The sequence below is a fragment of the Rhinichthys klamathensis genome, unplaced genomic scaffold (assembly GCF_029890125.1).
Source record: "Rhinichthys klamathensis goyatoka isolate OS25496 unplaced genomic scaffold, OSU_Roscu_1.1 h1tg000011l_1, whole genome shotgun sequence".
In the NCBI taxonomy this organism is placed as follows: Eukaryota; Metazoa; Chordata; class Actinopteri; order Cypriniformes; family Leuciscidae; genus Rhinichthys; species Rhinichthys klamathensis.
In genome coordinates this window covers 9,683,354-9,827,532 of record NW_026606564.1, presented here as the reverse complement: position 1 = coordinate 9,827,532, position 144,179 = coordinate 9,683,354, and the positions used below count along the sequence as shown (strand labels likewise).

Here is a 144,179-nt window from a genome sequence, read left to right as displayed (position 1 = left end):
CTACTCACTATCCTCATCAACCACTTGAAGGGCCTTTGAAGTTAATTTTTTTTTCACGCTATTTCTCTGCACATTCCTTGCGTTTCTTCTCCATCGCTCTGACTATTTTGACAGATACACACTGACATTGCTCGCTCACTCAGAGCTCAAAGGGGGAGGTGTTTAAAGATGTTATTGGACCAGCCCAGTGTCAATCAAGAAAATAACCAATGGGCCGCTGATCTACGTGTTTCATGTGCCGGTCTGTGAGAAAAAAAAACAAACCTACGCTGACTTTTTTGTCCAATGCATTACACCGGCACAAAGATCCCAGTGCTGCCAATTAAGCAAAACAAAACGCAATGGTCCGTCGATGTACGAGTTTTATGGGCCGTTCAGACAAAAACAATTTTTTTTAAGTATGAGATGTATCGGCCCACCAAGCACGTCGGCCCACCGGGAAAATGCCCGGTATGCCCGATGGCTAGTCCAGCCCTGACTACAGCAAGGTAAATCTGAAAACCAAACGGGACGCTTTTCCACTGCCACAAGTGGATAAGAGTTTCGATTTGTTACTAGGTGTCCAGTTTTTCTCAAGCATTGACCTGGCCAGTGGTTATCACCAGGTAGCTGTTGCAGAAAAGGATCGGCTTAAAACAGCCTTTACCACACCATTTGGGCTGTACGAACATCTGAGAATGCCAATGGGGGTGTGCAATGGTCCCGCTACTTAATGCAAACCACCATGAGTGATCTAATTTTTCAGATTGTATATTTGGAGGACATCTTGGTGTTCTCAAAAACGTTTCCCGAGCATTTGGAGAGGTTGGGGACTGTGTTGATAAGGCTGCAGGAGACCGGACTTAAAGTCAAAGTAGGGAAATGTCACTTCCTACAGAAGGGATAGGCAACGTCGATCCTGGAGTGCCGCTGTCCTGCAGAGTTTAGTTCCAACCCTAATCAAACACACCTGAGCAAGCTAATCAATGTCTTCAGGATTACTAATGCTAAAGGCAGGCGAGTTTATATCAGGGTTGGAGCTAAACTCTGCAGGACAGCGGCACTCCAGGATCTACGTTACCTATTCCTGGTCTACAGTGACGTTTTGGGACATCACATATCCGCTGAGGGTATTGCCACCGACCCTAACAAGACCTTTGCTGTGAAGCAGTGGGCGGCACTGTGACGGCCCCCAGCTCTAGTGTTTTTACTACACGTGTTGGCATGCGGAATCTCCTACCTTTGTTTGATTTGATTACAGATGAGCTACACCTGAGCGCACCCTGCTTGCACTATAAAGGGCTGAAGGAACCATTCCCGGGCGCACACAGAGACTGAGAACAGAAGCGAAGCACCACCGTGCTTTCTGTCTTCGAAACATCTGCCCACTTGCTGTCCACCCGGCAGTACTGAAGTGACCGCCCGTAACAGGCACCCACTACTCTGAAAGCTCTGAGAACGTTTCCCGAGCATTTGGAGAGGTTGGGGACTGTGTTGTTAGTTAAGGCTGCAGGAGACCGGACTTAAAGTCAAAGTAGGGAAATGTCACTTCCTACAGTCTACAGTGACGTTTTTGGGACATCAGATATCCGCTGATGGTATTGCCACCGACCCTAACAAGATCTCTGGTGTGAAGCAGTGGGCAGTACCCTCTTCTCTGAAAGCTCTGAGGTCATTCCTCGGTTTCTGCGGGTACTATAGGAGATTTGTCCCTGGCTTCGCAAAAATCACAGGGCATGATTTAGTCAACCAGTGTCTGAACGAGGGACCTCCAGCTAAAGTTAACCACAAGGTAATCGCTGCATGAATTAGTCAACTAGTGTCTGAACAAGGGACCTCCAGCTAAAGTAAGGTGGGTGGGTGGAGTCCTGAGTGTCAGGCATCCTTTGATGCTTTGAAGGAGAAACTAACTAGTGCGCCCGTGCTCAGATTTGCTGATTTCTCTGCCCCATTTATCCTTGAGACTGACACAAGCCATCAGGGCTTAGGAGCTGTTCTTCTGCAGCAGCAAGAGGGAAAGAAAAGAGTGATCTCTTATGCGAGCCGAAGGTTGCGGAATGCTGAAAGGAATGACAAAAATTATAGCAGCATGAAGTTGGAGCTGCTGAGCCTCAAGTGGGCAGTAACTGATAAATTCAGGGGCTACTTGCTGGGTTCTAAATTTACCATAATAATGGATAATAACCCACTATGTCACCTAAACACTGCCAAATTAGGAGCCCTGGAACAGAGATGGGTGGCACAGTTAGCGGCATTTGATTTTGATGTCCAAAACCGACCTGGTCGGTGTAATCAAGTCGCTGATGCATTGTCTAGGCAGCTGTCTTGGCAGGGGAGCCCGTGGTAGACATGGAAGATGCCGAATCTGATGACTGTGTGACTATTTGTAGCCTGGCACAATGTGGGACTGCTCTTGATGCTGAATTGATTATAGCTGGAATAGAGAGGTGCGAGGTCCGGCAGATGCGCGCCGTGGAAACACGTGGGCTGGCGAGCACTGAGGCAGTTTGGCCTGGTTATTCTAATGACCAGTTGGCCACGTTTCAGACTCAAGATCCAGTGCTGAAGGAGTTCAAGATCTTTGGGACCAGAAACGTAAACCTGCAGGCTTGGAAGTAAAAACACTGTCAAAATCCATACGATCGTTGCTGAAGCAGTGGAGCCGACTAAGGGAAAAGGAAGGTATTGTTGTACCGGGAAGTGGAGGATGTGCGTCATGGAGAGTGCTTCCAACTGTTAGTCCCCACCTGCTTGAAAACCCAGGTGCATGCTGGTATGGGGCATCAGGGAATTGAAAGGACGCTGCAACTGCTGAAACCAAGATGTTACTGGATGGGAATATATGGGGATGTTGAGCAATGGATAAAGAATTGTCAGCGCTGTGTTCTCACTAAAATGCCTCAGCCTAACACCGTGTCCTAACTACACGCGACGCGATAAAATTCCAGCGACAGCAAGTGTGTCTGTCCACACTAGACGCGACGCGACTGTGAGACGCCACACGTCAATCAAAAATCACAGCCATTCAGAACAGCGTGTGGGCGGAGTCTCTCTGTGAAAGCGCACTGCTGGCCCGCACTCGCATTGGAAATGGGTAAGGTCATAATCAAATCAAGAAATAACATTATTAAAAATCTAAACATTAACAAAATATACTCATTGACTAATTTTGTTATAAAGTACAGTTGTATGTTTGCATAGAATTCAGTTTGAACGCTAAATATGCTTTCAAAATCTGAGGTAAATTATCCATTATCGCTTGTGGCACAGTGACCTATTTTTAACTAAAAATAAATAATGTGTACTCATAACCATTGTAATTTCTTGACACGCAGAACTTCCATCCAATGAGATCTCTATGTGGGCGGATCTGTCAGCCGCGACGTCGCAGAAATAGGAACCGTTTCTAAATTAGAAACTTTGCGTGTCGCCGTCGCGTCTGGTTAGGACAAAAACTCTGATTAACATGGAAAAGATACCTTTTATCGCGTGTCGCGGCGCGTGTAGTTAGGACACGGTGTCAAGTACACCCGCCCATGAAGTCATTCCTTGCTAGCCGGCCTTTAGAGGTGGTGGGCGTAGATTTCACTTTACTGGAGCCAGCCACTGACAGAAGGGAGAATGTCTTAGTTGTCACTGATTTGTTCACCAAGTTCACGCAGGCTTTCGTAACGCTGGAACAGAAAGCTGACACAACAGCTAAAGTTCTCTTGAGGGGGTGGTTCATGAAATTCGGAGTCCCAGAACGGCTACATGCAGACCAGGGGCGAAATTTTAAAATTTTGCAGAATTGTGCAAATTGTATGGGGTTAAGAAAAGCCGTACCACTCCCTATCATCCGACTGGAAACGCCCAGTCCCGAGACCAAAAGACGGTGGCTTGAACATCTAGCCGAGCTGGTCTATGCGTACAACATTACCTCATATTCGACAACAGGGTATTCTCCTTTCTATCTGTTGTTCGGCATGGACCCTCATTTGCCTTTGGATGCACTGTTGGGACGAGAATCGGGGCTAAGCCGACTCATGACTGGTGAGTGGTGCATCAGAGACAGCTGAAGGAGGCTCATGAACGTGCCAAGGTCTATGCTGAGAAAAAAGCAGCAGAGCTAATTGAGCATTCTCAGGATAAAGTGTATTGTCCATCCATTGAGGTAAGCCAGATAGTATACCTGAGGAATCAGCCACTAGGAAGGTATAAAATCTAGGACGGTTGGCATTTGAGCCAATACCGGGTGATAGAGATTCAAGGGACCACTCATACAGTGGAGCCTGTGGAAGGAGGGCCCATCAAAAGAGTGAATCGGGTGGATCTCAGACCCTGTTTGCATGTCCCTACTCCAGTGGCCCACAAGGGGAATGTTGAGTAGGGTTGCCAACCGTTCCGTATAATACGGAATCGTTCCGTATTTGACACATGAAAGGCTTGTTCCGTATTGAACTGATACGGAACGCACTTTGTTCCGTATTTTTGAGAATCAATTCAGTGCAAATCCATGACAGACGCATAGCTTCTATGTCAGACAGACTATGATGAATGAACGAAGACCCGCTGCTATAATGGCAAATTCGGGGACTTGGCGCCACCTTGACGGGCTCTGACGTGTAATGACGTAGAGTTGGCTCATTGGTCGCACGTCAGAGGCGCCCGCGCCATTGGATGTGCAGTTGCCGTAGCGCAGCCTATGAGCGAGCCAGACGCTCAATGTGCAAGCTGTGCAGCTGCAAATGCGTTTTACAGGCTTCAGTTAATCGAGTAAAATATGTTTCCGAAGACATTTGTAGGCTATGATAAGAAAAACTACTAAAATTAAAAAATATATTTTTTTGCACTGGAAAGAACATTCTAGAAGTCTAATTCTATTGAATAAGTTCGCACAAGGCTACAGAAAACGGTTGTGTTTATTTTTCTTCAAATGCAGTCTAAGCCGATGAGTTTCGAATGTTATATGTTGTTAAAAATAAAACGTATTATAATCTAAACAAAATACATGGTTCATTTTTGGCAAAATGATCATGATAGCCTTTATATATCTGTGTGTTTAAGTCTTGTATATTGATTAAGCCTACTTTGCTATTCTATAAATATATAGGCCTAATAAGTTGCATTATAATATGATATAAAATGTATGAATTTCAGGGATTAGTTTTCGAAACACCCCCCCCCCCCCCCCGTTCCTTATTTCCATTTCAGAAAGTTGGCAACCCTAATGTTGAGCCTAATGTGGAAGTGGATGAGGTTTCAACAGTGGATGTGGACAATGAGAGTTTGGAGGATGTAGTGCACGTGGAATGTACTGGCCCAAGTGTGGTTGAAAGTCTTGTACGGACTGAAACTGAAGCTGAAAACGAGATGAAAGCTCCAGAGGTGTCTCCTTGTGATCCCGAGGTTCCGGCTGGAATAGACCTTGGGGGAGGGTTTCAGGAGGAAGGTGGGGTTTCTAGTTTGCCCACAATTCGAAGGAGTACCAGATCTAATGTGGGTCAACATTCAAATCCACACCATGAGCCTAGATCAGCCATAAATCACAAAGCTGAGAAACTCTTATGCTGTTACCGAGGGCGTTGACATGTCGGCAGGGGAGAATGTAGCCGGGTGGTATTTGAACTTATAAGAAAGAGAGTACTTCCCCTTTAAGCAAAGCGAGCCCTGATGATGACGTGTTAATAGCGCAATACAGAGAAAGACGGCTAAAGTAGTGCATTAGAGACGAATCCAGTCGTGTGTCAAGTTGAGTATCATCCTTGATTTAATCTATGTTTTATTTGAGTACATGTGATGATTATCATTTAATCTGGTGTAATAGGCGGTGTTCGTTTCATCCTGTGTATATGTATAATATGTACTTTGTGGTTAGAGTTCGAGATGATCGAAGATGTTTGATCGATAAATGTGTTGGCATTACGAAGTCTCTATAAAAGAGTTTGGTAAGTCGTTAATGTAATGTGTATGTGCATAACAAATGTGAATGACGTGCATAATATCATGTGTAGGCCTATGTTATATTTGATTTTTGTGAAATGGTGTTTGAATGCACATGATGAAAATGCTGACAGTGGTTTTGTGTTTGTGTAGGGTGCCACTACCGTGTTTGTGTTTGCTTATAAAGTGTATTGTTTCACCCCAAAAGTGTGCCCTAACATTCGTAACAATTGAAATTCTGAGAAATTGACACTTTATAAGGCTTTACTGAATTTTCTGTGAAGATATTTTTTGTGAACTATTTATTTGAAGTTTACACACTTGGTTATATAATTATAGTGACCCCGTGTGGGGAATTTGAGTAGTGTGGTTGAGGTTGAGTCATACTAAATTATCACTTGTTATTTCTTGAACCATTCAGTTCAAAGCATTGAAGATCTTAACAAAGAAAATTTAAACAATTGATTGAATTAATAGAAAAAAATAAAGCAAATCTAAAACATGGTTCAGTGTCAATTGATTTATTTTGTTAACTGGCAACACTGCGATTTCCTTGTAATCCTTCTCACAATGTCACTGAATTCACCATAAACTATTCATCTTAACAGTTTATGATGTTGATGTATGTGGTATCATTGTAATCCTTGACCATCAACACATAGGGGTAGACATCACATTTTCTATTTCATCATCTTTGGTTCAGAAGATATAATACAAAATATATAATTCAGTTATGGCAGAAAGTAAAATGGCCGCCACGAGGCGTTTTTGCGATTGCTCCATTTCTGAAAATGTCCAGGGCCGCAAACTGTACATGTGTACCAAGTTTCATGCTTTTATGAAAAAGTGAACATAATTTTTACGTCACCTGGACTATGACAATTGGAGTGAAGAAGAGATCGTTTCATTCTTACATTTAAGGGTTCCTACACATTTTCCATTTCAAAATTCCATACTTTCCAGACTCAAATTTCCAAACCTCTCTGTAGACTTTCAGACCGTATTCAAAAAGTGCCACTATTATGCTTTTTCGAATATTCCCTTTCATGCAATGTGTAATGCAGCTATCTGCAAAGTTCTGCTATAAATAAAGTTACTCAAAAGAAAGAATCGACACTGAACAGCCTAAACGAGTCATCAGGAATTTGAATCCCACTTCCGTGACGGCTACACGTCACTGGGTAACACATTTGCCTAATGCCCACCTATGTTCTACGTTGTCCACCCGCGAACAACTTGACCCGCCCTCAAACACTGTAGCTGGTTCTTGTTGTGTATGTCGAGAATACTCTGTTTTCTACTCTGCAAAAGCAAATTCTCTTTTTAAACACTTCGAAAGGATGAGGATGTGAAGAGTCTGGTTAAAATTACCACAGCGATACAACAGCAGTGCAACCTTTTGACGAAAGGTTGCACTGCTGTCTCCATGAAGTCTAAATGAGGTTTACAAAATGATGTCCATTAAAGATGGGACAGTACCCACTTTATCAGTAAGTATTAGGGGTGTAACGGTACATGTATTCGTATTGAACCGTTTCGGTTCGAGGCTTCCGGTTCGGTACGCATACAAACCGAACGATTCCTTGGACCATTTTTCCTGCCGACAAAATTCACGCTGGCGCGATCACCACAACGTTGCGCAACATCAAATGGCAAGCGTAATGAAAGCGGAACGAAACTGCGCTATTGTGCTTCACGGATCGTTTATCAGTTCGGAGCAGCAACATTTGTGCAGCGGGAGCCTATCTCGATCAAGCGACACTGTTACAACCGTTACAACACAGCGCTAAGAGATCCAGTAAAGAAAACATTTGAGTTCGCCACTGAAGTAATAACATCGCTGCGAGATCTAGTGAGAAGCATTCACATTTCTCCGTTATTAACCGTAGATCTCTATTAGATCAAACAGCGCTGACGTGGACACCAGGAGAAATATTGTGCCGTGAATGAACTAGTAATACTTTACGTCCACAGACCAGCAACATTCACCATGGATTTAATATAGTAGGCTAACACCAGTTTGGCTGGAATAGTGAAATGCTTTCAAGTACTCCACACATCTTTTTCCAGCACTTCAAAACTCAAATATTATATAAATAAATAGCCTATATGAAGAGTTCAGATGCAAAAGCCTCTATAAGTGCCATTTGAAATTTTCTTCTAGAATGATCATTTTTATGAAGCTTGTACATTTAAGTTCAGTAATTTCACTCAAATGACAATTAATAGGCAATCTTCATTGCCATTTAAGTGAAATTACTGAACTTAAATATACAAGCTTGATAAAAATGATCATTCTAGAAGAAAATTTCAAATGGCTTTTGCATCTAAACTCTTCATATATTTAAATGTTATTTTTAATGTGATGACCAAAACATTATTTGTTCATCCTTCAAAGATGACCCCCATTTATAAACCTGAAAGTTTCAAGATGTAGGAAAACTCACTTATTTAAAAAATATTTTTTTCTTTTAACAAATAGGAAATTTCTCTGGCATTTCTTACTTTTTGCTGTATCGAAAACGTACCGAACCGTGACTTTAAAACCGAGGTACGTACCGAACCGTGATTTTTGTGTACCGTTACACCCCTAGTAAGTATGATTATTTATTGATGTATATATTTTCTACTGGGTGTTCTTCTAGCGTATCACTGAGAAACGTCCTGCTCAAGTCGTGCTTGCGATGGAGGTTCGGGTTGAATAACTAGTTCTTCCAATGTTTCATCATCGGACTCGAGCTCGGATTGATACAGTAAAATCGACAACATTGTTACTGTATTTACAGTGTGTACAATCGCTATAGGGGGTAATATGGGTATTTAGGTTCCGACAAGCACTGTAAGTGGTAGACCAATCACAGCAGACTGTTCTGTCTGGCCAATCAGAGTATCATTGCAAAATGTGGTGATGTGCAATGTACATTTTGAGAAAATGAAAGCGTTTTTTTGTAGGAGACCTCCAAAGCAAAATTAGTATTTTCAGCCCCCCAAAAAATGGCAGTTATTTATATCTTTTGCTGGAGTGTCAGACAGTAGATATAGGTTATATATATAACCATAGACTGTAAAAAAAAAGATGGACAACGCCCCTTCGCTCTCTTCCATTGGTCAGAAGTGAAGCCGCCAGTATCCCGATATGGCGCTGACATCTTGGGACTTGAGTCTGCGCAGAAGCGATTTCGGGACCAGACCTGCGCAGTCGTGAGGCAGGAAGTAAAGTCGTGAAATCAAGGCCCCGCCCTCACTCTCGCTGAATCAATCACAAGCACACGCTCCTGCACTTTTTTTAAAATTAATTATAGAAATTTAGATATTACATTTAAAGCTCCAATCTCCTCAGTCCTCCGAAGATCCCGAAAAAAAGTCTGTTGGTGCTTCAGTAACTACTTCACTCAGAGAACCTGTCAATCACAGCTGTCAATCATGACGTCAATCATGACGTCACACTATCGCATCAAATAACTAACTAAAAACAAACTTATTTTAAAAACAAACACTTGAACTTACATCAGCGTGATAAAAACTATAGTAAATGACAGAAACCATATTTGGAAAAACGATATTTGAAGTGTAATTTAATTGTTTAGTTGGTCTCACCGTTGAATAACATGGGGAGGCGGGGTTTATGAGCTATACTAGGGCCGGCCACCGGGGGGCGATCGAGACGCTTTGGCTTCACTTTTCAGGGCTTGTGCGGCAAGCTTGTATAAAACTAGAAATTGTAATGCGTAAGCAAAAGTCTGTAAATATACAGTACTGTGCACAAGTCTTAGGCACGTTAGTATTTACACACCCCAAAAAGTGGTTTTAAGCCAGTTATTTATATATTTTACTGTAGTGTGTCAGTAGGAAATATCAGCTTACATTTCCAAACATTGATTTTGCCATTAATTGTAAAGATTTTTGTATGCACAAGGAGTGACATATACAGTAGTGGAGAATGACACGAAATGGGCTGATGGCACAATATTGTCTATGCTAAGTTTAATGGTTTCTCGTGCGCACACGAAAGTCTGTATATATATTTTTTTGCAAAGGTCCTTTTAGAGGCTCTGTAATATGGTGCTAAGAATATCATGAGAAGAAACCCAATCATTCAGTTGTGTTTGACAATCACTAAATAATCGCTAAACAGCTGCCATGAAAACACACTTCTTGTATGATAAATTTATTTTGATTAAATTATTTTAAATTCATTAGATTTTCTATTATAGAAAACGTCTCAGGTTACAACTGTAACCTAAGTTCCCTGAGCCAACAGCCCCAGCCCCACATAATAAATATAGAAACATCTCGCAGCACGAATGTACCAATACAAATAACATCTCCAGTTAACTAGCTGAGCATCAATTTTGTTCGTTAGTTTAATAAGAGGCGATCTAGTGCTGAAATGTGTGGGGTTTTTTTTTTTAATTATACCGATGCAATTTCTAAACGGCCACTTAAACTCATGTGCCCCCCAGGGTGAAGGAGGATAGCCACAGAGCCAGTTTTACCAGTCTATGGTTTTACCCCATCAGTTTTGCCCGCGCATGCTCCGTCACATTTAATTTTCAAATCTATAATATGGATGCACACAAGCATTGTTTTATTTCAGAAAAGGAGCCCGAAGCCCTGCGAGCAACAGCAGGAGTAAAAAAACACATGCTCAGTTTGTTGCAACCCGTTTAACGGAATATTACGTTTAAAACAAACTGAACAGCTACAATGACAATGAAAAAAATATATAACACGGACAACTGCCACTAATTATCAAACCTTTTAAATCACGAGCAAAATATGCAATTGTACCTTTAGCCTCAGTAGAGCTGCGCAATCTTCTTTTCGACGAGTGAAACCACCTCAGCAGTTAAGGTCTTTGCACGGTGAAATTTTCGCACGTTAAAAAAATAAATACTATGACCCCACGACGTTGTCAATCACGTTTGCACAATGCTTCCTTAAAGGAGAACTCCGGTCAATTTTAACATTGAGCTAATTTTTTTGTACATTTGGAGTGCTGTCAGTACAGACAAAAACGACAAAAATCGGTGTTGCCTACACCGTGTTATCCTCTTTTTAAAATTCGCACCCTGTTGACTTCAATGTGGCAAGTTCTAAACCTGCTTTTAGCCTCTTAACATCCTTAATGTGTCATTACAAGTGCACAGCCATGTGAGTGGTGTTATTAAGAGTGACCACGGTCAATCTGACTGCAGTAGATGTGAAAGATATTAATAAAAATGATGTTAATTCAGCCAGCTCACATACCTGTATTTACTTCCTGTTTTCGTTCGAAGTCCACAGTAGTCGATTGTCGAGTTCGCGTGCGCGATCTGTGGACTTCGAACGAAAACAGGAAGTAAATACAGGTATGTGAGCTGGCTGTCATTCTTAATAACACCACTCACATGGCTGTGCACTTGTAATGACAAATCAAGGATGTTAAGAGGCTAAAAGCAGGTTTAGAACTTGCCCCATTGAAGTCACCAGGGTGCGAATTTTAAAAAGAGGATAACACGGTGTAGGCAACACCGATTTTTTTCATTTTTGTCTGTACTGACAGCACTCCAAATGTACAAAAAAATGAGCTCAATGTTAAAATTGACCGGAGTTCTCCTTTAAAGGTTCTCTAAGCGATCCTGGGTGACGTCACTTCTTGTTGACGTTCGAACTATTGTCAAACAAAACGGAGGCTAGCTAGACCCCAGCACACTAACCCCCCAAACCACACCCCCAAGACCTTCTTGTCGGTCATTGGCTGGAACAGTTTGTTATGTTTCGGGGAGCGGGTCGCAGCAGTTTGTTTTTGTTGCTGTTTGTGGAGCCTGGGCTGTCTACAGAGATCACGTTTCTTTACAGTGTGTTCAGGGGACAGGCAGCCAGCGGATAGTGAGGAGATGTTTGCTGTATGTGACAAAACATGTTTTGGCCTAAAAAACGCGTGACATCGCTTAGAGCACCTTTAACATTCGTCTGCCATATAACGATTAGGATCGGATTCGACTTTCTGCGTTTTTCGCATCCATAGCAAGTATTCTGAAAGGTGTTTTGACATTTAGAACCACCGAAAGAAGAATACGAAAAAAACCCGCATACGAATATTTCAGACCTTCTCTGATTTCAAACGACCAATCAAAATTCGACTTTTCCTAAGACTGTCCTTAACTAAAATATTGCTATTTTAGCTTGATATTCACTGTAGGAAGAAAATGCCGTTGGCTAATGTGATTTTTAAATAGCATATTTTATCATTAAAATCACTTTAACATTTGATCTGAGGGGGCGAGGGAGTCCAGTAGAGGGGGCATAATTCACTAGCTTTAATGAGAATTGTATATTTTAAAGGCCTACATTAAAGTGTATTTCGTTTTTTTATTTTTATATTTTACATTTATTTCTTGAATGCTACTGTTAAATCTCCTGTAGCTGGAAAAAAAATAAACCAATGTTTATTTAATTTGTATATAGGCCTAATGTTGTTTATATGAAACTTTCTTTGTTCTTATATTTTTAATAACAGATTGGTTACCTGAGTACATATGTATAAAGTACGGTCACACTGTGTGATTGTGAATTTTAATTGCTTTTATATCACAGACTTTTGTCTTTTCTGTTCTTTTACAGATCACTATTGCACACCAAGTAAGCAAAACATTTTTGATTTCATTTATTTCATTTCTGCAAACAACTTGCACCACTTGCACTTGCACAATGACATCACGCTGGTCAAAGAGGCGGAAAATTAAATCAATGGTTAGGGCCACAGAGTCAGAAATCCTGCAGCAGAATGAGAAAACCTATACTGGTTCCAACATGTAAGGCAACTCTGTTGCAGAACTGGAACATGTTGAATTCCCAAGTGTACCATTAAGCCCCATTTACACCTGGTATTAAAATGCGATCTGTATCCAGATGAGTTATCCGGATAATAAGTGTTCTGATCTTACCTTTGCGTTTACACCTTGTATTTTTAATGCGTCCTCGTTATCCACATTGAGTTCGGATCTCGTGACACCTGCGCGTGAGCACTGAGGTGGCGGGAAATCAGCTGTAGTTTGTCAACATGGCAGGTGTAGTATCGTTAGAGATGCTATTACTGTACCGCCTGTTTCTACCTTTTCTCTGTCGCGGTAGGGGTCATTTTCAACGTTTTTCTATTAGGAGCAAACAGAAAAGACGACAGGCCCTGTTTGCAGCTGTTGTTTTTGCGGCTACTGTGAATGCTACGACAGTGAACCGTTAACGTTACTTCTGAGGGGTGTGGTTTTCGCGGGCAGAGGATGACGTTTGGCAGGTACGAATGCCATCACGTCGTACGGATTGCGTTTACACCTAGTAAAGATCCGAACACAATGCGAGCCAGACTACCTCCAGATGTGGTAAGGCAGATCCGATCACAACGTTACACCTTGCATTAACATGCGTTTTTTATTATCCGGATAACTTATCTGGATACAGATCGCATTTTAATACTAGGTGTAAATGGACCCCATTTACACCTGGTATTAAAATGCGATCTCTATCCAGATAAGAGTCAGGTGTTTCAGAATCTAGCTCAGTTGTGGACCAACCAGGGGCCTCATTTATAACCGTTGCGTACGCACAAAACAGGCCCTGAAAGAGGCGTACGCCACTTCCGACGCATAAGTTGTGATTTATAAAAACAAACTTAACGGAAAAATGTGCGCACCTGCATGCAAACTGACCCATGCGTACGAACGTTTTGGAGACGGAGCAGTTTGGCGACACCGATGGTGAGCTGGAGTTAAATGTATTTTTGATAACTTTTAGACAGAAAATCTAAAGAAAATTATACATAGGCTATTCAGAAAGATAATACAAATATAATTTCACTCACCAAGTATATCACTTGAGGCAAATATTCATCCCTTCTTAAATGTCCGCGCCAGCGAGCGCGTTGTGCCGTTTAGTGAAACTAACGCCTATCTAACGACAGAGTCCTAATCATAAAAACAGTGCATGTTCACAATAACAGTTTAAATAAATAAAAGAATGATTTAAACTGTTTTACTTCTGATATAAACATTTAGATTAAATATGCCATTGTCATTGATGGAGTTAAACACTTAAACATGAAATAATTACTGAGAAGTTACAACATTTTTTATATTCAATAAATATATAAATATTTGTTGTGAATGCAATGCTTTTGAACACTTTTCCTCTGGCATGCTGTGTTTTAATGTTTTAACTAAAGAGATAATTGCTTATAGCAGATTGTCTGAGAAAATAGTTCCGTGCAAATAATGCACAACAGTCTATCTGTTTCCATTAAAAATATAAATCAATAAAAAATACTATTTGGTCAGTGGAAAAGATTGTGAAAACTTTCTCTGAAATGTATTTTACACTATTTGATTTATTTATTCAAAAACAAGGCAAGGAAAGGCTACTAAATTATTTTTATTAATGTAGGCTAATGTGACGGCACATCTGTATTAGGCTATTTCATATTTTCCTGGCCATATTTTCATGTCTTGTACCATTAAACATGTTATCACGTGGATGAATAATCATATGCAAATGATATGCGCGTTGTAAGCTCCATATGGTTATTTCGGGGTGGAGACGCATGTGCGCACAATCTTCCGCTGACTGGGATTTATCGGGATTTATAAAGTGAATTCTGCGCAGGTTCTGGCGTACGCACGGTTTTATAAATCTGAATATTTTTTTACGTACGCTATTTTTGGCTTTTGGGCGCACGTACACTTTCAGTAAGGATCCTACGCACAGTTTTATAAATGAGGCCCCTGGTATAGTGGAACTTGAGCAGAGGTCAGCATTCAGTGAGTCCCATCTCTCATTGAACCCTGTTTACGACTGTCCATCAGCTAGGCCTGTTGATTCAGAATCAGATGATTCTGATGCTGAAGCTCCAACATCAGAGTTAGTGACGAGCCTAAGATTTTGGGCCTCTTCCTTTTCTGTCTCATTAGCAGCATTGACTGCACTTTTGAGCATTTTGCGAGTGTTTCATCCAGAATTGCCAAGAGATGCTCGGACAATTCTCAAGACACAAGGTGAAATAAAAACTGAGAAAATGGAAGGTGGGGAATATTATCACTTTGGCCTAGCTACTGGATTGATGTCAAAACTGAAATCTTTGAAGCTGCCCGCTAATTTGACCACAATTAAGCTGCAGTTCAGTATAGATGGTTTACCACTATTCCGAAGCAGCAGAACTCAGTTCTGGCCCATTCTAGCTACCGTTAATGTTGATTACAGAAAATCGCCATTCCTTGTCGGCCTCTTCTGTGGCTTTACCAAACCAAAGAGTGTCTTTGAGTTCTTGGGCCCATTTATTGAGGACCTTAGTGGCATTCTAAAAAATGGCATTGTTCACAATGGGCAGCAGATTATGGCAGAAGTGTGCTCATTTATATGCAACGCCCCAGTATGAGCTTTTATTAAAATATAAAAAGCCACAACGGTTATTCAGGTTGCGACAAGTGTTTTCAAGTGGGTGAATGGCACAACAAGATGACATATCCGGAAACAAATGTTAGATTGTGGACAGACAGACTTTAACTCTATGACTGATGATGAACACCACTTAAAACAAACACTGTCCCCGCTAGCTAGTCTGGTCAAAATGTCGACAATGTTCCCATTAGATTACATGCACTTGTGCTGTCTTGGGGTAACCAGGAAGTTGCTATATATTTGGATGAGGGGCAAATCACTGGCAACTAGGTTGTCAAGTAAATCAATCGAAGAGATATCCATTAAATTGAAGGGACTAGGACCTTACACTTCTTCTGAGTTCAGTCGGAAACCCAGGCACCTCTCTGAAATAGATCGGTGGAAGGCTACAGAGCTTCGATATTTCATGCTTTATGCTGGCCCAGTAGTCCTGAAAAATACCATTGCCCTTGAAATTTATGAAAACTTTGTTACTTTCTGTGGCCATGCATCTGCTGTTGTCTCCTGGAACATCAGAGGAAATGATTGATTGCGCTCAGGGATTGTTGACTTCATTCGTAACTCACTTTGGGCATCTATATGGGAAAGGTGAAATTACCTACAATGTCCATCAGCTGACACACCTGCCGTCAGAATACCGTCTGTTTGGTCCCTTGGACAACATATCTGCATTTCCTTACGAGAATTATTTAGTGCAACTGAAGCACCTATTGCGCAAGCCTCACTTGCCTTTACAGCAAGTAGTAAAAAAGGCTCTCAGAGTCACCTGCACCGACCTTGGACACAGTGAAGAAAGGACAAAAATTCATGCATCCTCATTATGATGGTCCATTGATCTCTTCATTAAGCTATGGGGACCAGTACCGTAAGCTTGTTACGGAAAAGTACACATTATCATCTAGGTCTGGGGATAACTGTTTTCAAATTGTAGATGACATTGCCGTTGTTGAAAACATTGTCAGGGTAGGTCAGGTGACTTACATAATTTTTCGAAAGTTTACCAAGAAAGAGTCCTATGGCCAGTATCCCTTTCCATCTGCAAACAGCGCCGCCGCTCCCACCACGCGCATCACGCGCTGTGCGTAGGGCACCAAGTGCTGAGGGGGCACCAAAAATAGCCTAATGAAAAACCAATCATCAAACTTCTTGTTATAATCAGATTCAGCGCGTTCTTCCTCTTCATTCCGCAGCGGCGCCGAGCAGAGACAGAGAGCACGTCAGAAACACAGGACAGGGTGTGTGTGTGTGTGTGTGTGTGTGTGATGTGTTCATGTGTGTGTTCATCTGAGCCTCATTGGTCTGTCACTGCTCGTCAATGTCAGAATATTTGAGATGACCAATCAAATCAAAGTAGGCGGGCTTAATGTTCACAGACGCTGAGCGCGAATTTTAACAGTGCATCTCGACGCTTCAGTGTACGGTCAAGTGCGAGATAAGATGTAAGTAGCTAAACTTAACTTTATTTGACAGTTTTTTTAGGTCATAAATGTTAAACGAATGACAAAAAATAATTAGGCAAACTAATATAGTTTTGTCTAATTTCGCTATTTTGAACTGAAAATAGGCCTATGTAACATGTAGCCTATATAGGCTAGTTTAGGCTACTGTCATTGTGAGGGGACAAGAAACATGAACAAAGCCGTTTTCATCATGTTAGGCACAGGATTTATAATGAATGTGTACATATTGAGAATAAAATACAAATTGTAACCTTTAGTAAATTTAAAAAAGCCAACTTTAGGAGGGGAAGAGACAGGGCAAGATAAAAACAAAGAGAAAAAGAGTGTGATGCTGATGAGGAGAGAAAAATAATCAGCTGCCCACTGACATGGTTTTAAAGCTGTTGTTATCGAATTTTTTTTTTTTTTTTTTTTGCCTTCACAACATCTTTAAAATGCACATCTGTAGTTCAGAAAAATCCCAAATTTCCCCCGAACACCCCTAACTAACCTGCCTCAAATTCGGGATCCCAGTGATTATAAAACCATGCCATTGCATGGTAATGAAACTAGTTAATAGTAAGCATTAGACCCTAATCTAAAGTGTTACTTTTTAGCTTTTTAATTTTTTTATAAATCATACCCTCATTGGGGGCTTAGCCCCCCTAAATGAAAATCCTAAATGAAAATGTTTTTTTTTAGGGGGGACGGGGGGGACGGTGGGGCATCATAAAGGAATTATGCTTAGGGCACCAAAATGGCTAGCAGCGGCACTGTCTGCAAACATTGGGGTATATACAGTTTGGGGGTGGAGCAAGAATATTGGTGTGACGAGGCTTCAGCACATTGGCAAAAAGTACATACTTTATCCTGACAAAACACAGTTCATTGCCATTCCCATCATTCATACCAATTAAAATTTCCAAAATGTCCAAATCAGTTTATATAATCAGTTTATGCAGTCAGTTCGTCAGTTTATAAGAAAATTTTGTCGTGCTTTGTTTTCTAGTCTTTGAAATCCCCCTTAAAAAAATGATCAAGTGGTGTGTTCAGCAGTGGTGCAACTGAAATTGTGCCAACCACATGGGTTGAAGGGGATAAAGTCTTCTGGCCCCCATACCCTCCTAAGGACTCTATTAAGCTGAATGCAGCCATCCTGAACCGAGAGCAGCCTGGACAGGGATGGCACACATATCAACCAATCCGTCTCCTCATAACTCGTGGTGGGTGTTCTGGTATAAGAATCGTGGTATAAGAATCTGAACATACCCGTCTGACAATATTTCTCCTGACTCTGACTGTACTTGACTGTTATTCTATGTTTGCAGATAGTCATGATGCGGCAGCGAGGAGCCTGGACAGATATGTCAATAAAGATTGTGACACCACTGACATCCAGTCTGAGGAGGAGAGCCACCATGGCTTAAAAGGAAAAAGAAGGTAATAATGAATGTCCAATTTCCAGTTGCACACATTTGGCAGATGCCTTTGTCCAAAGCAAACATATAAAGGTTTCAACCATTTGTTGTTGACGTGCAGTTTAACAATTTGTTGACATGCGCAAGTTGACAATTTAAGTGCTTTGCTCCCTTGTTTACTTTTAGACCGAATCCAGTTTATCAGTCAGATGAGGAGTCCCAGAATGATTCGCCCAAGCCCCCAAAGTGTTATTTCCAGGTATAGTTAGCCACATTGTAGCATGTGTGTATTTGTGTACATAAACAAAGTTTTTGCAAAAAATAGAGAATCTAATGTATTACACACATCTGCCTCTAACCAACTCCCCACCAGCATTTTTTGTCTTTACACAAAGCAGCGACACAACTAGCCAGTCAGGACAACCAACCGTCACCACCTCCACGAATCTATCAGACCCTCCAACGCCCCAATTCCCCCATGTTGTCTTACCCCAATGTCCCAGCATCGTTCCCTGGAGATGAATTGGCGTTGAATTTACTCCAGAGGTCATCTCCTGAAGGTATGTTTTTAAAAAGAAGTAATTAAATTTAGTCAATTTAAACATTCAAAATTCGAACCAAATGCAGTATATACAGTCAAATGGTTTAATTTCTCTTTTCATAGTTGTTACAGATTCTTCAGAAACTGCTAGGCTGGCATTAGAAGGTAAGTAAAGTTAAATCCTATGGGCCATTGAAGGATTTACCACTTATCAACTGTTAGCTTAAACATTGCTAAAATAAACACCCATTTGGATTCATTATAACCAGCCTCATGAAATAATGGTTTTACAGCAGTCCAAGAGTTGTCCCATACGAAAAAAATTGTGGTGATCCCAAACCTTTGAACATTAGTGTATGACAATGATAAAAGAATATTAAAAAAACATTACAATGACTGCTCTAAGTAAATTTGTTTGTACAATTTTCTTTGTCAATAGATGTGGCAATGCAAAAACTACTTACTGCAGTGACGGAGTTGTCCAAGGAGGTGGAGGACCTGCGGGAGGAGTTCGGGCAATTCCGCCAGTGCTGCCGGTGTGGACAGTCGGTGTCTGTGGGACGGCCACTGGCGGAGCCCTTGGAGCTGCCCCTCCACACCATGGAGGCCCTGGGCCGTGCAGAAGAGAGACTGCTAAATAGCACAAACCGCCAGGCAATGGTAGTTGTTTAATAGTTACATCATTCTTCTGTCAGAAAACTTCACTGATATGCACAACTTCCTTAAACTGCCAGACAGTTATGACAGTAGACTCATGGGTTAATTGTATTGAACCTTAGTCTCAGTCATTCCCCGTTTCACATTTCAATATCTCCTAAAAACTGCTGTTGTTTCAGTACGCCTTTATCAATCCAAGTTACATTCAGACTGAAAAAAATAATAATTCTGCACAGACCAAATTGGCTGAAAAAGATGTTCGATCTTGAAGCACTGTACATATATTTATTGTTATTATTTAACAAACGCAGAATATTTATTATTTAAAACAAATTAATAATTAAATAATTAATAATTTAAATTATTTTAAATACAATTTTTTTTTTATATTTATTATTTTATAATTGTATTATTTATTAACAAAAGCAGGCATTTCACAAAAGCAGAATCAAGAAATCCAAGACTCTGAGCTGTTTTTACTCTGGAGTTAAAGCACTGTCTGCTTTACTTACTGTAGCTTTGCACTGTCGGCGCCCACACCATTAATTTCCTAGAGGAAAGGGAAAGTCACACGAGCAGATTGTACATTAGCCTACATCTGGAATATTATGTGCTGCTAAAATATATGAGATTGGTGAGGAATATGGCGGCGCTCACCTGAAAGTAACGTCGTTGGATCTAGGAATATGTTGGCATGATCAAATGTGAATCCAGTCTGCATGTGTTAACGTTGCAAATTTGTTATACTTTGCCAGACTGCTCGTCTCGGCACTATTGGAGGAACTACCCTAGAGGTGAGGGTCCGCCGTATGATGGCACACCTGATGTCTAATGAACTGGCTTCAGGACTGAATTGGGCTGGAAAAAAGAACAAGGAGCCTACAAAACAAAAACATCCCTTCAAAGAGTTGGCACTCTGCCGATCTATGTTTGGTAAGTCCTGCTCCATTTTCTATTTGGCTGCAAGCCAAAGGGCCTTAATGCACACCCCATGCAGCACCAGGAATCTTAGCACGAAGTTAACACAATAATCCAAATCCAATAGAAACTTCAGCATTCAGTACATTATATTTAAATATATACTTGTAACAGTGATCTATAATTGTTAAAGGATTAGTTCACCACAAAATGATAATTTACAATGCCATCCAAGATGGTCATGTCTGTCTTTCTAGGAATATTAACAGCAAGTCCTATTAGCTGAACTTCAGTGTAAAAGAAATTAAGTTTTGAGGAAAACATGTCAGGATTTTTCTCTACACAATGAACTTCAATCGCAACCAACATGTTGAAGTCCAAATCAATGCAGTTTCAAAGGGCTTTAGTTTGAAGTGCTTCAAATTAATCTGCACGATTACGTCATCACGTTGGAGACGTCACGCATCATGTCATTTGTCTGTGTACTCAGGTTCAAAAAGGTAGGGAAGGGCGAAAAATTCCATCTCATCTTCTCCTCCAACTTCAAAATCGTCCGACATCTTTGTTTAAATTTATTATTATTATTTAAAATAAAATCTTTCGTGACGTTTCCAACGTGATGACGTAATGCCTGACACATCGCAGACCAAAACAAGATGAACAAATGTGGTTTAAAAGTATATAAAGTGTTTATTTTTTTTGTTTCGCTAGATAAGACCCTATTCCTCAGCTGTGATCGTGCAAAGCCCTTTGAAACTGCATTGATTCGGACTTCAACATTTTGGTTGCCCTTGAAGTCCATTATGTTTGTGAAAAATCCTAAATGTTTTCCTCAAAAAACTTAATTTCTTTCCCACTGAAGAAAGAAAGACATGAACATCTTGGATGGCATTAATGGCATATAAAGTATTAGGAAATTTTCTTTTTGAGGTGAACTAATCCTTTAACGTTTACAACATTAGAAGAGAACATGTTGCTACATTGCTACGCTAGTTTACTCAAGTGTTTTTCTTAAAATAATTTGAGTATTGAATTCTTAAAGTTTCAACTAGCCCACCTGTGACAGACATCTCTCCTGGTCGGCTCACATCACTAGCTGAAATAGGTAGATCCACACATCCACATCTTCCTTGTTGCATGCGCAAATTATGATACACTAATACAAAAGAAAACATTTGTATTCACAAAAATGTCTCTATATGTACAAATTGATACACATTTATTTAATTTTGAATTTGCTCACGCAAGATGAAAGGCATTTGGTTGTGGATAATAGTAAAACATATCTGCAACATATTATCAAGTTCATGGATAGGCTAATTGTGCGTGCACGCATTAATCATGTTGATAATACTATTCATTCCAAAGGTATAATACCATACAAACTACTTCCCAGCTTTAGGTCAGCATTATGTTAACAGCTGCCACTAATATAGTCAGGTAGGCAACGTACTATTTGCTGACAGGAATTGGAGCATGCGTTGCCTACCTGACCATCTGGGTTTTTATTATTATTATTTAGAAAATTTGGGAACTAGACCACTGTTCCATCTTACAGTCCAAGTGACGTTCGCAATATAATTTGTATATATACAGTAACTTACCTTTGGTTGGTAGCCAGAGAAGTGTGTCAATCGTGAGGTAATGTCAGCTGTCGACCGGCAGGGTTGCCAGATGCCAGCAAGGTTTTCCAGCCCAAAACTTAGTCAAAAACCGCGAGAATGCACAAAAAAACTGCACACCAAATTCGTTTGGCTTGTTTGTCGTTTTAAACGCATTGAAATCATTTACCAGATTTAAAATTAGCCATTGGTAATCATTCAAACAGTCTCAGGACTCAGGAATGTTAATATAAAGACGCAGCAACTTCTCTGCATCCTACTTATTGGGGCCCCTCGTTACACTGTTACCGTCTCGCCTCAGCCGCCTTTTTCAAACTGGTGCAGCGCTAGCAGAGTCGTAGGTATGTGAAAAACACATGACCCTTCGCTAAGCCACGCCCGAAAACCGCCACTGGCCAATCGTGGTGTAGCAACAGTAACTAAGGAGGGCGGGGCTTAGCGAAGAAGGGTCAACTCAGTTGTTGTTCGCTATTATTAATTGCATAATATGCAAGTGTTTGTGCGTAGTGTGCATCGTAGCGACTATAATACGGAATCGTCCCGAATTTAACACATAAAAGTCTTGTTCCGTATTGAACTGATACGGAACGCACTTTGTTCCGTATTTTTGAGAATCAATTTAGTGCAAATCCATGACAGACACATTGCTGCCTTCTGATCATGAACGAAGACCTCTATAACGGCAAATTCGGGGACTTGGCGCCCCCTTGGCGTCCGCGCCACTGGATGTGCAGTTTCCGCAGCACAGCCTATGAGCGAGCCAGACGCTCAGTGTGCTAGCTGCAAATACGTTTTACATATAGGCTTCAGTAAATCGAGGACACACAAGGCTACAGAAAACTGTTGCGTTTATTTTTCTTCAAATGCAGTCTTGAATGTTATATGTTGTATTTGTTCATAATGGTTCATCATAAACTAAACAAATCCATGGTTAATTGTTGGCAAAATGATCATGATAGCCTTTATATATCTATGTGGTTCAGTCTTGTACATTGATTAAGCCTAATTTGCTATTCTATAAATATATAGGCCTAATAAGTTCCACTATAATATGCATTATAATATGCTATCATGTATGAATTTCAGGGGTTATTTTTCAAAATTTTCCTGGACAGTGAGTGACCTTGCACATTAAAGTCCCCGTGAACCGGAAGTTGGAAACGACTTTTCTCCGGTGTTGTGATGTATTTCCGAGAGAAACGGAATACTATATGAGGCAAAATAGTGGGCGTGGCTTTTTTTCCAACTAGCACCTGATTGGATCTAGAAAAGTAGGTGTTTTCATTCAGCCTGTCTACTGTCAGTTGGAGGGGTTTGGTTACGGATGTTAAGCAGACACCAAAACCGTCAAACCTACATCATCAGGGAAGGTCCTCCAATGCAGAGGGGAGGGGAAATTTCAGATTTTGATTAAAGATTACGAAGCCAAAAATTTGTTTTGTGTGGATTGACTTGCATGGATGAATTGTTCACCACAAAACGATCAATTTAGGCAAACAAAGTAAGTATTTTTTTTAGAATAATCGCACAACCTATTTGATATTCTATAATTAAATACTCAGTTACTCATCCCAACCAACTAAAATGTTTACTTGTAAGTGTCTTTTTACATGTTAGTTTTTCCGTTAGCGGGAATTGAAAACCCGGAGTGGACCATGAGCGAAGTGATTACAGAATGCTTAGAGTGGAGAGAGGAACAAGCTTTCCGTCCACTCCAGGCTTTGATTACATCCCCCTCAGGCCTCAGCAGGGTGAATACACCTCGTCTTTCCTTAATTTAAGACCTATTCAAACTATTCAAACTAAAATTAAGACATTTATTACACTATTTGAGAAATGAAAGCCTATTTACGGCCTTAAAATTATTAAAAGTGAATTTAAAGGGGTGGTTCGGAATTTTGGACATCGGGCCTCATTTACAAGTGAGCCTTAGTGTTATTTATCAGTAGAGACATTTAAAAAAAAAAATCATCCAGTCGTCCCAGTTGCGTAGTTGGCCGGTGCTAGGCTAGCGCGAATCAATGGTACCAGTTTTAGCCTGCCATTAAAACAGTTTTACCCACTCCACAGTACACTAAAAGCACATCAGTTATAACGCCAGACTATCGATGTAAATGTCTGTTGAGAGAATAATGTTAGAAATCAAACTACCCTTTCATCGCATTGCATTTTATACTTTGTTCCCTGTATTTATCAGCATAGTCTACAGCAGCGGCGGAGTGATATGTTACCTAGGCAACCGAGAGAGCCGGTCCACATGACAATCACGCAAGTTTATTTACCTGCCGCTGACACTCGTCATCACTACAGAAACAGAGTTTATTTCAAGAATAAAGCAACAAGACATAATTATGGCCACGTTTGAAAGCCATGACAATGTTTCGGACTTTGAAGACGATGAAGATGAGGAATGTGTGTTATTCAACGAACCATACATGTATGAGCCGGATATATATATTTAAATATAATGTATTGCTACACATTACATAAAGACAAATAAACAACTTTCGTGGTTTGTAAAGACAATAGCCCTACAATGTTTGACAGACTGTTGGACCAATTCATAAAATAACTAACGTTGTTCCGTTAGTTACACTATAGTGTCACTCTCCACAATGCATTGAACTGTAACGTTATCTCCACAAACGTTATCAGTGTCGATCTATCAGTTATGAAAGACTAACTTCATTAGATAGAGGTTAGAGTAGCCTAACAAAAGTTATTACCTGTTCATCTGTAGCTGTTGGTGAATCGGGAAAGACGGCTGGAACTGCATTCAAACTCAGTGACTTTTTATCGTTTCGATCACTTTGTACAAAGTCGTCTGATCTAAAATGATCGCTACAAATTCGGGCCTTTAGTAGTGTCTCTGTCGGTGTCTCCTTATCCAAGCCAGCAGCAAGAAGCCACAGTTGGTTCCTTTCTGGATCTCTTACTGGAAATCTGTGGAAACTTTTTGTTGACCATCTATGTTTTTTTTATTTGTACAATTTTTAAAAATACAGTGAATAACCATTTTGCCATTTCTTTCAATTCTGATCGAATGTTTCAAAATCGAGGCTACTACTAGCTAGCTAACTTGCCGTTCTGACTGTACCTTAGTGCGATTCTGTTGTGTTTACTTTCCGGCACAGTACTACTCCCGGAGCAAAGTAAAATTCCGCCGCTGCTGAGAAACTAGTTCCTGTAAATGTAATGCGATCATTGAAATATATTTTGATATGTCAAACTACATTGAGTAGTTTGATTTCTAACATTATTCTATCAACAGACATTTACATCGATAGTCTGGCGTTATAACTGATGTGCTTTTAGTGTACTGTGGAGTGGGTAAAACTGTTTTAATGGCAGGCTAAAACTGGTACCATTGATTCGCGCTAGCCTAGCACCGGCCAACTACGCAACTGGGACGACTGAATGATTTTTTTTTTAAAATGTCTCTACTGATAAATAACACTAAGGCTCACTTGTAAATGAGGCCCGATGTCCAAAATTCCGAACCACCCCTTTAAGACATTAAGGACAGACAGGAACCCTGCAATTAACGGAAATCCGTCATAGCGACGGAGAACTTTAATCCCTGAGCTCCAGTACATGAGGGCTCATATCAGGAAGGCTGGTGAGTCCTGAAACCTGATGACCACAGCATGTGGAAGCTCATACCCAGGAAGGCCCGTGAAGCCTTTAACCTTGGCCACCATAGTAGGTGGGATCTCACATTCAGGAAGGCCGGGTGAGGCCTGTAACCTGGCGATCACAGTATGTGGGATCTCACATTCAGGAAGCCCGGGTGAGGCCTGTAACCTGGCGATCACAGTATGTGGGAGCTCATATCAGGAAGGCCGGTGAGGCCTGTAACCTGGCGACCACAGTAGGTGGGAGCTCATATCAGGAAGGCCGGTGAGGCCTGTAACCTGGCGACCACAGTAGGTGGGAGCCCATATCAGGAAGGCCTGTAATCTGACAACCACACCATGTGGGGGCTACTTTCATAAAGGCCATAGATATGGATTTTAGAAAGTACATGAAACGAAAGTGCGTGTACTTAGCCATTCCGAATCCAGGAAGGCCTGGATCAGAATCTGGCAGTTAACTAGAGAAAGGCATCTGTTGTAGCATACTTTGACGACAGGACGCATCTAGAGTGGGACCCGAGGTGAAAGACCTGGGTCTGGGACACATAGGAAGGGACCAAGGAGTACAGCGCCTGACCCTTACCATAAAAATGGATTTTAGAAAGTACACAAGACGTTCCGTCGTGTGACTTACCATAAGTATGGGTTTAAGAAGGTACGTGCGTGGGAGCTCACATTCAGGAAGGCCTGGTGACCACGGTGTGTGGGATCTCATACTCCGGAAGGCCGGTGAGGCCTGTAACCTGGTGACCACAGTATGTGGGAGCTCACATTGAGGAAGGCCGGGTGAGGCCTATACCCTGACATGTAGAAGCCCATCATCAAGAAGGCCGGTGAGGCCTGTAACCTGGCGACCACAGTGTGTGGGAGCTCACATTCAGGAAGGCCGGGTGAGGCCTGTAACCTGACATGTAGAAGCCCATCACCAGGAAGACCGGTGAGGCCTGTAACCTGGCGACCACCGTTTGTGTGGGAGATCATATTCAGGAAGGCCTAGTAAGGCCTGCAACCTGATACCCAGTATGTGGGAGCTCATAACCAGGAAGGCCGGTGAGGCCTGTAACCTGGCTACCACAGTGTGTGGGAGCTCATAACCAGGAAGGTCGGATGAGGCCTGTAACCTGGCGACCACAGTATGTGGGAGCTCAGCTCACTTTACAATACATTACCTTACCAAACATGTCCCTGGCTCTGTACAGGAGAAGAGTTCTGAAAAAGAAGAGAAAAATGTTATTTGCGCAAAAAAACATTTTCACTCAACATAAAACCTGCAGCGTGCGGAATGAAGCACACCAGGACTCAGAAACTCAGTAACCTGAGTTATACTGTTTCACAAGCCAAGGGAAGGCGCTCCTATCAACCAAGCTGAAGCGGGCCATCAGAGAATTTCTGAACTCATCATGGGCCCCGCCCCAGGCCTGATGTAGGAGGAGCCTGGGAGCGATGGTGGTTAGGAGACAATATCCAGGGAGGTGATGTCTAACGTTCGGTCTGAGAACGTTTCCTCTGGATCACCTCCCTGAGATCCTGCCTCCCGCGGGAGTTACGCCTCCTGCGCGCCCTGGTCCCTCTGCTAGGAGGAGGGGGTGCACGGGAAGCGACACTGGCCTTCTGGGTCTGTCTGTGATTCTCAGACCACGACGGACCAGGCCCTCCCGCCTGCCTGGGCTGGGCCGAGGACCTCCGCGGTATGCAGCTCTTAAACGCCGCAGACAGGGTCCGAAATTTACTTTTTGGCTCACCTGCCACAGGGACTGGTCGATGAAAAAAATCCACCAGCCAAGCATATTTTTACTGGTCAAAATAATAAACAGCCTTTTTGTGTATTCATTTATATTTAGGCTATATTTAAACATTTTTGTCATTATATTTCTGGTCGATTATTTTCCATTTTTACTTTTATTTACACACATATTACACAATTTACACACATTAAAATAATATTTTTGTGCTGGTGCCTATGAAAATAGTTCTGTACAAATGAAATGTATTAATTGTATATTTAATAAAATATATCCAATAATAATGTATTATAATTATTTCAAAAAAATATTTAGTTTTACTCTGCCATTTTTTTTTACTCCATTTACTCTGACTGATCCGATCAGTAACTGAAGGACTGGAAATATCAGTTGTTTTAACCATTCATTAAAATGAATCGGTTCAAAGGAGTCATTAGTTCGCAAATTGGACGTGTCATTATCGGATGTGTACGCGTTGTGTGATTATCCCGGCAGCTAGGACATCCCACAAGATTTGTGTCAACACAGAAAACATTTAATCACTGGATACGATAGGTTTTTTCATTTATTTAAAGTGTGGTTTATGTCAGTTGAATGTGCGGAACGCTTTTCAGAGAAGATAAGGTATTTTAGCACAATTCACACCCAGCGGTAATTCAGGAAAAAATATATATCCGAATGCTTCACATGAAACTATGGTCTTCCGACCTTTTACCATCGTGTCGATTTATTTTGATTAATATGTGTCAGGGAGAGCGATCAAAACAGTGCTTAGGAGACGGTGAAGCCTTGTTTATAGTTTCGCCTGGCTCCGAAGAGAAAGAGTGCGCGCGTGCGCGCGACCCGGGCTCTCTCTCTGCTTGTTCTTCAGTTGCCCCCTGTCACACGCACAGCAGTTCGCCTACATTACAAAAATTCGCTTTGGAGCAGGAGCATCGATAAGAGGACTCGTTAACGTCGAGGGCATACAATATCGATGGTTCATAAAACTTAGAACCGGTTCTTCTCGAGTGGAACCGGTTTTCAATTCCCATCCCGCAAACACAACAACTCCATCATGTCTGTAGCCATCATGCCAGATATTTTATAACATTACTATTTTGGTATGAACATTCACCCGCCAGTGGGGCAGATAGCCTTTTGAGATTTACTCGCCAAACGGAAATTCTACCCGCATTTGGCGCTTGGCGGGTTTTAATTGCGGACCCTGGCCGCAGAGCACGACGGAAGGTCCGAAAAGCTCAGAAGGCGAAACCGGCGAATCGAGGAGAAAGGTTTTTTCTTTCTCCCTGATGTCAGCCTGGTTGAGCCACAGATGCCTCTCCGTGGCCACCATAGCCGCCATCGCACGACCGATGGAAACAGCGGACTGTTTGGTGGCCCGGAGAGCCAAATCCGTGGTGCGGCGCAACTCTGCGACCGCGTCAGGGGACAGGCCGGCCCCCTGATCGAGATCCCGCAGCAGGTCGGCCTGGTAGGCCTGAAGGACCGCGAGGGTGTGCAGAACCACACCTGCCTGACCTGCTGCCGTGTATGCTCTGCCATTCAAGTGTGATGTAGTCTTAACCGGCTTGGATGGCAGGGTCGGAGCTCCCAGTGACGAAGACCGACCAGAGGTGAGATAGTTGGCCAACGTCTTGACCACTGGCGGCATCGACACATACCCGTGCTCCGTGGCCCCATCCACAGCAGCGAAACTAGCCCGCTGATGCAGATGAAGACGGGCGGAGAACGGGTTCTTCCATGCCTTCTCGATCTCAGAGTGGAGATCGGGAAGTAATGGAAGGCTCGTCCGGGCTGGTGGCTTACGAGTAGGGAGGAACCGATCGTCCAAAATACCATGAGCAGGTTCCTCCCGGACGCGCCTCCACTGCAGCTGCAATCTATTGGTGGCGCGCCCCATAAAGTCCACCAACTCAGCGTACACTGGGCAGGAGGGCTGAGATGGTTCAGTCCCAACCAGACTGACATCATCGGCAGCCGACTCCTGCCGGGCCCGAAGAGAACCAGTTACAGACCCATCCGAAAGAGAAAGAACCTCCTCTACATCGACCTGTAACTCACCCTCGTCAGCTGGCAGATCATCCGTGAGGTTAACGCCCCTCTCCAGCTGATCTGCCAGCTCCATCTGAGAGCCCCATGAGCTCAAGCGCCGCTGAGCCTCAGCTCGAGCGGGACCAGCACCGCGGGGTTCAGATGCCGCGCCCACTTCCCTCGAGAAGTGGGACAGACGAGAGCGGAGAGTTCTGATAGAAAAACACTCACAGTTTGCGCAGGAAGCTCCCTCGAGAGCTTCCTGCACGTGCTCTTCTCCCAGGCAGAAAACGCACCGATTGTGTGAGTCCTCCGGTGTCAGATATCTGGGACACGGATCGGCACACTTGCGGAAGGTATTTCTCCTCTTCTCTGTATGCTTCATCGTTGTTAACTTCTCAAACAGACAAAACAGTCCCTGAAGACGAAAAGGATGTTGTCACGGTTTCAAGGCGTCCTTTTTATACATCCAGGTTGCGTGCTCATCATCCGAGCTGATGATGCACGGGCTGTCGCCGGTCAACATGATTGCTGTGAGTTGATACTTGATTTCAGACACCTGTCACGCCTGAGGCATTCCCCAAAGCGTCAATGACGTATTGTTAAGTTCCCTTCGAAAGGGAACTAAATAGGGGCAATGGTCTGGAAATGCAAATAGTTTTCCAAATTCCATACTTTCCCAAACTGCGTAGGAACCCTTATAGTTCGAAAGGTTCACTCAGAAAAAAGCATTATATTACAGTCAGCAATGTGTAATATGAGGACGTCCAATTCTAGAGCCTTTATGTAAACCTATGTAAGCCTTTAAAGGAACTTATTATAAGACACTTCATTAATTTGATTACAAATTAAAACTAATATATCACTCTTTACAAGTTGATGTTCTCTACATATAAAAAATACATTTAAAACTCTGGCCAAATCTCAAATACTAACCGCATGAAAACACCTACAAACCCATTACAAACATTTCATTAAAGGTTTAATCTATTAAATTAAATGAACAAATCATCTAATGCCATTAAATATTGTCTTTTTGTTATTTTGTGTCATTAAATATCTACACTTTTTTTTTTTATGTATCAAACAATAAGCAGACATAAGGAAAGAACAGATAGAACCTCTACAGGAATGAAATTACATAAAATCTTAGTAAAATATAAGTAAAAAAAACAAAACAAAAAAAAACATGATAAACACATACAGAGGAAACAGCATCAGTGGCATTACCAAAAAAAAAAACATAATATTTCAGGAATCTGTCACTTTTCTTGTTTTTAATCAACCTAAGAGATTTTGAGAAATGCATAAATTTCAATTAAGAAATGTGTAAAAGTAGGCAGCGAGTTAGAGAAATTTTGCTTGTGAATAAAACATTTTCCAAAAAAAATAAAATAAATAACAATGTAATTGTACCAGAGAAAGTCTAATATGGGTCTGTACCTTCATAGTAACATATTCTATATTTTAACTTCAAAGGATTTGGAAGAATAAGGTGCTACCTATATGAAGATATAAACTATTCCAAATGTTTTGAGTTTTTTCACACTGGAAAAATAAATGGATCAGTGTTTCATCCATGGTTTCATCCTTATTCCCACAAAAGTGAACCGTTGACATTTCGAAACATATCAAAATAGTTATGACGTACCGAAGCCTTGTTTACTGAAATCACGTGACTTTGTGCAGTTTGATACGCGCTCCGATTCACTGGTTCGAAACAAATGATTCGCAAAAGATTCGAAGCTTCACGAAGGAAAGCGCTCATCACTAATAACAATTAGGCGGAAGGTTGAACTCCCACCTCTCACGGTAAGGTTGATTAGGTTTGGTGTTTGTCTGGAAAACAAAGATTGTGATTTTGTTATTAATTTCTTGTTATGTTTTGGAAAGTTTTTTATTCATAAATGCAGATGGTTTAAATCTAAACCCAACTTTAATCACTGGATGAATGAGGTTAAACTCTTGTGCAAATCTTTAAAATTAAGTTAAAAATCAGAAATTGATTAAATTGATTTATGTTTTTGATACATTTAAATTAATTTAAAAAGACCCTTTTATTCCTTTATTATTTCTTTTTCATTTTATTTCTTTTTGTATTTCTTTTTACTTAAATATTTGTTTGTTCTATAGTGTTTTCTGTTCTTTGTACTAGCTCTGCTCAACCTAAGGCTGAACAATTGAGGTTATATTCAGAGAGTTATGAATGTACCTTGTTTGTTTGTGTTGTTGAATGATAATTAAAAAAAGAATAATAATAAAATAGGCGGAAATGGCTCCAAAAGCGAGAGCATATTATTCCAGCGCATTCCATAATAAAATACACAATTTTCATACTTAGAAGTGACCTCTGTGTAAATAAACAATTGGCCAACCAAAATAAAGTCATTCTTTGACCCAATAGCTTGTCATAATGGATTCATTTTTGTGCAGCATATCCTTGCTGTGACAAACGATATAACTATGTGGGGAGAAGTTGTTTATTAAAAAAAGATAGTTTTGCAGGAATTCTGTCCGAGCTGTAGGTAAATTAACGCAAAAAATGTAATGTAATGTTTCGTATTTTTTTCCATATCAATTTAAAAAGTTAATTTCATTTAAACACTAGTCAATAGTGCAGGAAATATACTGGAGACTTTTATTTTGATTTTATTTTATTTTGCGGGGGTCTTCTTCGCGTGACGTCATAAGCACTGCGCCCGCGTCTTCTCTAATGTCCGCTGGATAAAAGGTTTGTGTTTTCAGCTGTATAAAACCATACAAAACGTTCACAATTATTGACACAGATTGCTCCAGCAACTTGGTAATGTTACCACAACTGTTTTGTTTCATACAATGTTGAAATTAATGTTAGTTGTTATTGATTGTATTTATTTACAATGCATGTAATGTATATGACGTGCCGATAACGTCTTTTCCTTTTACCACAAACCTTAATGTCTGTGTTATATTCCTAAGAGCACCCGTAACAGAATACTGTGTTTTGCCTTTTTTCCCCCCTTTCGATTTGATCTTCATCCTCGTCTCAATCGTAATCGCTGACCCGTTTCCAAACAAGCGAGAAAAGCCAGAGGTTTGTCGATCGATATCTGCGTGACGATGGAGTTCATTAAAGTGGAGATTGTGGATCTGTCTGATCTAGAACCATTCAGAGTCAAAGAAGAACAAGAAACCGAGGAACAAAAAGGTTGGTGTCTGATCCTGAATAGAAAAAACTATCTAAATGACCATGATGATATGTGTATTTGTTTACCAACGTTTGATGCCATTTTATCACATCAATAATCATAGTAAAATAATTCTGCACTCCAAATGAGGTTCATTTTATCTTTCACCATTGTTGCTCTTCAATTGATCATCACCGTCTTGTTCGTTTTAGACCTGATCGAAGTGGAAGAGGAAAGTCAAGACCAGAATGAAGTGGAGAAAAATCAGGATCCTCAGAGCTTCACATCAGGAGAAAACTCACAAAGTCCAGGGGCCAAAAAATCGTTTGGATGCCCACATTGTGGAACGAGTTACAAATGTAAAGAAGACCTTAAGGATCACATGACAATCCACAGCGAGAGGCCGTACACGTGCCTTCAGTGTGGGAAGAGTTACACGCAGAAAATCAACCTCCAGAACCACGTGTTAATTCACAACGGAGACAAGCCTTTCACGTGCACTCAGTGCGAGAAGAGCTTCACACGCAAGGGGGACCTGAAGAAACACATCATATGTCACTTCGGAGAGAGGCCTTTCACGTGCCATCAGTGTGGGAATAACTTCAGACATCAAGGAAACCTCACAAGTCACATGAAAATTCACGTGGGCGAGAAATCGAGCCCAAGTCCTCACAGTGACAAGAAAATTGCGCAAGTGTGCAATTTCAAAACTCCTGTGCTCTATCATGCTGGAGCGATGCCCTTTAAATGTGACCGTTGCGGTCAGAGATTCATCCTGTCCGCACACTTAAAGAGACACCTGAGATGGCACGCGAAGGAGAAATCCTGAGTGTTTTATGCCTCGGAGAGTTTCAAAGAACCATAAAATATACTGTGTGTGTGTGTTGGGTGTGGGAATGCAGCAAGTAACCTGTACCTGAGTTTTCACTCGGTTGTAGAGAAAAGCATTGTTTCAATTAGTGATGGCAAAATTATTGTTATTTTTTAGGTCCGGCAGATTTAAGGAAATATTGAGAATTATAAAGAGCAATAAACGGGGAAGTTTATTAAAATGAACTTTAGTCGCGAAGATTGTGCTTGTTTGTAAAGGACAAGTCAAAATATTAATTCGGGAAAACGAATAACATTGCTTTTGTTTATGTTGGGACTTGCAGTTGTAAATCATGTTAATTGTAAATACTTTCATTGTACAAGAGGGTTGCTTAATAATATTCTATCTTCCTCCATGTTAGTTTAAGCATTCAGTTTAGTTAATGAACGCCGTTGAGAAGTGATGTGTGGAGAACTGAGCTATACTTGCGACGAGACCTCGAGTGACTGACTGAAAATCCCAGATAAAAACACTTGCTTGCGCATGGTGATTGTGCAACCGATGCGTCGGCTTTAAAGTTCACACTGTTTTATGTAACTATCGAACGAGAACGTATTTGAGCTGAATAATGGCGCTAAATTTTCTTCTCTAGAGGTGCTTTTTAGTTATTAGAAGTGATTCATTGTCTCCTCACTGAAGAATTTTGCAACGTTGATGATTTGATACGACTTGTTTTGATGCTGTTTTCCCCCTGTGTATGACTGTAAAGATGCCCTGAAGCAATCTGTATCGTATAAAGTGCTATATAAATAAATGTGACTCAACAAGCAGTGTTGGCTATATACATGTGAAATGCATAAATACCGTACATTCATGTTTCACACTTGACTTTCCCCAGTGATCTACCATACTTATGATCATCGGCTGGGAAAAGTAATGATCATTGAATGACGTTGGATTTGATCCCAGAAAATGTAATAACAGATTTCAGGGTAACACAGACTCCATATTGTACGTCTATGAACCAAACAGATTCACCTTTATCCTAAATGAAGAGATTACGCTGACCAGTCATGTTTAACTCTTGTACAGCTCTTGTAATTAACCAAAGATCACTCAAGTTTATTTAATAAAATATGAAGCACTGACACCAAAAAGCACAGTGGGGTTATTTGAATAACAGGATATCATATTAAATATTACACATGAACCTTACAATCCCACTCCAGAGCTCGTATTTGCATTAAAAAAGATCATTTTGGCAGTTTATGAGGAGCGATTATTTAATAGACGTATCCAAAGGCTATTCAGATATCCATAAGAAAATATCTTGGGACTTAATAGGTGTTATTTATTTGTATTGGCTTTAGCTTTGTAAAATATGTTCAGTGTTCAGGCTCAATGGTCTCTTTAGCCTTCAATGATTGAAGAAATTCTTCACATATTGCCTTGCTTTCTCATAAGAGCTTTCGTCTATGAAAATATGCACGCGTGGCATTAGCTGACAGAAAAATTCAACTAATTCCTTGCAAAATGTATGATAAAATTATGGAATGAGCCCTTTCAGACTTAAAGAATCATAATTTAATAATGGTCATAACGGTACATATAGCCCGATGACAATTATTAAAAATTCCACGTATAATATTTTTTTCTAGAGGCATTTGCAATCAAGTTGCACAGACCACCATAGTTCATTTCAATTGAAGATTTGAATGGTCTAATAATGTTCTGAAATCTGAATGGTATCACATGACAGAACCACGAAAAGCTACAGAAAAAAAATCATGTCCACTGGAATGAATGAAAGAGTTAATATGTAACTATTTATTGATTGCCACTGTATTAAGTCGTTGACCATTTATAGAATGATTTTATCAAAACACAGCAATTATGATTTTTGGGCCTTATAGGATGTCTGGGAACGTACATAGAAGCGTATTTCCGCGGCCAAATTGAAATCATAATAATAATAATAATAATAATAATAATAATAATAATAATAATAATAATAATAATAATAATAATAATAATAATAATAATAATAATAATAATAATAATAAATAATAATAATAATAATAATAATAATAATAAATAATAATAATAATAATAATAATAATAATAATAATAATAATAATACATTTTATTTATAATGCGCTTTTCTCAAACCCAAAGCGCATACAATGAAATAAACAAATACAGCAAGAGCAATAAAAACAATTAAGAAAAAGTAGCCTTGAACAAATGTGTCTTAATTAATCCTTTGAATTGTCCCAACGTTGGCGCACTTTTGATTGTAGAAGGAAGTAGGTTCCATAGCTTGGGGGCTCTGCAGGAAAAAGCTCTTTCCCCCATGGTCTTGAGCTTACACAAAGGCTGATGTAATAAGAGTGAATTTGCAGAGCGGAGAGAACGTGATGGAGTATAAGGGCTAATAAGATCACGTAGGTACGCTGGAGCGATCCCATGTAATGCCTTGTATGTTAGAATGAGAACTTTAAAATCAATTCTCACCTTTACTGGAAGCCAGTGCAACTGTGAAAGGACCGGTGTAATGTGCTCCCGAGGAGAGGTACGAGTGAGCACACGAGCAGCAGAGTTCTGTATATACTGTAGCCTGTTTAATGATTTTGCTGGAAGGCCAGAGAACAGGGCATTGCAATAGTCTAGCCTAGTTGTAATGAAGGCATGTATGAGCCTTTCTGTGTCTACAAAGGAGAGAAATGGTCTAAGTCGTGCAATATTTCTCAGATGGTAAAAAGCAGTTCTAGAGACCTGTTTTATGTGTGCTTCAAAACTCAGCTGTGAGTCAAAAATTACACCAAGATTCCGCACATGTGGAGTGGGAGTTACCCTGCTGGAGTCAACAAACAGACTAACCTGCTCAGCCTTACGAATAGACACCACTGTACCAATCAACATCAGTTCCGTTTTAGAGCCATTTAGCTTCAGAAAGTTGTTCTGCATCCATGTGCTGATCTCTGCTAGACAGCTATGCAAAGTTATTAATGAGCAATGTGCATCCGGATTTGTGGTGATGTAAATCTGTGTATCATCCGCATAACAGTGATACCCAAGGTCATATTTGCTGATGATCTGCCCAAGTGGAAGCATGTAAATATTAAATAAGATTGGACCTAGCACTGAACCTTGAGGAACTCCCTGTCGCACAGGCACGGTATCCGATTTGTACATGCCCAAGCTTACAAACTGTGCCCGATGCGCTAAGTAAGATTTAAACCAACTGAGTACAACTCCAGAAATACCCAGCCAATTTTCCATCCTATCCAGCAAGAATGACATAGAGTGTCAAAAGCAGCACTGAGGTCTAGCAAGACCAAAATACTGCATACACCAGAATCTGCTGCGATAAGAAGGTCATTTACGACCCTCACTAAGGCGGTCTCAGTGCTATGCCCTTTTCTGAACCCAGATTGAAAAGGTTCAAGAAGACTATTTTGTGCTAGATGATGATTTAGCTGAAAAGCCACAGCACGCTCCAGAACTTTGGCCAGGAATGGAAGGTTTGAAATAGGCCTAAAGTTAGACAAATCAGAGACATCACAACCAGGCTTCTTAGGGACTGGTGTAATGGCAGCTATTTTTAATTCTGGAGGGATGAATCCAGAACTCAATGATAAATTTAGAATAGAAAGCATATGAGGGCAAATTAATCCAAGGCAGTTTTTAATAACCGAGAAAGGAACCGGATCTAAAATACTGGTGGTTGAATTCATAGACTTAACTGTATTTGTAATGAAATCAACTCCAACCATGTCAAAGTTCGAAAAAGTAGTGATAGGGGGATGTAAAGGCAGTGTATCAACTAACTCAACTGTGGTGATGGCGGTAAGTGAACTGTATATATCATCAATTTTACCAGTGAAATAATGTAGAAAAGAATTACACTGGTCAACAGAGGAGTAAACAATGGGCTTAGTTGGTTTAAGAAGATTGTCAACAGTCTTAAATAGAGTTTTAGAATTAGTTGCAGCATTTCCAATGATGTTAGAATAGTAGTTTTTACGTGCAATGTTAAGAGCAGAGTGGTATTCAGACTGTTGTTGAATATAGCGAAGCCTATGCACCGTCAGGTCAGATTTCTTGCACTGCCATTCTAATTGCCTTCCAGCAGCCTTCATCAAGCGCAGCTCTGGGGTATACCATGGACATGGTTTCCTAAATGTAACAACCCGTTCCCGCACAGGTGCAAACTCATCCAAAAGTGCAGATAGCATGGAATTATAGTGCTCCACGGAGTTAGTGATAGGAAGCCCAGAGAGAGAGGTAGAAAATAACGTGAAATCTATGTTCTTGAGGTTACGAAATTTTATAGTGCGTTTAGAAGTGGCTTGTGAAGATATGACATTCATATCAAAAGTAATGAGTCTATGGTCACTTATACTCATGTCTATGCCATTCAGAGATCTAATGTCAACACCAGCAGAGCAAACTACATCCAATGTATGGCCTAGCTTGTGGGTCGGAAAAGTGACATGTTGTGTGAAATCAAAGCCATCCAAAATGTCCATGAAAGAAGCAGTTTTTCCACAGTTAGGATCATCAATATGAAGATTGACATCACCAGTCAGCACCATAGCAGGACAGAGTGGACTAAGCAGTGTCAACAACTCAGTAAACTCAGAGAAAAATGCAGGATTAGGTTTTGGTGGACGGTAAATGAGCAGCATAAGAACAGGTGAAACTCCATTGATTTTACAAACCAGACATTCAAATGATGAAACACTAGGTGCATCAATTACATTAACTGAGACGTTAGGTCCAAATATCACAGCCAGGCCACCACCTTTACCACAAGCACGAGGCGCATCAATGTATTTATATCCAGATGGGGCACACATATTCAGATTAAGATAGTCATTTTCTTTGTGCCATGTTTCGCTAAGACACAGAATGTCAATTTTCCTATCTAAAATGGCATCGGCGATAAGTGCCGTTTTGTTGTTTATCGACCTTGTGTTTAAATGGGCAATTCGCATATTTCTGCAGAGCACATTCGCCACAGTGTTTTGGGAAAAAGTCTCTGGATAGATCAGATTTCCATAACAGATTCCTCGAGGGACAGAAATGAGACGCAGCACGCGCCTACAGTTCGACCAAAACACTGAGACTCCAGCACCGGCAACAAAACGACTCTGACGTGAGCCTCTATGAGAGTAGCAAGGCCGACGGAGGAGATGCGAGGAGCGCAGAGATTTTAGAACACTACAATTTGGGCGGCCAAGATGATCCAAAGATAAAAGTTCAGATAGAGAGTACCTCAGCATGGTGATGTCCAAAAGTTCAGTCCTCTGCTTATCGCTGGTTCCAGATGTAATGAAAACGGCAATAATCCAAGTGATTAAAAGTCGCATGATGCCATTCAGAATTATTCAGCCATTACGTGAAGAGCCTGATACACCAGGGATCCGTCTGGACTCACGGAGACAACAGCAGGCAGCAAACAGGTAGCAGGCACGGTGCAAGAGAAACACGGCAGCAGATGAGATCGACGTGCAGCAAACAGACCAGAACAAACACTTCAAAAGGCTGGTAACTTCAGACACGTCAAAGCCGGCAACAGGAAAAAAAAAAAAAAAAAAACTATAAAAGTATAAAGTTAAAATAATTCAGCAGAATTTAAAATAATACATAAAAATAGTTCATAAACTATGATAAAATAAAATATATGGCAGGAGAAGCGGCAGCCTAACATGCGCCAGCGTCCTCTCCCACGTCACGTGTTTCAGGTGTTCATGAAATCATGAAAAATCCCGGCACTTTAAAGTGTTCAGTACCCTCGCTCGAGCATTAGATCTGCATCAAGCTAACCCTTGTAAAAACTAGACTCAGTGCTGCTTTATTACGACCCAAAACAGCCGGCTGCACTTACGCTGTAAAAAATGACATACTGTCTAAGAACAACATTTGATGAGAAACACTTCACAAATGTATTCACTGGGTAACGTCCAGCTCCAATTTGATTGGTTGCATGACTGGCAATTCTCATGAGTTACATCAGGGTGCATGAGTTATCTGTTTACAAGAAAACCAAGACATGTTTACGAGGTGCCGGGCCGCAACAATTAGCATGTTGGATTGATAAATTGGAAAATGTTTTCAAAGTCAGTGCCATCAATCTCTGATAACCTTGAGCACATCTGTATATTCAAATTACAGAATACCATATACACCACACCTGCCCATAATATTAAAAAAAGTTGACTGTTAATGATTGCTTTAGAGATGATGGTCAGGCAATAAAGTTCAGGCCACCAATACTTTGTCAGACAACTAAACAGAAGATCGTCTCAAACGATGAACACTTAGGAACAGATGAACACTCAAAACCAATACTTGCTGAAATGATTTTAATAAACACATTTCAAGGAACATAACAGAAATCAACACTGGCTCTCACAGTGCAGTGCCTCAACACTCTTGAAGTTTGAGTCAGAACTACTTGTTCTGGGAACTAGGAAGACGTGTTTCTATTCTTCCGATCATGCAGATCTAGTGAGGTCTTTCAGAGAGGGATTTAGATGTTAATAAGCATTATTTATTTAATACAAAACAATCGTGGAATAATTATCCAACGCTGGTCAGAGTGATGTCTAGGTTTCTTCGGGGAGAATCCTGTAAAAACATTAACAGCATGAAGTGATGAAGACATTTATTCCTGACCTACAGAAACGGAAAGAAAGACACGAGTAGTTCTTGAATGAGACAAAAACCAAACGAGCAAACCTTGAAGAGGCCCGTAGACTCACTGGAGGGTCACAGCCCACGAACGCTCGGTTATCATGCGAGTACTGCAGCAAAGCACTGAAGCACGGGTCCTGCAGGAACACACACACACACACACGGATTTAGACAAACACTGCGAGAAGGACCAAATGAATCAGTATGCCAGGCACCATCAACAATCCAGAATGAATAGTTTAGGCAAATAAAATTAAAATCTTTAAATTGTCAGTATCACAGTGAACTGAAAATATGGCATTCAGGACATTACAAGCAAGAAAACAAGATGCGTCTGAATTTGATAGATTCGGCTTGTTTTTATGGCTGAGAGGTTTAGTACAAGAACCAATCTCCTTTACCCCTGCTAGATAGATTACCGTGGTCTTTAGATAGATTACCATGGTCTTTAGATATATTACCGTGGTCTTTAGATAGACTACCGTGGTCTTTAGATATATTACCATGGTCTTTAGATAGATTACCGTGGTCTTTAGATATATTACCATGGTCTTTAGATATATTACCGTGGTCTTTAGATAGACTACCGTGGTCTTTATATAGATTACCGTGGTCTTTAGATATATTACCATGGTCATGGTCTTTAGATAGACTACCGTGGTCTTTAGATAGACTACCGTGGTCTTTAGATAGACTACCGTGGTCTTTAGATAGACTACCGTGGTCTTTAGATAGACTACCGTGGTCTTTAGATAGACTACCGTGGTCTTTAGATAGACTACCGTGGTCTTTAGATATATTACCATGGTCATGGTCTTTAGATAGACTACCGTGGTCTTTAGATAGACTACCGTGGTCTTTAGATAGACTACCGTGGTCTTTAGATAGACTACCGTGGTCTTTAGATAGACTACCGTGGTCTTTAGATAGACTACCGTGGTCTTCAGATAGACTACCGTGGTCTTTAGATAGATTACCGTGGTCTTTAGATATATTACCGTGGTCTTTAGATAGACTACCGTGGTCTTTAGATATATTACCGTGGTCTTTAGATATATTACCGTGGTCTTTAGATATATTACCGTGGTCTTTAGATATATTACCGTGGTCTTTAGAAAGATAACCGTGGTCTTTAGATAGATTACCGTGGTCTTTAGATAGATTACCGTGGTCTTTAGATAGATTACCGTGGTCTTTAGATAGATTACCGTGGTCTTTAGATAGACTACCGTGGTCTTCAGATAGATTACCGTGGTCTTCAGATAGACTACCGTGGTCTTCAGATAGACTACCGTGGTCTTCAGATAGACTACCGTGGTCTTTAGATAGACTACCGTGGTCTTTAGATAGATTACCGTGGTCTTTAGATAGATTACCGTGGTCTTTAGATAGACTACCGTGGTCTTTAGATATATTACCGTGGTCTTTAGATATATTACCGTGGTCTTTAGATAGACTACCGTGGTCTTTAGATATATTACCGTGGTCTTTAGATATATTACCGTGGTCTTTAGAAAGATTACCGTGGTCTTTAGATAGATTACCGTGGTCTTTAGAAAGATTACCGTGGTCTTTAGAAAGACTACCGTGGTCTTTAGATAGATTACCGTGGTCTTTAGATAGACTACCGTGGTCTTTAGATAGATTACCGTGGTCTTTAGATAGATTACCGTGGTCTTTAGATATATTACCGTGGTCTTTAGATATATTACCGTGGTCTTTAGAAAGATTACCGTGGTCTTTAGATAGATTACCGTGGTCTTTAGATAGATTACCGTGGTCTTTAGATAGACTACCGTGGTCTTTAGATAGATTACCGTGGTCTTTAGATAGATTACCGTGGTCTTTAGATAGACTACCGTGGTCTTTAGATAGACTACCGTGGTCTTTAGATAGACTACCGTGGTCTTTAGATAGACTACCGTGGTCTTTAGATAGACTACCGTGGTCTTTAGATAGACTACCGTGGTCTTTAGAAAGATTACCGTGGTCTTTAGATATATTACCGTGGTCTTTAGATAGACTACCGTGGTCTTTAGATAGACTACCGTGGTCTTTAGATAGATTACCGTGGTCTTTAGATAGACTACCGTGGTCTTTAGATAGACTACCGTGGTCTTTAGATAGACTACCGTGGTCTTTAGATAGACTACCGTGGTCTTTAGATATATTACCGTGGTCTTTAGATAGACTACCGTGGTCTTTAGATAGACTACCGTGGTCTTTAGATAGACTACCGTGGTCTTTAGATAGACTACCGTGGTCTTTAGATAGACTACCGTGGTCTTTAGATAGACTACCGTGGTCTTTAGATAGACTACCGTGGTCTTTAGATAGACTACCGTGGTCTTTAGAAAGATTACCGTAGTCTTTAGATATATTACCGTGGTCTTTAGATAGACTACCGTGGTCTTTAGATAGACTACCGTGGTCTTTAGATAGACTACCGTGGTCTTTAGATAGACTACCGTGGTCTTTAGATAGATTACCGTGGTCTTTAGATAGACTACTGGTCTTTAGATAGACTACCGTGGTCTTTAGATAGATTACCGTGGTCTTTAGATAGACTACTGGTCTTTAGATAGACTACCGTGGTCTTTAGATAGATTACCGTGGTCTTAAGATAGACTACCATGGTCTTTAGATAGACTACCATGGTCTTAAGATAGACTACCATGGTCTTTAGATAGACTACCATGGTCTTTAGATAATTACCATGGTCTTTAGATAATTACCATGGTCTTCAGATTTGTAAATTATTTTCTTAAAAAAAAAAAAAAATCAGGTCAAACGAAACAAGTCGTCATGATTCCTTTAAACCGGTTCATGGCGGCCCTGATCTTCTTCGGCAGTGGCTCAGTGGTTCATGTAGGTTGTCTACAAACCGGAAGGTTGGTGGTTCAATGCCCGGATTCAATCTGGATGAGCCTTGCATGGCTGACACCGCCATCGGTGTATGAATGAGTGAGTGAATGGGTGAATGTGAGGCAACATGTAAAGCGCTTTGGTGGCCATTGGGTCTGTTAAAGCGCTATATAAATGCAGTCCATTTATCAGTTAGCATTTTAGCACTTCTGGTTCCATCGTCCCGAAGTCAGTGGGTTTTTTTAACGGGGTTTTGGTTAAATGGCTGAAAAAAGGTCTGTGTGAACAAGCTCAGACTGTCGAGTAAAGTAAACGTCATCAGCCGAACAAGTAAACTCAGTCCGCTTTTACAGCAGCATTATGATTATAATTGTGCTCTACCTCAAACACACTGGGAAAATGTTTTTAGATAAAAACTGAAAGAGTTGTCGGAAGCTTGGTGATGGTGACGTTGAATTTGCGGGACCGTGGTGTAATTCGTTAATAGCTACCTTTAGCGTTTTACTTCTGGTGACTGCATTTAGGCTTCAAAATTCATAAAAGTTGTGTTCATCTGTGAAAATTATATTGATGGACAAAACGTGTAAGTATCATAAACTTTTGTTGATCACAGAGCTGGTTTTTGGTGATAATCCAAAAGCCTATGGGAAAATCCTATTGGGTTTTTGTTGAGGGAACCAGCGTAACGATAACAGTCGATTGGCCAACATAGTGACGTCACCACTCTATACCGAGTTGACAGAAAGTTTATAGTGTGTAGCGCCCCTCATTGGATTCGTTTCGCAAATCCATACAAAAGACATTCAGTTACTGTGAGTATACAGGGCTTTAAATCTCACCTTGATTAAAATGTGTGGGTTTCCGATAACAATGAGGAGAGCTTTGGCTCGTGTAATGGCAACATTGAAACGCTTTGGGTTGGAGAGAAATCCCAGCACGTTTTGCAGTTCTTCATTCAGCAAGGACTCATTGGACCGGACCTACAGTTAAAAAGAAAAGAAAAAAAGTTTATTCATCTTAGAAGAAAGATAAATATGAACACCTGTCACTTATACTTCTACTCATGTCATACTGAGCAGTGTCGTGAAGTGTACAATAAAAAAAAAAAAAAACATCTTTATTATGGTTCTTGTTTTACTCCGATTTTGTTTGTCAGTCTGGTTGTTAAAAATGGCATTACATGTTACAGTGGATATAAAAGTCTACAAAATGGCCTCAGTTACTCCCAAATTAGTTAAAGTAGGTCTCTGGATTCAGAACTTTTCCACAGTTCACTTATTTCCAAAGTACCCGGCCAGGAAGGGCTTCTTACCGTTGACAGGATCATGATGAGGAACTCCTGACCCTGAAACTCTTCCACTGAGCCCACCTTCACATCTCCCAGACCCACCTTGTGGAGCAGCACACGGATCTTCTCCACCTGACAACACACACACACACAATCTGGGTGATCCTGGGTTTTACGTTAATCCTAGGTATTCATAATCTGACGTCACTGTACATTCCTAAACCCTGGGTTAACAATCTTATTTGCATATTTGCTGTATCAGTTCGCATAGTTTGTTCGTCCAGTCAATGACACTGTTTACATAAAAACCTTAACAATGCACATCCTTGTATTATATATTGCCGAGTGTACTACCAATTTTTTTGAAATTGAAACCACTCAAATCGGTGAGTTTTCCATCACCATGTGACATATTCCCTCCCCAAATGCTTAAAATCCCTGTAAAGGCAATAACAAAAAAAATCTAAACACATTATAAATGTTAGAAATGTATTGCTAAAACTATTACAAAGCCTGTGAACTACTGAATTGTGGAGTAAGAACGTTAAAGGCACAGTATGTAGGTTTTTTTTCGCCACAAGAGGGCGCAGTTTCCAACAATAACAAAGGCGTAGGTTTATGACGCAGTGGTGAGCTGAATGATGGGACTTGCTGTTTCAAGCTGATGGATCTAATAATGTTTATGGATGAGTGCAAACATTCATGTTTTTTAACATTACAGTGGTATGAAGGAGGTCGCGATTGCTAAAGAGACAGATATCACACGCGAGTCCCGCGGATATAAAGGAATAAGGACATTTAATTCTATCGAACTACCCGCAAGTGCTGCATTACTCACACAGGTCAGTTTATTGGACGAATTAAACTTGTGAGGTAACGCAGCACTGCACTGCTTAACTTGGTCTAACGTTACACTAAACGGCATTTATTGTGTTGAATGTTACAACGTTACTACGTGTTAGTTTGTTTGCTATACGAAACTAGCAGTAATGTTAAGCTAGATCAACATTAGAATAACATTACTGACCATATTCTAACATTTTATCATGTTGAGCTAACGTTATATAACATTGATTTGTTTTATGTACATTTGCTCACCTGTCTAATAAAGCTGTCAAGTCGTGACTCGTGAAGCTCTGTCAAGTCCAAGTTAGTCGCGGACGTGGAGCTCTCGGCATCTCAAAAATGCCACGCTGATATTGATCCTCATTTTACCGTATTTTCCGCACTATACGGCGCACCGGATTATAAGGCTTATTATATTTGGATAAAAGCGTCTGCTAAATGAATAAATTTAAATGTAAATAAGGCGCACCTTCAATGAATGACCTATTTTAGAACATTTTTCATATATAGGGCGCACCGGATTATAAGGCGCATAAGATACTGCAGTCAAACGTTTGACTGGGTTTGCGTTATGCATCCACTAGATGTGCTAAAGGGAATGTCAACAAAACAGTCAGATAAAGTCAAACTTTATTAAGCGTTCTGACAACTCCGTTCACTCCCATGGTAACGTTGTTCAAACGTTAAAGGAGAACTCCGGTCAATTTTAACATTGAGCTCATTTTTTGGTAAATTTGGAGTGCTGTCAGTACAGATAACAACGACAAAAACCGGTGTTGCCTACACCGTGTTATCCTCTTTTAAAAATTTGCACCCAGTTGACTTAAACGGGAAAAGTTTTAAACCTGCTTTTAGCCTCTTAACAACCTTAATGTGTCATTACAAGTGCACAGCCATGTGAGTGAACACGGTGAATCTGACTGCAGTAAATGTGAAAGATATGAATAAAAATTATGTTTATTCAGCCAGCTCAAATACCCGTATTTTCTTCCTGTTTTCGGTCGAAGTCCACAGTAGGCGATTGTCGAGTGCGCGCGCGCGCGATCATTGGTAACTAAGCAACAGTGGAGACTCAGACTGTCAGCTGTCAGCCGATGACGGTGCTGTGTGGTGTTCTCAGAATATCAGCTCAAATGGATAGTTCATCCGAATCAGATGTTGAACACACGGAGGAGGTTTGATCGCGCGCACGCGCGAACTCGACAATCAACTACTGTGGACTTCGGTCGAAAACAGGAAGTAAATACGGGTATGTGAGCTGGCTGAATAAAGAGATTATTCCTGCCTTCGTGAAAGCTCGGATCACAGTTGAGACTGATATATCAGCCCAGGCATCCACGATCCATTGGCAGATAGTGGTGTAAGTCGCCCGGCGCTGTCTCCCCGTCTTGGTGAACGTGTGTTCACCATCCATATATAAGGCGCTCCGGATTATAAGGTGCAGTGTCGTTTTTTGAGAAAATTAAAGGCTTTTAAGTGCGCCTTATAGTGCGGAAAATACGGTAGTTCTCCTTGTTTGTCCCAAAGTCTGCTTGCCATGGTCTATGTTTGAAAGAAACAAGAACTGCGTGCCGCTAAACGTTACGCACTACGCAGTTGTCCACGTCTGTCGCCATGGTTATGTCATGGCTATGGCAGTATGAACGGAAACCGAGGATAGCGCGGATATTGACAGGCGACATTTTTTTCCAGGACGGCCACTTATTTAAAATTGGAATTTCTCTGAAATAAAAAATCTTTGGAAACTTTTGGGATATTGTAAAGTACACAACTGCAGGAAATATATCACACTGTGGAAGTGATTTTTGGATATTTTATTACAAAATTCTTACATATTGTACCTTTAAACAGTTTTTCACCATTGCTGTGTTCCAGATTTTTTGGGCGGGGCTAAAACGGGGCTCGATGACGCACTGGAGCCCCTGAGCTCCTGGACACACCCCTACTTGATGACGCACTGAGGCTGGCTGGCCCCTCCCCCTAACAATAGAGCACATTCGCGAGTTACTGTCAGTAGGCTACTACAGCCCATAGTTTGCTAGCTAGCTATGCCTTTGTCACGGAAATGCGTACTGGATTCTGAATCTGGATGCGATCACATACAAAACAGATTGGATGTCCTTATTTAATTTCCGAAAAACGATCACATCAAGAAGAGGTGGATTAATTTTGTGAAGAGACACTTTGATGGAGAGCTGAGGATCACCGCCAAAACCTGCCTCTGTAGTCATTTTACACAGGATCGTTTTATAAACTTTCGTTGGAGATTCACTGATAATCCGCTGTAACTGGTGAATGGGGCCGAACCGACTATCTCCCTCCTCGGCCTTCATCCTCCCGTTCCGAAAGCAGTATCACCTACTATCACTGTCGGCAGCTTTGCCGCGAGTGGGTGTGGTTTCAGCGCAGCCAGCGGACACACGCTGTTACTGGTGAATGGGGCCGAACCGACTATCTCCCGCCTCGGCCTTCATCCTCCCGTCCCGAAAGCAGTATCACCTACTATCACCGCCGGCAGCTTTCCCGCGAGTGGGTGTGGTTTCAGTGCAGCCAGCGGACACGCCCCCAGCGTTTGAGAGCAGAGAATAATGCTAATTTTTTCAAGATTTTGATAGCTTATTTTATTTACTTGGCGGCTTTTTTTATCATTCAAATTTGGCTGGGTGGCTAATAACACATTTTTCTGTGGTGTGACAAACTCTTGTGAAGAACACATACTTCATCTTGACTTTACAGGGACTTTTCAAACAAGTGTTTATATACAGCACATGTTTCCATGACTGTCCTAAGCACATGGATATCAGGTATTCGATTGGCTGTCGGTTGCTAAGCATCTAGCCGTTACATTCTAACACTGCATGGTTTCAGACTGCACAAATTTTGGCAAAATTAACAGCACAAGAGCAAACTCCAAATCATCTGTCCTTATTCTACTAGACCTGTCTGCAGATTTTGACACTGTAAACCACCAAATCCTCCAATTCACCTATTCTGACTTGGGCATCAAAGGCACGGTACTTTGGTGGCTTCTGTCTAACTTTACAGGTAGATCTTTCAGGGTTTCATGGAGAAGAGGGGTGTTTGAGTCAAATCAGCTAATCAATGGTGTGCCTCAAGGTTCAGTGCTGGGTCCTCTTCTTTTCTCTATTGACTTTGAGAACAAACATCAAAGGCTTAGCTCTATTATCTGTCATTTCAACCTGATGATCCCACAGTCTCAACTCGTACATCTGCCTGTCATTCTGACATCTCTGCTTGGATAGAGTGTAATCTCCAGCTCAACCTTGCAAAGACGGAGCTCCTCGTACTCCTTGCAAAACCCATCTGTTGACCACAATATCACTGTTCAACTGGAGTCTACTACACCAATACCAACCAGGACAGCAAGGAACCTGGGGGTTGTTTTTGATGACCAGTTGAGCTTTACCACCCATAATTCACCAAGAGTTTGTTTGTATAGCTTTGCGTTTTACAACATCAGGAAAATCAAACCCTTCTTGTCAGAATATGTTCCTAGTCAAAGCTCTTGTCATTTCAAGACTAGACTACAGAGCAGAGCAGCAGAGCGATGACATCTCAGATCATTATCTAGTCTCATGTAAATTACATTTAGCCAAGGCTGCAAAGCCGACTCCGTGTTATAAATACGTTAGACCTATAACTTCTGCCACTAAAGATTGCTTTATCAATAATCTTCCTAATCAGTTTCATCTCAGCATTACAGATAGCTTAGAAGAACTCGATATTGCAACAGAAACTTTTAATTCTCTCTTTTCCAGCACTTTAGACGCAGTTGCTCCATTGCGCTTAAAGAAGATTAAAGAAAATAGTCCAACACCGTGGTACAACGAGCACACCCGGGCCCTTAAGAGAGCAGCCAGAAAAATGGAGCGCAACTGGAAGAAAACTAAACTAGAGGTATTTCGGATTTCATGGAAAGAGAGCTCGATTGCTTACAGAGAGGCATTACAAGCTGCTAGATCTGCTTATTTTTTAACCCTATTAGAAGAAAATAAACATAATCCTAGGTATTTATTTGAAACAAATGCTAAACTAACGAAAAAGAAAGCTTCAACCCCAGAAGTGTCCAAGCAACACAGCAGTAATGACTTTATGAACTTCTTCACTTATAAGATCGATAATATCAGGGACAAAATTATAACTATGCAACAGTCTACCACAGTATCGCATCAGACAGTGCATTGTAGTCTCCATGAGGAAAAATTTGATTCATTTGTTGCCATATGAGAGGATGAATTTTCTAAACTTGTTAAATCATCTAAATCGACAACATGTATGTTAGACCCTATACCGACTAAGCTACTGAAAGAGATGCTTCCAGAGGTCATAGATCCTCTTCTTACTATCATTAATTCGTCTTTGTCTCTAGGATACGTACAAAAACCTTTAAGCTGGCTATGATAACACCGCTTGTTAAAAAAACACAACTTGATCATACAAAATTAGTCAATTACAGTAGGGCTGCAGCTATCGATTCTTTTTGTAATCGATTAATCTAGCACTTAATCGATCGAGTAATCGGATAAATTTTTTTGTGTGTGTTTTTAAACAACCAAAACAAATAATGCATAACAAAAATGATGTGGCTGTAAATTGATCAAGCATTTGGCTTTTATTTCTCAAAAAACAAACAAAAAAACCTGGTATTTATTCCAACTCCAACATTTGGCTCCAAAACTAAGCCTATTTATTGCAATTGTTACCCATTTAGTATAAGTGCCAACAATGTTCTATGCTCAATTACTTTGGTACCCGATTAAAATGTCTTCCCCAAAAGTACGAGTGGATTTGAAGAAGCAGGCTGATGAATTTCATTTTTTGTTGTTGTCTGTAACTGTAATTTGGAAGACGTGACATACAAACAAGGTCTCGCAAAGACTGCAATACAATATTTGTTCCTCCATCACCTCGCGGTGTATACAGTGAAGGCATGCTGAAATTATTGTTGCGTGGCTACATAAAAGTTTAAGCATGTGATACTGTGATGCATTGCCGCAATTGATCTGACTGGCGCGTGAGAGAGACGAGGGTCTGTCTGTCTGTCTGTCTGTGTGTGTGTGTGTGTGTGTGTGTGTGTGTGTGTGTGTGTGTGTGTGAAGGGGTTCACACACCGAACGCAAATTTAATTATTTGCGCGAGTAGATTACATACAAAGTCAATGCAAAGACGCGAATAGACGCATCATTCGCGCCGGGCGTCGCGAATGACGTGAACGTCTTTCGCGCACGTTGAAAAATTTTAACTCGAGCGAATGTTTTAAGCGTCTAACTAGACGCGATAGACGTGTATTTGACGCTCTATTCGCGTTTGGTGTGAACACACCATTAGGTTACCTTGTTTCAGCGACGCTTGGTGAGAGCATGGAGTGGATGTTTTCGGTTCAGATTCTGAATCATTGCAGTCCTACTGTTGTGGTAGTATGCCAGGTCTACTTTGCAGTAGACACATTGCACCTTGTTCTCTTCCTTTTTAAGTATGTAATGATCCCAAACTTTAGACATTCTCTGCCGTTTATGGACATCTTTACTCTCCGCCATCGCGCCAAATAAATTCAAAATGTATCACGCGCTATAGTATATAAATCCCTGCGCGTCAAGTGCAGATTCGGACATAGGAATTTAACGAGGCTTCGAGGCAGAGTTTTTGCCTCGAGGAATTTTTGTAATCGAGTAACTCGAGGAATCGTTTCAGCCCTAAATTACAGGCCGATCTCGAATCTGCCCTTTCTATCAAAGATATTAGAAAAAGCAGTATCCTCACAACTGTGTTCCTTTCTAGAATCTGCGAGGATTTTCAGTCAGGATTCAGACCGTACCATTGCACCGAGACAGCTCTCATCAGAGTCACAAATGATTTGCTCTTATCATCCGATCGTGGTTGTATCTCTCTATTAGTGTTACTCGATCTTAGTGCTGCATTTGATACTATTGACCACAACATTCTTTTAAATAGACTCGAAAATTATGTTGGCATTAGTGGAGTTGCACTAGCATGGTTTAAATCATACTTATCTGACAGTTATCAGTTTGTAGCAATAAATGAAGATATGTCTTTTCGATCAAAAGTTCAGTATGGCGTACCACAAGGCTCAGTACTAGGACCGTTGCTGTTCACTCTGTACATGCTACCCTTAGGAGATATCATTAGGGAACATGGAATTAGTTTTCACTGTTAGGGCATGTGTCCACCAAAGCGTTTTTACTCGCGCCTGGCGTACGTTTTCAATTGTTTTCAATGGGAGCGCCGCGTTTTTTAAACGCCATGAGCGCAACGAGGCGCTGAGCGTGTATTTAACGCTCAAGCGCTGAGCGTTCGGCGTTTTTTACACGCTGAAGCGCTGAGCGCCCGGCGTTTTTACTGGTCGCCGAGAGTTGAAAAATGTTCAACTTGGGATAAAACGCAGCGCTCATCACTGTCACTTTTACCCAGCCGTCTAATCACAGTGGAGGAGGGGCGGGACTAATACCACACCGACCAACTGTCACAACATTCTTTCTGTACAACGACATCAACCAGCAGAGCTAACCGAACAAAATGGATGAAAAATTTATTTTCAGTATGAAACAAATTATCTGCGAAATCAGTTACAAGTAAACTGTGCTGCGGATATTCTGTATCATAGCAACGAAACGTCTCAACGGAAAAAACGCTGCGCTGCCAAAACGCTCTCAAGCGCCCACAGCTAGGCGTTTTCAGCAGAGCGTCAGCTGGCTAAAAACGCTTTGGTGGACACAAGGCCTTATGCCGATGATACTCAGCTGTATATTTCTTCACGCCCCGACGAAACTTACCAATTCACAAAATTAACGGAATGCATAGCCGATATAAAAAATTGGATGACTAGTAATTTCCTACTACTAAATTCTGAAAAAACAGAGATTCTTATTATTGGACAAAAAACTTCCACACGCAATAACCTAGAATACTGTCTAACACTTAATGGCTGCTCTGTTAAGTCTTCGTCGTCGGTTAGGAACCTGGGTGTGCTCTTTGATACCAATCTCTCATTTGAAAGTCACGTGTCTAGTATCTGTAAAACCGCATTTTCCATCTTAAAAACATATCTAAATTACGCCATATGCTCTCATTAACAAATGCAGAACAATTAGTTCATGCGTTCATGACATCAAGGCTAGATTATTGTAATGCTCTACTGGGTGGTTGCCCTGCACGCTTAATAAATAAACTACAGCTAGTTCAAAACGCAGCAACTCGAGTTCTTACCAGAACCAGGAAATATGACCATATTAGCCCGGTTCTGTCAACACTGCATTGGCTGCCTATTAAACATTGTAAGTAATCAACAATATTTTAAAATTTATACGAAGCACTAAATGGCTTAGCTCCGCAGTACTTGAGCGAGCTTTTAAAACATTATAGTCCTTCACGTCTATTGCGATCTCAAAATTCCGGCCAGTTGATAATACCTAGAATATCAAAATCGACTGCAGGCGGTAGATCCTTTTCCTATTTAGCACCAAAACTTTGGAACAGTCTTCCTACCATTGTCCGGGAAGCAGACACACTCTGTCAGTTCAAAGCTAGACTAAAAACACATATCTTTGACCTAGCATACACATAATACATTATAGACTTCTATAATTCAATGTTAGGCTGCAAAGATTAGGTCAGCCGGAACTGGGAACACTTTCCTTAAATCCAGATGTACTCGTTACATCATAAGAAGAATGGCATCTACGCTACCTTTAGTGTCTTTGTTTATCCCGAGGTTTGACGGGATAGATCTGACGAAGGAGATTCGCCTGGACCCGATGACAATGCAGTGCTGAAGTGTCAACTATCCTCTCTCTATGGAGGATCCCTTTCCCACTCTACAGATAAAGCGTTGTTGAAAATCCGGTTTGCGTACCCCGAAGTGATAAAATAACATTCTGTATCAAATTTATAGGCAAGACAAGTAGTTTGTTTAGGCATGGTTTGTTGGGAAATTACAAGCCTGCGCACACATATTCAAACAAATATAACTATAGAATAAATTTTTTATGCGCATGTGAACGCCATCAGGTCACAGGTTCGCGTTTAAAGTCTGTTTAGAGAGAACGCCGTCGTCTTAGTGGCCCCTAATGTAATAACAAATGATAATTTTGCTGAAAGTGAATCAATCAAAACCAACTTTAGCTGGAAATAACATTATTCAAAAATCGCTATAAAGCCAAAACAATCTCTGTTACCGTAAATTGTGTGTTTATAATAATAATAATAATAATTCATTACATTTATATAGCGCTTTTTCTAGGCACTCAAAGCGCTTCACATGGAAGGGGGAATCTCCTCAACCACCACCAATGTGAAGCATCCACCTGGATGATGCGACGGCAGCCATATTGTGCCAGAACGCTCACCACACACCAGCTTACTGGTGGAGAGGAGACAGTGATGAAGCCAATCAGTGTATATTAGGGGTGTAACGATATTTGAACCGAACCGAAAAACCGCGATACACCACCCACGATACGTATCGCGATACTCTCATGGCGAACCGAACACGCCCCGCCCCCTGTTGCCCCGCCCAGCCCCGGCTCTTTGCACCTCATGTGTTATGTGTACACAACGAATAGGGCTGTTGCCTTACCACCATTAACCACATATAATCGCAATAAGCTCAGTGTTTTGTTACTTTTGATAATAAGCAAGGTGTAATCTTTCAAATTATGTCTATTTGATCACGAAATGTAAACAATAAATGCCGTTTTGGCGCTCTTAGATGTGGCGTGACAGATATCACTGTATGCATGCGGCAGCGCGGAGCGCGATCATCTCTTCCTCAGTTACAGAATAAACATGAATGGACACCCGAAGGTATGTTGAAAGATACAGTATACTTACTGAAAGGCATCATAACTCGTGTAAACACTCAATCAGTGTTTCAACAGCGGAAATACGTCAATAAAACGCTTAGTTTTTCACATAGCTTTATATTTACCTCAGGCAAGTCATTCACATAGCTTTATATTTACCTCAGGCAAGTCATTCAGTGTCCACAGCTTGCTCTTTCACTAAATAAATGGTATATATTAGCCTATATATTATATTTTACTTAACCTGTTTATGATATCTTGATTATTTAATGTATGTTTAAAATAGTTGTCATGAAAATAACAGCAACTGTGTAAATTATTATATAACATTAACAAATTAGAGTAAAAACATGTTAATGCAAAAATTGCCTTATGTGTAGTTTACATGTTTTCATACAATTTGTTATTTGAGTGTTGATTATTATTATATCATTTAGGCTAAAAGTCTAGGCTCTATTGTTAAGCTTTAATGTTATAGTAATGTGCAAGTAAGGGCTGTAGTTTACAGCATTAGCAGATAATTTTGTTATCCTTGAGAAACGTTTACTTGTAATTGAATTAATTTAAAGACAAGGACACAATTTGTTCATTAAAGCACTGTTTAATAAAAAATAAAAGAACCGAACCGAACCGAGACCTCAAAACCGTGGGACGAACCGAACCGTCAGGTTTGTGTATCGTTACACCCCTAGTGTATATATATATATATATATATATAGGGATTATTAGGAGGCCATGATGGACAGAGGCCACTGGGCAAATTTGGCCAGGATGCCGGGGTTACACCCCTACTCTTTCGAAAGACATCCTGGGATTTTTAATTACCACAGAGAGTCAGGACCTCGGCTTAACGTCTCATCCGAAGGATGGTGCTCTTTGACAGTATAGTGTCCCCGTCACTACACTGGGGCGTTATGACCCACACAGACAACAGGGTGAGCGCCCCCTGCTGGCCTCATTAACACCTCTTCCAGCAGCAACCTGGTTTTCTCAGGAGGTCTCCCATCCAGGTACTAACCAGGCTCAGCCCTGCTTAGCTTTAGTGGGCAACCAGTCTTGGGCTACAGGGTGATATGGCTGCTGTTTATCTCTGTAAAGCTGCTTTGAAACAATCTCCATTGTTAAAAGCGCTATATTAATGAAGATGACTTGACTACTGCAATGCTCTACTAAGCCTCTGCAGACGACCCAGAATACAGCAGCATGTCTGGTCTTCAATCAGCCAAAGAGAACCCATGTCACACACCCCTCCTAATTTCACTCCACTGTATCCCAGTTGTGGCCAGAATCAAATATAAGGCTTTGACGCTTGCTTTCAGGACTGTCAATGAAATGGCACCTCCCTACTTCATGCACTCTTGCACGCCCTCTCCTGCCAGTTACAGTCACTAAACAAACGACTCCCTGTTCCTTCACAACGAGGCATTAAGTCACTTTCCAGAACCTTCACCTTCTCTGCTCCTCTCCGGTGGAATGAGCTGTAATCCTCCACCCAAACTGCTGGAACCATCAGAACTTAAGGCGAGACACGGCAGGCAAAAAAGTCATTTTTGTGCATACCGGTCGATTTTCAGAATTTGGTATAGTTTGCTTTGTCTTCTTTAACAGTGAAACCATAAAAAAGGACAAAAGTTCACATTAAAATGTTTATTTTTAGACATTTTGAGTTTTGACGTCTGTTTTCCTCTAACTTTGTCAAAAGTTAGCATTTTTCAAACAGATATATCTCCGTGAAAAACAGTGCGTGTTTGGTATCGTTAGAAAGCTCATTCGCTCTAGCGTCATGATAGCTAGTCTAAATATGGTAATTTCCTATTCAGAGCTCACCAATAGGGAGAAACTAAAGGCCGATCTAACCCACAAGGCGAAATTTCATTGGCTAAGGAAGATTAAAGTCCATTTTTGGTGACCCAATTTGCCAAAATGTGTCATGTGATGTGCTCCGCTCATAGACTGTAAAAAAAGATGGACGACAGCCCTTCGCTCTCTTCCATCGGTGAAAACTGAAGCTGCCAGAGTACCGATATGGCGCTGACATCTTGAGACTTGAGTCTGCGCAGTAGCGTTCTCGGGACCAGACCTGCGCAGTAGTGAGCAGGAAGTAAAGCCGCAAAATCAACGCTCTGCCCTCACTCTCGCAGAATGCGTATATAAATATCAATAATACGGTTACGCTTTGTTTTTTTTTATGTGTCCTTGAGTGTGATGTGTTACAGAGCAATTACAGGCTGTGTTTACACTTGGTATCACATTAACATGTGATCAAGCAGATCTGATTTTCAGCCAATCAGGACACGGCACATTTACACTGGTCAACATCAAGTGGCTTCTGTATCTGGAAAACTGATCCCATCTCTGTTTCCCACACAATATTTAAAACAAGTCTGTAAAGGAAAACATGGCCCTGGTGTAAAGTCAACCTGAAGTGATGAGGTTTCTTTTAAAAACTTTTTTCTGTTATGGGGCTGTGCATTTGAAATCTCGTAAAACAAGGAGGGGGAGGTTGCAAATACTAATAACGCATTGCATCGATGCCAGAAACAAAACAGTAAAGAGACACAGGGTCTGAAATCAAGGCCAGATGGTGAGAAAAAGGTCCATCTGCAGTACAGACACTCACCTGCTTTTTATAGGGCGCGATGACGCCAATGTCTGTAGCTGGTATGGGGTTGTAGAGTCTCTTTGCTAGCTGGCAACAGTACATCATGACCTGCACTGCCTCCGCGGGATTAAACCATGATGGATTACTGCCCTCCCTCATCTCAGTGCCCTTCAAAACACAGTCGACATTTACAGCAGACAAAAACACATGCAGGGCCTTAGAAGTGACATTTGAGTCTTCACTTACCCGAACTCCATGAAAAATAAAGGGGAAGCCTTTAGTTGGAAGTCTGTTCCAGTGGCAGAGAGCATCCACCACAGCTCTCTGAGAGCGCACACACAGCTCGCCCGCGTAGAAGAGTCGGGAAGGCAACTCCAGCAGAGCCTCGTGGGAGCGGTAGTTATAGACCAGCTTGGTCACCTACAAAGCAACAAGAATTCAACTATATTCAACAAAGGGGAGGTTTTGTGGTGGAGAGCCTGGGAAGTGGTTCCCCATCACAGGATCTGAACAGAGCCACTCGTTTATTGCTTCATCCATTCTCGTAGCATTACTCAATTGGAGTAATGCTACAAGCCTAAATTCAATCTGTTCATCATATAAAGCGATCGAGTCCCTTCAGAAAATTTGGACTAATCCACTCAATTCATATGGATTAGTTTTATGATCTCTTTATGAACTTTTTGAAGCGTCAAAGTGGTCACTGTGTACCGGTCAATGGAGGGACAGAAAGATCTCCGATTTCATCAAAAAGTGCTTAATTTGTGTTCTGAAGATGAACGAAAGTCTTGCGGGTTTGGAACGACGTGAGGGCGAGTAATTAATGACAGAATTTACATTTTAGGGTGAACTAACCCTTTAAATGTTTTTGTTGATTTCAAATCACGATGTGTCAGTAAAGGTTCTTGGTGGAGCTGCTGGAGGGCAAGAATCTGCCAATTGATAGCAAGGGGACACTGCTTATTTCAATACTGAAATTACTATGGACCATTTATATGCCTCATTTAAAAACAATTAAATTAAAAGGTGACGTCAATTTTTACCCAATGTTACCTTCTTATATCTCAGCTTAATATGCAGAGATATTAATAAATAAGCCATTTGTAGGCCACAATTTCATGCTCCCAACTTTGTGGTAACAGTTTGGGGACGGTCCCGTCTGGTTCCAACATAACTGCGCACCAGTGCACAAAGCAGGTCCATAATGACATGGATGAACGAGTTGTGGAGGAACTTGACTGGCCTGCACAGAGTCCCGACCTCAACCCGATAGAACAGCTTTAGGAAGAATTAGAGCGGACACTGCGAGCTTCTCGTCCAGCATCAGTGCCTGACCTCACATATGTGCTTCTAGAAGAATGGTAAAAAAATCCCATAAACACACTCCTAAACCTTGTGGAAAGCCTTCCCAGAAGAGTTGAAGCTGTTATAGCTGCGAAGGGTAGGCCAACTCTATGTCAAACCCTACAGATTAAGAGTGGGATGTCATTAAAGTTCATGTGCATGTAAAGTCAGACGTCCCAAAACTTTTGGCAATATAGTGTATGTTTCAAACATTTGAATTTCTGTAGGCCAAATTATTTTGTGTGGTAACTGACAGCACGTCACACATCCTGTCAATAAAGCTTAACCAGCATTTAACTCAGAATATTGCTTTATATCACACAAACAAACAGTAATCATGTGTGATATCTCCTGACCAGCAGGGGATTGTAGCCTCTCTCGCTGCAGCCGTAGAGCGGATTTCCCATCAGCCTCTCGAGAAGAGAAACCCCCAGTCCAAACACAGCAGCAAGTCTCGACTTCACCACTGGCCCCAGTTGCTTTGGATCACCAGCAAGCACAATCTATGAAATAAAGATGGGTAAAGTCAGAGGATATAGGCTAATAAACAAATGACAATGTTTGTGTTGACCCTTTGGAACTATATTGAGCTTTATTGTTCAAGTCTTACCTGCCCACTCGCCTCAGACAGCAAACCCAGAGGGATCAGAGTCTCGGGTTCAGTGGCCTGACCAGACTCATCCACAAACACATGGGTAAAATGACCAACCCTAAAAACACACGTACACAAAAAATGCAACATCATTAACATCAAACCTCACTGGTTCTTTGCATGTCACGTGACAAGATGCCATTGTGCAAGAACTAATGACGTTATTGATGTGGCCATATTAATTTGAGAGTGAATAACCCTTATATTTCACTCAGTATACAAACTCTTCATCTGTCATCTGGATTACTTTTACGTTATCTTTATGTCCTTTTCGGAGGATGAAACTGTTGGAGCCTATTAGATATGTTTACATTAGGGCATTTGATATTTTGTTTTTCTGCAATATTTATTGCGATATGGAAATTTCACCAGATGACTTGAAAAGTTCAATTTGGAAAGAATGAATCATTGTAGGATGATTGGGGGGATTTTGTAGGTATAATTAATCTTTGTTAAAGCTACAAAAGTGATTCCCTCCTTGTATTTTGTCATTTGATTAACATGAATGACAGCAGCAGGAATATTAGGCTGCTGTCACTTTAAGACCAAATGCACAGATCCAATATAATGATACATATCCGTTTTCCTTCTCAATTGTTGATGTTCACGCAAGCCATAAGCGACTGTGTTTAACAGAATACTCGTCGAGACGGGCATTTTGACATAATCTTTGCGTGTATGTGTCCGTTCAAGCTTCTTGCGCTCGAATGGTTTAAAACCACTTGAATGTTTAAACTGACAGGACCTAAAACACATGCAAATGATAAACCTTCCCTCTATGATGGTTAAACTAATTAATTCAAGACTCCTGTGCGTTTCGAAACATGGCGCCTGGTCTGTATGGATCAACTACGATCCCTGTAATTCACACATCCTGCTGTGTGACTGTAGCGGATGTGCACACCGTGATATCCATGCTAAAACGATAAATCACGCAGCCCTAGTTTACATGCAACAATTTTCATCAATCCGAATGAATCCAATCTGATTTTGGATTCTGAAAGTTCTGTTTATATAAACCCCAAATTTTGCAGTCCGATTAAGATTTTTTGTTTACATGTGCTGAAGATTTGTAATGCACATGTGCCATATTCACACGTCGGTCGCCACATTACCAACCGAAGTGAATGATGACAGCATTCTCATTTGTGAACCAACCCATTTAAGAGTGGTTTAAGTGTCAAAATAAAGCACAATCATTTATCAAGTATATTTAAGAACAGAGCCATGCAGTGCACATATTATGCAATAAGGGCCCTTAAATGTCAGCGTCTTACCGCAGACCAATCTGGTAGAACATTCCAGCACTAGAACAAGTGCAGACAACAATACGATGAAAACTGGCATGTCGGATATCTTCTCCAGCTCTTGCGTACTGACGCAACTCCTCTGGCATAGACTGTAGAGCACAAAATATCATCACAATAAATAAAATGCTTTACTAACCCAGGTCTGTACAGGTCCTGGAATAAAACAGTGATTTCTTTAGTCTAAATGTCAGAATCAGTGTAGAATAGCCAGATGGGCGAGAACAGCAAGAGAAACGCATCTAAACACCAGGCTGGAGACACGACGCACCTCTTCTGGCCTGCAGGTGGCGTTAACACGAGCCAGGCTGGCCGTGTTCAGGTGTCCGCTCTGGTGCAGGCGCATGCAGACGAGGTCCGCGGCGCTGTTAGACGGGGTGCACACCAGCACACGACTGCAGGGGATGCGGTGATGCACCTGCACACGCGCACACACACACAATCTGACTTCAAGACTAATTCAGGAAAAATTGTCAACAAAATACTAGTGCTGTCAGTTAAACGCGTTATTAACGGCGTTAACGCAAACCCATTTTAACGGCGACAATTTTTTTATCGCGAGATTAACGATCTTTTTGGCCTAGCAAACTTTGTAGTTTTTTTCACATGCTGTTACAACAACTAGTAACATTAGAAAAACTACAACACCACACCGGATCTAGCTTGACCAGAAACAAAACAACAGGCACGCCGCACACACTTTTGAGCCGGCCAAATAGTAGTAGGGTAACGTTACGTTTTGTGTGGATGGCGAGCGCGAGACGCCGAAATGGATGGAAAGTTTACTTTTAAAAAGTTGCCAAATGTTTCCACTGAATTCGCGTCAAACGTGTTAATGCACCAAATAAAACCATTAGCGCCAGTATATACCAATATTGTTTTCAATAAAAAAACATTTGCACAAAGCAAGCCGATCCACTTTACCATGTTGATAAGAGCATTAAAATGAGAAAAAAATAATGGGACTAAAAGAAATTTAAGGGACATTTGGAATAGATAAAAAAGTGCGATTAATCGCGAGTTAACTATGACATTAATGCGATTAAATATTTTAATCGCTTGACAGCACTACAAAATACACAATTTATACTACAAACAGTGCTGAGGGATTAGAAATTCTGTGATTAATTATTTACATCCAACCCAACCAATTGCAAAGCTTGCCCTTTTATTAAGAGTTCACTATTGCACGATGTTTATTGTTGTACGGTTTGTCTTTTGACAACTTGCACGAATTGCATTGCAATTAACTACTCGTCCACATAATGTTTATGGACATTATTGTGCTTTGATGTGAGAAAACAAAACATGTAATCTTGGCAGACAATAAAGCAGCAAATTATGACTTGCGTTAGTAAATTGTGGCTTTAAAGGAAGCAATGACTGCTGGATTCTGTTTTAGTACATTTACTGTTATTGTTCCGACTCAGCTTTATATTAAAAGGAATAGTTCACTTCAAAATTAAAATTCTGTCATCACTTACTCACCCCTCAAGTTGTTTCAAACCTGTATGAATTTCTGTATAAAATTATTATAAATTCTGTATATAATTATTCAAAATATCTTCCTGTGTTCATACAGTCGATGGGCCCCATTGACTTCCATAGTAGAAAAATAAATACTATGGAAGTCAATGGGCCCCATATCAACTCTCTGGATACCGACATTTTTCTAAATATCGTAAATGACAGAATTTTAATTTTGAAGTGAACTATTCCTTTAATGTTATAATAAAGAGAAATATACTTGAAAATTGCAAACTAGTGATTGTTTATATGAATGCGTATTTGCTGAATGCCGGCGTTATATGAGAAAGTATTACCATGCTTGCCTTTCTATTACCAATTATTGGAAGCCAATTCTGTTTAATAGTCTAATAATTGTATAAGACCTCTTGTGCATCTGGTCGTCTATGTACTTTCAAAATAAAAGTCCTGCTTCAGACACTTATAGGGCAAAAAATGCCAAATATCAGCCGACCACTAGAGCACACTTGCACATTATGCAATCCTTAAACATTTATTAATAGCATTTGTTTCGAAAGAATTTGCTCTGCCTCGCACATTTCCAGGCACACGCACAAACTGTGTAGTAACTACCTGCAGAATAGCTTCTATGAGTGTAATGGTTTTTCCTGTGCCAGGAGGCCCAAACAAGATGTAGGGCGTGGGTCGACATTCTCCACTCAGAATCCGTTTAATGGCCTCTTTCTGGGCAGAATTCAGCTGAACGTTGAAGAACTGGCCAGGGTTTGGGATGCGTTTTGCAGACAATGTCAAATCTGAAATAGCATAGATTTGTCTGAAATCACATAATGACAAATTCCAAAGGAAATATAGAAGCAAGCAGCAAAAGCCACAATAGAAACAAGATTATTGATTAGTATGCTAAGCTAACATAGCACAGGGCAAACACACACACACACGGTCCACTTCAGAAAGGTGAGCGCTGAGTGGCACTGTCTTCAAACTTGTCAGGCACCTTCAGGACATGCTGACTATGACGTTTCAGCACAAAATCTGGTAGAGATCAAAGTGTAAAAAAAAAAAATATATATATATATATATATATATATATATATATATATATGGTTTATCAATTTTGCAACACGAACTGGAGGTAAGGAACAGTAATTTGTAGATAGTTTGATAGCTACTGTACAGAACTTAAAGATCTCCCTCTTTTCGTTTTCTTTCTTGCTGCATTAAAGATGTAATGGTTAAACTTCTGTTTTCACGCAGTGAGGAAAAAACACTGAGTTTAGGGCAGTCGGTCCGTGGCTCTGCTTCAACTGTGCGATAGAGTCACGAGGAGCGACCAACATTTCTGACATGCCAGAAATTCATCCGACTGTCGGTCGGGAGAGGTTAATCGCCTCTCGTTTCCCCCTGTACACTTCACGAACACTACACGACAAACCACGCACAACAAAGCTGAAAATCGGCCTAATTACTAAAAAGATTAGTAATTAAACTCTGTAACAAATTTACCACAATAAATACAATAAAACTTGATAAATTATAGTAACGGTGATTCAATTCTTAATAGAATTCAATTGGGTCACACATTTAATCATTATCATTTAATATTTATCAAACAATTGGGCTACAGTCATACTGCGCTGATAACTGATCCGATCAGCTCATAAGGGAACTCAGAGCTTATAAAAGCTCAGAACGCCAGTGTATACAATTAATGAATAGCCTGATTCTGTTTTCATTAACCATGTTATAAACACTGGGGGGGCTGTACTTGCTAGTTTTGGTTAAGACACTGATCGTGATCAGCATGAGAAGAGCAATCGGTTGAACAAATGGTGTTACCAAAAGAAAAGAGAATTTCTGAACTGCCGCTGGTGCTATGGAGTTGGTCCGAGAGTCAGATTACTATTCAGGAGCACCAAAATCAGTGCGCCAAATCTCACCAGTTTCCTATGAACGGTTCCTAGGGCGTCCATAGACAGTTTTGGGAAGAAAAATAATAAAGAAAAACCACCATTACAATAGGGGCTAAAGCACTTGGTCCCTGAGAGTGGTGCAGTTAAAAGTGATGAAAATAAAAAATTAATTCCACTTATTATTTTCGGAGTTACCTGTTTTAGTTTGTGTGGCCACAGACACCATCTCCGCTGTCAGTGACGATGAGCCATTGATTGTTTGGGTTGCGCCATTCTCCTGATGACATAATCAGAGCATAGCCAGACTTATCAAGCACATGATCATATATTACGGACTCCAAGCGTGTTTAGGTCTTGTCATAACTAAGATGAATAAATGAACGCGCTCACTTTGACCTCTTCTGGGAGATGCTCTTCCTCTTCCTGTGGACCCCACTCTCCGTTCCACAGGGGCGGTTGCTGTGCGAGCATGCTGGGAAACAAAACTCAACCAAGACAAAGCAACACCAAATATAAACTATTGTTTCTCCATACAAAACTCAAATATTCATCCACTTTATATTTTTAAATGGGAAAAACAGTAGGACCCGGATTCATCAAGAACAAAACCACAATGATTTTTTAAACCCCGTTAACATGCAGGTCGCAGTGACCCCTTTCTGTGTTGATTGAAACACGCTGTATTATTAATTCTTGACAAAATGCATATCAATATGTGATGCACTGTATGCTTCGTCAAAGAGGCACACACACTCGTGTGTAAACAAGCCCAACACGCATGAGCAGCGCATGGCGGAACGAGTGAAGGAGACGCGCTGAATAAAAACACACACTCTCTCTGACAGCAGGTGGCGCTGATGGAACGATATTAATATAGAATAATAGATATTAAAATAGAAATGCAGCGGTTACCCGGGTAACCCCGTAAACAAAAGCAACTGCTGCTTTCTGTAAATGTACCGAACTCGTGTCGAACCGTGACCCCAAAACCGAGGTCAGGGTTTCTGCAGGTATCTTCAAATTCAATTTAATGCCTTTTTTTTACATTTTTAATGCCATACACGACCCATGACTAACCACGGATATTATATATATATTAGGGCCGGGACTTTAACGCGTTAATTAACATTAATTAATTACAGACTTTAACGCGTTAATTAATTACACAAAAAATAACACGTTAAACACTTATTTTTGCTCCGCGGAACGTTTCTCACTGGATGAGGTTCGGCGGACCGATTATACTGGAGCACCAACTATCGTTCATGATGACTTCAGACAACCATGCAGACAACAACAAACCACAGTGAACATGAACGAAGAAGCTGACGAGACCGCTTTGGTTGGCCCTGTGGATGGGAAATTTTGTTATAAAAAACGAACGGATGGAAGCATCGATAAGAGCATGGTTGTGTGCAAGCTATGCAACAAGGAATAATTAGCTATTGCTATTAGGCAAAAATTGCACTGGTCTGCTGGACTTTGTTGAACAAAAATAAACAATATTTTGTTGCTTAAGCTTATGTATTCAGTCATTATTCAATGGTATACTAAAAATCCATGTAAAAAAATTACTTCTCCCTGTTCTCAGGTCAAATATTTATGCAATTAAAATGCGATTAATTTCGATTAATTAATTACAAAGCCTCTGATTAATTAGATTAATTTTTTAATCGAGTCCCGGCCCTAATATATATATATATATATATATATATATATATATATATATATATATATATATATATATATTAATGCTGTCAATCAATAAAAAAAAAAAAAACTAAAATCACACATACATTTCTATAGGTTTATATTAGTTTATATATTTTATAATGCAATCATTTCACAGTTAATCTACAAATGAATGTAGAGACAACATAAAGGCCATTATCACTGATACTAATACAGCTATTGATGTCTGGATAAATGCCCCCTAATTTTAAACATTAATTATAGTCATCCAACATTACAGTGTAATTGAAAGCTATAAATTTTTTAACATTAGGCTTCAAAAAATATATAACTTTTAATTTAAGTGAACTTAATCATACAATCATACAAAAAACATAAACCTATAATACATGTCATATTTACCTTTGCCCTTCCTGTCTAACAGGTAGGACATGTACAGAAATTGAATAAATGTATCAAACGGTCTGTACGGCATAAATTATTAATTAAATATAGACTAATCCTTATTAAAGCCACAAAAGTTCTTTAGTCAAGAGCAGTGAGTAATTTTCTCTGTTCCCTTTGTTCTGTGATTAACTTTACTGACAGAACGCTTTATTGGCTGCTGTCCCTTTAAGAGCAGCCGCTGCTGCACGACATCTCACACGCGCCTCATTCTCACAACTCTGTGTGTTCATTTAAGACTTTAACTAATTTAAGACTGTTCTTATGTTATGAGGATACTCGACAAAACAGACATTTTGGCATAATTGTTGTGTTTGTTATTGTTCGTTCAAGCGCGAAAGAGAACCGTTTTCTGGCACGCTGTCTGTGCGCACGATACTGGTGCGAGTTTTTCTCTCTCTCTCTCTCTCGCTTGGTGTGTGTGTCACATAGACAAGACATTCATAGGCAGCGCGTTTAAAAGCATTTGCATGAATAAGAGTTGGATCATATAATGTAATGCTACCCAAGGGATGACAAAAATGAACGGATGCTGCGTTATGCGTTAAATATTTTAACGCGTTAATGTTGACAGCCCTAATATTAATATATATATATATATAAAATTGTTTTTTAAGCCACGTACACAGACAGTAATCAACAATTATACCACTCAAGTCAGTCAAAAGAGAGACAGTGCTGTGAGTGACAAAACATTGCATGTCAACAAATCATCTGCACAAGAACACAAAGTGAGCTTCAACAGAGGATGTCAAGCTGATGAGGGAAAGTAACTACACGTGCCTTTTACTGCTGATTTGTGGCGGTCAGACTGCATATGAGATTTTACGGCGTAGATTCCCACTGTAGCTACCCAACTTAAATACCTTTTTACAAACGCAGCTAAATCCTTCTTCATTTTGACAACCTACTGACAACCTTTCCCATTTTTCTGGTCTAGTTTTATTCCTAGACCAGAAAAACCCGCGTCATCTCTACATCACTGCAATTTTGCTCTGGGCGGAAGCAATTTCCAAACTGGTTCTGCGTGCTTATCACACTAACGTACATATATAGAAGACTAATGGCTTAAAGCTACGCTGTGTAGGATTTCCTCCCATCTAGCGGTGAAATTGTATATGACTGAATATTACTTTCTAGCCCCTCCCATTTTGAGGACGTTTTAACTCCTACGGTGGCCTTATTATTTCAAATCTGCCGGCAGTCGCGAGTAATCTCCCTCTCGCATTCGTCACGGTGTCTCTGAGTGTAAAAACGCGAAAGGCGAAGCTTGAATTTCCAGGTCTGTCCCTCTTTGTCTAATGTATTTTCAAGATGGATGTACAACATGGCTTCCGCCATTCGAGCGACTCGCTCGTATGTATTCTAAATGGCAGATTCTACACTTACGAGAAAATTAGTTGGTTGAAGTGATTACACATTAATGAGAACATATCATTTTGCAAGAACAAAGTGTTTTTTTTTACTAAAAATCAACTTAAAATATTACAGTGTAGCTTTAAATGAATGACTAATATTCGACTACAAAATCTTTACCCGAGGGCAGCCCCTAACAAATAGTTAGGAGTTCGGTCACAATTGATCGAACCGTTTGGTCCTTCATTAGATTGGCCATTGTAGCAGGAGTCTGATACTGTCAGAGGCTGTGATTCAATGCAAAGATATTTAACTGACTGCTGTTTAGTTTCACACTAAATAATCCAAGACTGTGTTTTTATCTCTCTGAGGAGCGCTAACATTTTATCGACATTGTGTCAAGAACTTCAGAAAGGTGTCGAGACTCGTTTTTAACTGCTGCTCACATTTTTACGCAGGAACATTTTCGGAAATAAAAGTATGAGAGTGTTTTATAATTTGCCAAATGGTGAAAGAAACCATTTGCAACAGAGAGCTATTCCTCAAAGCAATATGACATTGCAAATATACAGTATATGATATGAGAATTAGCACAATGTGGTTCTTACTGTTGTCGCCAAAATGTTTGACCTGCTCCAAAGCGCAATGGCACCTCCTCGTGGTCACCCTGGAGAAAACAGGATATTGGTGTGAGAATCTTTAGACATGAGATGTCACCACTGTGAGGGTGGAGCGAGCCAGCAGCACCTGTTGAAGGTGAACTCCACGTCCAGAGGTTCTCCGAGGTAACTGTGCTGGAAATCAGCATTCACGCGTAAACTCACGTCATCTTCTGAGATCTGGGAGCGTCAACGCACAGACAAATCTCAAGTGACCAAAAGAACAACACATTATATATGGATGTGACGTATAATATTGTTTTATCCTCCTGAGACCCAGAAAAAAAAAGTTTTTTGAATTGAGTTTTTTTCCATGTCATCACACTGTTTAGAGCACAATAAACAAATGGCAAAAAAACATATATATAAAATAATATTTTATTCATACGTTATGCTATGTCCTCTGTAGTGGACGCCAGGACTAAGTTGTTTAAAAAATAATTTTCAATCACCAATAAATTTTGGGGTTTCAGGATTTTTTCAACCAAAATTTGTATAAAGATTATTCTCAACTATGTTATGAAAGAAATAATGGAATAAATTGATACACCATTTTACTTTTTGCAATATGTGGGTAAAATGGTCATAAATTAATATTTCCATTCAATGCAATGTATCTATACACTGTATCTAATCTGCACATTAATGTGTTCTTGGAGCAACATTTAATGAAAAAAGAAGTGTAATAATTGGAGTAATAATTGGCAACATTTTATTAACAATATCTAATATTTCATAGGAATATTGATGTATAATTTATTTCCATATTCACTTGTTGTGTCTCCCAGAATGCCTGATAAACATGATTTTAGTCCTGATGTCCTCTACAGTGGACACGTTTGAAATCAATGCCCTGTTCTGTAACAGAAAGTAATTTTTTTATTTGAAACCCCTTAACATTTTCCTGAGATGTTGTTTTATGAAATACAATTTGAAAAAGTAGTTCAATTTAAATTATAATTACAATATATTATCATATTTATCATATTGCTACATTTGATCACTAAATTAATGTCAGACATTTTTAAAGACCAAGGAGAAGTTGTTTTCATGGTGAAACCTCCAAACATTTGGTATCTCTGAAAAGTCCTGAATGTGCTCTTTACAGGACACCCAGGTTGTGTCATGTGACAATGTATGATGTCAGAGAAATTCACTAAAATATAATGTCCACTACAGTGGACAAAAGTCTATTCTTGGGTCCCAGGAGGATATTGCAAAACAAGTGTTTGTGGAATGACAAGCCACAGAATAAGTGCATGACTCTATGCTTAAAAGCATAACAGATTAATAAATGAGATGAACAGTCATTAGTTGCAGACCTACAAGGAAAGAATAATCTGAGCATTAAGAATAGAAATTGTCAAGATACCTCTGTGATGTAAGACATATACTCAAGAACAATTCCTCCACTACAGGGTTTCTTCAGAACCACTTTATCACCTAGAAGATTAAACAAATTTAGTGTTCTGTACACCAAACAAAACAATAATACAAAAATAGATAGCTATTTTCCTTGTACTGATCACCAATGTTTATTTATTAAAGGAATAGTTTCATTTTTGAATTTACTCACCCTCACATTATTCTCACTCAGCATTATTTCCTATTATAAGTGATTAAAGCTGCAGTCCGTAACTTTTGGCGCTCTAGTGGTTAATAAACAGAACTGCATGCGTCTTATGGAAGAACATTGTAGCCGGATCTACTTCTCTCTGAAAGTCTATGAAGACTGGACCAGTCTAAAATAGTCCCAATATAAACACTTATTATAGGTGTACCGTAGTGATTCAGGATAAGACAAAAACACAGTTTGGAAAACGGATTCATGATGTACTCGCTCATTTTACAAATTTTGAACACAAAATTATATACTGCAACTTTAATATAATTTGGATTCAGTATTTCTCTTGTTCCTCCTCGCCTCAGGAGTCTTGGAATGTGGTGCCTGATTTATTGGGGCTATTTTATGACACTTCTTATGCTTTACAATTCATTCTTAGCTGAATCTTTTTTCCCTAAACGTATACATGCTAACGATTAAAAGGCACAGATTACTAGAGAACATCCTCACCAATGAAGAGGTTTGGCCGGCCCTCTGTGAGTCCTGGCACCTCCAGGTGTAAGTTTACCGCTCCCTTCCTGAGGATGGCGCCGATGAGGCTGAACTCTCTGAGCTCCCTCTCAGCCTCCAGCTCCTCCAACCACAGAAGAGCAGAGAAACGGCGCAACATAGACGACAAACTCAAGCGCTGCAAAAACAGGAGACGAGAGGAGCTATAACAACAACTTAACTAAAAAGTGATGTGTATTACAAAAAGTAGCATTTCAAAATACTTCTTTTATCAAATGCTGAGATTTGAGGTGGGGTTATGTTTGTCCAACCAGATGGAGGGAGTGTTCAAGAAATGTCTTTAAAAGTCATTATTGTGCAATTCTATTTGGTGATTACACTTTTACTCCCAAGCCTTGTTTACACCTGCTATTAAAAAGCCCTTGTTATGCTATTTTAAAGGTTCCTCATTTTGTTTCGGAGGTCTCATACAATAAGTTTACATGCATCCAAGGTCATATACATCGCAGCATCAGCTCTTTTCTCACAAAAACATAATCTAATAATTTGTAATTAAGGTGTATTGAATGTTAAAACGGCTTTCAAATATAATGTTAAGTGGGTATCAATACCCATTTTACTCTTAGTAATCATTTAAAAGTTCCATTTGGAGACATCATATCAGTATCAATTTCAACGTATCGGTATTGTATCGAAAACAAACTAAGTAGTATCGGCCATCCCTAAACAGTATATTGGATCTTAAAGTGACGGCAGCCTAATAGACCTGCTGCTGTCAGTGTCAATATTACTTGAACAACAAAAGACAACAATATGATCACTCACTGCTCTAGTCTCGACTGAATAAATTTCTTAACTTTAATTGCAAGGATAAATCTGTATTTAAATGGTTACAATTAGGACTATCCAGTGTTATTTTACATTTGATTGCTTCATTCAATTTCTGTAGTATTTCTTAACCGAATACTACTGTTAGACAATACCTGAAAAACTTTCTTCTTTATTACATTGTATTTATTTGTGCTATCATTTGTAATTTGATTATTTGTTCTTATTTTATTACTGTGTAGTGTACTTGTCTTTATTTGTGTAATATACAGGTCCTTTTAAAAAAATTTGCATATTGTGATAAAGTTCATTATTTTCCATAATGTAATGATAAAAATTAAACTTTCATATATTTTAGATTCATTGCACACCAACTGAAATATTTCAGGTCTTTTATTGTTTTAATACTGATGATTTTGGCATAGAGCTCATGAAAACCCAAAATTCCTGTCTCAAAAAATTAGCATATTTCATCTGACCAATAAAAGAAGTGTTTTTAATAAATAAATAAAGTCAACCTTCAAATAATTATGTTCAGTTATGCACTCAATAGTCAATACTTGGTCGGGAATCCTTTTGCAGAAATGACTGCTTCAATGCGGCGTGGCATGGAGGCAATCAGCCTGTGGCACTGCTGAGGTGTTATGGAGGCCCAGGATGCTTCGATAGCGGCCTTAAGCTCATCCAGAGTGTTGGGTCTTGCGTCTCTCAACTTTCTCTTCACAATATCCCACAGATTCTCTATGCGGTTCAGGTCAGGAGAGTTGGCAGGCCAATTGAGCACAGTAATACCATGGTCAGTAAACCATTTACCAGTGGTTTTGGCACTGTGAGCAGGTGCCAGGTCGTGCTGAAAAATGAAATCTTCATCTCCATAAAGCTTTTCAGCAGATGGAAGCATGAAGTGCTCCAAAATCTCCTGATAGCTAGCTGCATTACCCCTGCCCTTGATAAAACACAGTGCACCAACACCAGCAGCTGACATGGCACCCCAGACCATCACTGACTGTGGGTTCTTGACACTGGACTTCAGGCATTTTGGCATTTCCTTCTCCCCAGTCTTCCTTCAGACTCTGGCACCTTGATTTCCGAATGACATGCAAAACTGAGCAACAGTCCAGTGATGCTTCTCTGTAGCCCAGGTCAGGCGCTTCTGCCGCTGTTTCTGGTTCAAAAGTGGCTTGACCTGGGGAATGCGGCACCTGTAGCCCATTTCCTGCACACGCCTGTGCACGGTGGCTCTGGATGTTTCTACTCCAGACTCAGTCCACTGCTTCCGCAGGTCCCCCAAGGTCTGGAATCGGTCCTTCTCCACAATCTTCCTCAGGGTCCGGTCACCTCTTCTCGTTGTGCAGCGTTTTTTGCCACACTTTTTCCTTCCCACAGACTTCACACTGAGGTGCCTTGATACAGCACTCTGGGAACAGCCTATTTGTTCAGAAATTTCTTTCTGTCTTACCCTCTTGCTTGAGGGTGTCAATGATGGCCTTCTGGACAGCAGTCAGGTCGGCAGTCTTACCCATGATTGCGGTTTTGAGTAATGAAACAGGCTGGGAGTTTTTAAAAGCCTCAGGAATCTTTTGCAGGTGTTTAGAGTTAATTAGTTGATTCAGATGATTAGGTTAATAGCTCGTTTAGAGACCCTTTTCATGATATGCTAATTTTTTGAGACAGGAATTTTGGGTTTTCATGAGCTGTATGCCAAAATCATCAGTATTAAAACAATAAAAGACCTGAAATATTTCAGTTGGTGTGCAATGAATCTAAAATATATGAAAGTTAAATTTTTATCATTACATTATGGAAAATAATGAACTTTATCACAATATGCTAATATTTTTAGAAGGACCTGTATATTGCCAAGACTTTAAATGGATAGACAAAAAAAATTATGAGATAATATTGAAACATATGGCAGTATATATGGCAGTTTTCCCCCACAATATTTTTCAAGGTATCGTATTGAAGAAATTCCAGTAACACTATTACACAAACTCGAGCACGCGTGACGCTCGTCTGCCGTCTCACTATATGAGGACATGAACTTCACCTCCAGAGCTGCTCTGAGAGTCACTTCGCCAGTATTTCACCATTTCATTTGAGAAAACTCACGTCAGATTCACAAACTCAAAGCTCTTAACTACTACCCACTAAAATAAAAGTACGGTTTAAGGCGAGACACTACAGGTGAATAGGGTAATTTTTTTAACTAGCAGATATCACCATGAAACTTTCCCAGTTGATTACCTACATTAAGATGAGAAAAAAAATGTATTACAAGTTTTCTGTAATTTAATGTTTAAATATGCAAATTAGGCATTATCTAATTAAATATGCACTAATTTGCATATATTTCAAAAAATGAAATCTGAGTATTGGATAAAGCCAGGTTCAAAATTCTTTTTTCATTGTGTTCACATATTAGATGGGAAAAAAATTACAGAGGGATTTATGGATATCTACTTTTGTTATCCTATAAATCAGAATATACTGTCAATAGCCTTAAAAAATGATTTTTGCCATGTTTTTTGGAATAAAATGTTATATAAATCGGGCTAGGAATAATATATTTACAAATCCCTCTGTAAATGTCTTCGTAATATAACTAGGTACAAGACTGGAAAGTTTGGTGTATATAGGTGCTACCGAAGTGGAGATTTCGGACTTTGAGTATGAGAGAAAAGTCATTTTGAGAAAACGGGCTTTAAAGATTTAGCATCAGCCAATGAGATTGCGCATTTGCGCCCTTTTACTTTCACGATTGGTTGCTGATAAAAAGGAAATGACCATATTTGGATCCGACAACATTGTACAGGAGAGAGAGAGCTTTCTAACTGTGTGTGTGATGACAGGGTACAGATCGTGATCGCGGAGCAACGGATGATTTACAACGCCAACTTTTGATGAATTTATGAGAAATCTACAGACGCAAACAGACAAAGTGTAGTAAAATAAAGACCTAAATGTGTATTTCGGACTTTTTTTCACCACAAGTCTGAAAGAAGACATGTTTTTGAAGACAAATATCCCGAAATCTCAAAATTGACCAGTGAAAAAAAACCTATGTTTTTGCCTGCCGTGTCTCGCCTTAACTGAACAGTAGAATGTAGAATTTGTGATTTTGAAAATTTAATTAAATCATTCAAATGGAATACAGAAATCACGTAATAAAGGATTTCATAGAGCCCTCAATTTTATTTTTGTTAAACTTAATATATTGTTAAATTATATGCAGTGTTTCCGCTACATTCATTCTGCCGTGGCGGGCCGCCACACCTAAAATCATCCCGCCACGGCTCCAGCTTCTCGGTCCGATATTGTATGTGTTATTGTTAAGCCCCACTAAAGACATACAAAACATTGTAAAGCACCATAAAGTTTTCGCACTATATTCCAAGACTTCTAAAGTCATTCAATAGCATAATGTGAGGTAAAAATATATATTTAAGTCGTTAAGTTAAAGTTAATGGAAACTCATCTCTGTGCATCATTCTGCGCACGGGATGCGCATAATCGCTTTGCCGCTCTTATTGGCGCCTTTCATGTTATAATGCTTAGGGGAAGTTTAAACACCTGGGATAAGGGGGCGTGGCCAATGTGAATATCACTCATGGGCCACGCCCCCTCCCCCTGGCGAAATGGGCCTGCCACCACGGCTGGAAAAAATCCTAGATGAAACACTGTATATGAGTTTCTTACATTCACCTAACTAGACATGCTTTTGAATAACAAATGTAATTTAACCATTAAAACTGAACCCAGAAAAAATTAAACGGAAAACACAGAATTTGGTGATTTCATCGAGCCCTATGAGCAGCGACTGATGAATGATGGCACTGAAGTCGACGTTACCTCTGCCAGAGCCGGCTGGACAACCAGCACGTCCCTCTTGGCTTCAACACAGTCTCTGAGAGCCTGCGGCACGGCGTACTGCCCCAAGAAGTTTGGAAGATGCCGCCTTGTAAGCCTGTCGAAAGAGACAAAATGCTCAAAAAAGCAAGACAAAAAAATTATAATTTCACCATTCACACAATTATGCACAGTATATTATTGAAGCTCATTTTCGCCACAGAGTAAAACAATTTAAAGGATAATTGTGACTTTTCTCAGAATTGTGTGATATAAATTCGCAATTGCGAGTTATGAAGTTCAATTCCTTTTTTCTTCATAAAGACTTTATAACGCGCAATAATGATTTTATAACTCGCAATCGAGACGAAGAGGAGGGAACGTAATAAATGTAATAGAAGTGGAATGGAATGGAAAAACAACAGTTACGAGTTTGTAACTATACCCCCCATTTTTGATCATAGATCTGAACTCAAATGGTTGTAACTCATGAATGCTTTGGAATAGTCAAAAGGTGGGGTAAGCGATATTTGAAAAACGCTTTGAAAGTTAGTCGGACCGACACAACAACAAATGTGTAGCCAATCAGCATTAGGGGGCGTTCGACGGTGGAGGAGAGAGAACGAGCAAGAGGGAGATTTGAAGACTGTAGAAAGAGAGATGGCTGAGAGACATTACAAAAGAGAAAAGCTCAAAAGAATATTACTGGAAAAAGAAGGGTTATGATCTGGAAAGAGATTTAGGACCTGCGTTAATATTAGAAGAGAGAGAAGCGGGAAGGCCTGAAAACAGACGCGGGGGTTGCTTTGACTCTTGCAATGTGTGTGTAACGGAGGACAGCTAGTGAGAGTTGAGCAGGCTGACGACTGCTAGAGAATGCCGTTTAACGCACGCTAGCGATCGGGGTTCGAGAAAGGGCTGATAGGATTGGAGGGTGAGCTTTGGAGGCGGGTGTTTGTTTGGGTTGATTTCAAATATCAACAATGTTCAAAAAACGACTTTGAGAAATAACATACTGCACCTTTAAAGAGAACAATCAGCAGGTTATTGTAGAATAAGCAGTTTAAATGAAATGAAAGCGTAAAAATAAGTTATAGAAGTTTAACCTGTAAATTGTCAGTGTGCCGTAAGCGGATCATTTGGCGCACTTTCTATTGCCTTTTTTCAGACATATCACATATTTTAGTAATCAATATAAATAATATTAAAAAACGTAAACACTCAAAAAATCATACTGCGAAACTTTTGAAATTCGACATTGCGTTACCATCGGTACTTTAAAACCTTTTGGCGGGCTCAAATTTTGTCAACTTCACATTTTGAACGCAACTTGGTTAGACATAATGTCTTTGATTTTATAACAGTTTGAGAGGCCAAATTACTTATAATTAATATATATATAGCTTAAAGGGGTCATATGATGCGATTTCCTGTTTCTTTAGTGTGTTATGTAGCCATTTGTGCATGTATTAGATCTGCAGAGTTACAAAGCTCAAGTCTCAAACCTAAAGAGATATTCTTTGCAAAAGTTAAGGCTCAGCCACGCCTTCCTAAAACGCTTCATTCGAACACGACCCCACAAATCTACGTCAGTGTGTGGAGAGCGCGCAGAGTTTCATAATACCGCTCAAATGTAACGCAAAGAAAGGCGGCGTAACTTTTATTCTCGCTGTGTTATTGTTGCCGCCATGTCGTGGAGACACTGTGATTTCGTGGCGAAAGCCAAACTACTTTGTTTGGCCTTCCAAAAGAGGACACAATTAGAAAAAAGTGGCGCAATTTCATCTTTGCAAACTTTCTGGCGCTTATGACTCAAAGCCTGTAAGTAAGTTTTCATATTTTAAGAATTCTCTACTGACTATTCAAACGCGAGTTTTGATCAGTATGGAGTAGCGCTTGCTTGTCGTTTCTACGATCACAAACGCAGACATGGTTTTATGTTTACATAGTGTCCTCCCCCCATTCGCGGCGCGTAAAAAGACAGTAAGTCATTATAATCAGTAATTATGTCCCCAATGAAATAAAACCTTACCAGTCTGATACGTTCTGGTCCAGTCGCGCTGGCAAAGTTGGTGGATCAGTTTGATCATCTGCATTTTCAGGTTTAGATTCGGGCTCGAATTGATAAGGTAGTACCGACATTATCACCTGCCAATGTTGCTTTGGGAGCTGATGTTCCAAATATTGTAAGGGCCGTGCCATTTCCGTCACACGCGTACGGTATTCGGGCCAATCACAATGCACTGAATCACTGGCCAATCAGAGCACAGCACGCTTTTCAGAACGAAATCGACGTGTTTCAGAAAGGCAGGGCATAGAGGAGCAACAGTAATGTACGGTATGTGTAAAATAATGACTTTTTTTAACCTAAAACACATTGCATTAAACCAAATACACAAAATAATGTTCTTTTTAGAACCATCATATGACCCCTTTAAAGACACTGCCAGCTTCCAGTCTGAAGAGAACCTCACTGAGGAAGTTAGCTAAAGGAGGAAAGGAAACACGTTTGAGCAGACGATCAGGGATGTTCAGGATGAGATCGGCGAGCGTCACCTGAGGGGAGCCGGAGGAGCCGTGACCGTGAGCACCTGGACGGGCTTCGGCTGCGCTGGCACTGCTGTTAGAGCGGTGTAGGGCATGCTGGGTTTGAGCAGACTCTCCTCTGCACAGCTCACCGACACCTCCAGACGCCTCGCGATGGTGAACGAGGAGAAGTGCAGGAGCAGCAGCTCAGCAGAGCGGCCCAGAGTTCTAGAGCAAACACATCCAAAGAGCATTAAAACACCTTACCATCCGTATCAACCGTCAGCCTGCACACACACGGGTTATTATAGTCAACTAAAACCATGAAAGAAAAAACACTTTCGTTACTTGAAATAAAAAAAAAGTATTTTACTTCAGCTAGCTGCCAAAGCAATTATTCTCATTTTCATTTTAGTTTAACGCGATACACTAATATAACCAAAACTGAAATTAAAATAAATAAAAACTGTATATAGATATTTAAAAAAAGAAAGAAAAGCCCACAACAAAACTACTAAAATGTTAAAGAGGACCTATTATGTTTTTTTTACATATTTATCTTAGAGTGTAATGTTGCTGTTTAGCTCTGCAAAGTAATAAAGCACAAAGTCCCTCCAGCGGGAGTTCTCTATATCAGCGTCAGTGTTTCTGAACTCCCTGAAACGCCTCCATTGTAGTCTTGAGTTTTCCTCAGGGACGATTAAGCTTTTTTTTTTACTGATCGGTATTGACTATCCTAAGCCCGAGCCTTTATTTTACATCAGCTGTCATGCCGGTGTCGTGCCGTAGGTGGCGTATGAACCTTCAAGTGGGTTTGCCAACCAGCGACCTCCATTGAAAGGAAAAGAAGAAGCTCAAATGTGCGTGAACGAGAACCAATGAGGTCTGTTGGAATTATTCAACTTTAGAACTTTGTTAAAAATAAAGAAATTCATCAAAATAAAAATACTTGCATCTAAAGGAAATCTGGATACTCTGGATTATTAATACTGGATTATTATTTTTAAATAATTTCTTTAGTATCATTTTAAAAACATGCTGTGCAGAAGCAGGTCCCAAAGATGTCAGCGCCATATTAGGACTTTGGCGGCTTCAGTTTTCACCAATGGAAGGGAGTGAAGGGGTGTCATCCATCTTTTTTTACAGTCTATGGTCCTCAGCATGAGGTCAATGTAAAACTGCCAAACAAAGTGTTTAAAAATTGAACAAAATCAAAAATATACATTTCAATTTAAAGGCAGAGATCTGTAATATCAAACAACAGTTTTGCCTTTCAAAGTTGTGTCCTCAGTTTGTGCCAACTCCGTCAGGATTTTTCTTTATAATTCTGAATAAATCAGGCGCTGTCATGGTCATCTTTAACTCCGAGGACCCCTTTCCTATTTCCTGCTCATTGTGGATCTCACAGTAGGACACATAGTCCTGAAAGTTTTTTTAGTATTTTTATATTTTTTTACAAACAAACAATGTTGAAGTCTCTGCAGTCCCAGTTGTAGTTGTAACTTTAGTTGGACCTTTGTCAACTCCGTCAGTTTTTAACACCGTCAGTTGAAGGTTTCTGTTCATTTTGAAATAAATATTTGATCATTTTTTTCCATTTATTGTGTTAAAACAAAACCGGACTAAGGTCTATTGAAGTCAAGCATGCAAAATACACTTATGCGCATGAAAAACAAACCAGTTCCAGCTCACCTGACATCCCAGCTTCCTCATCATAACACTAAAACTCTCACAAGTTACATAGTTCAGTTTAGTGCAGCAGAAAGCAAACTGGTGCAAGCGAGAAATTGGTTCGAGACTGGCGAAAAGGTGCAACAAAACTTGATGAAATGAATGTGACTAAAGCTAATGGTGGACACAAAGCCCGCTGGCCTGACCTGGAGGAGAAACTTCACAGATGATGCATTATGTGGTAGCCATATCAAGATTTCAATTTTATTCTAATATATCATGCAGAAACAAAAGTCCCTTTCACACATGCAGTCTTTACTGGTAACAGATCATGTGTGAACAAGACCTTTTCAAATATACCGGTAAATTGGTTCCGGCAATTTACCAGTAGAAAGGGAAGTTGTAACATTACCAGTAAATTACCGGTATATGCGCTGTGTGAACGGGGAATGAAGATTACCTGTATTTTGCACGTACAAGGTCAGAACGCACTGACGTAAGAAGTGCTTTTGGCCAATCAGAAGCCGTGGAAAGAGAAACGGCTCTAGGCCATTCATAAAATTATGACTTTTTACTCAGCACTGTTAACAAATGTCTTCAAATTGGAGTGATACCGAAACTAAAGCGCTTCTCCTCGTCCGGGCTGATGAAGAGATTTGTAAACAACTTTAGAGGTCACTTCCGATAAATGACATCACAGAGTTAACGCTATTTTGGAGCTGGTGTGTGAATGGACCATTACCGGTAAAAAGCCAGAACGCGGTTGCTTGTGTGAACAACACATTTTTGAATTTACCGGTAAAGTCGTTCAGGCAATTTTACGGTAATTTACCGGGATCGCTGTGTGAAAGGGGATGTTGAGTGAGTTAATGCGTTTAAAACCCCCTCACTTGGCCTGACAGCTGATGGTCACGGACACCTTCTCTCCGGGTTCAATCTCCAGCATCCGCAGGGCTTGAGCCTCTTCTCCGTCTGTCCTGCTTTCACCACGCATGTCTTGAGTTTTGCCATTGCTGAGAGACACAGAACCGAGACAGAACTGCTGGCCTGAGTCCCATCCTGCAAACTCACAGCACTTCAGCCTGTGACTATCTGAGCCCGTGTTTCTGTTTTAGAGAGAGAAGCAACAGAAGCATCACGAGCAATCCATTCCAACTCATGCAAAGATGTCACAATGTAGTCCTTTTATTTCTGTCACATTACTGTAATAAAGGCATTCAAGCATTAAAGGAGCAGCACACCTAGTAAGGAAATGTCATCACTCACTCAGTGAGTGACTCTCTTTAATTGGAAACGAAAGAAGTTCAGCAAAATGTTATTGCTCTCATATATTTTTTTACTTATTTGGTGCAGCGCAATCAGTCACGCCACACACTAGTGATGCGCGGGCCGACTCGTAACCCGTGGACCCCGCGGGTCGGGATGGGGCGGGTAAAGAAATTGTCACTTTATTTGCGGGGCGGGTTGGGGCGCTGTCATTATTATTGTTTTTTTTTAATCCATGTATGTTGCTTGCAATTTCCAGCCTATATTAAATATTTGGGAATATCTATTTTCGTATTTTATTAGGTTATTTGATAAGGTTACAATACGAATGCCGTAGCAACTTAACTTGCGTGAGGTCCCCAAACCTGTGGCGTCACGTGACACGTCACGAAAGCGGCGCGCCAAGCAGCTCCGCAGCTCCCGCCGCCAGCCACGACAACAACAACAACAACGGAGAAATAAAAGTGAAGATGGAAGACGAGGTGCGGGAGAAATTGAGGTCGGGAATTTACCTGATTAAACTGAAAAGAAAAATAAGGTTAGGCCGCTAAATCTAATGTTTCGGAGCTGTTCTCAGAAATAGTTGCAGCAGGAGACAACAGTATTAACTAGATCGGCTACCTGAAGTGCAACTCGTGGGAAAAATGTAAACAGTAGCGCCACAAAACGGGCACTTCAAGCATGTCAAGACATATTTGTGGGGGGTCTAAGAAATAAAAAATGGTTTAGCCTATTAGATGAATACAAACGCTGCTTTGTAAATGTTGAAAATGTTTATTAGTATCATATGACCTGATTTATGATTCATAATCGTCTCTTGTTGCCAGTTTACAGGGCGATGTTTCCAAGCACTTTCAGGCTGAAATAAAGGCTGTTTTCATTTACATTACAATGCCTAGTAGTATGTCTATTTAAAGGGGCTATATGGAACTTTCCCCCCAAAATAAACGTAACAATAGCCTTTTTATTTGACCATTTATGACTCAAACATCTCCTGTTGAGCATACTGACACCTTGTCCGCTCACAGTGGGTGCACCTATAAGCCTGTATCTTATTTTTCCTATTTTCTGTCGGGTCGTATTTTTCCCGCGCTGTCTGCGGATGTGACGTCAAGCGCGTTCATGTTAAACGTTTCAGACCACTCTGCCACCACCGCTAGTCAGCAAGTAGCCTACCCTCGCAAGCAGTGCAATGGATTTTGCGAATACACAGAAGAGACCCAGGACAACTCGGACACCAACAGTAACTCCACAGAAGACTAAAAAAGTTAAACCCCTGACAAGTGGCCGAAAAAGATCGAAGATTGAGAGCGACCGGTGCCGAGCAAGGACTAACGTTAGAGTTTCATTTTTCATTTCATTTATTTGTTTATTTTACAGGGACAGTGCTCATTAATTAACAGTAAAATAACTGTAAATGAGCCAGAGTTAGCTCAACAGGCTAATTTTCATCTGTTGTCCCTGGCCAGTTATTATGAAGGCAACCTAAAATCAAGTGAACATCGGCTTCGCATTTGAGCCTTGGAGGGAGCTCAGATACGAAGTGACCCAGAAATGGCTTTCTTCTGAAAAGGTAATACGTGATAAAAATGAAAATACGTGTTCATTGAAATAGCACTGTGTTGTTTTCAGTTCACTTGTAAATGCTGTTAGTGAAGTGTGCACGTACGAGCGCGCGCTGCGAGAGTGAGCAGAAAGGAAGACCAGTTCTGTTTTTTTGGCCACAGGTGTCAGTCGCGAGTTTAAATTTCAGAAAAACGCATATAGCCTCTTTAACGGTCGCGGGTGCGGGGCGGGTTGTAAAATTAGATACAGTGGTGCGGTGCGGGCTGGGGTGGGCCAAATAATTTCATAAAAGCGGGACCCGCGGGTTGGAAAAAAAGCCGACCCGCGCATCACTACCACACACAACAGCAAATGCCAATCCTGGTTTTCCTGCGCATGGGTCATACGGGTTACTTTTATTTAATTGTATGGAGAGAAAAAAACAGCTCAGATACTGTTAAACATTTCCTGTTGTGTTCCACAACAGAAGTCATAAAGGTCAGGTCATAAAGCCTCCAGATGTGCAGTTTTGTTAGCCAGTCAGTTTTTTACCACCGCGGTGGTAATGGACCAAACTACCGGCGGTGACACCGCCAACACGGGTGGTGTGTGTGTGTTTGGTAACAGAGGCGCGTGTTTATTTTAGCATTCCGTCAGTGAAACAACACACAACATTGAAATAAATATCAGTAAATATTGGGAACCTAAATAATATAAATTACATATTATTTCAAAAACATTTGTTTTATATTTCCGACAAAGACGCTTCATATAGCCTACCGCTCTGCGCTTTGAGAGGGATGTGGGACACAAGCAGGAAAGAGACCATCTCTTTTCTGATATCTTCATGTTTTCTCCTGATGTTCCAAGCAACTGACACTTGATGTAAATGGTCTGAAGAAGAGCGAATTTAATCTTCCGCAGTGTCAAGACATTTAGGCTATGGTTGATTTTGTGCAGCCAGAGAAAGCAAAACTAAAACCCCAAGCGTGTCTGAAATGCGCTATACAAATAAACTTGACGCGCATTACCATAATAACAGCACAAACTGTGTTAAATAGAATTTGATGTGCAAGCAAAAAGGTATCAGGTCTATTATATTCGCCTTTTTACTGTGGTAAAGTAGAAAAAAAAAATGCTGTAAGACAAATTACACTCACATGACATACCTCTCATTCAGCAAGAATCCAAATGTTTCCATGGCTGCAATTGAACTGCTAACCTATTGTTTCTTATTGGGTAGTGCGTCAAGTTCAAGTGTTACTCTTTTGGCGTAAATCGTTGCGTACGGACGTCTGCCGGAAGCTAGTTATTTTAGTCGATAAAGTATTAAATATGGATACATTAAATAAATTCTTACACTAACGCATCGCTTCACTTCAGAAGGCCTTTATTAGTGGCTGAAAAGTTAATCAACACTTCTGTTTTTTCACGTATTGATTATTGTAATGCTTGGCTGGCTGGGGTTTCTAAAGCTACCCTAAGTAAATTACAGTTGGTACAAAATCCGGCTGCTAGGGTTCTGACTGGGACCAGTGCAAGGGAGCACATTACACATTACACTCTTTTCTTTATTTTAAGCAAAATCTCAAGAATCAATTATTGAGTCTGTATTCATCTTCTTGAAGTATGTACTATTTCTCATTATGCATGTATGTCGGTATTAATCTTATAATCTCAAGGTAAACTGTCAAACAAAACTGTACTTGTGAAATGGGATCCCCTATCATTAGCTGTACGAATGTTGTATGTAATGTTTATTTGCATGGCCACACATTTTTCTATTTATTTTCTTTATTTTTTTCCTTTTTTGATTGTCATGGCCCCCAAGTATAAGCTTTAGATAGCTTCTTTGGGGACCAGTTCACATACATGATCATCTTTTTTGTTCTCTGGTTTCATTTTAAGTGCATATGAATATATGTATATGTATGTGAATAAAAAAACCTCCTCCTCCTAAACAGGGCGTGGGTCAACTTACACCAATCCTGGAAAAATTGCACTGGCTTCCTGTTAGTTTTCGTATTGATTTTAAAATTCTCATGCTCACCTATAAGGCCTTGAATAACTTGGCCCCTCAATATTTGTGTGAGCTCTTAACCCCCTACACTCCTACACGTGCTTTACGATCTTCTGAAGCTGGTCTTTTAACTGTCCAAACAACACGGTTAAAAACTATGGGTGATCGGGCTTTTTCTTCTTTGGCTCCTAAATTGTGGAATTCCCTGCCCTCTGAGATTAGGAATGCAGAATCCCTTAGAGTTTTTAAATCGTCACTTAAAACTTACTTTTTTAGGGTGGCTTTTATGTGATTCGTGTGATTGCTGTGTTTGTTATTATATCGGCCTTCTATTTTTATTGCTTGTTTGTTTTTACTGCCTAGACTGTTGTATATCTTTCTATTTTCATTATTTTTACGTAAAGTGCTTTGAGAATACTACTTTTAAAGGCACTATATAAAATAAAGTTTATTATTATTATTATTATTAACCCCAGGAGACGCGTGGAGCACTTTAATCATGAATAGATGCGCTTTAATGGACTTTCAGAGACATACAGCCATTCACCCTCATTATAAAGCTCGGAAGAGCCAGGACGTTTATTAATATAACTCTGATTGTATTCGTCTGACAGAAGAATGTCATAAACACATAGGATGGCTTCAGGGTGAGTAAATCATGCAAGAGGTCCTCGCTGCAGCCTGTAGCACGATGACGTAGCTGGTCCAATACGTAGTGGATGGAGGTGTGTTTTAGTGACGTCATAGACGCATGCGCACTACTCAAGTCAAGTCAACTTCATTTATAGCGCTTTTAACAATGTAGATTGTTTCAAAGCAGAGATAAACATATAATTTAAGGTAAATTAGATTGTTTTGGCTTTATAGCGGTTCTTAAATAATGTTTAAGAACCTGTGATAAACGCTGATGGCGTTCATATGCACATTAAGAATTGATTCTATAGTTAGAGTAGGTGTAAAGAGAGTTGGTGAACGATCGCACAAGCTTTGATCTTCCAAGAAGAATAAAGTTAAATATAAATGGTCACTTGAGTATGGAAGCTCTTTTCCGCCACAGAATAAAACATTTAAAAATATATAATTGCGACTTTTTCCTCACAATTGCGAGTTTATTTAACGCAGTTCTGACTTTATATCTCACAATTCTGAGAAATAAAGTCAGTATGCAAGATGTAAAGTCTCAATTGCATGTTATAAAGTCAGAATTGCGTGCTATAAAGTCAGAATTCTGAATTTATAATAGGCCTACATAATTGGGAGTTTACGTCTCCCAATTCTGACATTTTTTCTCATAATTGTGACATATAAACTCGCAATTGCGAATTATAAAGTCAAATTCTAAGGGAAAAAATGACTTATTTTTTTAACCTAAGAATAGTTTAATATCTCACAATTCTGACTTTAGGCTATAATACGCAATTGCGACTTATCATGCAATTCTGACTTTATATCTCCCGATTGGTATTATAAAGTCGAAATTCTGACTTTTTTCTCGCAATTCTGAATTTATAACACATAATTAAGATTTTATATCTCCCAATTCTGACATATTTTCTTAGAATTGTGAGATATAAACTCGCAATTGCGAGTTATAAAGTCAAATTTTACCTCAGAATAGTTCTCTCACAATTCTGACTTTATAACACACAATTGCGACTTTATATCATGCAATTCTGACTTTAGCCTATATCTCCAATTTGCGTAGGTCCTATTATAAAGCCAGAATTTCAAGTAGCCTCGCAATTGCGAGTTTATATCTCATAATTCTGACTTAATAACACGCAATTGCGACTTTAATTCTGAGATAAAAAGTCAGAGTATAGTTAGATAAAAAGTTACCTTTTTATTTCTCACTCTGTGGCGAAAACAAGCTTCTATAGCCTATGTATTGCAGACTCGTAGGCTACAGATCGTAGGCTACAGATCACTGTGGAAAAATGAGTAGGCTATAGCCATTAAAGGAGGAACTCTTACCAGGCAAAATATCAAGCACTTATTTTTTTTTTTTTTTTTTTTTTACATCTGACAAGATTTATTTTCTTGATGCTGTTATTATTTTTGCATTTTCCCTTGAATGTGTACTGGTATTTTAAAATGTTTACAGACTTTATTGTATTGTACCTTTAAAATTACAAAGACAATTAGGCTACTTGATTCATTTTTGCTTCCACTCAACAGCAAATGTGACCTGAATAAAATAAAATGGCTTAAAAAATAAAACTTGCGGTGCTGAGGACATGCTATTAATCTATCAAATTTAGGTTTGAAATCATGCGATTTAAAATGTTGTAAAATTAACTATTTTGCATAGCCTATGTGTGAAACTCGGATAAGCATCCCATTTATGTAAATAATTACTTATTTATCAATAATTACTATTTAGCAGTACTATACTACACAGGTTAGAACATCATATCAGTACAATATTGAGCATATATGTCACTTAAAACCAGCGCATGCGAATTATAACCCAGAGATCGACACTGAGCATGCGTATATGACGTCAGCAAAACACACCTCCATCCAATACGTATTGGACCATCCAGCTACGTCATCGTGCTACAGGCTGCAGCGAGGGGTGTCTCAAATCATGGGCTAATTTTCATTTTTGGGTGAACTATCCCTTTAAGTGACTCATTAAGACAGTGATTTGCTGCCACATGCTGGCAGCTTCATATTTAAAGTATCATTTCATTAAAAAAGGTTAATAAAAATAATTTCATATTTTAATATTTAACATGTATTTAAAACATTAATCTTTATTTTATTGCAATTGTAATTATATTGTATTTTTATTGTAATTATAGTGTAAACACATCTAAATGCAGCTTCTGTGCCCCTTCTGCAGTGCAAAAATGGATTTTGATATTCAGATTTGATTTATTTGATATCAGCCTGTAGTGTCTTGTTATTTTAATTGAATGTATTGATTAAATGTAACAAAAGGTAAAGGAAAAATTCCCCCGGAAATCAATTCAAGGTGATAAAATATCGCCTTTTAATGGAAAAGTTAATTTCTTACACTGCTGTGAACTGACCACTGCTCAGAAAATGAAAATCGTCAGCAACCAGTCAATCATTGATACCAGCATGAAACACACTGCAAAATATTGTCTGATTATTACGATCAACAAAAAACCTGGATTGACAAAATGCCAGAAATATCAATATCATTTTTGGTCAAAGTCACCCCTGTTTGGTAAACAACTACCTAACATGTGTGCGTGGGTGAACTCACCGGATCCAGATCAGCAGCTCCTTGCGGTGTCCCAGTAGGAGAGGCCCAAAGTGTGTTTCCTGGCTGACCTGAAGCCCACCCTTATTCTCCAGCAAACTGTGGATCTCAGCGTCGGGCATTTGCAGCTCCGAGGGGTTTGGACTATCAAATACACACAGAGAGAAGATGTGAAGGGGAGAGAGTCATGGAGTCATGACTGTGATCATGTGAATTAATGTTTCAACCTAGACACGATTAGGACAGTTTGGTTTGTTGTAAAAAGAGTGAATTGTCTTTTATGTTTCCTTCTCTTATGAAACAAAGCAACAAATATTGCACAGGGTAAAAAGCCAAGAATGTAATATTTTAAATAGTGATGTCCTAAGTTTTTTTTTTACCGAAACCAAATTTAAAGTTTCGGTAATTACATTTAACTGGGTAACTGATCTCCTTATTTCATGTACTCGGCTGATAAAATCAGTTCTTAGAACAAACTTTTCCATGACTGTTTTAATTTAGGATTAATGATGTAATTCTCCATGTCTGTTTGGAGAGGGGTGCTCAGGTTGAACGCTTTCCAACACTTGTGCTGAATGGCCCCTTAAAGACGCTGATTGGTACTTGATTGGTTTCTGGACTGTCATTGGAAAAACTGTTGACAGTTTAAATTTTTTCCATTCACATTATACATAACAGTCTGCTAAAGTGTTCGTTTTCTCATATTACTGATATGATTTGATGTTGGTTCTCAGGCTGCTTCTTATTACATGTCCTTTTGTTACCAGTCATACATGTTCCTTGTATTAAACTATGCATAACAACATGGTACTCTTTTGGTTATAATCGTTCACGCAATTTATGAAATTATATTTGAATCATGAACATTCATTTAATACATTGCACACTTTTATTTTAACAGACAGTCCTCTTATTTCTTTCCCTTGATTTGGTTTATTTACTCATTCCTCCCTCTAGTGCGCTTAGGGGAAAAAGCTACCGGTTTGACTCCCATGTAAAGTGATGTATTTAAAGTAGGGCTGTCAATCGATTAAAATTTTTAATCTAATTAATTACATACTCTGTAATTAATTAATCTAAATTAAATCACATACACAATCTTACAATGTTTACATGGTAAAATTTCTGGCAAGCTACGTTTTTATTATTATTGCTTGACACAAATTTCACGATTTCAATTTAATTTAATTTAATTCTTGTGATTTGATGCAATATTGACTCATTTGGATAAATATACAAGATAGGCATTCATTTTTCTCAAGAAACAAAAAATCTCACCCAATGCTGTAAAAATACAGAGAGCCATATCAGCTGGTAGTATTTAAGGTTAAAAATAGCTCAAATTAAATATAATGCGTGTTTATTACAAATAACAACTTTGATATAAGTAAAAAATATAATACATATGTAATATAGTAGTAGGCTACATAAATTTAGAAAAACACTCTATAGCTCTTTTTTTATAGCCAACTATAACGTGCTATCATATGGTCATGAAATGGCTTTCCTGAGGTAACTTAGGCTAGATGTTATGTGACATAATTGTTCTCCAGCTGTTTTATTGACCTCTTTTCGCGGTTGAAAAACACTGATTGATCGAGGAATATACATTTCGGTAAGTTTTAGCCTGCCCTACTGTATCTTTCAACAGTGTTCATTCGTGTTTATTTACTATTAGCTAGAGATGATCGGTTCACGTGCCGCTATAGGGATCTGTCATGTCACATTTACAAGCGCCAAAACGGTATTTATTGTTTGATTTTCGTAATAAAATTGACAGAATCTGAGAGCTGAGATTTTTTTAATATCATAATAACGTCTGTCTTGTCTGTTTCCGTGTCCTCTCTTTGGTGCGCGATTTTTCTGTGCGTGAGAAAATGGTTGTGTGACGTGAGAGCGCGTGAAAAGTTACAAAACACACACACGCACAAGCGCGCTTTCTCTCAGACACACTCACCGACTCACGCACACACTCCTGGATGCTTTGCATTGATGTGGTACTTTAGAGTTGGCGAACTCCGTCAAACAATGATCCAAGCAGCGCGTTCTTGTCTCCCTCCTTTTTACACGAATGGTGGCTACGGCTAGAACGGCTCCGCAAAGGTCAAAACGGAATGGATTAATCTGCGTTATTTTTAACGCGTTATTTCTTCTCAGATTAATTCATCGAAATTAACGCGTTATTTTGACAGCCCTAATTTAAAGGGATCATGAATTGAGAAATCAAAGTTTCCTTGATCTTTTGACAGTTAAGAGGTCATTGTACTTTAAGAATATCCTGAAGGTTTCAGAACTCAAAACATCCGTGATAGTCCAAAAACAGCTCTTATTGAAGCCGAGCTCAGAAAACGACTCGTTTTGGCTTTTGTCACATTATTACTAGGGGTGTGAACCTACACTGGTCTCATGGTTCGGTTCGATTACTATTATCATGTCATCGATTCAGTTCAATTCGATATCACGATGCATTACGATGTACCGCATCCATTTATAATCACGCGTAACAACACCACAGAATAATTGTAATTTGACCATCGGGTGCGGATACTTAAATCAGAGAACATTATTGGGGCGGGTGGATGATTTGTATTTGGCTGTGGATTCGGGTGACGTTGGAGCTCATCCGCGTCCTCTAAAGCAGTGACTCTGCCAGGCGTTCACAGCTCGGGGTGAAAACGGCTAACGTGGTTTATCAAGTTAGTGGTTTTACCTCCTGCAGATTCTATTTGTGCGTGACATGAGCGCACACAGCGCGTGTCTCCTCCAGGTCGTGCTTACGGGGTTGTTCATAAAAGCCGAAATGTGCCCAGATGTAGACTGTTAAAGTAGTTGGAGCATTTTTAATTACTCGCACTCGCGTCTCACCTCCCTCTGCCATTGTGTGCTACCGCGACAAAGCACATACGTGACAAATGACGTCAGAAAAGAGTCAGTACATTATAATCGGTTATGGTCTATTACTGAACCGAATCGTCCTCGTCTGCTTTGCGATGCATCGTAGAAACGATTAATTTCGACACCCCTAATTATTACGTCATAGTGCGAGGAAAGGCAGAAGATCAAGCCCTACTTCTACATCATCGCCTCTTTAGCCCGGCCCACTGATCCGCACATGTCATATAGTGGTAAATACGAGACAGACGCAAACACAGGATTACTCCGGCAATGAAACCATAGAGCCACCTTTGAGGATTACAAGCGGTTTTGAAGTGCAAAGTTGTGGAAAAACACCCTTTGCATTGCTTTCCTTGTGATCGATTACATTAGGAAAGCATGGATGAACTTTCTTTTTTAACGTTAGTAAGGCACTGTTTGTTTAATTCCCCTCTCGAAGTTAATTTAAGCTGACTAATGAGTTTTTGAACATTGAATGACTTTTCTGAGGTAAATATGACGTTATTTAAGGTTTACAAGCCGTTTTATTGATGCCTTTCCGCAGTTGAAACACTGATTAAGCGATTACATGTGACGTGATACGGATTTCAGTAAGTTAGTAGTATATCTTTCAACATACCTTCCGGTATACATTTCGTGTTGTAACTAGTTAGGCAGAAGAGATGATCGATTCCACATGTGTAATGGTTGGGATGCTAAAAATTATTTTAGTATACAACTGAACAAATTCTGTGAATGGACAGCAAAAGGCATGTGAAATTTGTCGGTTTTCTCGGGTAAGCGTGACAAACGTGGCCGCGCAGGAGCGAGGGAAGGCGTCACCTGTGCTGAACGGGCGTCATGCAGAGAGCTCTCCAGCAGTAGAGCGACTGACTGCTCTCCAACACCACCACATTCACCACGTCACCGCGAGCAGGTCTGAAGCCCGACGGCACCATCAGAGACTCCAGGCTGAAGAACACGCTGTCTTCCACGACGCCACTGTTGCCTTGTGTCCTCGTCACACTGACCTGAGAGACAGACGGCACGAGAGTCCTGAGCAACTCTCAGTACAAACGACAATAGCTCGACTTATCACAACTAAACTCCCATTCCAGCTCTGGTTTCTGCATTCGTCAAGTCACCTTCATTTTTATAGCGCTTCATAAAATACAGGTCGTTTCAAAACAGCATCATGGTAATAAACAGGAAAATAAATAAATCAATGATGCAAACTTCAAAAATGGTATAAATTCAAATTCTGCTTTAAAGCAATAGTGTCATTATTCTATTCTCTATTCACGAAAGAGAACTGCCCAGCACAGAAAACAGCACTTCTCTTTCGTGTCTACTTGTGCTTGAATGGTTTAAAACCACATTAAAATGCACACACATGAATCGATAAGCGGAATAGAAATATATATATTCGAACTCAAGGGTGTCCAAACCGGAGGGCTGCTCTCCTGCAGAGTTTAGCTTCAGCTCGCCTCAACACACCTGCCTGAAGTCTCGAGTCTGCCTAGTAAGAGCTTGGTCCACTGGTTCAGGTGTGTTTGATCAGGGTTGGAGCTGAACTCTGCAGGACAGTGGTCCTCCAGGACCAGGATAGGACACCCTTGTTCTAGCTTCATGCATTCTTTTTTATCAACACTTGAATGTGGATAAGTTTCATTAAAGAAAGCAACATTTTGAGCAAAAAGCTGAGAAAAATCACATTTTTATTAAAGACTACATCTGGATCGGATTCAGAACGATGATCAAAACTCAGATGGAGTAGATCGAGTCCATCAACACCCCCAAAGCTTCACAGTCCTACAGCTTGTCCTGGGTTGACATTGCATTCAGTAACATTAGGCAGTTTTGATTTACAGTCAAACCAAAAAATATTCAGACACCAGTTATAATTTTTTATATTGTTTTACTAGTGGGTGCAGGACACTATCATTAATTTATGTAAGTGAGGATAGCAGAATAAAGTAAACTGTGACATATTATATCCAAAAATTCTTTATACAGTGACTACCAGTAAAATTTATAAATATTTGGGACCAAAAATTATTCAGACACTTTGACCAGACCATGTTTTGCTGAAGTGTTTTTTCTTTAATTGCTAATGGGACCTTTTCACACCACAGACTGAACACCATGAAGAATTGCTTAGTAATTGTTTGACCTAAACTGGTATTTTCTAATCGTCTAGTTAAATTTAACAGCTGACAGATATTCAACATAATTCATCTGTGAGACAGTCTAACAGAAGGATGAACAAAACCAGTGAAATATCAACCGATTTGATAACTCTAAATTCTTGTCATATTTTATTACCATTTTCTAAACTATAGCGGAATGATAATGTGAGAAATGTTGAAGGTGTCTGAATACATTTTGGTTTGACTGTTTAATGTTGATGATCGCGTTATTTTACATATGCATATGATTATGAGATCGCTTGTTTCTGCTTCTTTTTCACATATTTTTTGATCAGTGTTGGATTCAGCACTTTTTCAGAAGATGCGCCCCGTACCGTTTAACAGTGAAAAAACACGGAAAGCCGGAAAGATTCTGTCGATGCCGATTCCGGTATTGGAATGGATTTTAAACTCCCTACCCTACCCTGGCCAGGACATCCCTAAGTGTAATCACTCTTGACTTTTAGAAAGCCCAGATTTCCGCACATGCGCAGCGTGAGAATGACTGACCCCGTCCATGCGGCGGTAGCGCAGTGGAGAAACGGCTTGAGCCTGACTGCTACATTCTGCAGGACTGACCACATACTGCGCCAGCACCCAGTCACCCTTCATCGGCTCGAACCCTGAAACACACACACACACACCATCAACACTCTGTGAAACTGATTTAAAAACACTGTTGCACATCTTTTTTACCATTTAAAAAACTATTTGTAAATATAATATTTTTATGTATTTTACATATGAAATTCTTTTTTTGTAGTTTTTTTCAGTTTATCCTCTTTTACACAGCCAGGATCAGCATAGGCTTTTTCTTTGTGTAGCATTCGTGATCTCAGCAAAACCTAAACGTTTTTACACCATTTGATACACCAGAGAGAGAGACCGGCTGCAACAAACCCTGTAAAGGGTTCAAATTCAAACTCTGTTCGTCATAGAAAGAGGTCGCATCACTTCAGAAGACCTGGATTAAACACCTGGAGTTCATGTAGATTACTTTTACACTCTGTGTCCTTTTTCGTGCTTGAAACTGTTGCACCCCAATGACTTCTCAGGACAAAAACAGCTGAAAGATTAAAGCTTCACTATGAATTTGGGTAGCTGGCTAACTTAAATTATTATTCAGTTTTTATTACAATCTATTGTTGAAACATGTAAACAGTGGCTGTACTAAATACGAATTGTTTTGACAGATTTATTCAAATACATTAACCTGTTAACTCTCAGTCCCATTTTATGAGCACAGATCTGTAAATGACATTTCCAGCTTAAACTGTTATAAATTATGCTCTCAAGTTTTTTTCTCTTCTAGCTGACTAATGAGTTTATAGTCATTGAATGACTTTTCTGAGGTAAATGTGACTTTATGTGACATACTATTGTTTACAAGCTGTTTTATTGACATCTGTCCTGGGTTGAAACACTGATTAATCGATTATATGAGACGTGATTGATTTCAGTAAGTGGTTCTGTATATTTCAATATTCCTTCTGATGTTCATTCATGTTAAAGGTGCAGTGTGTATTTTTAGCGACATCTAGCGGTTCGGTTGCGAGTTTGCACTAAGGGCTCAGCCCACTGCTCACCCCTCCCTTTCGAAGAAGCTACGGTGGCTAAAACAGGACAAACATATCGTCGTCTGAGACAGCAGAGAATAGCCAGAGTAAGCCAAGAGTGTGTAACATTATCACTGTTTCTCTACCACAGTCCATTATAAACCACATCATGGATAAAGTTTACAAAGCCATAGTCAGGTGAGGATCAAGGGTCTTAATATATAATATAATAATAGTAATCAGCTGATTGTCTCACAAACGTAACCAGCACATTTATCCCCACATACCAAACCCATAATACAGTGAGAGTATGTTTAGCTGGCTAATATGAGCTGTTACTGTGGCTGAGCTGGTTAAAGCGTAAAGCCTTGTTTAAACTCGACGCGTCCGCATGAGCCCAAAGGTGCGCGCGGCAAAAATTACGTGATTGTAACAGCGCGCGCACCTCCGCATCCCCTAGACACCATTTACTACACACAATAGGCTTTTTTCTCTGATTTTGAAAACTCTTCGCGATCGACTTAAAATGCTTCCAAGATCGACTTGTCGACCGCGATCGAATGACAAGAGTACTAATCAGCTGTCTCACGAACGTAACCAGCACATTTATCCCCACATAGCAAAGCCATAACACAGCGAGGGAGAAGAACTAAGTTACATGAAACAATCCAACTACATATTTTACACCACTGACAAGGGAAAAGTCACTACTCACGGTGTTTATGGCTAGCTTCTTCTAGCTTCCTGCGGCTTCTCTTTCAAGGTAGTGACGAAACGCGCTCTGTAGCGCTGTGTGTTCGCTGGCGGCTACGGTAGAAACGTGACGTCACAATATGTCGACCTTCATAGAAGGGGGTGCCCGCGGTTATGTACATATAAATGTCTCATTCTAATAAAAACATTACGGTTTATTAAGTTCTTTATACACCACTGAAAACATAGTTATGGATGTCATATTGCATTTCTGTTAATAGATACTCAAATTTTACACATTGCACCTTTAATTGCTATAACTAGTAGTAAAGAGGAACAGACAATCGGTTGAATGTGAAAGGTCAGTTTAAATGCTGAGACTGTTTCATAGCAAAAGAAATGCACTAAGCATATGGTGGTTATTGGATGGGAGGCGTTAAAAATAATGTTTGTTGTCTGTTCACACATTAACTGAAAACAGCATAGATTAAAATATTGAATTTTGGGATTTAAGAATCAATATCGTTCATTAAAAAGATGATCGTATAAAATCAAGAAATTGTAAAAGCCTAATTTCAGCCATATCCCAATGTTTGTTTGTTTTTTGCTCTTTCTGTAAAAAATAATAAAACAGTTTTTATTGAAATGTACAAAATTTCTGTATTTCTGCATTATTACTAGCCTAAGAGGATTGTTGCAACTGGCTTGCAAGCCCCTGGATTTTAATAACAGCATCTATTCTCCTTTCTCTTTATTACTGTACCTCTCCATGCCTGTGAAGACCAAGTATCAGGTCATCCAACAGGTGTCACTGACATGAGCGCTTGTGTTCATCGATGTCATGTCACAAACAATGTGACTTCAGAATAAGTTCAGTTTTATAGCTCAAACTAGTGTTATTATGACGAAAACTTTCCATTGACAACCTTTTTTTTATGACTAACGATGACAAAACAACACCAACGTCATTAAACGATAACTGTGATTATATCAACATGCAATTTCGTTGACAACAAAAATTAGACAAAAAAAAATACTAACTTTACCAAAACACCTCTGGTTTTGTCCAAAAAATATTACTAACTGTTTTTAAACAAGCCTCTGCGAGCTTTCATGTTTGCGGTTGCCAGATTTAAGATTTAAAAATCGCCCAATCAGAGCTTTTCTTGGATACATTTTCTGCCTGGTGTTCTTTTCACTTAATATTTGCAATCTGGCAAATATTCCTATGAGGAATTTCTCATTCTCAACACATTTGGGAGAGAATGTGTTAATTTATGAAAAATAGCCTATAAAAAAAAAACTCAGGTAAAGGATAAGGTAAAATAAGCCACGAGTAGGAGTTAACATCCTCTAGATTTGTGCTTATACTGTATATGAAAGTGCAATAATTCTGATGAAATGTAAATATACGTTTCTTAAATGACAACAATCGACATGTTTTTTTGTTCAAAATAATCGTTAGCCGATTTATCAATGTAACCACTAAGTTTTCATTATCTAAAACACATTTAGTCGACTAAAACTTGACTAAATATGACAAAAACTAAAAAGAACATTTGACACAGGACTAAGACTAAACTTAAAAAATAGCTGACAAAATTAACACTAGCACTCAATAAATGCTTTTTTGGGGAAATTCAATCATGCTGGGGAAATTGTTTTGTGTTCTGACAGTTACAGATACATGATAAAAAGTGAATAAACGTCTCTTCTGACCTTCGCAGAGAGCCGATCGTGGGAAAAACGTAGTCTGGTTTATAAGTCCTCCGTCCCGATCACATGACGTCACTGTTCCAATCAGAGGCCTGGGTTTGGCAGAGTCCTGTTTCAGTGCCTCTGATGCTCCACTCTCCCACATGTCCTTCTGTAGCTCCACCTGAAATACACACACACAAACCAAAATCAACAACACTTCAATAGAAAAAAAGAAGCTCATAATAGTAAGAAATTAATAAACATCTAGACTGCACAATCAGTTACTTTTCACACTCTCACAACAACTATAGAAATACCCAATAAATCAGTGATTCTCAACCCTGTTCCTGGAGCCAGTATGTGTGTGCGGTCAAAGCCAGATCTGTCCGTTAAAAATAGACAGATTGTGTGTCTGTAGTCTTTTTATTTTTGTAACACTTATATTCACTTATGAATCGCAATTTTACCTTCTTCTGGCGATTCACAAATTTCAAAAATCGCTATTCTAAAGTGTTATATTTCATAAACTGTACTAAATTTAACGTAAATATGTAGGTAAAAATCCTGATTCTGAATTCAGCTCTCTTTCACAGCTTATAGCACTTCAATGGACATATCAAAGTATTCATTTTGATAAACCACCAGTTTAAAAAGTCTAGGGGGCTGAAATATTACCAAACATATATATATGTGTGTGTGTAATGTAAACTGTAAGTATTTTGTTGTATTTGAACAAACCAGCCAGAAAGCAGGAAAATGTTTAAAATAGTTTGAAAAAGTTGGTTGACCCTAAATGTTATTGTTTTACTAATAAGCTCTCCTTAATACCTTATGTTTGTCATTTCAATTGAATTGACAAACATGTCGAGGTAAGCAAGGAGTCCTTATATCAGTAAAACTTTCTTTCAGTTTTAAAGCTTTATTGAACACAAATATTAAGCCAATTAAGAGCAAGAAGATATAAGAAGAGCAGATGTAAGTCAGAATGCCAACTGTAAATGTGTAAGTTACTCTATGCTTATTAAATGGACATTCATCTCACCCTGAGCGCCCTCCACTGTTCATGAGCTCCTTCCCGGACGGCCAGGGCCTGAACCGAGTCTCCCACACACAGCACGGCTCCTCCTAACACAACTGCTGATGTGAAATACACCGCATGATCTATGAGACCATAATCCGCGCACAGATGCGTCACGACCCCCGTCCGCACCTGCCGGATCTGCGCTACACCTGGACACACACACACACACACACACAGAGTTAACAGCTCAGTCTCACCTGTACGCGCGGGGCCTGCTTTACACTCTACACGTTCTCCACTAACCCTCAGAGTGAAGATCCTGCTCCTCCTCATCCTCATGAGCTCTGCGCCACAGTGGGGAAAGCAGCTTAGACATGAAACACTGCACGACGCTCACCATGATACTGTCTGTTACCAAACAGAGCTGACGTTCACCAATATTATCACTTCACAAATAGCACAAATTTTGTACTCTCTATATGGCTCTGGTTAAACCCACAGACGCGAAGGTCCGTGAAGACTGAAGATCGTGTAATGACGTAGGGCTAGCTCATTGGTCGCACGTCAGAGGCGCCCGCGCCATTGGATGTGCAGTTGCCGCAGCACCGCCTATGAGCGAGCCAGATGCTCAATTACCCCTTTTCCACCAAAAACGAACTGGTTCGGAACTGGTGCTGGTTCAAAGTTGGTTCGGAGTTGGTTCAACTTGCGAACCTTCTCAGAACCTGTTTGTTTTTCCACTGACAAGAGCGCCCAGCGAACGACGTCGTTACGTCACTGTGTACGTCGCCATACATCTTAGCTAGAAACGCTTGCAAGTACAACATTACTTTGGGATTATCTCTAACTCGTGAACCAAGAAGGCTTTAAAAACAATTGAAATATGTAAGTCTTTTAATCTTTTCCTTTGATATGTAATCTTTTCTGATTAGTTATGTACTCCTGTCGTGTGTATTTTTTTCTTTCCATTTATTTGTTCTATATTGTGACTGTTTTCTCCTTTGTTTACATAACGTTTTCAATAAAAAAAAAATGATAAAAAAAAACTAGAAACGCTTGCGCTAACTTCAAGCATAACAATTACAATGGCGGACTACATCGTGTTTCTGCAAATGTTTCTCCTGGCTTTGCGATCCTATATTATGTCAGAAAATATGTTATCTAAACCCGCCCCCAGCCCCCGACGTAAGCATGACGTGGTAAAAGAACGGTTCTAGTCCAGCAAAGAGTTGGTGCCGCTTTGGAACCAGTTTTCCTGGCCGAGAACCGGTTCTTTGGCTGTCGAAACACAAAGAACCGGTTCGCGCGCAGGCACCGGCTCCGAACCGGCTCTCAAAATGCGTTGGTGGAAAAGGGGTAAATGTGTTAGCTGTGCAGCTACAAATGCGTTTTACATATAAGCTTCAGTAAATCGAGGAAAATGAGACATGAGTTTCCCTGCACATTCACTATATAAAATTCACTGGAGGAAAAAGTTCACGTGGCCGTCGTCAGATTTGGAAGTCGCTCAAAAGGCTCTTTCGCGGTTGTGGCTTCAGTCGACTTCAGTGAGGCGCGGTGGTTTATGGGATGAGTAGTTCCTTCCCTCGGAAATGAAAATATGTACACAGTACATATTGTACACCTTGTACGGTTGTACACCTTTGACTTTTTTTTGGATTTTCTCTTCGTTTTTTCACTCGAAATGATATGTTGTATGCTTATGAGTTCAGCCGTGGCTGGTTATCCTCAGACATGCTCTAAAACTCTTTAGATACGGATTTTCCAAAACGTCAATGGGAGAAATGAATGGGGAAATTTACTTCCGGCACCAAAGCTCTCTCGGGCTGTGGGCGGAACTGTAAATATAAATCCTATATTTTGCTAAAATATTTGTTGTTGTTGAAGAATATAAATGTGATAGGCCTATATGTAGAATTTCAAACCTACAAGTGTATTTTTATAGCGGTTTTGTTTTTATTTATTTTCATTTTAAGTTTAGTGATTTTAATTTGAACTACTTCTTTAAAAATCATTATTTTGTTTTTATGTGATTTGATTTGACCCTTTTTTTGCACATAATAGACAGACTGCAAGGTTATTCACTATGTTTGTTTTCATAGCCTTCAATATGAACATTGTTTTTTTGGGGTTTTTTTGGCCATATTGCCCAACCCTACCTTATGGCCTGCTTTTAAATGCTAAATTTTCCACCTTTTAGCTAAGCAGTAATGATACATTATTATCACTGTTAAATGGTTATTTAACAATTAGCCTACATTCAGTCCTGCATTACTAATTCGGTTTGTTTGCGACAAAACAAAAACCCATTCAAAAAGCCCACTGACATCAGCACAATGGAACCGCAAGTGCTAAAATGCTAAATAATGTCCTACAAAAATACATCATCCCTTCAGGAAAAGAAACACCTGACCAACCCATACCCAACAAACATGCCACACAGAAAGACATCCTGGCTTATTCAAGGACTTGAACTGGGGAGGCGAAGGGCTCTCCACTGAGCCGCCCTAGAAGTCCCTGTTCTCAAGAGACAGGCACACAGAGGAGAAATATCATACACATGATTTATTTATTTTTTCTTACCCAAGCACTCTGTCAGCTTTAAAGTCGACTTTCTTTCTCTCCTTGTTCTGCTCTGCTTTAACCAGTTTCTCTGGCCTTTTCCTTTCCTTACAGGTCAAGAATGCTTCCAAAGTAATTCGAGTAACATTTGCTACCAAAAATAACAGCTGACCATTACAACAGTTTTGAAAAATAATAATCAATACAATGAAATTAATTAAAATTTTACTTTACAATCATGTTCTGTGACACTATTTTCTCTTCCTTCTCACCCCAGTTTCCATCAAATCCTCCGGCAAGATCTCAAACTAATTTTCTTCTTTCTTCATAAGCCCACAGGAAGAGTGTGGCGGTACCTACAGTTGCCATTGCACACCTTACGTAAATAATAATAATAAAAATAAAACAAAATATTTCCTTTTAATGATGGGAGAAAAAAATCAGCAGCAGCATGTGCATTTGAATAATCTTTCACATACAAGATTGTCTCTGTCAGACTCAAAACACATACTGTCAGTATTTGTTTAGATTCACAACACACAAAAAGCTCTTTCTCAGACCAGACTCGAGTGATATTTTTGGAAGCAGGAAAAGTCACCAAAGCATTTATCAACTTAAAAAAGAAGAGAATTCAATTTACATTACGAGTCGGTGCAAGAAGGTTTTGTTCACTTAAAAGATTCATTGAAAACACAGATATGACCAACAAACACAGAGCAGTTCCTAATCAGGCTGGCCTTGACAGACACCACTGCATACATACACTGAACATATACCCTATATAAGTGTAAATGACGATGATAATGGTGATAGAGAATCATAGTACATGTAACATGAGCTTATGCTGCTCTAATTGACTTACTGCTGATATCAAGTGTTGTTTACATTTAAATGAGCCTCAACATTCTAAGTCAGTAGCAACAGAAGTTGACATTTGAAATCAACACAACTGTCCCTGCAGCCTTGAAGTCTGATCATACGTGCTACAAGCTCTTTACAACTCTTCAGTTTGGTAAGTTTCTTCAATTTGCCTAATTTGGGAAGTTGTTCTTTGGTCATCAGCATGCGTCGCTCAAGAAGAACCAGGGCTCGTCCCACACACCTGAGGGGATTCTTGGTGGAGGGCGTCTCTTCCATTCAAGATCTTTCACAGCTGGCAGCCGTAGTCAAGTTAGATCACAATTACAGCCGCACCTCTGTGGAAGTTCAAAGACCCAACGGTTTAGAAGAGCGTTACCTGCAGAACGCTGCTGTCCTTCCCGACATCCATCCAGCAGCCTCAGTCTCTTCAGTGGACGTGTGTCAGCAGGAAGAGCCTGTCTCCATCCATGGCTTCAATGTGCAGGGCTATCAGGACATCTACCGCTCTGTGGTGGAGCCCATGAGGAAGACACGCTCTGGTCGGCACCATCCCTACAGCCTTGAGCTGGGACTGAAGATCAAGCAGCGGCTGTGGGAAACCCTCAACTGCCCCTCACTGGTGGAGACGGAGCAGCCTGACGGACGTGTCCTGATCACGGAGAGCTTCTCCACACCCAGCAGAAGAAGCTTCGCTCCACGAATCGATGTGGACATCAGTGAAGAGCCCCTGCCCGAGGAACCCAGAAGAAAGAAGCCCAGACACTGAGTGGTCAGTGTCACATGGAAGCGGGGCCTGTGCATGTAAATAGTGTGTATATAGTTATCGAGTGAGTTTAAATTTATAGAGTAAGTTTTTGTTTTGATGAATACGTTTTTAGCACACTGCTATGAGATTGTTTGGATGCTTTTGGTGATTTTGGCTCCTCCTAAGTTGTTTTTAGTGGTTTTTACTGCATTGCTACATGGTTGTCACAGTGTTTGGGGTGGTGTTGACGTGTTTGCCAAGGGTTTCTGAGAGGTTGTTAGCTTGTTGCTGTGCGGTTGCTGAACTTTCGGCATTGTGGTTTTTCATGCATTGATACGTTGTTGATGGAATGTTTCGAGTGGTTGGCACTTGGTTGATGAGATGTTTTGAGTGACTGGTTGATTTGCGGTTAGGTTAGGGTAGGTTAGGGTCCCTCACACGGTTTGCAGCTTGACGTGCTGTGAGGGCTTGTGTGCATCAGGGATGCTGAGAGCTACACCACTGGTACTTCACAACTACTGGTAGGGTCACCCATAGTGGACAGGTCTCAGCTGAGGTGCCAGACGGAGACAAACCACCTTCTGGACAGGAGAGGATCGGCCTGATGTTCTTGGCAGAAGATCACAGTCTTGTGACAATGGCAACAACACCAGAATTACCTGTATGGAAGAAACTTTAAACTGATTACATGTGTGGAAGTCATCGTTGGATCGATGGAAGCAACCGTTCGAACAGAATGGTTTAATATCGGTAAAGGTGCACTACAAGGCTGCATTCTTTCTTAAGCACTCTTGTAACAGCGTCCATCCAATCAAATTTGAGGGCCGGTAATTATATTTTATTGCTTCATAAATGCTTCTATGCGTGTGGTAAACATTAAAAATAAATCACTTCTGAAATTGTTTCTAAATTTAGGCATATGATCACGTAAATTGATTGGAGCATTGAAAATTATGTAAACAATTACTATATACTCTGTATAACAGGTAAAGCAGTAATCTAAAATTCTTAAACCAGAGCTTAAAGGAACACTCCGACTTTTTGGGACTTTAGCCTATTCACCTTATCGCCCAGAGTTAGATAAGTCCATACATACCTTTTTCATCTCCGTGCGTGCTATAAGTCTGTTTGACGCACCCACCGCTAGCCTAGCTTAGCACAAAGACTGGATGTAAATGGTTGCAGCTAGCATACTAATCCAAATAAGTGACAAAATAGCGCAAACATTTTCCTATTTACATGTTGTGATTTGTATAGTCACTGAGTGTACAAAAAACAAAGTCACATGAGACACAGACATATTTTAACCGTATAAATACTGGGAACTATATTCTCTAAACGCGAAGCACTGCTACTTGGGCGGAGTGATAACCGCAGCTCTCTGCTCCTCACCACGGCGCGTCTCAGGTGCTGCGGTTATCACTCCGCCAAAGTAGCAGTGCTTCGCCTTCAGAGAATATAGTTCCCAGTATTTATACGGTTAAAATATGTCTGTGTCTCATGTGACTTTGTTTTTTGTACACTCTGTGACTATACAAATCACAACATGTAAATAGGAAAATGTTTGCGCTATTTTGTCACTTATTTGGATTAGTATGCTAGCTGCAACCATTTACATCCAGTCTTTGTGCTAAGCTAGGCTAGCGATGGGTGTGTCAGATAGAGTTACAGCACGCACGGAGATGAAAAAGGTATGTATGGACTTATCTAACTCTGGGGGATAAAGTGAATAGGCTAAAGTTTCAAAAAGTCGGAGTGTTCCTTTAACACAGCAGACTGTGCTTTGTAACATAAGTATTAACTGATTATTATGAATAATCAAAACGTGCATGTTAAACATAAAAACGAATGCTATCAGTCATATATTTAATCACAAACTAACGTTTTATCCTTAAATATGTAATCACAAACAATCACATAGTTTGAAAGTGCTGAAATCTGAATTTGTATTTAATTATTTTCCTGTCAAAATGCATTTAGTTTCTTCTTAATGAAAGTTCACAGAATATGTAACAATGTTTTATTAACATTTTAAAACTAACATAAAAATAACATGTACTGAAAAACAAAAATTATAAAACACTCAACTTAAAAAATCACAGCGTGAAAAACAGGATCAGAAGATCAAAACTATTACACCGTGTTGTCGGTAATTGTCATAATGTTCACTACACCAGAGCGTCGTTTCAATATGTTGTTGCATAGGTGAGAAAATAATAAATAAATAAAATGCATTTTATTCAAGTTGTACTTTTTCTGAGTTTAATTTCTAATGTCTGATTGTATTTTAATATATTTGTATGCAACAAGACAAAAGGAATTATTATTATTCAGATTTGACTGTAATAATAATGCAAAAACATGTACACTTCAAATCATTTAAAACTTTAGTAAAGTAATTTTGCCCAAAAACTAGTAGGGAATTCACAAGCCTCTCTATAAAGAACTATACAGGCATCTAGTAGTAACACCATAAAATTACATGTTTTATTTTATTTTCTCTCAACAGATGACGCTGATCTGCCTTCAAAATTTGGATTTAAAAGGCCTAGTCTCTATATTAAAACTGCATTAATTGAAAAAATATTTTAAAATCAATGGCAAAAATGGACCATAATGATTGCATAAATATTAATTAGTACCATAAAATTCTATTTTTTTTTTTTTTTTCATTTTCAGGTGTCCGGTCACTTTTGACCGCAAAGAACCGGGTTGCTCCCCCTGCTTCTAACATCATTTCCTGTTTGATCAGTATTTAGGAGGACCCAAGGGGGTAATCCACCAGCCGGAAACTGAAGTCTCCCCGGGGGCCGCCATTGCCTAGCAAGCCTTCACCTGCTGTTAGCATTCCATTGACTCCCATTCATTTTGGCGTCACTTTGACAGCGAATAACTTTACATCTGAGGTGTCCAAAGACTCCATTTGTCCATTATTTATTTATAAAGAAACATGACAATGTATAAAAGGCTCCATTACCTTGTATCTTACGTTCTGGCCCTGTAGAAGCAGTTTTTTTTTGTAAAAATAGGCTAACGATTGCGCCATAACACGAGACTCTCTGTCGCACAGTAGAGAAATTACCATGTAGACGGAAGTAGAAGCTCGCGGGCAATCGGGGGGACGTGAAGGCATAAAGTCAAGGGAGAAGCCCATAGAGAGTTGTAAAGTTGCTCCTGCTGCGAGCTCATTGACAGCTAATACTCACGATCTCCGGCTCTGCAAGATTCGGAAGGGAATGATTCAGATTCCTCTTGGCACAATTACTAGAAGACGTACAACTGTGAGACAGGTTGCTCACGTCACATCTACGTCATCAAGCTCAGTTTGAGCCTGCGTAGTCGCTCACACATCAGGAAGTGACTGCTTCTAATTGACTTCACTTTTCTCTGTTGAAGTCTATGGGGTCGCTGTGTCCATTTCTTTTACTGTCTATGGGAGGAGCCTGTGTGTTTGCTCTTTGCGAAGTATTGCCAGTTCTTCTGCATTACCGAGCTTTTGCCATTGTTTTCTGCTGGACTGTCTTGTGTATGATTCTGCCTGATTTACGATTGTTCAATTATCCCTTTACCTTGGTAGTCTGAGTTAAACTGTTAACAGATTGGACTGGTATTGTGGTTTTGACCTTCTGCCTGGCCTAGCGTTTCTGTCCCTAAGCCTGCTGTTAATAAACTTTTGCAGCAATACAGCTTTTAATAAACAGAAAATGCTGTCCAGAGGTTAGAACAGAAACCTTCAGTATATAATAAATGTACAACGAAAGTCTTCCAGAGACTTAGTTCAGACACTAAGCAGAGCGTTTTTGGTGGTTGACCGTAGAGGTGCCAGCCAGCTCAGGAACTCACAGGAGGTCAGATATTTGCGGACGATGAAGGGCAGGTGCTGGACAGGTACTCTGTAACAAGCACAGCTTAGTAACAAATACTCAGAGATAGAACAATCTCCTAAAGAGGACAGGACAGGACAGGACAGGACAGGACAGGACAAGACAGGAACAAGAGGTAAGTGCTCAGACGTCTCATACTCTTGAAATAATCTGGCAAAGAGACAGGGAAAAGCAGGGCTAAAAGAAGCAGGCATAATTAGAGAAAGAGAGAACAGGTGTGGAAAGGATGACACGCTAACGAGTAGTGAGTGGAAACAGCTGGGGGTGATGAGAGAGATGTGTGTGCGTGATGAATGGTGTGGTAATCTGCGTATGTGTGTGAGTGTGTGTCCAAAAGGGGGAGACAGAGTAAGGAGAAAGAGAGCCAGGATCATGACAGGAGACAGAGGCTGGGTCCGAAATCTCCCACTACTCACTATAGAGTGGACTATATAGTGAGCTCAACATTTTGTAGTGCTGTCCGAATGTATAGTGATGATTATTATACCCTATACAGTCCACTCAATGTATCCCAGAATGCATTTTGAAAAGTAGTGTACAACCGATGGTCACTAACCCAAGCCCTACATACCATCATGCATTGCGCTGCAATGTAAAAATGTAAAAATGGCGGATGGACGTCAAGGAGAGCAGCGCGACAATACGAATTTGTCATACAAATGTAAGTTATGTTCTTTCTCGTTTAACTTATGATATGTAGTAGTTCTACAATTTTGTCAGACATGTATAAATTGTTTGTAAGCACGTATTGCCCCATTACGGCACAAATCATGCCTAACGACCCAGCTTGCTAACATTAGCCCTCTACTGTACAGTAACGTTATTAACAAATGTGTCACGCCGCTAAACTAACATACATGTGCTGCAAGTTTTTTATTTGTGGGAGGCTAAATTTCACTGAAGTTGAACACAAATAAAAGCAAGAATGAATTGTCAATTTATTTTGATCTCGTCAGGGACCGACGATGATGTGGCCACATTTATTCGCCTGAGGAGAGAGAAGGACCACCTCTTCTCAGGGAAGCGTTTTGCCTCGGCAGCTGGATGTGTCAAATTCTTGCGAAGGAGTATTTTGAGTATTCATATACGTGAAATTATAACTTTTATTATTTGACTACATTGCCATCACCGTTAATAATACTGACAGATTTGTTTGTTGTTTGTCAAAATGCATATTTCGTTTTGTATAGTGTGTGCAGAATTATTAGGCACGTTGATTTTCGGAACATATTTTATTCCCAGGCACATTTTGGGAATAAATAAATAAATAAATGATTAAATACAACATTAATAGTAGTTTTTAAGATTAATATGGTTTGGAATTGCCAAAATGTGCCAGGGATTAAAAATTTTTAGAAAATCAACGTGCCTAATAATTCTGCACACACTGTAGAGCTGTGTTCAAGGAGATGGGCCTTGTTGTAGGCGTTTTGACTCCTGCCCGAGCTGCCAAGAAGTGGGAGAACTTAAAAAAGACGTACAAGGTTTGGATTATTGTATTTAACTCTGTATTTAACCACTCTAAGTCCTAGATAATGAAAAGATTAGTAAATGTGAGTACTTCGTTTTGTGTTTAACAAACACTAGTTGTAGGCTACCAATATTATATTGCAATGTGTGCAGGAGCTCAGGAGTCCACCAACAGGGAGTGGCACTGAATCAGGGGAGGCCACTGCTGGAACATGGAAGTGGTTCTCTCTCATGGATGAGGCAATAGGTGGTAGGCCATCTATACAGCCTCCATGCCTCATTGCCTCAGCCTGGGGAGAGAACCCTTCCATGTCCACATCAGCATCCCCTGATTCAGTGCTATCTGAGCCAGAGACTCAGGCAGAGCCAGGGAGTGTGTCAGGGGTAGAGGAGCCAGGGCCGCCGCGTAAAAGGCAATGGCGTGATCCTGTTCTGGAGCTGCTTGAGCGGGCAGAGGCGAGGGAAGAAGAGAGGGCCAGACGAGACGAGGCCAGAGAGGAGAGGCTGCTAACTCTTCTGGAAAAAATAGTGGAGAAGATGTAAAAAATAAACAATGTATAAATAGACAATATAAGAAGATGTATAAATAAACAAAAGAAATGCATGTTGTTTCACTGACATGAGAATTAAGATCTACAAAACAAAATGTGACGTAACTTTTCAATGGGTGAACAATAATTTATAATTACAGGCTATGCGTTTAATAATTGATTAGTACCAGACTATATATTATATATTATATTAATAAGTGGTTAGTACCCAACTATTTATTAAGAATTGATTAATACCAGACTATATATTAATAAGTGGTTAGTACCCAACTATATATTGATTGATTAGTTACAGACTATATAACTGATTAATAACAGGCTATACATTTAATAATTGAACACTATTGGCAACTATTTACATGGAATAAACCTTTAACCAAATCCTATCCTAAATTGTAGTCATGGTCCTGAAGAGCTGGAGGAATAGCTGTTGGAGCTGAAAGAGCAGAAGCAATGCGCCCACGCAGCTGCTCCCCACACTGCTGGTCTTGCTGAAGCTGACCATCTCCATCTTCTGGCCCCAGTGCTTCTTCCACAGGCTCGAGCATGTCTCCGTCTCTGAGGCAGAAGTTGTGCAGAATGGCACAACAGGCGATAACCTTCACTGCAAAAGCAGGGTGCACCTCTAGAGCCTTGAAAAATATGGACCGCCACCTGGTCTTCATTATGCCAAAGGCCCGTTCAACCACAGAACGGGCCTTTGCATGGTGCCTGTTAAATCTTGCAGCAACTGCACTCCTCGCTGGCTCCCTGTATGGTGTGATGAGCGTGATGGGCTGTGACATACATGGGGATCCACCATCCCCCAGAATACAATAGCCTTCAGGTGGGTACAGTGAACGCACATACAAAGGGCTGTTTTTCAAAACTCTTGAATCATGGACTGAGCCTGGGTAGCCAACAAATATGTCCAGGAACTGACACTGGTGGTCACACACTGCTTGCATCTGGACAGAATGAAAGAATTTGCGGTTGTAATAGCACTGAGCATCTGTGCTTGGGGGCTTGACTCGGATGTGACAGCCGTCGATGCTGCCCACAACCTTGGCGAATGCTGCAGATCCAGCCAGATGTGCAAAGCCAGCACCAATTATATCAAGCTCGTGAGGCGGTGGAAAGCAGATGAGCCTGTTTTTGAGCTTGATGATTTTGGTTGCAACCTTGTGGACGATGTCATTGACTGTGGAACGTGGGATGCCAAACGCTCTTGAGACGACCCGGTAAGATGTTGCGCTTGCTAACCAAAACAGGAAAACAAGAACACAAGAAGGTCATGACCCCAGCCATGGTCAAACGGAGGGCGGAGGATGTCAACCAGATGGGCTACTGTGGTTCTGGAGAGGCGAAAGTCTGGTCGCAGGTCGCTGGTCGCACTTTGGCCATTGAAGTACAAGGCCAAGACAGGAACTTCACGCTTCAGTGAACAGTAATGAGATGGTTGTTGACACTGTAAATAAAAATATTACAAACTGATAACACGGTGAAATGAAATATGTGTCTAAAAGCTAACTGACAGTAGAGTGTGAAATGTGTAAGTTTGCGCAGTCTGACTGAGGGTTTACTGTTCACAGAATACATCAATTGTGTGTCTGTTGTAAATATATAAATATAAAGACCAGAGCCGGACAGTAACAGAGTACATTTACTTGAGTATAGTCCTTAAGCACAATTTTGAGGCATCTCTACTTTACTCGAGTATCATTTTTGGGGAGTACTCATGACTTTACTCAAGTACATTTGAGAGGGAAATATTGTACTCTTTACTCCACTACATTTCTATACATGGTAAAAAGATGAAAATTCATAAGATTGAAATAGTCTGGCGAGGTGGGGCCACGGGTTGGCACATTCCCGGGATGGACCTGCTGCGTCTTTATAAAATTCTTCATTCATAACATCTTCATAACATTCTTCATAACTCCATGTAGGACGTTTCTTTAGATAAATGTAAGCACTGTGGCAGTAGTAATGCAATGTTAAGAAAATGTACTCTTACTCTTGATACTCAAGTACTTTTAAAAACAAGTACAGTACTTTTACTTAAGTAGACATCTGACTGTAGTACTTTTTACTTGTACTTGAGTAAAATTTAGCCAGGGGTATCTGTACTTTTACTCAAGTAATAAAGCTGTGTACTCTGTCCGTCTCTAATAAAGACCTAGCATCATCTTCATCTTGAACTTACAATTTGACGACGTCTCGCTAGCGTAGCAAGAACAGCACGTCTTTTTCTGTGTCTAGAGATCCTGTTTCTTTTGCTAATCCGCAAAATCTTCTGAATCACGAGAACAAACAAACAAAAAAGATAAATATTGAGTGGCATCTCCACAGAGTCTAAAAGCTGTTGTAAGTCCGTCTAATTCGATCCAATGGCGGCATTGATTAGAGTTGAAGGTCACATGCGCGTTCCGTCTCTTCCAATGGCAAAGGGATTTTTAATTAAATGCAATACATTTTGTTTTATGTATTAACTCGTTTCATCTGACTCCATAAAATGAAAGTGTTTTCAATGATATCTGTGCATCATTAAATATATGTTAATGTTTGACTATTCCTTTTAAAGGAACACTCCGACTTTTTGGGACTTTAGCCTATTCACCTTATCCCCCAGAGTTAGAGAAGTCCATACATACCTTTTTCATCTCCGTGCGTGCTATAAGTCTGTTTGACGCACCCACCGCTAGCCTAGCTTAGCACAAAGACTGGATGTTAATGGTTGCAGCTAGCATACTAATCCAAATAAGTGACAAAATAACGCAAACATTTTCCTATTTACATGTTGTGATTTGTATAGTCACAGAGTGTACAAAAAACTACGTCACATGAGACACAGACATATTTTAACAGTATAAATACTGGGAACTATATTCTCTGAAGGCGAAGCACTGCTACTTGGGCGGAGTGATAACCGCAGCACCTGAGACGTACCGTACCCAAACTCTGAACGAACTCTCTGCTCCTCACCACGGCGCGTCTCAGGTGCTGCGGTTATCACTCCGCCCAAGTAGCAGTGCTTCGCCTTTAGAGAATATAGTTCCCAGTATTTATACTGTTAAAATATGTCTGTCTCATGTGACTTTGTTTTTTGTACACTCTGTGACTATACAAATCACAACATGTAAATAGGAAAATGTTTGCGCTATTTTGTCACTTATTTGGATGGTCTTACACTGTTTTATTAAGAGTATTATGAGCAAGATATTTGATGACGTAGATCTGTTTTCTTTTTCCTAATGTTGACAGGCAAGAGAAAACGGTGTGGCGCGAAAATGAAAATATATGAAATATGTGTATTCATTTTATTTATGTTTATAAGTTATAATCATGTGTGGAGTCAGGGGCGGACTTAACCATTAGGCAAAGGTCGGCAATTGCCTTGGGCCCCGAGCTACCTAGGGGCCCCCAAAATGCCCCATTAAATTATGCTTAAGTTTTTATTTATTTTTTACTTTTCGCAAATTATATATTTCTAAAAAACATTTGCAAAAAAAGGCATCAAATCATTAGTGTCGCAGACAGGAGGGGCCCCCCACCTCACTACATTGGACTATTCCATTATATCACTTTCTGCGTGCGAAAGTGACAATGCTAATGCACCAAAAAACTGACGGAGAAAAATAAGTTATTGACAGACAGTGTAGGCTACAGAGTCAGAGTGACAGACAGAGAAGCTACCCAAGCGGTGCTGAAAAAGCAGGAAGCGGGAGGAAAGCAAAACGGTTTTAGCAAAATTGCAGAAGGTAACAAACTTTTTTGTGATGCCCGGTATGTGCTAACGATATGTTACAAGTCCATGGCCGTAGCCAGCTATGAGGTGACCGAGGTCCGGAACTCTGTCATATTTTACATTCAAAAATAAAATGTCAAGCTCTCTGAATGATTAGTTAGCCGTTTAAACCACCTCATATGAGTGTTTGCAATGCACGTTGCTGCGAGAAGCTATAGCGCAGTGAACGGGGCTTGAGAGTGCGTTGTGAGTGAGGGCGCGCGTGCAGCCTCCGTGTTGCCAGATCCACCTAATGGAAAGGTGGCAGTAGTCTTCTGGACTTGTTTTTTCTGATTTAATGTGACACTTTAGGAAATTATTGAAGTGGAAAGTTGCATGTTAGGGTTAGTGATATATTAATCTTATTTCCAAACCACAAGCTTTGAATTTATTTCGGATTATTATTATTTTGTTTTCGTAGCAATATCTGGCAACATTTTACTGTCGGCATTAATAAAAAAAAGCTTATAGACAAACTGTAATTGCATAAAGCTACCACATTCGGTAAGACAAACGCAATGATCATCGTGATTATCTGTAAGAAATGTATAACACTATCAAAAACTATAGCATAATACAGATCTGTATGAATGAAATTTGCCAAATAACTTACTGGCCAGCTGGAAGACGGCTCATGCTGTTTAACGTTAGTTAACCTTTCACAAAGTCGTCATAAAAACATTAATTAAAGCAGTGTTTCTCAACTAGCAATCTATTCAGTCACCATATTTGTGTTTGACCTCTGTGAATTACAGAAATATAAGACTTGCTAGACCTACTTTTTTTCTATATTTCTTTGCACAAAACTCTCCTGAAAGTGCCATTTAATAGTTTATTTAAAAAAAAAAAATTCTAAATTTTTTTTTTTCGTTCTCTTTTAAAGATCGGATGGGGGGCCCCATACTACCTTCGCCTTGGGCCCCCAATTTGCTAAATCCGCCACTGTGTGGAGTAACGCATTATAACAGAAACGGCCAGAAATTACTTTTAATTTTACAATTTTGGAGAAATAAGCTCAATATAATGTAATGTATTTATATATAAAAAAATCTATTTAGCCCAGAGCTGGCTCGGCACCAGCTGACAGATGATGGCGCGTTTAAATAGTGCGACAGTAATGACGTAATCAACGGCGCCGAGAGACGATTGAGTAGTGTCCGAAAGTGGTGTTTCTATTATGCTGGTGAGCTCACTATAGTGCTCTACTCCCTACCCCCTTCATAGGGGTTAGGGAGTAGTGGTTTGAGTGAAGATTTCAGACACAGCCAGAGTAAGGAGAAAGAGAGCCAGGATCATGACAGGAGACAGAGTAAGGAGAAAGAGAGCCAGGATCATGACAGAGTTATTTTCGAGCACAAACTAACAAAACATTTGAATTTTTTTTTTTAAAAATGTAATTTTTGTATACAGTCTAAAGAGCTTGTGAAAATTAAATATTAAATACAATTATAAAATGTTAAAATATTTGTTAAATAGTTTTATCATATATTTTTGTAATGGGTTTTTGTAAAGTCATAATTTTGTTATAATATTGTTTTGAACTGCTTGCTATTTACAATGGTTACTATTAACTATAAGCTGTTTTCATTCTGAATGTTTTTTTTGTTTGTTTGTTTTTTTAGCTGCGGTGATTGAATTGTATTAAAGCCAGACCAAAAATCCTAATAATCAAACTAAATCATAATAATTATTATTTTCATTTCATTTCTTCATTCTTATATAGCACAGTTTAATGCAACACGAGTTGCCCAAAGTGCTTCACAATAAAAAAAACAACAACAATAAATACATAGAGATAAAAATACATAGAACCACATAAAACAGACACAGTTGCAATCGAAACCCCTTTATGAGAGTGCTCACATAGCGTTTAACAGATGTAATTTTAACCTAAATTTGAAAGTACCTGATTTGGCTGATCTAAAAGAGAGGGGGAGATCATTCTAAAGTTTTGGACCCCACTCGTGGGAAAGCTCTGTCACCCTTATGTTTGTATTTTGCCCTACTAACACACAAAAGATGATGGTTCTCTGATATCAAGGAGTATTGATAACATGTTGGACATGTACATACTGTAGGTGCCTGATTGTGAAGAGCCTTAAAAACAAATATGAGAATCTTTTACAAAATTCTGAACCGTACAGGCAGTCATTCCAATAAATATTAATGTTAATAATAATAATATGGGGAACCCACAACAATTTAAAAAACAAAAACATTCAAAAAATGTATTGTCCTCATTTTTAATGATTAGATAATTACAAATGAGATTTCTGAATACCACCGAATTTCCACTCAAATAGAAAATGTCCCCGGTTTCCCGTTCAGAAATCTTGTCAGCTTATTGTGAGAGTAGTCAGACAGGAAAGAATGGGATTTTAGGCAAGGCAAGTTTATTTATATAGCACATTTCATACACTATAGTCATTCAAAGTGCTTTACACTAAAAGGAATTAAAATAATCACAAAATAAAAGCAAGGAAAATTAAAACAGTTATAAAAGGAATTAAAATAGATATAAAGATGATACAAACATAAACGTATCATCTGGCAAAACCCCGGTGTATCATATTTTGCACAGCTGCTTGTTTTACTGTGAGATTTACCCATGTTGATTGTACTGTGTCTGTGGTGTTCTTTCGGCGCGCCTCAGTAATCTATTGGACAAGGTCCCCGACCTCGAGTTTCACATTAAACTCACTACTCTACCACAGACTCAGGTCATCAACATGGTTTCATCTCTCAATTTCCCAATTTACATTTCAGAGTAATTTATGTTTGTCTCGACTCTTACCCAATTCTCAGTGCCATTTGAGTTCAGTTTAGAATAATCACTTTGTGGGACAATCAAAATATGTTTTTGACTGGTTGGCAGTCGGCCACCCTTACAAAGAGAAGAAGATAGACAATTAATGAAGTAACTGTGGCGAAAGTGTTGGGGAGATTCCAGAAAGAGAAAAGGGGGGAGAGCATCTGTAAATGAGGTCATCGGTTAAAACTGTGTAAAAGTGTGAGCTGCGAGTGAGATAGTCAGATGTCCTGCCGACATCTTAGCTTTGTTGCTTTGTTCAATAAAGTCTGGTTTTGACTTCTGGAACTCTGCCTCTTGAGCTTCATTTGCAAGAAAGAGATGACTTTACTCCACAACAGTAACCGCACTCCGGAAGAGGTCGCAGCCAAACATCGCTGCACACAATTTTTACTAGAGCAGTGTAAAAGACTCCGCCTCCCTAACTAAACATTGTAGGAGCTCAACAAAATAAAAAACAAATCAACATTTTGTGTTAAAACATGTGCATGGAATGTCTGAGCATTGCCCATGGTTATCATATGTAGAATACATCGGTGATTAAACTTATTCCGGTTAATATAAGATGCTTAAGAATATCTATGTTGATGCACTGGTTCTCCCACATTGCCAGAGGAACTCCAGACGTTTCCGGTAGCCTGGAGCGCTATCTGGGGTGCTCCTGCGTTGCCAGAGGTACCTCATCTACTTCAGGGTAGTCTGAGGTGCTATCCGGGGGTGCTCCCTCGTTGGAGCAGGCCGTGGGTTTTTAAACCACCAGTTGAGTCTGCTCTTTCTGCTAAACACTGAGGTGCTCGCTGATCCTTTCCTTCTCAGTCTCTGGCTGTCATAGTACTCTCAAAATTGATTTGCGTTCAAGGCAAGAAAATATAAACAGTTATTCAAAGTGCTTTACATAGAAAGGAAATAAAATATCACACTATGGCAATTCAAAGTGCTTTGCATAGAAAATAATCACAAAATAAAAGCAAGGGAAATTAAAACAGTTATAAAAGTTATTCAAAGAGATAAATGATACAGTTATAAAATGAATTAAAGTAAAATAAACTAAAGTAGTAAAAAGATGATACATAGAATAAACTTCTCATCTGGCAAAACACCGGTGTCTCTTACTTTGCATATAGTTTTACTCTGACACTGTGTCTGTGGTGTTTATTCGGCGCGCCTAAGAATTCCATTGGACGTCTCCGATGGACCCGATTTTTCCCTATAATCGGACAAGAGGAGCTCTAGGACTGACCTCGGGGTCACTGCCCCGTCAGTCCGCACCCCAAAAAAACAATTTGTTCGGAAGCTCTAGAACTGACCTCGGGGTCACTGCCCCGTCAGTCCGCACCCCAAAAAACCCCATTTGTTCGGAAGCTCTAGGACTGACCTCGGGGTCACTGCCCCGTCAGTCCGCACCCCAAAAAAACTATTTGTTCGGAAGCTCTAGAACTGACCTCGGGGTCACTGCCCCGTCAGTCCGCACCCCAAAAAACCCCATTTGTTCGGAAGCTCTAGGACTGACCTCGGGGTCACTGCCCCGTCAGTCCGCACCCCAAAAAAACTATTTGTTCGGAAGCTCTAGAACTGACCTCGGGGTCACTGCCCCGTCAGTCCGCACCCCAAAAAAACCCATTTGTTCGGAAGCTCTAGGACTGACCTCGGGGTCACTGCCCCATCAGTCCGCACCCCAAAAAAACCCATTTGTTCAGAAGCTCTAGGAATGGAGTCGATCCAGTCCGCACCCCACAGAACCTCGAGTTTAATTGACACATCAAACTCACTACTCCACCACAGACCCAGGTCATCAGCATGGTTTCATCTCTCAATTTCCCCAATTAAGTGATTTATGTTTCTCTATTACCCAATTCTCAGTGCCATTTGAGTTCAGTTTAGAATAAAAAGGAAGAATACAGTGCAATCATTCGGACGTACAGTGGATACAGTTATGAAAAGAATTAAAAGAGATAAACTGGCAAAACACTGGTGCATCATATTTTGTACAGCGGATTGTTATACTGTGAGGTTATCCCATGTACTAGCTATGAATCAAAATAGACTCAGACAATAAATTATATTTGTCATACAAATGAAATAAAGAATTTAATCTTTATCATCGTCCCCTTAAATCTGGTTGCATTACCTCGTAACACGGGCAATGACCTGCTTCTGACCTTCATCGTCCCCTTACTTTCAGGGGGATCTTGATTTTAATAAATAGATTATAATTAATGACTTCAGGAAGGGGTATACGCCAAAATAACAAACATAACACCCTCTAACTGCCTGCCTACTCTAGCCCAATTCTAATCATGCTAAATCATTTTAGAAGAAAAGAAAAATACAATGGGTATTCTGACTCCCTCACTGTCCAAAGAATACAATAAATTTGAAAATAAAGAGTAAAGAAAAGGCACCCCTTCCCCACCACATTTTGCTTAAGGGGTTTTATTTAATCTCGTCCAGTTCATCCAATCCAGGACCCATTGGATACATATTGGTGCATCAACTCCAGATCTCCTCACAGACACATTAATCATCTGATTAGCTGCTGCATTGGCCATCATTGATCTGAAGAAAGGCACAACACAACAGAACAACAGCACAACAATAACAACTACTGGGGCTATTTAATGTAATGTAATGTTTGTGTTGTCCAATGTTTGTCTGTGTTGCCATGTCATGTCGCTTATGGGTCCGCCACTGTTCTCTCCCGAAGCTCTCAATGTTCTGTTGATTGCAATAAATGTAATTCCCCCATTCTTCATTTTATAAGTTATGCATACAAATATACTCAAAGCCTGATTTACTTCATCTCTATGCTTAAACTCAACTGGTATTCCCCATGGTTGACAAATCAAATCTATACACACCTTTTCTGACATTGTTTTTAACACAAATATTGCATTCGGCTATCTATCAATCATCTATCATAGACTGTTTTTATTTTTACTGTTTTAAACTAGTAGAAATGGTTGCTGGTGTAATCATTTGTCCTTTTATATCTCCTATGTCCAACAGTGTGAAGTTGAGGCATTTTGTTTATGCCTTCTTGACTTATCGATGTAGACTTAATTTTATATTAAATTATTCATCCTAAATATCAAGGTTTGAATACCATCCGTTCTAAATTGGTAACACAACTCTGATGATAAAAGCTACTGAATGTAGGCAATGTGGCATTCCCCATGTGACAGTGTCTAAATGTTTGGAATAACACAGCTGGCCAATATCAGTTGCCATTTGGTTGTGTTAAACACTGATGTCATAAACCCAACATTTTTCCATATCTAATAGATCAAATAATCTGGTTGGACATGCTGTAGTTTGAAAGAACCATTATCAATGTCTCTAATCTGATTTGTCATTCATCCGTTAATTTAATTTCTCTTCATAATATTTTCTTCTGTTGCTTATGAGCTGCTCTTTTAAATGACTCGAGATTTCAGCATAATCTCGAATTCATGACCAACAATATTGACATCACGTAATCCCTGGTAATGACAGCACTTGTGATATCACGAGTTTGTAATTTTTGTAGTTACTATTTTATTTCTAAACCTAAAAAAATGAACTATTGACCAAGATGGAGTGACCAGCCCCATAGCTTTATCATCCACATTTTATTTGTTGAACACATTATGTCCCTTTTTTTTTTTCCTGATAGAGAGCTCAGTATCATACAAGTTTATCAGCTCTGTCTTTAAAGCAGAGCCAAAAATCTCTCTGGTCATTGGACAACATCATCAATTATTCGTTTACCCCTAGTTGGTTAATGCAATAGTCCCTCTCTGCTAAGTCCAGCCCCAGTTTTAGTTGATAGTTGAGTCACGCAAACACTCAACCTCTCCTCCTCTTTTCTTTCTTTTTTAATTTTTGAAATAATTACAGCTGGACTAATGTCTATTGAAAGAAAGCAAATAGAGAGTGTTAGCTTAACAGAATACAGAGAACTGCTGTTGGACCAGTGAATAATCAAAATACAATTAATATGGCCAATCAATAAAAAAACGGTCTCTGTAGTGATCATTGAAAACGTATCACCTGTGTCCACTTAGGAAAGGATGAAGTACTTCTGCTTGGATCAGTTGAACTGGTTGCGTTGCTGTTTGAGTGTTTCCCTCCTCATCCGATGCATTTGATCTGTCAGTCTTTGTTGGCATTCAAGGGCCTGGCGTCATGTTGGGACATATAGTGGTTTGACTCTGGATGCTGTTGTCTCTCTGCCTCTCCTCAGCCTGGCTTTTGGTCAAGCCACGGAGGAGGCAATTTTGCATAATGGCAGGATGTTTTACTTGGTTGTTTCTGCATCAACTCAGTCTTTGTCCATAAAAGTTTCAACTTCCTCTTTCAGGGGGGACGAAGGCCCACCAGCCAAATGCCTCTTCTTTTCTCTTCAGCTGTGTCCCTGTGTTTTTTGCTCTCACTTGTTGCACAGTCCAGTAAGTTGCTGTTGTTTATGTCGAGGCAGCCATATCCCAAAAGCTGTCTGGTGTCATCTGGAAATTGAACACTCAGAGATCCGCATGAATCAAATTAATCCTTTATAAATTCTGCAACCGTCTCTTAATTTCAAAAGTATCATCTGGTTGACAACAGCAGTTTCCCCATACAATTTATATAATGTTCTTCTTTGCAGAAATGAGCAAGCGTCTTTCTTCTTTGCAGAATGCAGAAAATTTCAGCGTTTCAGTCTGTCTGGGTTGCCTTACTTTCAGTCACATTTATAGTATTTTTATCACTTGTTATATTGATCCCTACTCTCTCAAAGCTTTTAGGATTAAATCAATGAGACACATTTCTGTAAAATGTGTATATATGTCTGTTAAAAATGTCTGTTTAGCTTGGTCACCCAATCCTGCTCATGCAACACAATGCACAAGTTACTTTAAATTACACAATCCAAAAATCGCAGAATTCCTGCAATGGATCAAATTTCAAATTGTCTCCCAGGGATAACAAGATACATTATCATAGTCTTTATATAACAGGTCGTCATACCCACATCTAGCATGTCTCTCTATATATATGTATCTCTAAATGTCAGATATTTCTATAATCCTTTTTGTCAATTATTTGAATTTCCTCTGGGAACTGCACAAACCACATATACGAAGGAGAAAACTCCAGTATTTTTGATGGCCACCAGTTTGTGCAATCCTCTATACCAATCCCTGTTGGGCCTGCTTATTTTAATTCCCCTATAGACCGGTCAACTAACATTTATGCAATTTTATTATTTTCTTTCAGGCTAATTTCTTATCAATTATTTTTATTGGTGTTTTCTTGGTAATTATGAAATTAGTCTACTTTTAATTCTGACTGGATTAACAGATTTCACCAATCCTACTTGATCTCTTAGTAAACTGTTTTTGAATACTTTTCCCCCAGCCGATGGGAAAATGAGAGGATCATCTATGGCTTCCCACTTACTTTTTTTTTTTTTCTCGCTCGTTTTTTCTCTTGCTTGTTTCATCATTGGTTTGAAAAGTAGGCTAACTTCTGTTCTGTCACTTGCCAGATGTGATGCAGGGGAACTGTATTAGTAATGTTAGTTTTTGTATGCCGGTTTTTAACCTAGGCCTATATAGTGCCGTTTTTGAAAGTTTTCCTCACCACATCAAGATATTCTGTTATTGTATTCATAGAAGAATTCTTGAATGTATTCAGTGTTTTTCCTTATTTAAATTAAAGTATTTTCACCAAATATCCTGTGTTGGATTGATCTGTCAACAAAGTGATGTGATGAGATGTCATCCTTTGTTATCTGCATTATCTATTTTGCTTAATGTATTTGTTTTTCATACATTTTTCTTTTAGGACAGTGATAAATAAAATTTGGCATCATCCATTGGCTCAACAAATTTCTGATTGAGCACATGTTAATAGACTGTTGCCACAACTGATACAATTAAATTCACAAAAACCCAATTAGGCCTATTGAAAACTGTATGTGTGACCAATCATTCGAAAATTTTGATTTGGACATTTTTGAGTTAACCTTTGATTATTGTCTGTTTATTATTCCAACCTTTGATTAACCTATGATTGTCTGTTGCTTTCAGAAATCTATCTTTGCCAGCTCTTTTCTCAGGGCTTCCCTTTCTTTATCCATTCATCAGTCCTTATGTCTCGCTCTAACTCCTTCATTATATCTGGCAAACTTTCATTATATGTCTCTCTTTTCTTTAGGCTTTCATATGGCCTTCTGCGTCTCTTTTCTTGACTCCCACTTTCGGCTTGATGCCTCCTTTTCCCTTTCATCCTCATGTCTTATACAGTATGTGCACTTGCTCTCACCTTTTCCCTTGTTTCACCTAATCAATGATTCGGTTTCTCTTCACATAGCCACATCAAATGTTCCCTCAGCTGGTCATTTTGTTTTTAGGCTTTTTGGCCTTTTTTACCTATTTTTTTTTTTTTTGTCCTATAGTATCTCTGCATAGTTGATGTCCTGACCTTGGTAGATATCTCTACAGGTGTTGATGTCATTATAATCATAATTATTATCACCGTATGTTTCACACCTTTTTTAGTATACCTTACTAAACCCAGCTTGCATCTATTCTTAACTAGTTTTCACCAAGATGGTCAGACAATATTAAGATATTTTATTAGTCTTTCTCAGGTATTTAAAAAAAAAAAAGAGTCAGTTCCTCTATTTCAGGTCCACTGGTGGGGATGACAGTTACCAATAAAGGTGTTCAAAGTGTATGTTGGAAATAGCAACTCACTTTCTGGTTTATAGAAAAGGTGATTTCTCTCTGTCTCCCTCGTTTCCTGCCTCACACACACACACACACACACACTCACACTTACACACACACACACACACACACACAGAGCGTGGTCACAAGTCACCCAGTCACTGTTTATTTCTACTTGTGCGTAGAAAAAATAAAGATACTTCTTATTTTCTTATTATTAGCCGTGTTTCTCTGTTTAGATCAGCATCAGCAATTTGGTTGATGTCCAAATATCCTTAAGCAGTCACAAAAACATTTATATTCAACACTTTGCATACACAACTTAACACAGCCAGCACAATTAGTACTTTAGACGAACGGTTAATACAACACACTTTAACACCCAACACAGAGACAACTAATATCACACACACACACAGCACCCAACATAAAAACACTCAATATCAGCCCCTTGCGTGTAAATACTCTCACACCCCTCTCAAGTGTCACACGCCTCTTGCGTGTAAATACTCTCACACCCCTCTCAGGTGTCACACGCCCCTTGCGTGTAAATACTCTCACACCCCTCTCAGGTGTCACACGCCTCTTGCGTGTAAATACTCTCACACCCCTCTCAGGTGTCACACGCCCCTTGCGTGTAAATACTCTCACACCCCTCTCAGGTGTCACACGCCTCTTGCGTGTAAATACTCTCACACCCCTCTCAGGTGTCACACGCCCCTTGCGTGTAAATACTCTCACACCCCTCTCAGGTGTCACACGCCTCTTGCGTGTAAATACTCTCACACCCCTCTCAGGTGTCACACGCCCCTTGCGTGTAAATACTCTCACACCCCTCTCAGGTGTCACACGCCCCTTGCGTGTAAATACTCTCACACCCCTCTCAGGTGTCACACGCCCCTTGCGTGTAAATACTCTCACACCCCTCTCAGGTGTCACACGCCCCTTGCGTGTAAATACTCTCACACCCCTCTCAGGTGTCACACGCCCCTTGCGTGTAAATACTCTCACACCCCTCTCAGGTGTCAGACGCCTCTTGCGTGTAAATACTCTCACACCCCTTTCAGGTGTCACACGCCCCTTGCGTGTAAATACTCTCACACCCCTCTCAGGTGTCAGACGCCTCTTGCGTGTAAATACTCTCACACCCCTCTCAAGTGTCACACGCCCCTTGCGTGTAAATACTCTCACACCCCTCTCAGGTGTCACACGCCCCTTGCGTGTAAATACTCTCACACCCCTCTCAAGTGTCACACGCCTCTTGCGTGTAAATACTCTCACACCCCTCTCAGGTGTCACACGCCCCTTGCGTGTAAATACTCTCACACCCCTCTCAAGTGTCACACGCCTCTTGCGTGTAAATACTCTCACACCCCTCTCAGGTGTCACACGCCTCTTGCGTGTAAATACTCTCACACCCCTCTCAAGTGTCACACGCCTCTTGCGTGTAAATACTCTCACACCCCTCTCAGGTGTCACACGCCCCTTGCGTGTAAATACTCTCACACCCCTCTCAAGTGTCACACGCCTCTTGCGTGTAAATACTCTCACACCCCTCTCAGGTGTCACACGCCTCTTGCGTGTAAATACTCTCACACCCCTCTCAGGTGTCACACGCCTCTTGCGTGTAAATACTCTCACACCCCTCTCAGGTGTCAGACGCCCCTTGCGTGTAAATACTCTCACACCCCTCTCAGGTGTCACACGCCTCTTGCGTGTAAATACTCTCACACCCCTCTCAGGTGTCACACGCCTCTTGCGTGTAAATACTCTCACACCCCTCTCAGGTGTCACACGCCTCTTGCGTGTAAATACTCTTACACCCCTCTCAGGTGTCACACGCCCCTTGCGTGTAAATACTCTCACACCCCTCTCAGGTGTCACACGCCTCTTGCGTGTAAATACTCTTACACCCCTCTCAGGTGTCACACGCCCCTTGCGTGTAAATACTCTCACACCCCTCTCAGGTGTCACACGCCCCTTGCGTGTAAATACTCTTACACCCCTCTCAGGTGTCACACGCCCCTTGCGTGTAAATACTCTCACACCCCTCTCAGGTGTCACACGCCTCTTGCGTGTAAATACTCTTACACCCCTCTCAGGTGTCACACGCCCCTTGCGTGTAAATACTCTCACACCCCTTTCAGGTGTCACACGCCCCTTGCGTGTAAATACTCTCACACCCCTCTCAAGTGTCACACGCCCCTTGCGTGTAAATACTCTCACACCCCTCTCAGGTGTCACACGCCCCTTGCGTGTAAATACTCTCACACCCCTCTCAGGTGTCACACGCCCCTTGCGTGTAAATACTCTCACACCCCTCTCAGGTGTCACACGCCCCTTGCGTGTAAATACTCTTACACCCCTCTCAGGTGTCACACGCCTCTTGCGTGTAAATACTCTCACACCCCTCTCAGGTGTCACACGCCCCTTGCGTGTAAATACTCTCACACCCCTCTCAGGTGTCACACGCCTCTTGCGTGTAAATACTCTTACACCCCTCTCAGGTGTCACACGCCCCTTGCGTGTAAATACTCTCACACCCCTCTCAGGTGTCACACGCCCCTTGCGTGTAAATACTCTCACACCCCTCTCAGGTGTCACACGCCCCTTGCGTGTAAATACTCTCACACCCCTCTCAAGTGTCACACGCCTCTTGCGTGTAAATACTCTCACACCCCTCTCAGGTGTCACACGCCTCTTGCGTGTAAATACTCTCACACCCCTCTCAGGTGTCACACGCCTCTTGCGTGTAAATACTCTCACACCCCTCTCAGGTGTCACACGCCCCTTGCGTGTAAATACTCTCACACCCCTCTCAGGTGTCACACGCCCCTTGCGTGTAAATACTCTCACACCCCTCTCAAGTGTCACACGCCTCTTGCGTGTAAATACTCTCACACCCCTCTCAGGTGTCACACGCCTCTTGCGTGTAAATACTCTCACACCCCTCTCAGGTGTCACACGCCCCTTGCGTGTAAATACTCTCACACCCCTCTCAGGTGTCACACGCCTCTTGCGTGTAAATACTCTCACACCCCTCTCAGGTGTCACACGCCCCTTGCGTGTAAATACTCTCACACCCCTCTCAGGTGTCACACGCCCCTTGCGTGTAAATACTCTCACACCCCTCTCAAGTGTCACACGCCTCTTGCGTGTAAATACTCTCACACCCCTCTCAGGTGTCACACGCCTCTTGCGTGTAAATACTCTCACACCCCTCTCAAGTGTCACACGCCCCTTGCGTGTAAATACTCTCACACCCCTCTCAAGTGTCACACGCCTCTTGAGTGTAAATACTCTCACACCCCTCTCAGGTGTCACACGCCCCTTGCGTGTAAATACTCTCACACCCCTCTCAGGTGTCACACGCCTCTTGCGTGTAAATACTCTCACACCCCTCTCAGGTGTCAGACGCCTCTTGCGTATAAATACTCTCACACCCCTCTCAGGTGTCAGACGCCTCTTGCGTGTAAATACTCTCACACCCCTCTCAGGTGTCACACGCCCCTTGCGTGTAAATACTCTCACACCCCTCTCAGGTGTCACACGCCCCTTGCGTGTAAATACTCTCACACCCCTCTCAAGTGTCACACGCCTCTTGCGTGTAAATACTCTCACACCCCTCTCAGGTGTCACACGCCCCTTGCGTGTAAATACTCTCACACCCCTCTCAAGTGTCACACGCCTCTTGCGTGTAAATACTCTCACACCCCTCTCAGGTGTCACACGCCTCTTGCGTGTAAATACTCTCACACCCCTCTCAGGTGTCACACGCCCCTTGCGTGTAAATACTCTCACACCCCTCTCAAGTGTCACACGCCTCTTGCGTGTAAATACTCTCACACCCCTCTCAGGTGTCACACGCCCCTTGCGTGTAAATACTCTCACACCCCTCTCAGGTGTCACACGCCCCTTGCGTGTAAATACTCTCACACCCCTCTCAGGTGTCACACGCCTCTTGCGTGTAAATACTCTTACACCTCTATCAGGTATTTCGCACGTGTGAGCACTCTTACGTGGTAAACACCGTAAGGCCACCCTTATCGCCTACCAAGAGGCTCCTTACTTCCCTTGGCTGTTCCCACGTCAGAGTATTCCTAATCTACACTACGCATGCGCACTTTTGAAATCTGGAACTCCTTATCCTCTATTCTATCACACATTTTTCTCGATTTGATTTGATGAACCCCTTTCTCCGATCACTGCCACAGGTTTAACCCAGCAAATGCAAACATTTTTTTATTAATAAGCAAAAACTTGATCTTACCTCATAAGACCACCTTTGTTTGCATGATCTGCCAAGCCCCACCAGCCACGGCTCTCATCGATGTCAGGCATCGGACCGCTCCTGGCTGTCATTCGCCAACTTTATGTTGTGGAGAAAAGTCATCTCTTTCTTGCAAATGAAGCTCAAGAGGCAGAGTTCCAGAAGTCAAAACCAGACTTTATTGAACAAAGCAACAAAGCCGAGATGCCTGCAGGACATCTGACTATCTCACTCGCAGCTCACACTTTTACACAGTTTTAACCGATGACCTCATTTACAGATGCTCTCCTCCCTTTTCTCTTTCTGGAATCTCCCCAACACTTTTCGCCACAGTTACTTCATTAATTGTCTATCTTCTTCTCTTTGTAAAGGTGGCCGACTGCCAACCAGTCAAAAACATATTTTGATTGTCCCACAAAGTAATTATTCAGTGTCTTATCTCTCTTTCTTCATTATCCTGCATTACAGCTGGCGATACCTAAATGATTTTAATAGGCTACTTCAAAAAGTTTAGAAAAGTCAAAGTTTTAGGCCGATACATTTAGCAGAGTATAGACTTGCTTGACATTAAAAGAGTTATTCAGCGCAATAAGTCTGTTTTCTGCGGCTTATTTGTTAATTGTGTTATTGCGCCATCTGACACATACCCAATGCGAGCGCACAGAAAGTGGCCTCTCATACATCGCACGATCCTTCGCGGCCCACTGCACTCTAACAGTCAAATACACAAACAGTTCCTGTTATGTCAGACATCTGTTTCTCTGAGGGGCCATAAGGTGCCAGGTGCAAGGGGAGGCGGTCTTTCCGTTTCCTTTCAGTTGTGTCATTATATCTCCCTTTGCCCTGTCTCCTAATTTTTTATAATTCTTCTCCCTCTTTTTAAAATAAAGTCAGTACTTGCTGTTCTTCCCTTTTTACTCTTAAATTTGACCTTATGTTTTTTTGTTTTTTTTTTAATCAATGATTCAGTTTCTCTTCACATAGCCACATCAAATGTTCCCTCAGCTGGTCATTTTGTTTTTAGTATTTTTGGCCTTTTTTACCCATTTTTGGAGGGTTGTCCTATAGTATCTCTGCATAGTTGATGTCCTGACCTTGGTAGATATCTCTACAGGTGTTGATGTCATTATAATCATAATTATTATCACCGTTTGTTTCACACCTTTTTTAGTGTACCTTACTAAACCCAGCTTGCATACCAATAAAATCTCTCAAAGTGTTGTTCAAAGTGTATGTTGGAAATGGTTACTCACTTTCTGGTTTATAAACTAGTCAGAACTAGAAAGGATGTCTTCTTCATCTCTGTATCACTCGTTTCCTTCCTCAAACGCACACGCACACACACACACACACACACACACACACACACACACACACACAATTCAGCCACGATAGAGAGACAAGCTGATCCCTTCTCTACTCACACACAAAAGACAACCGATCACTAGCCATGTTTCCATCCACTTGTCAATCGAATTATCTGAAGTTCGGTAAAAAACCTCATGCGAATAAAGCTGGTGAAAGTGTGTTTCCATCAAACGGCTTTAAAGCGGATAAAAAACCTGTGCGTAATGACGTCACATACTGTTTTGCGATCAAATTGGTATATCGAATTGATTTGAGACATGTTAAGGTGTTTCCATTCATTTTCTCACCGAATTGCACAACATTCAAGCCAACATTTGCGAACAAAGTTTTACTAGGCAAAATGTATTGCACCATAATAACGTTTCCATCCGCGTTTATCGCATAAGCCGTATATCGATCAAGATAAAATCCGATGAGACCGATCGTATTTCATTTGAGTCGATATTCATGAAATTCAATCGAATTTTACTGTTTCCATAAGGCATTTTTCATTCGATATCACTTAATGCGGATAAAAACGTGTGGATGGAAACGTAGCTACTGTTTATTTCTCCCTGTGGGCAGAAAAAAACAGGTACTTCTTATTTTCTTATTAATAGCTGTCTTTCTGTTTAGATCAGCGTCGGCAATTTGGATGTCCAAACATTAGGCAAAGACAATTTTTGGGCATGTTTTTTTTCGTTCAGGGGTGATTTTTCTGATTTCTTTTACTTCCTCGTCTTCCATTCCAAAAAAATATTTGTTGTTGTTTAATTTTTTGTACTAGTTTTTTTCATGCCACAGAATCCTTAAGCAGTCACAAAAACATTTATTTTCAAGACTGGAAGCGGTATCCACCATTTTTAAACACCCCTCTCAGGTGTCTCAGGTTGAAATCTGGAACTCCTTATCCTCTATTCCATCATTAATTGTTTTAGATTCGATTTGGTGAAGCCCTTTCTCCGATCACTGCCACAAGTTTGACCCAGCAGATCATGCAAACATTTTTAAATTAATAGAATGTTGACCGATAAGACTGATAAGACAAAAATTTGCTCTTACCTAAGAGCCTTTGTTTGCGTGATCTGCCAAGTCCCACCAGCCACGGCTCTCATCGATGTCAGGCATCGGACCGCTCCTGGCTGTCATTCGCCAACTTTATGTTATTGAGAAAAGTCATCTCTTTCTTGCAAATGAAGCTCAAGAGGCAGAGTTCCAGAAGTCAAAACAAGACTTGAACAAAGCCGAGATGCCTGCAGGACATCTGACTATCTCACTCGCAGCTCACACTTTTATACAGTTTTAACCGATGACCTCATTTACAGATGCTCTCCTCCCTTTTCTCTTTCTGGAATCTCCCCAACACTTTCGCTACAGTTACTTCATTGGCCGACTGCCAACCAGTCAACAATATATTTTGAATGTCCCACAAAGTGATTATTCAGTATTTTTTTATAATTTTTATCAAGAGACCATGTTGAAGGCACAGTTGTCTGGTAACACTACCTGTGGGCAGAAAAAAACAGGTACTTCTTATTTTCTTATTACAGTTTTTTTCCGATTGCTAAACGACAGTGAGCACAACTGGAGCTACATGTGCAAAACTCTAACTACAGCCTGCACTACCAACAGTCACCTGAGCTAAACAGTTCACATCACCTGCAAAACTCATTCCAAGCAACACAACTCTTAACACATGGCTCAAAACAGGCTCGGTGCAGCCAAACATATGCACAACCCTCACTGAGATAACACACACACACACACACACACACACACACACACACACACACACACACACACACACACACACACACACACACACACACTCAGAACACACTGAGAGTAAAAACACTAGCATCAAACACCAATACAGAAAATACAAACTTTTCATCTTTACAGTTTGAACAATTTCAGTGACTTCTTACAAAGTAATATTTTTTTCAAAGAAAACAGTAACATTCTTTCACATGATTTATTTAAATTTTTAGAACATAACAATTCTTTATAAGGTAAATGAAAATTACCAGTTTGCTTCAATAGTCTGTAGTAATTTACGGAATTACAGTAATGAGAAAAAAAAGGTAGAAACTAAAAGAACATACTGTAATTTGAACAAATAACTGAGGGGCTAATCCTGCCTCTCTCCAGCATCAGGCCACAGGTTTCCAGCCGTTCAGCTGAAAGTGCAGTCAGCAGTGTTTGAAAGGCACAAGGCTGAAATCTATTCTGTTTTGAATGTGTGGTTCACAGTTTTGACAGCAGTGTGTTAGCATTTGAACAAAGTGCTGTAAATCCACAGTGTTGTGCAGGTTGAGGTTAAAGTCATGGGATAAGTGTGTAGAGTTTTGAAAACTGTGTTCAAGCAATGAAAAACGAACTAGAGTTTGGTCAACATGAACTGCTGCTGTGCAGACTGTAGTTAGAGTTTTGCACATGTAGCTCCAGTTGTGCTTACTGTCGTTTAGCAATCGAAAAAAACTGTAATTACATTTATATAGTTACATTTATAGCCCATAATAATTCAATCACTCATGTTGTTGTGTTGTTTATTTAATTTTATTTTTTATGTAGATACCAATAATGACTGCCCAGACCTTTGGACAGCCAAACAAAAAGACCATTTTAAATCCAAGTACCCTTGGTTTGGATACAAAAACAAAAAAATGGATAACTTTAGGTAGATTGTTAGTTTTGGCAGCTTCTAAAACAGTGGACATAGATAAATATACAGTTTGTGTGCTTGTATGTGTGTGGGAGAAATGGACACTACACACATACAAATATGAATACAGTAGTTACATTGTTTATGCTTCACAGGGTGCCTGGTCTGTAGCAGTGTGAACTCCATTGGGATCATCAAGGAGCAAGGTGTATCTCTCTCAAAATAATGGATGAACTTTGAAATTCAAGCGTCTCGCCAGGGAAGTAGAGAGACAAGTCTTAAGAAATAAGGTGAGGAAACATGCTTTGTTAAGGCGCACAATCAAGTTGTGAAGATGAGAGAACAACAGAAAGAAGCGGTCATTGAGAATGCAGTGGAGGCTATGACTGAGTCCTACATGAAGGAAACCGAAGCTGTGTTTCGAACAGCCTACCATTTGGCCAAAAAGAACAGACCATTTTCTGACCACAAAAGCCTCATTGAGCTGCAGGAATTGAATGGTATAAAGATGGGCTCAATACTTCATTCAGGTTACAGTGCAACACAAATAATCAAACATTTTGCCAATGAGATGCAGAGCGAAATCATCACTAGCATAATAACGCCATCATTGAGTAAGTTAGCCGTCTTAATTGACAGGGCCTCTTCTTTAAGTCACAAAGCTGTCATGACAGTTTCAGTTAAAGTATCAGGCGATACTTTCAGGACTTTCCAAGAAGAAAGCCCTGAATTCATATTCTTTGAGCTTGTTGAACTGGACAATCAGTGAGCAGATGGCATAGTAGAGGGTTTACTCACTTGTTTAACTAATGCTGGCTTTACAGAAGAATGGCTTCTTGAAAACTGGGTAGCATTTGTGACTGATGGCGCAAGCGTCATGTTAGGAAAAAAGTCAGGAGTAGCAACCAGGTTGACATTGAGATTCCCAAAGCTTTTGTATGGCACTGTATGAACCATAGACTTGAACTAGCTGTGTCAGATGAAGCAAAAGCAAGAAGCAAAAGAGAATGGGGTGTATCAATCTATAGCTTTGAAAAGAAATACAAAGCTCAAGTCTATCAATCCAGGACAGTTTTTACAAAGTGTCAAGAACAATCTTGAGCAACGCTTGTCTTTCGACGATGAGACCATCAAGGACCTCAGCATCCTTGATCAGAGTAAATGGCCATCAAACCCCAGCATCTGCCATGGTGAAGAACAAGTTAAGCGACTGTGCAAGCGATTTACCTTGTGCACAGACCAAGCACTGAATGCGGGACCTACTGGAAGAGCCCAACAGTGAGCCCAATGACCGAAAACCGCTCAATAACTGTATGAAAACATTCCCTGTCAGCACAGCAGAGTGTGAGAGGAACTTTAGCCTTATGAACAATATAAGCTCAGACAAAAGGGCTGTCCTTCTGGTCTCAAACATCAAACTTGATGATTAACATCAACTTAATTCCCCCTACTTCCAAGTTTTATCCTAGAAAGTATACAAGGACCTGGTTGAAGAGCCACCGTGCTGCCTCTTCTGTGCGTTCTAGACAATGCAGTGTGAAAACCCCTGCAGAGAGCAAGTTTGTCTGGAATATACTGTAGTACGGGGTAGACAGGCTTTTGACAGGTTTAAAAACCTGCACTGACAATAAATTCAAAATCAAAATCAGTTATTTGTTATTTTTATATTTATATAATTGCACTACTTACCTACCTGAAGTTAAGTCCCTTGAGCCAAAAATGTAAGCACTTATTTAGAAACCCTTATTCATTATTCATTATAACATTATTAACACAACATTATTCTCTCAACAGACATTTAGATCGATAGTCTGACGTTATAATTTATTTGCTTTTGGTGTACTGTGGAGTGGTTAAAACTGTTTTTAATGGCAGGCTAGCAGTTACCGTTGACTCGCGCTAGCCTAGCACCGGCGAACTATGCAACTGGAAGGACTGGATGACATTTTTGAAAACTGTCTCCACTGATAAATAACACTAAGGCTAACTTGGAAATGAGGTCCGATGTCCAAAATCCTGAACCACCGCTTTAATAAACTTTTTAGCCAGATATGACTTTGAAAACAAGTATTTACATGCGAAGCTCCAAAGTGAGGTGGATATGATGAGTTCCCTGCAGAAGAGTTTTCAAAGAAAAAAAATCCTCATTAAAAATGAATCATGGTGAGACAGAAAGGCTGTCAGGAAAGGGGGCTGCTGGTGGGTGAGTCTCATAGTGTTCAGTCGTGAAAAACAACTAATGCACTGTGTGAACAGGGAAGTGTCATTACTGCAAACGCCAAAGAGAAGAAAAAATGTGTGATAAAGACAAAGGATGGTGAAATGTCATTTGATGTCCTTAAACACGAGTATGGATGCATTGGTGAGGAGCCTAAAACCAGCTTTGACAAAGACATATCCACTCATTTTTATGCCCTGCAAACGTCATCAAAGAAAGTCAACAACGGGGTCACGCAGATTATGATATAACATAAATAGATATAAATTAATATTTTAATTTAATTTACTATCACATTTAAAATATATACACAATACAAAATAAACACTGAGTATTTTATAAATATAATGAAAATGTATGTTCATTTTACACTTAATTGACTATTGCAGCTATTAATTGACTATTAGCAGATTTGAAGCACTGCTGTAACTAGTTTAGCACAGTGAAAAAAGTTATTATTATACGAATAAGATTGTTTATTGCCAGAAACCATATAACAAGTGGATTTATGTAAAATTATTCTTTAATTAATAAACATATCCCAGGGAACAAACATATCCATATAAATCCATATCAGTAACACTGATTAGAATGAGGGAAGTCACAAGTTTATTAAAGTTGGTTAATGTGTGTCCCTGCATCTAATTCAGTAGGATGTAAATTAACCCTACTGTGTCAGTGCTTCTTCTGTTTTTTGATGAAGAAAATGACACCAGACCTGATTATCGCCTTAGTCGTGAATCCCTGAATGCACTCCTGATCATGTTTTATGAGGATCGACACCATGGCTGGGGGCAAACCATAAAGGTGCTGGTATTCATCTTCTGGTTGTCTTGCGGTACCTCCTACAGAGTAGTCTGCCGGGTATTCTCTACACCCAAGACCACAGTCTTCCACTCAGTAAGAGAGGTTCTGGGGTCCATCCTGCACCACAGAGGCAATATAATAAAACTCCCATCCACAGAAGATGAAAGGAAGGAAGGAAGGAAGTAAGTGAAGGTTTTGCCAGGTTGGCAAATCAAAATGCTTTTTCTGGGGCCTTTGGGTGATATAGATGGTTGCCACATACGCATAAAAGCCCCAGTGAGAGATGCCAAATGTTACTTCAATAGATAACTTTTTCATTTTGTTGTATTGCAAGCCATCTGTGACCCCAATGGCAGGTTTATTGATGTGTTCTGTGGATACCCTGTTTCAACACATGATGCATGTGCATGATGCATGATGCAAGAGTCCTGCGATGGAGCCCAGTTCACCAGCTTGCAACTTACCTGGACTACGGTGTACATTTTGCAGTGTACAATGCCTTTTCGTCATATGAGTGAGGTCTGAGGATGTCCTAAAATGTACACTGTACTGGATACTTTTTGTTAGGAGATGGAGGATATCCCTGCATTGACAATCCCACCAGCATTATTACACCTTACAGGGAACCAGTCTAGGGACCAGTGCATGGCCGGTTCAACAGACACCATTCCAGGGAAAGCTGCATGATTGAAACATCTTTTGACAGGATGAAGTGTCGGTGGAAAGCCATCTTTCTTCAGGCTCTACCTCTGGATCAGTTGGTTGTCCCAAAAGTGGTAGTTGCCTGTACAATGCTGCATAATATCTGCCTTGAAGTGTGAGATGTTGTGGATGAGCTGATGGAGCCCATCACATGATGTGGCAGAAAGTAGAGGATCAGCCACAGATGAGCTTGCAGCCATGGTTTGCCATGCAGCCATGGTTCTGTGCAAAGAAACATTGTCCTGCAACACCACGACTACGACTAAGGAATGAGAATTAGATTGACCATTTTCAGAAAATTAACACAACTGAGGCCAAAAATAATTATTAAATTGCCATGGTTTCAAAGGACTTTGTCCCTATATTCGGACACCATTATTGACATGCAGCCATGTGTGGTAAAACTTCCAAAGCCCTTTATAGCACAAGCACATTTTCCAGCCACCTTGTCCTGCAAATCTTTAGTGGTGTTGGGGAACCTGATCCTGTTATGTTGAAATAATCTTCTCTACGAGCTGCAGAATCCCTCAGAAGGTGTTGGATGGATTGCAATATGCTGCCAACTTTCCAGTCTGTCCCTTCAACACCTTTCAGGAAGGCTCCATGTGCAATATGGAGGCCGCTGCTGCCAATATTGATAAGGTGTACATTATGAATATCTTGGAGGGATTTGTCAACCTTTGAATAAAAAGACCAATTCACATTTGGTCCATCCATGGAGATCTGAACCATGTTTTCTTTTGGCAGATTTTCAGTACTCCTCTCATAGACTGATTTAAGGTCTAATGCAGTGGTGTGTGTCACAAAATCTTGTCACAACTTTGTCCCAATCCCATAAACGGACATGAAAGTCACATTGCTTTGATTGTGTTTTTCTGTTAAGGCTCTCATCAAAGAGAAGTACATAGTCCTCCCTATAAGAAGAGAGTTTTTTGCACAACAAGTGTTTGAAATACGGAGCCAAACCATGTGTGCAAATGTACATGGACTCTGTTTGCTCCACAGGCAAATGACGCTGCAATTGCACTGTCTGGGAACATTGCAGAAAATAGCACACCTAAAAGTAAAGAAAAAGTTTGAAATTGAAAAGATTGAAATCAAACACATTTTTATTTGTGTGGGGTTAGGGTTGGGGATCCGACGGTGAGGATATTTTCCCACCGGTTAATCGACGTGTGACAACACCGGTAAATCCTTGTATCACCGGCGAGGGCTTTTAAATCGCTAATTTGAAGGCGAAAGTAAAATGCGCGCATCCGCACAGGCATTCGTAATGGTGAAACGAGTGTTTGGTTTTTCCATAGGAATGAACTGAGAACGCTCGCTCTGTTCTGCCCACCCCGTGGACACGTGCGGCCGTACGCTTTTTAGTTTCGCTTTCAAATTAGCGCCAATTCGGGGGTGGATTGCTTGAATAGTGAGTTCATTAGCCTTTTATTCTTAATGAAAATCACAACAACAAAACAGTACAATGACAAATTCTCTTAAATAGGCGCTTTTACATTTCGCTTTGACACCAAATATTCCGTCATCATCTTGTCAGTCAGCTCTTTACTCTCGTAATAAATGAAATCTGACTCCTGTTGCTGATCTGTTCTGCAACTCTCGTTCAGCTCGCGAACAAGAAGCCCTTTAATTATAGTGTCTGTTCTCTAACTGAACTAAATGATTTTATAAATAATAATAATAATAATCAAATCGACGGTGGGCAACGGATAACCGGTGTTGCTTCTGAACACCGGTAACACCATCAACACCGACTATCGTAGCAAGCCTAGTGTGACTTTGTGTGTTTTCAAAGTACAGCCACCACAAAGTCAGATTTCAGCACCTCCTTTGACTGTGAAATCATTTTGAAGCACATAAAATCATACAAATACAAATCTTTGCATACAAATCTGTGACTGCATTAAATCAAACTTGGGCATTTGGTATCTAATGTGGCACGGCCTACGGTTCTGCAGGCTTTCATCCTCCACCTCACGTGACGGCGGATGAAGTAAGACTTAATTTGCTCTGCCCTGTCAGAGCTCTCAAGATATATGTCCATAGGTCTTCTTCATGGCGGAAGTCAGATCAGTTGCTGGTGCGCTTCGGGTCGCCCAAGAAGGGGCTTCCCGCATCCAAACAGACCATCAGTAACTGGGTCATTCAGGCTATCTCTATGGCCTATCAGGTGCTCAGCTTGCCTTCACCTTTGGCCGTAAGGGTTCATTCAACCAGAGGCATGGCGTCCTCTAGAGCCCTCCTTTCAGGGGCCCCGATCCAAGAAGTGTGCGATGCAGCAGGATGGGCCACCCCTCATACTTTTATCAGCTTCTATAGCCTGGACATTTCTTCTACGCCAGGCACTCTAGTGCTCTTGTCCTAAGTGTGCCTGTGCGCAGCTTCACACTGGGACAAGCAGGGCTCGTTGTGGCATAGTGGGTACTCGTTCCCCAAAGTGTCATAGTCGACGCAGTTCGAGTTCCCTCGAAAGGGAATGTCTCGGGTTACGACTGTAACCCTCTGCCACGCCTTCCCCTGCCTGGACGCGACTTGCTTCATCGCGGAAGCTAACTCTGTTGTGCGCCGGCGTCCCTTTGTAGCTTCCGTGTATGCCGTCACATGTTACGTCATGATGCAGCACCAATCAGGATTGGATTAGTTTCATTCATACTTGAGATGCATTACGCTAAGGGCGTTCCCCAAAGTGTCGTAGTCAACGCAGTGTCTCGTTCCCTTCTCAGGGAACAAGGGTTACAGTCGTAACCCAAGACGTTTTCTTTGTTTAAATTCTCACTGCAGTTCAGATAATAAAGTAAAAACGAAAAAATTAAATAGGACTATGTCTTTATTACATGGTTGCCTAAAATAAAATAGTGTTTTGTTTGAGTCTCAAAGAGGGGTTTTCGTATTAAACAAATACAAATTAAAAGTAGGCCAATATGTCCTTTCAACCCTGTTACAGTATTCAACCCCATCACAGTATTCTCAACCCTGTCACATTAATGTTTTTGGAAAATAAAATAAGGAAGACAATTAAAAATTAAAGCATTTCTTGCTGATTACCACCTGGCATGTTAAGGGCCAGGTAATCAAAGTAAAATTGTGGTTTTAGTGAAACATCTAAATTAATTTTTTTCTTACTAAAATAAAGAGACCACAGACAAACAATTTGGATATTTGTAACTTCCATCACATACAAATGTGAAAATGATCATAAATGTTATTGAATTGGTATGAGGGACACATGAGTAGTAGGTAGATGTTTGTTTTATAACAAGTTTTGTGTAAAATCCTTTTTAAACTAATTCAATTTTGTCCGTTACGGGGTTGAGAATAAAAGGTGTACAAATCTGAAAAAAAACTTAAAATAATAAAAATGCCTGAGATGGGAAAATATGATTTTTTTTAAGGTTTGATATGTACCTAATAATGTGGGGTATTTAGAAATGTAATCATATGTAGTTCAAAAAAAGAGGCAGAGTTGTAGCATATTTCGTTTTATTGTTGCCTAAAATATACATAAAGAGATAACCGGAGTAGCCAGAGCGTGCTGTGTGACGCGATCAAGAACGCACTGTTCCATTTGCAGAATAACTGGACTCGCGTCCTCTCGTCCTCGGGAGTTCGTTCTCCTGAGTCGAACTTGGCAAGTCCGAACTATGCGTACTTGGTATTGAGAAACGGCAGGCAAGCACACAGCGTCTACTGAGCTCGCCATTGGATGAGACACCACGCGAGTCTGATGAAAACTCATAACGTGTAGGAATCTTTTGTGAAATTCGAGGTTAGTCAAGCTTTTTGGAGCAAAAACAAAAGCTATTTATTTGCTTGATTCAATTAACGTTAGCTACCGCTTTTTATGTGATATAATTTACAATAATATCAGACGTTCATCAAGGCCAGTATTGGCCCAAGTTGAGGAAACAGTCGTCGGTGAAATGTTTGGAAATTTCCAGAGAAAATAAAATTAACCCATTGTTTCTTCAGAGGCTCAGATAAAGGAACTAAAAGATACTTTTGTGTTCACAAAAGTCCACAGTAGTTGATTGTTGAGTTCGCGTGCGCGATCAAACCTTCTCCGTGTGTTCAACATCTGATTCGGATGAACTATCCATTTGAGCTGATATTCTCAGAACACCACACAGCACCGTCATCGGCTGACAGTCTGAGTCTCCACTGTTGCAACTTGCTTATTTACCAATGATCGCGCGCGCGAACTCGACAATTGACTACTGTGGACTTCGATCGAAAACAGGAAGTAAATCCGGGTATGTGAGCTGGCTGAATAAACATAATTTTTATTCATATCCTTCACATTTACTGCAGTCAGATTCACCGTGTTCACTCTTAATGAGATCACTCACATGGCTGTGCACTTCTAATGACACATTAAGGTTGTTAAGAGGCTAAAAGCAGGTTTAAAACTTGCCCCGTTTAAGTCAACAGGGTGCAAATTTTAAAAAGAGGATAACACGGTGTAGGCAACACCGATTTTTGTCGTTGTTCTCTGTACTGACAGCACTCCAAATTTACCAAAAAATGAGCTCAATGTTAAAATTGACCGGAGTTCTCCTTTATGGTGATAAATTATGTGCTGTTAACTACAGATACTGGTAGCTCTGTCATCCTTCTGCTCTTGGATTTAAGCGCTGCAGTTGACACAGTAGACCATACCGTCCTTCAGTCCTGTTTAGAGAAATGTGCGGGCATCCAAGGGAAGGCTCTGAATTGGTTTCAGTCCTTTCTTAAAAATATAACTTTATCAGTGAATAATGTGGAATTCGTATCAAGTTCAGCTCTACTTACATGTGGAATCCCCCAGGGTTCCATTTTGGTTCCAGTGCTGGAGGAAGGAATTATTGAGCCGTCATCAAGCCCGTGGGCTGCGCCGGTCGTGATCGTAAAGAAACCTTGTGGAGAACCCAGGTTCTGTGTTGATTACAGGGGTCTAAATTGGCTCACACTGAAAGATTCATATCCTCTACCCCGGGTGATCTATCTCGAGGGTATTGGGAAGTGTCCGTTGAGGGAAAGTCTAGACCAAAAAATGCTTTTATATCTCACTGTGGCCTATTTTGGACGACATCGTAATAGCTTCACCAACCTTTGAACAACACCTTGAAGACCTTCAGGAGGTTCTGTTGAGACTGCACAGACAGCAGGTCTATCTCTAAAGCGGACCAAATGTCAGTTCTGTCTAAGTGAGCTCATATTCCTTAGCTGCCGTGTCACACCAGAGGGTATATCACCAATCCCGGCAAAAGTAAAGGCGGTGTCTGAGCTCAGAACACCAAAAGACATAAAGGATGTCAGAGGATTTCTTGGCCTTACAGGCTATTATCGACGCTTCATCCCTGGCTATGCGAGTAAAGCGGAACTACTTTTCCGTTTCACCGGGAAAGAAACACCGTTCTGCTGGGATGAAAGTTGCCAGGCTGCTATGGATTTCTTGACGAAGTTTCTCACGTCAGCACCAATCTTATATTTTCCAAATTTCACACGGCCATTCTATGTACACACAAACGTGACCTGGGTTTTGGTACGGCCCTAATGCAAAAAGATGACATGGGACAAGATGTTGTTGTGGCTTTTGCAAGCAGAACTCTACACAAGGCTAAAGAACCCTACTCGACGCCTGAAAATTGATGTTTAGGAGTGATTTGGGCTCTGGAGTACTTTAGACCCTATGTAGAGGGCCTCCATGTGCGCCTGAGATTGCTGATGAACCACCCAAACCCTTCAGGACATCTAGCGAGATGGTCCTTAAGCCTGCAGAACTTTGATTTTAGTATTGTGCATAAGCCAGGTGTTCAAAACAAGGTCGCAGATGCTTTGTCCCACAACCCAATTCAATGCGAGGCTGCCCCAATAGACATTCTGCCAGATTATGCAATCATTGCGGGGATGGATCTCCGTAGCCTGTCCTCAGTCGTGCTGACAGACAAAGCACAGTTGAGGCAATTACAGGAAAATGACCCAGTGGCCAGTGATCTTTTATGTGCCCTTAACAGTGCCGGAAAAGAGGATGTGGATGAAAAGTATGTCATTCACGACGGTTTGCTGTATGTCAGAGACTCTAAAGTGACTTGTGGACTATATCCAATGAAACAGATCAAATTCTATGCGCCTACATCCATCAGAGGTACTTTTGTTAAAATATTACCATGACCAGTTTTGACCACCCTACTGCTGGACACCTCAGAATTACCAAAACATTGACCAGGCTACAGATTAGGTTCTTCTGACCAAAAATGACAGAGGATGTGAAGAGATACATTACCTCATGTTCCTTGTGTCAATTGACAAAGCCTAGTCAAAAGAAACCAGCGGTTCTGATGGTCCCAATCAAACAACAAAAGCCCTGGGAATACACTGGAGTAGACTTTGTTGGCCCTCTCCCTCGGACACAGACTGGATGTAACATACCCGGAGAATTTGAGAGCTTCCTTACAGGACACTCATGATCACGCCAGAGTAGCTCTAGAGGAAGGACATAAATGTAGGAAACGATACTATGACCTAAAATGGCATTCGGTCTCTTATGTTGTGGATGATCTGGTTAGAGTGAAAACACACCCAAAGTCTAATGCAATAGCAAACTTTACAGCCAAGCTGGCTCCAGTGTACTCTGGTCCATACAGGGTCACAAAAGTACTGTCTGATGTTAACTACAGGCTGGAAAAGGTCGATACTGGAGAGGATGTTTGTGTGTTTCACGTTGTGAACCTTCAGCCCTTTCACTCATGGAATACTGCTTTGTCCAAACAGAAACTCTCTGATAATTGTGAAAATGGACAATCACACGATCATTAACAGAAGTTCATGAAACTTTACAATTTATAGATCTACCAAGATTTATAGGAATTACTCAGCTTTTACAGCAGTCTTTTAAAATAAGATTTAAGAGTGTTTAACATGCTGTACTAAAAAAGAACAGGTTACTAAAATATAGGCCTACAGATTTAATTTCAAGAAACATGATTGAAGAGTATTTATATGTAGGCTTTTTATTCTTCTTTATTTTCCCCAAACATCAATACTCCACACTCCATTCCAGTAGCACCATAAGATGGTTTGCCAACCGTCATAAAACAAAAGAAGAAGAATCCCTCCATACAGCAAGGTGGCGCCAATCCGCCATTAATTCAAAGAAGACGACGGAGAAGAAGAACAACATCAACAAGCTCCAAAGCACAGATTGTAAATAAACGTATAGTAAAGGTTTCTAAGTTTTACGGAGCCTTAATAAAACATCTGGTATATCGGTTTTTAAAAATGAATCATAATAAATTGTAGCTCGTGAGCATGAGTGAGGCAGAACCCTGCAGAGTAAACACTGAGGAACAAAGAGGTTGGTGATCATTCTTGAGTCTCCATTAATAGCTTGTTTTCATATGACGTCACGCCACTGCGTTGGCATGGCGCGAAATGCAAATGGAGGGCAGGAAGTGATTTGCTGTATTTAGAAAGCACTATAACAAACTCAAAATGCCTATGTTTTGCGTCATTTATGGTTACTTAAATCGATCAAACCACGAGGAGTTTTTATCGTGTACCAAAAGTTGTTGTTCATAAGGGGGGAAAATGCAAGAAATTGACTGAAAAACTCTGTGAAAACGGCTTGCAAACGTTACGTCTGCGGTCGGGAGGAGCCGAATGGGAAAATGCCTGTGTGTGCAGTGATCACTTCGTCAAAGGTGAGTTAATACAACTTAAGTGGCTATGTTTGTGTAACGTGTAACGTTTCCGAACTTTGTAAAGTCAAAGTATGTCTGTAAGACGAGGTAGTTGCTGATATCTACCGCCTCGATGTCAGGAAAATCTTTCAATTCAATTGAAAAATCGCTCCTCTTCATAACGTAAGGATCACGTCCAACATATGTTTGATTTTTTGTTTATATGTTTCTCTTGTAATAGCGTGTAAAGTAGTACAGTACGGACTTTACTCCATCTCGTCCATTGCGCTCTTCACTCCCTGCCCTCCATCTGAATTTCGCGCGTCATCATAATCACGTGACTGAAACCCAGCTATTACTGATGGTAACATCAAAAACCTCCGTTCACTAGACTTCTTTTTAAAAATATGTGAACTGTGAAATAACTTAATTTTTTTTTTACAGCTAACCAGTTTGCTGACTTTTAAAGCAACACCAAGTAACTTTTCCTCAGCGGTCGCCCTACAGGTTGGAAGCAGAATTGTCCATTACTGCTGTCGTAAATAATTTAGCCTACCGCAGCCTACTGTCGCGCAGTATGTTCTGTCTCGCATGCATGCTCTAGATTCCGGGAGATTTGAACTAATTTGCGGGCATCAGGGAGACGCTATCAATATGCGGGAGACTCCCAGGCCACAGACAATTTGAGGAAGTGGTGGGGGAAGTGACGTAATCCAGTTGAGTTTTGTAGTTCTTTTTGTGCTCGGGTTACTACCCGAAACCCGAAGTTACATAGTGCAAGTAAAAGCGATACAGACCACGTCAGGCTATGGCAGACGTGTCATTTAACCTATTGTAAGTCGATGTACCATCACAAGGGTCTTGGAAATATATTATGAAGGTTGAAAAACTACATAGTGTTACTTTAAGAGAAACTGTTCAAAATGGAATACCAGCTAAAGTGGCCTTCATTATCAAAAATGATATGACATTTGAATACATTCTCAATCATCTTTTATGGAATTGTGTTAAATTAAGTGTTAAATGTCCAACTAATTCAGTGTCACGTTTTGGTTTGTTCATGTCATGTTCCATGTCTGTCATGTGATTCTCTGTTTGTCATGTGATCGTGCCATGTGTCTTGTCATTGGTTAGTCTTCTGTTCATTGTTCACAGGTGTCCCTTGTCATTAGTCTGTGTATTTAAGCCCTCATGTTTGCCATGTGTCTTGGTCAAGTTTTGTTTTTCTGTAACCTCTGTTGGTAATGGTCATGTTCTTGTTTTTGTTTTGAGTTCATACCACGCTTTGTTTGTAATAAACCAAACTTGGGTTCTTCTCTACAACTTTTACAGAAAGTTTTTACAGAAAACTTGACCCATAATGAACCCAGCAGAACCCAGACGAGGAGCTACCCAACCCCACAGTATCTTCTCAGCCAGAGCCAGCTCACGTCATGCCTGCCAAGTCAGAGTCTCTTCATGTCATGCCTGCCAAGTCCGAGTCACTTGACGTCATGCCACAGACCGCTCACGTCGGGCCTGCCCAGCCAGAGACCGGTCACGTCGGGCCTGCCCAGCCAGAGACCGGTCACGTCGGGCCTGCCCAGCCAGAGACCGGTCACGTCGGGCCTGCCCAGCCAGAGAACGCTCACGCCGGGCCTGCCCAGCCAGAGACCGGTCACGTCGGGCCTGCCCAGCCAGTAAGTAAGTAAAGTACATGTATTTGTCCCCGTAAGGAAATTTGTTTGCATGGCTATCAGGTAGGCATTACAACATACATCATACACCAAAGTAGAACCTTTAAACATACAAAGACACATACTAATACACTTAACACATATTTACCCATACCCCGCACTTTACTACCGATTAAATTAGGCATACCAGACCAGCTAAGTATCCTACCTATTTAACTTCCATGTTTAAAAACTTAATTGCTTGAGGCACAAATGAAGATTTTGATCTATTTTTGGTAAACAGAGGGAGGCAATATCGTCGCCCAGAAGGCAGCAGTTCGAACGAAGAGGCAAGGGGGTGCCTCTTGTCTCCCACAATGGATTTTGCCTTGTTCATTACTCTTTCCCTGTAAATGCATTCCACACTTGGTAACTTGATCCCTAATAGTTTACTGGCCATTGTTACTGTTTTTCTTACAGACTTCTTCTGTGCCTCAGTAGCATTACCAAACCAGCAGGTGATGCAGAAAGCCAAAACACTTTCAATAAAAGAACAATAGAACATCTGCAGCATTTTGTTATGAACATTAAAAGATGACCGCTCACGTCGGGCCTGCCCAGCCAGAGACCGGTCACATCGGGCCTGCCCAGCCAGAGACCGGTCACGTCGGGCCTGCCCAGCCAGAGACCGGTCACGTCCCGGGCCTGCCCAGCCAGAGACCGCTCACGTCCCGGGCCTGCCCAGCCAGAGACCGCTCACGTCCCGGGCCTGCCCAGCCAGAGACCGCTCACGTCCCGGGCCTGCCCAGCCAGAGACCGCTCACGTCCCGGGCCTGCCCAGCCAGAGACCGCTCACGTCCCGGGCCTGCCCAGCCAGAGACCGCTCACGTCCCGGGCCTGCCCAGCCAGAGACCGCTCACGTCCCGGGCCTGCCCAGCCAGAGACCGCTCACGTCCCGGGCCTGCCCAGCCAGAGACCGCTCACGTCCCGGGCCTGCCCAGCCAGAGACCGCTCACGTCCCGGGCCTGCCCAGCCAGAGACCGCTCACGTCCCGGGCCTGCCCAGCCAGAGACCGCTCACGTCCCGGGCCTGCCCAGCCAGAGACCGCTCACGTCCCGGGCCTGCCCAGCCAGAGACCGCTCCGCCATGGTTTCCTGCGCTGCCGGCGCCGCCCCACGCTATGCCACGTCCCATGTCCTGTCCCCCTGCATGGGCCCTGGCCCACCATCCCTACCCCAAGACCGCCTCCACTCCACCACCCTCCTTGACAGTTTTTTCTTTTGTTTGGGTGTCTGGAGCCACCCTTAGAGTGGGGGATCTGTCACGTTTTGGTTTGTTCATGTCATGTTCCATGTCTGTCATGTGATTCCCTGTTTGTCATGTGATCCTGCCATGTGTCTTGTTATTGGTTAATCGTTTATTCAATGTCCACAATATCCCTCATATTTTCCATGTGTCTTGGTCAAGTTTTGTTACTTGTAACCTGTTGAGTGAGTTTTTGTTTTGTGTTCCATGCCACAACATGTTGTGTTTGAATTTATTGAAATAAAGCTGCACTTGGGTTCTCAAACTTGCCATCAGTGGATCCATTACATTCAGTTATAAATAAAACAAATTAATGTTAAATTAACTTAATAGGCTATTATTAGCTATTAATTAACAGTTAATCAAATGTAAGAAATTACATTCAATTGGATTATGCATTCATGTATTTTCATACGCATTATATGGTAAGCTATATGTATTTTAAATCAATATCATTCGTGTATACTTACATAATCTTTAATTGACAGTTTGGGAAGACCCGATTTTGAGGGAGGACCTGATTTGTTAGGACACCTGTGCGACCAAACATGGCGAGAGATCCAGTGAAGAAAGCCATTGAATTGATAACATTGCTGCGATATGGGATTAAGGTGCCTCTATCCAAAACGGGGTTAGAGAATCTGACGATACTGCCTTAAAGGAGCACTTCACCCATTTGAACATTAATCTTTATTGAAAGTGGGTCATATATGTAGTCGAAATGTAAAAGAAATTTTGAATTTGGTGCCCTCTTGACCGAGAAAAGACAGAAAATAACTTTAGGGCGCATTTGTATGTAAGACAACAAACTCCCACAATTCACCACATTGCACAGCTCCGCAAGCCACTCCCACTAATCCAGAACAGCGCAAACATCAGAGAAATCACTATTTCGTCTACAAGGCTAACGTTAGCTGCCACCAGAGTTTGAAATTCATTTCACACAAAATTTCTAGTTTGTTGGCTGTGGCGAGCAGGACGAGGCCGAGGGACGTCAGAGGATGGCGCGAGGCCGGTGGCGTGAGTGATAATGAAATACACCGGTGAGACGCACCGGTCTCGTATCTCTCACGGAGGAGTGGAAGTATAAAAGGAGGAGCGACGACAGGGCAGGTTACTTCCTATCTCCACAGCGCTTGTTAGCTTAGCTTCCAAATAGGGATGTCCCGATCCGATCACGCGATCGGAAATCGGGCCCGATCACGTTGTTTCAGACTCGATCGGAATCTGACGTTACCTCCCGATCAGGACTCGGATATATGTAAATTAGGGGTGTAACGGTACATGTATTCGTAATCTAATTATTGAACCGTTTCGGTACAAGGCTTCCGGGTCGGTACGCATACAAACCGAACGATTCCTAGGACCATTTTTCCTGCGGACAAAATCTGCGCTGGCGCGACACACCAACATCAAATGGCAAACGTAATGAAAGCGGAACGAAACTGCGCTACTCATTATATTGTGCTTCACGAACCGTTTATCAGTTCGGACCAGCAACATCTGTGCAGCGCGAGATCAAGCGACACTGTGCTAAGAGATTCAAATTTCTCCGTTATTAACCGTAGATCTCTATTAGATCAAACAGCGCTGACGTGGGAACCAGGAGAAACATTGTGCCATGAATGAACATGGATTTAATGTTGCACTTCAAAATTCAAATATTATATAAATATATATTTAAATGTTATTTTTAATGTGATTACCAACACATTATTTGTTCATCCTTCAAAGATTACCCCCATTTATAAACCTGAAACTTTCAAGATGTCGGAAAACTCAAACTTATTTAAAAATAGTTTTTCTTTTAATAAATAGGAAATTTCTCTGGCATTTCTTTCTTTTTGCTGTA

The 144,179-nt window shown here is 40.5% G+C and overlaps 3 protein-coding genes across 6 annotated transcripts; 1 reads left to right on the top strand and 2 right to left on the bottom strand.

The window, feature by feature from the left end:
* Positions 1–31,981: 31,981 nt before the first annotated feature.
* Positions 31,982–34,144, top strand: LOC130099442 (gastrula zinc finger protein XlCGF49.1). Of its 4 annotated transcripts, XR_008808388.1 has the most exons (4): positions 31,982–32,067; positions 32,395–32,523; positions 32,716–33,384; positions 33,566–34,144. XR_008808388.1 is itself a non-coding variant. In XM_056265150.1 (3 exons), the coding sequence occupies exons 2-3, from the start codon at positions 32,436–32,438 to the stop codon at positions 33,330–33,332; spliced, it is 705 nt and encodes a 234-aa protein (XP_056121125.1). In that variant the 5' UTR covers positions 31,982–32,067; positions 32,395–32,435; the 3' UTR covers positions 33,333–33,528. The 4 variants fall into 4 exon arrangements, 3 of the variants coding, with proteins under 3 accessions (XP_056121125.1, XP_056121141.1, XP_056121134.1); XM_056265150.1 differs by lacking the exon at positions 33,566–34,144 and having other exon boundaries at positions 32,716–33,528; XM_056265166.1 differs by lacking the exon at positions 33,566–34,144 and having other exon boundaries at positions 32,001–32,067; positions 32,399–32,523; positions 32,716–33,528.
* A 5,767-nt stretch (positions 34,145–39,911) lies between these two features.
* On the bottom strand, positions 39,912–96,789 carry mov10l1 (Mov10 like RISC complex RNA helicase 1). Its single transcript, XM_056264805.1, has 26 exons — positions 96,658–96,789; positions 96,376–96,563; positions 95,355–95,514; positions 91,897–92,009; positions 90,041–90,228; positions 86,327–86,467; positions 79,148–79,363; positions 76,617–76,814; positions 74,064–74,178; positions 69,384–69,561; positions 68,682–68,752; positions 67,398–67,489; positions 67,259–67,317; positions 63,549–63,643; positions 63,354–63,435; positions 61,861–62,042; positions 60,032–60,178; positions 59,731–59,852; positions 58,412–58,511; positions 58,158–58,304; positions 56,704–56,877; positions 56,476–56,625; positions 44,194–44,301; positions 43,721–43,861; positions 40,062–40,153; positions 39,912–39,950 (listed from the first exon to the last, which is right to left on the bottom strand). The coding sequence occupies exons 1-26, from the start codon at positions 96,752–96,754 to the stop codon at positions 39,929–39,931; spliced, it is 3,378 nt and encodes a 1,125-aa protein (XP_056120780.1). The 5' UTR covers positions 96,755–96,789; the 3' UTR covers positions 39,912–39,928.
* A 10,021-nt stretch (positions 96,790–106,810) lies between these two features.
* On the bottom strand, positions 106,811–124,056 carry LOC130095554 (uncharacterized). Its single transcript, XM_056262318.1, has 3 exons — positions 123,965–124,056; positions 115,482–115,558; positions 106,811–107,664 (listed from the first exon to the last, which is right to left on the bottom strand). The coding sequence occupies exons 1-3, from the start codon at positions 124,054–124,056 to the stop codon at positions 106,811–106,813; spliced, it is 1,023 nt and encodes a 340-aa protein (XP_056118293.1).
* Positions 124,057–144,179: the final 20,123 nt, after the last annotated feature.

Coding starts and splice junctions, on each gene's coding strand:
- mov10l1 (XM_056264805.1), bottom strand. CDS start 96,754: ATGGTGAGCGTCGTGCAGTGTTTCATGTCTAAGCTGCTTTCCCCACTG. Junction 95,515..96,375: donor AACAGTGGAGGGCGCTCAGG/GTGAGATGAATG, acceptor TGTGTATTTCAG/GTGGAGCTACAGAAGGACAT. Junction 58,305..58,411: donor TGTCTGAGGCGAGTGGGCAG/GTAAGACTTGAA, acceptor TTTATTTCATAG/ATTGTGCTTGCTGGTGATCC.
- LOC130095554 (XM_056262318.1), bottom strand. CDS start 124,056: ATGACAGCCAGGAGCGGTCCGATGCCTGACATCGATGAGAGCCGTGGC. Junction 115,559..123,964: donor AACAAAGGTGGTCTTATGAG/GTAAGATCAAGT, acceptor GCCTTTCTTCAG/ATCAATGATGGCCAATGCAG. Junction 107,665..115,481: donor TGGAGTTGATGCACCAATAT/GTATCCAATGGG, acceptor TGTTTTGGTTAG/CAAGCGCAACATCTTACCGG.
- LOC130099442 (XM_056265150.1), top strand. CDS start 32,436: ATGGAGTTCATTAAAGTGGAGATTGTGGATCTGTCTGATCTAGAACCA. Junction 32,524..32,715: donor AGAAACCGAGGAACAAAAAG/GTTGGTGTCTGA, acceptor TGTTCGTTTTAG/ACCTGATCGAAGTGGAAGAG.